We start from the raw sequence: 121,896 nt of genomic DNA, 5'->3' as shown, positions 1-121,896 counted from the left end.
GCCCTCGGCCCACGTGCTCAAGCCAGAGTCCCCTCTGGTCCTTCTCTCTAGAAATCCAACCCCTCCTCAGTCCTGTAACTTCCAACCATGAGCCTCTCTCGATGCCGCTGGCTTCCTGTCCCTGCTGTGAATGTGCTTGGAATACCCTAGCAGTCTCCCAGTGGGTGTTCTGGCCTCCTGTTCAAACAAATCCGATCCTATCTCTTCCTGCCCTCTGCTCTGGGGACTTGGGACCCCAAAGCCTACAGGGCCTTGGTCAGGCCTCATCCCCCACTGCTCTCCTGCACACACGTCATGCCTTGGCATCCTCAGATGCGCCTCGCGCTCTCGCCTCGTGTCCTCCCACATTCTGTCCCTCTGTTGTTCCCTGGCACTTCTGCCTGGTGTCAGGCAGGGACAGTTCAGTGCTACCTGCCTTTGAGCTGGCAGCTCGCCAAGACTCAGTCTCCCTCCCCATGTCCTGTGGCTAATTCTGACCCTTCCACAAAGGGCAGTTCTGTGGCTTGAATGTGAGAATGCAGAAGGACTTCCAAGGGTAGGGTAAACAGCAGCCCACACTAAATGCTCTGCCACTGTCTGTTCTCCCCATGACCATAAACTCCAGAGAGCAGATCCTCTGTGCTCTTCTCACAGCTGTGTTCGTGGTGCTTAACACGGCAGGGTGCATGTGGGGGGCACTTGGAAACGTCAGCTGAGGGACTGAAGCAGGGATGGGGGGAGCTGGCCCTGCGAGTACACCTTCACAGTGTGATTTTCAAGATGCTAAGTGGGTCTCTCCCATGCCACATCGAGGCACTCGAAATGTCAGTTTTGGTCTAGAAGCAGGAAGAGGAAGGGAAAGCTAAGGGAGCCCTGCAGAATCACAGCCTGGGAGTGGCCTGCATGGGAGAACTAAAGGGAGTCTAAGCCCTGGACCCAAATCCCAGCGTAAAGGTCCCCAAGCAGGGAGCCCGGGTGCCTGGAAGGGTTCAGCAGGGGCCCGGGGTGGCTGAAGTCCTGGTGCCTTAGGGAGACCTGCTGTCTGAGCACCCCTGGTCCTCGCAGCTGCCAGAGTCTCCACGCCTGGGGCAGCTTTTGCTCCCACTGGGCCATGCATCAGTGCCGGGCCACCCCCTGCACCTACCCCCTTGGCGGTGGGGGGGGGGGCCCGGACAACACGGCTCCTTTGCTAGCAGGGCCGTATTTGTAGAGATGAGGTGGAAGAACCAAAGTGGGGGAGGGCAGGGACAGGAGAGATATGGGAGACGGTGGAGCAAACACAAGCAAAAATCCCAAATATATCTCAGAGACAAACAACCCAAGTTAAATTTAAAGTGGAAGTCGGTGTTTGGGCAGTAGAAGCATTTGGAGAACATGACTCATTAAACCAGGGAGCAGATGCTGTCGCGTGCAGTCTTTGCAGTCCTGGTGGGCGGCTCTGTCCCCGCAGCTGGGACACCTGCGCCCCGATGCCCCAGCCTCGGCCCTGTCAGCGGTAGTACATGTGGCCCAGCACCCCGAGCCCCAGCAGTAGGACTCCGCAGGCGTTGGTGACCTTCCTCCACAAGGGTGTCTCCCACGTGTTGCCCTCTGTCTCCCTCGTGGCCTCCTCTCCAGGGGCCAGTTTGGGGCCCGGCTTCGGATCCAGGCCACAGAACATGTCCCAGGCCTTCAGGAGGCAGCTCTGGGTGTCCCTGACTTGACCTGGAAGAGAGGGAACAGGCAGGGGTCGGGGTGGGGGGGAGGCTTCATGTCCAGCATGAGGACCGACAGACTCCCCTAAGACAAAAGGGCAGTCATCGGCCCCTGTACCTGGAGACCTGCACCCATCAGCAGATCTGTGGGCGCTGGCTCGGCCAGAGTGGCAGGGGGCAGTGGGGGGCTGCCCGGGGCCGGGCTTACCTCCCATGCAGCACAGCAGGCCATGCCCAGGTCCCCCTCATGGGAGGCGGGGTGCCTAGAGCCCTCACGGTATTGCCCTGCCCCCGGCATGCAGCCCCGGACATGGCTCTGCTCCCTCCTGGCCCAGCCACAAGCCTCCTCCAAGGAGGAGGAGGAGGAGGAGGAGGAGGAGGGAGCCCCCAAGCCCCCCAGCTCCCAGAAATGTACCGGCCCTTTGGCACCCTCTCAGGCTGCCTCTCCTCCAGGCAGGCACCGGTCCTCCTGCCTGGCCCCAAACGATGCTTCCTTGTCTGGAAGGCACAACCTGGGGTGCTCCAGGGAGCACCGGAAAGACGCCTGGGAATCCCAGGGGAGTCCCCCTCCATTTCTCTAAGCTGGATGTGTGAAAAGCCCGCCTCTGGGGCTTGGGTATTCTTTCGTCTCCCTGGGCGCACTCCCACGGCTGCGAGGTCGCCTGCTCGGGGTCAGCACCACGGCCAGCGCCAGTACCTGCGGAGCCCTCCTTGCAGCCCAGGGAGCTCCCCACACGCATGTGCGCTTGGCAGGCTGGGACCCAGGAGCCTGCTCTGCAAGGTGAAAGCTCTGTGCAGCCAGGACCCCCAAAGCCAGGGGCAGAGACCTCAGGTGGCTGCTGGGGAAGCCTTGGCTCTCTCAAAGGCCACTGCCATCGCAGCGGCCTGAGCATCCAGGCCCAGAGGGGCCGTGAGAGGGGCTGGAGCCAGGACAGAGGGGCCGTTGGCCTAGAAGCCAGCCCCAAAGCATGCCTGTCACCCCCAAAAGCCCCGTGGCCGAGAGCACACACTCTGCGGCAGATTCTGGGCAGGTTACTTGGCAGCTCAGTGCCTCGGTTTCCCTATCTCTAAAACGGGTATAGTAATCATTCATCTGGGAACAGAAGGGTAGGATGCATCAACCAGTAGGCTCAGCCAAGTTCAACAGTGTCAGGCACGTGGGAAGGGGGCAATCAATATACCAATCACTGTCCTCACCCTTGTCAAGCCCCCTGCCGAGGAATGTGAGAGAAGAATGGGGAGCCCAATGGGGACCAAGCCCCTGGTGCAGGGTGGACCTGATGAGCCCACGTGCACCCCTAGAGGGGAAGAGCGAGGCAGAGGAGCCACGGCAGGCCCCCGGGGGGCTCAGAGCCCTGCATCACCCAGGTGGAGGCCACCCTTCCCGCCCTGCTGGCCTAGGGGTCCGCCCAGCCCACCCCACCCAGCTCTACGCCTCTCCGTCCACAGGTGCTGGAAGCGGCAGGATGGCGCAGGGGACCTAGAACCCTGCCAGCTCACAGCCTCCAGGCCGCAGGGTTCATCTCCTGATGCCCTTTATCCCTGCTTGCGTCAGTCGCCAAAGGAGCTTAGGCCATCCTCCCCTTGTGACCCTGAGCACCCCCCTTTCCTGACTCCATCTTTCCCCGCTCCTTCTTGCTCTGACTGACCTGCTCCCCCAGCCCCAGCCCTTCCCTCCCACTGAGACCCCAAGGCCTCAGTACTGCGCCCCTCCAGTGGAGCCCCTCCCCTCTCTGGACCCTCTTCTCTTCCCGGTCCCCTCCCCCACTCCCCTCTCCCTGCCTCTCTCCTTTTCTTCTTTCTTCCCTTCTTTTTATTAGAGAAGTTGTGGGTCACAGAACAATCGTGCATAAACTACCCCATCCCAACCTACTATGAATGGCTTGCACTGAGGTGGTTCATTGCTACAATTGATGGAAGTACATTTTTATAACTATATTAACTACAGTCCATGGTTTGACTTAGGGTTTACCATTTGTGTTGTGCCATCCCACAGATTTTTTTTTATTTTTTGTTTTTTGCACGGGCAGGCACCAGGAATTGAACCCGGGTCTCCGGCAGGCAGGTGAGAACTCTGCCTGCTGAGCCACTGTGGACCACCCAATCCCACGGATTTTTATTAAAATGTTTCTTCTAGTATCTTATACACAACCTAAAAGCTTTATACATTCAGTGCTGTTACTCGCATTCACACTGCTGAGCTACCATCACCGATGCCCGTCACCCCCGCTCTCCAGTGTCCAGCAGAAAACTCTGCACACGCACGTCAGGCCCTAGTGCTGCCTCCTTCACTATGGAAGCCCTGCCCCCCGGGACGGCCTGGCCTCCTCCCTCTTCCTCCTGCCCCTGCCCTGCCCCCCACCCCGCCATGAGGCCGTGGCCTGCACCCCTGTCCCGCGTCCATCTCTCCAGCCCAGACCACCCCATGCAGCTATCCAGCAGCCTCCGTGCACCCCAGAAGGTCTCGGCAAAATGAAACCCCGGGCCCCTGTGTGAAGGGCATTGCTGGGCACTGGCACAGCAGCCTGGGCCCCCCGTACACTCACCCAAGGGCTCTGGAGCCTGTCTCACCTGGGTGCCCCTTTGGTTGGGGGACCGTCCTCCTTGGGGTCCCTGCATCCAGGTCCACCCTCTCCTCCTGGCTGTCGAGAAGACTCCAGCAGAGCCGGTGCAGCTGCGGAGGAGAGCGGGATCGCAGGGTCTCGGGGACGCACCCAAGGACTGTGGTCAGCCAGGGAGGGGGCCCGGAGAAGGGAGGAGGGTGTGGGATGAGCAGGAACTGAGGGCCCTAGGAGTTGAGTTCCAGCTCCAGGGCCCCAGCTGGGCCCCAGCACTCTTCAGTGGTGGGAGGCTTGGACTTGGGTTCCTTCTAGTCCCTCCCCCTGCAGGGTGGAGGACCCGCCCAGCACCCCAGCCACCCCCCAGGTGGGCTCTCAGGCAGGGCTCAGGCGCTGTGTCTGTTCCAGAAGCTCCTGCACTGGGCTCGAGGCCAGAGCCTTGTCCCGGCCCTGGCCTCCGGCTGAGCACAGCTGCTCCAGCTCAGCAGGGCATCTGCAGATGCAAATGGGAGCACTCCTTTTCACTCTGGGCCTGTACTTCTTTTCTCTTCCTGAAAACACATATGGAAATCTGGGGAACTAACGAAACCCCGCCAATATTTTTTTAAGGCTTAGATCCACAGAGGCCCGACTAGGTGGGCGAATCTCTCCACCAAGTGTCTAGTGGTCATAGTCCGTGACACCAGCGTCACTGTGCCGGGACCTCGCCCCGCACTGGTTCCCGCTTCTGGCAGCATTGTGACCGAGCCCACGGGAGCTCGGCTGCATCCCTGGCACCCTTCCTCCAAGGCCCACTCCGCGCCCTGCCTCACCAAGAACCTTCCTCAGATTAAAATGGTGAGACTCAAATTCTGGGCCAGTGGTGGCGGTGGCGGTGGTGGTCAGCCCCGTGGAGCAGGGCGCCCTCAGGGCCCCCAGCAGGCCTGGGCTCGGCTGTCGGTGTGGCTGTCTGTGCGCTTACGGCCGTCACCGGGCAGGGTGTGGTGGTCCCAGTGCCGGCCCGCTGTCGCTGACGCGGGGCCCCTGGCCTGCCACCAGGCAGGGGATGAGCTCAGCAGAGCAGGCTCTGGGTGCCTAAAGGAGCAGCAGGGCCACCCAAACAGTCACACAGCGGACACAGCGCAGGCAACAGCCCCCAGGCGGCTCTGGGCCTAAGAGCAGGGACCCCTTCCCGGCTGTGTCACAGGTGGGAGCAAGGGAGAAATGGGGGAGCTGAGGGGGTATCCTGGACCACGCAGTTCTCCTCCCCATTTGTTCGATCCCTCCACCAGCAGGGTTGTGAGCGCAAGAGAGGACTGAGTTGGGCGGAAAGTACTGGGCAGGAGTGGGGAGAGGGGAAGGCCGGGCTAGGCAAGGGCCGCTGCAGTTTCCAAGCTCACTGCCCTCATGACTTGGAGTCTGGAAAGGGAATATTGGCTTCTAATGGGACCGCAGAAGGCACCACATCGGTCCCCACTACATCCACCTCCTCTCTGAGCGCCTCTCCCAGCTCCTGAACCGGACCCATGACCTCCCCCCTCAGCTTTCTGGCGAGGTGGGGTCTCTTCCTGCTGGCTGGGCCATGAAGTCGGTGACAGGGGCAGAGTAGGGGGGGGACCCCAGCGTTGGGCCCCCCTCCCACTCACGAGCTATTTTCCCTGGACAATTTGACGTCTCTGAGGCCAGGCCTTTGAACATCCCCAAATAAGGTACTCTGGAAGGAGAGGGCATGGCTGCCCAGCCCTCCTGTCCCCTTCCCTTTGGCCTAAGTCCCTCCACGGTGTGTGTGTGAAGCAGCTGGCACTGCCCCGATGAGACTAATTCACACTGAGGTTGGGGAACTTGACACTTCCAGAGAAAACCTGCATTTTACCAGCCAACTTCACCTGAATGAACTGGCGGGCCCTTGGAGTGCCTCTAGTTTAGCTGAGTTTAATCTTTACAGAGGAGCCCTTGCTGTCTGCCCGCTGGTGCTGGCCCAGCTGCACCTGTGTCCCCACCCCCAACTTCACCCCAAGTTCCCGCCCGGCGGGACCCGGGAGACCCCGTCAGTGGCCCTTACATGTTTATCAGGAATAGGCGCTGTGGCCAACGAGATGCCCAAGCTGATGAAGAGACTGACCACGAAGAGGATGATGGCAAAGTACAGGTAGTGGACATCGCAGACAATGACGGGGCAACTGCTGCTCCCTGAGCAGGTCTGGCGTCCGTAGGCAAACTCGGTCACCAGCCGCGAGAAGCCAATGAGAACGCCGCCTGCCAGCCCCCAGAAGGCACCCTGCACAAAAGGGGGGACCACTGAGTGCGCTGGTTTGAAGAGATGTGTGCCCCCTAGAAAAGCCATGTTTTAATCAAAATCCCATTTCATAAAATGGCAGAATAATCCCTATTCTGTATTGTATGTTTGAAACTGTAATCGGATCATCTTCCTATAGATGTGATGTAATCGAGAGTGGTTGTTAAACTGGATTAGGTGATGACATGTCTCCACCCATTTGGGCGGGTCTTGATAAGTTTCTGGAGTCCTATAAAAGAGGAAACAGTTTGGAGAATGAAGGAGATTTCTGAGAGAGCAGAGAATAACACAGCCATGAGAAGCAGAGTCCACCAGTCAGAGGCCTTTGGAGATAAAGAAGGAAAATGCCTCCTGGAGAGCTTCATGAAACAGGAAGTCAGGAGAAGAAGCTAGCAGATGATACCATGTTCGCCATGTGCCCTTCCAGATGAGAGAGAAACTCTGTGTTCGCCATGTGCCTTTCCACTTGAGAGAGAAACCCTGAACTTCATTCAGCCTTCTTGAACCAAGGTATCTTTATCTGGATGCCTTAGATTGGACATTTCTATAGACTTGTTGTAATTGGGACATTTTCTCAGTCTTAGAACTGTAAACTAGCAACTTATTAAATTTCCCTTTTTAAAGCCATTCTGTTTCTGGTATATTGCATTCCGGCAGCTAGAAAACTGAGGAAGATAATAGTGGGGCAAGCCATCCTCATCCTCGCCCCCCTGGAAATCTGAGGCACAAAGTCATTTCATCACATGAAGTGCACCGAATACGCTGCAAATGCAAAGCATCAGCTACTGAGAGACGATGGTATAAAGGACTGAGCTACTTGCACATTCTCTTAGGTTGGTCAGAGAACTTAAAAACAAATGGAGACAGTTTCAAGTTAGATAATGAATTGGCGTCTCGAATTTAATGTGTCTAAAGAGAACCCAGCTCTCCCCGCTTTGGTACCTGGAGCTCCCAGCTCCTAGGATGCACAGGTCACACCTCAGGACTCACCCTAGTTCCTCTCTTTTCGTCCTGCCCTATCAATCCATTAGCAAATCTTGCTGGCTCAACCGGAATCCAACCGCTTGCCATCATCTCCACAGCTACCGCCCCTACCCCACCTGCCAGCCTGTCCCACACAGTGGGGGCTCCCTGCCTGCTCTTCCGCCTGCCCTGCTGTAGTCCGTTCTCCCCACTGAAGGTGGGACCTTTTTAAAATACACACTGGATGGAGAGCGCCACACCTCTGCTCACCCCTATGGAGATCCCCCACCCATCGCCATGAGAATCAGTACTCACCTGTGCCTGTAGTCAACCTCACCTGGCCCCACCACCCTCCCCTTGGTCTCTCTACTCGACCCCCATGACCTTTCTTCTGCACTCAGACCTGCCCACACTTGGCTCCTGACTAGGGCCTTTGCACTCACCTTTTTCTCTACTTGGGTCTTTCCCCAGCGCCTGGCACATCTGGCTCATCTTGCAGGCGACTCAAGGCCACTTAGGTAGGGGAGGTCTTCTCCCACCCACTCCCCAGGGGTCCCGTGCTCTCTTCTACCCAGCACTGTGCCACTGACCCCCTCGTCTGCTCCTGGGCTTTCATCTGCCTGCCCCGATTAGATCACATATGCCACACGAGTGAGGTCTTGTCTCTCATCAGATGTGTGTTCCCAGGGCGAGACAGAGCCTGGCGCATGGGGGACTCTCAACCGCAGCCATTGAATGTGGACTGAAGTTACAAACTTCACACGCTTTTCAAAATTACTGCTTTGAAATCATGCCTTTCATTTCATCACGGGACTGAGAAGCAGGGATCAGGTGCTGTGTGAGCGTGCTAAGATAAGGGCAGCCCTACATGTGCCCAGGAACAGGGCACGTGGTAAGTGCCGGAGATGTGAAGGGGCACGATGCCGAGCCTTGGCTGGGGGCAGTGTCGGAGGAGAGAGAGGAAGGGACGGCCTTGCAGCCCTGGCCTGTGGGACCACTGGGGACGGTCATCTTGGGGAAAGGGCTGAAACCAAAAGCCAGGTGGGTGGGTCACGGGAGCCATTCACAGAAGGAGGTGTACAGAGGGGGCAGGCCCAGAGGCAGGTGGGTGAAGCCAGATGAGCCTGCATTGGAAACAGGGTAGGGGAGAGGGCCGGGAGACATTCCCTAGGCCCAGAGGATGGAAGCATGTGCTTATACCCTTGGAACAGGGAGTGGGAGAGCCCACCCCAGGGGTTTAATCAGAGGCAGGAGGCCCTGTTTGTCCATGGCCTTCCCAGGAGAGTTCTGGTGACCCCAAGCTAAGCTTAGTCCTGGTGAGGCGGGTGGGGCAGGGGGTAACCGAGAGGAGTCCACAGCTGAGATAGGCATGGGTGGGAGGTAGATTCAGCCAGGTGGAGAGGAAAAAGACATGTATGGCAAAAAACCCCAGTGTGTTTAAATAAAGAGAGGCCGGCAAGGGCGCGGGACAGGCCATCAGTGCAGTGGTTTGAGCTTGGGTGAGCTGGAAGACGGAAAGGCGGCAGAGGCAGGCAGAGCACCCCACATACCATCCTTGGGACACTGGGAAAGGTCCACTGCAGGGTGCTACCAGGATTTACGACCTGACTCAAATAAATGAAAACGCCCTGGCGAACCGTGCTTTCACAGCCTTCGTGAAACTATCGAACCACGAATTTGGATGTGTTTTTTGGTCTTCGGTGCGGCTAGAGGGGAGGATGGAAGGAGCCTGCTGTGGCACACCTCTGCAGGTGGGGTCTCTACGCCCGACACATGCGGGACTGAGGAAATGGGAGCATGTGTTCCCACAGCTCGCTGTGCACAACGGAGAACCCTGCAGCACCCCGTGGCATCAAGGGCCTGGCTGAAAGTGGGAACAGATCAGGGCTCTCTTTCCCATCCACGCAACAGAGGGAGCTCAGACCAGCACGTCCCGGGAGGAAATCACCTGTCAGAAAGCACACAACACAGCCAGCGGAAGCTCTCAGAGTGCAAGGGACCCTCCTGCAGCAACTTGAGCCACCCCGGGAGGGCCAGGCCCGCGCTGTGCTGCCAGGGCCTCTGCTGGCACCCACCTGCTCAGTGACTCTTCTGCAGAATACAGCAAGCAGGAAGACGGCCGCGATGGGTGGCGCCAGGTAACTGGTGACTGAGTGCATGAATTCAAACAGTTGTTTGCCATGTGCCATTTCCACAATGGGAACCCAGGCCAGGCTGGCAGCAAGCAGCAGTATAATGAAGAACCTGTTGATTAAACCCACAGTCAGGGACAATTAATGGCCATCCTTGCCCCCCACCCCCCCACTCCAGCCAAAGGAACTTTGAAAACCATGAACTGTTAACTCCGTTATTCCTTCACGTAAATCCAGGGGCCAGTTCCAAAGTGTGGGAAGAGAGGGGCAGCCAGACCCCCTAAAGACAGGCAGGTGCCACAGGCTGCAGACAAAAACCTTCAACAACTCAACAAGTGCAACGGAGTGTTTTCCCATCTTCCTGTTATCTGGACATGGATAGACTTTCATCAAGTTCGGGGCAGTTAGGCTTTTAAAATATACAACACATGGCAAATGTTAATTTCTTAATATTAACACAATTTTTTTTCCTTTCAGGCAGATTATCATGGCACATGATTTTAAAGATTTCAACAAGTTGAGTTTAGAAATGTCTCATTATTTAAATTTTACTCAAATTTTTAAGGAACTGGGTAGAGGCTCTAAATGTTCATTACTTTTCCTAAGTAAATGATATATACATATATTTACATACACACATACATATATAATATATATTTTCATAAACTTTTTATTTTGAGATAATTTCAAACTTACAGGACAGTTGCAAAAATAATCCAAACCCATACAGAGAACTCCAACATACCCCCAGCCAGATACCCAGATTCACCATCTTCTAACATTTTGCCACCTTTGTTGCAATATTCTTCCTTCTGTCCTTCCTATCTGTTGCCTAAATATCTGAGAGTAGGTTGTATACATCATTTGCCTTGAACACATAATACTTCCAGGGACATTTCCTAAGAACAATATTCACTTATGTAACTACTTTAAGTAAAAGTCATCAAATTCAAGAAATTTAACACTGTTATAAAGCTTATACTCAGAATTTTTCATATGTCCCAATAACGTTCCTTTGAACCTTTCCTCCTCCACTATTAGACACTGTGCAGGATCTTGTATTACATGTAATTGTTACTGTCTCTTTAGTTTCTATTTGTTTCAGCTGTGGAAACACATATACAGCATGAACTTCCCCATCTCAACTGCTCCCAAGTCCACGTTCATTGGGATGAATTACACTGCAATGTTGTGAAAGTAAACCATATTTTACATGTGCATCCATATATGAAATTACACTAGATTAAATGTCATCATATATGAATTATAAACTCTTGGTAATTTATACAAACAATAGCCCTGGAGCACTGAATAGCAGCTGAAAGCAGACATAGATGGGAGGGGTTCAGTCCCTCAAAGAAAGCACCCCAGGTGTTATCTCCATGTGGACAACTTTTCTCCTCCCCACGCTACACGGTAGGGGTGCCAGAAGTCACACAGAGAGCCCCACAATCACTAGATTAAGGTGTCAGAGGAACGTGCTTGGAGCTGCCAGGACAGTTGAGAACAATGCAGGACATCCTAGAAAGGCAGGATATGCAGAGCAAGGAGGCCCAAATCTGTATGTAAGCTCCTCTGAACACTGAACTTTCAGTATGTGAGAGAATCACCAAAAATTGTAGCAAAGAGCAACGACTGGAAGGCTGGAAAAGCTGAGCAACCGTTTCACCTACTTCCCACAGCAGACAAGACAGAAATTGGCGTTTGAATCTGATCAAGCTGGAGGGGCATGTAGCCACTTTAGCCTTTTCCCAGGAACCCCAGAAGGGCTGTGCTTTAGGATTAGAGATTATATCCCAGGACTGAGAATTTGCACTAAGACTAAGGGCAAAGCTGAACAAACTTGACCTAAGAATGTGTCAAACCAAGCCTCACAAGTTTAAGGAGACCAGCTGACCTCTTACCTGCAAGCTAAAACAAAAGCCAATCTTCAAAGGAACATGATTCAGTGTCCCTACAATGTGTCATCCACTATGTTCAGTATAAAATAAAAATTTACTAAAAAATAAATAAATAAAAATAATTCACTAGGCATGTAGAGAAACAGCAAAAATACAACCCACTGCCAAGAAAAAAAGACATTAATAGAAACTGACCCCAAGATGAGTCAGATATTAAAAGTAACCAACACTTCAAAGAAGCTATAATAACTATATTAAAGGATAAAAGAAATGCTGGTTATAATGAGTGAACAGATGGGGACTCATGGTAGAGAATGAGAAACTACAGAAATCTTAAAAAAGAACCAAATAGGAAAGAAGAGATTCGTTCTATGGCAGGGAGATTAGTTAGGAAAGGACAGCACATTAGAGGGGTCCTGAAAGAACCAGTGGCTAAGAACAACGTGAAAAGGCTTTCTGGACCCTTGTCATGGTCAGGGACACGTGTCAACTTGGCCAGGTGGTGGTACCTGTTTGTCTGGTACCTGGCCTGTCTGTTGTGATGAGGACATTTCATAGAATTAAACCATGAGCATGTCAGCTGCATCCACAGCTGATTCCATTTGTAATCAGCCAGGAGGCGTGTCTTCTGCAATGAGTGATGCTTAATCTAATCACTGGAAGCCTTTTAAGGAGGATTCAGAAGAGACAGGCTCTCTTCCTGCTTTGGCTGGCAAGCCTCTCCTGCGGAGTTTGCCCAGACCCTCCATCGGAATCGTTGGCTTCACAGCCCGCCCTGTAGACTTTGGACTCTGCATTCCCATGGTCATGTGAGACACTTTTATAAATTTTATATTTGCAAGTGTTTCATGTTGATTCTGTTTCCCTAGAGAACCCTAACTAATACAAGCCTTAACAGCATGCACAGCAGATAAAGAAAGGCAGAGGGACACTTCATTCTTGGCAGCAAGGAAGGGGAAATATACACAAATTGTGCAGAGGAGTGACGGAGAGTTAAAGAACCTCATTTTCTTAGTCCACAGGTCTCAGATCAAACCACCACAGGTGCAGAACGCCTGGCCCTTGGGTAGGCCCGCCCTTTGTTTCATCTTCCCCGGCTGTGAAGTCAGTTACAGAGATGCATATTTGCACCCAGGGTAGACATAAAACAACTCTCAAGACTAGTCCTGCTAATAACCTTTAGAAAGCCCCCTGGCAGGCATATTAATTACGGAGTCACTTTCCTTCATAAAACAGATCTTGAGTACATGGATGTATTTATTTTACCTGGAGCTGGATGCTTCATCTTCGGAAAAGCACATCGGCAGAGTATTTGTTTGTTTGTTTGAGTGGGCAGTCACCGGGAATCAGACCTGGGTCTCTGGCATGGCAGTCAAGAACTCTGCCTGCTGAGCCACCATGGCCTGCCCCTCCTTTTTTTTTTTTTTTTCAAAGGAACCAAATAGAAATTTGAAATTTTTCATAAAATGAAAACTTCACTGGTTGACCTTAACAGTAGGTTGGAAAGGGCCACTAGAGACAGACTGATAGAAATACAAACTGCAAAAACACAGAGAAATTTAAAATGAAAATAACAAAAATAGAGTCTCAAAGATCTGAAGGACAATGTTGAAAGGACTAACTTACACAAAATGGAGTCCCAAAAGGAGAGGAGAGAATGAAGTAGAAAAGTATTCAAATAAATAATAGCAAAATTTTCCAATATTTGGTGAAAACCATTTACTTATCTATTTCAAGAAGCTCAATGAAACCCAAGCAAGATATATGAACACAAACACATACACACACACACACACACACACACACACACACCTCTCATCACATCATAATGAAATTGGTGAAAACCAATAAGGAAAAGAGAATCTTGAAAACCAGAGAAAAAGTACACATTAAGTACAGGACAGCAATTATATGAGTTATGTCTGACTTCTCATCAGAAATAAGAGGACAGAAGAAAATGGAATGGCATCTTTAAAGTACCAGAAGAAAAATAATGTCAACATTGAATTCTATATCCAGTGAAAATATAATTTAAAAATAAAGGAGACAGGGTGGTGCAACAGTGGCTCAGTGGCAGAATTCTCACCTGCCACATCGGAAACGCGGGTTCGATTCCTGGAGCCTGCTCATGCCAAAAAAAATATATATATATATACATATATATATATATAATACTAAATATATATATAATATGTATATAATACTAAAGGTGATATAAAAACATGTTGTGATAAAAAACTGAGAGAGAGGGGTGGGACTTGTACTCAGCACGAGGTGGCGGCCACGGCTGCCAGAAGTTTCCAGGCAGGAATCTAACGGCTCCATGCCGGCCCTCTGTCCACCGCGATGTGCCGCAGGGCTGCCCCCAGGAGCGGCTGATGCCCAGTGGCTGCCTCCGAGACCGGCCGGGCAGCGCCGAAGAGCCGTGGCGGGCCGAGAGGCCGTCGGGGTGCCGTGGTCCTGCTGGGCGCTGCCAAAGTGGGCTCGCCGTTGGACCACCCAGAAAACCTGCAGAAGAACCGGCTGCAGGAGTTTTATCAGAAAATACACTGGATAGCTGGGGGATCCACGGAGGAGGCACCCATAGCTCGTGGAGTACTTGGGCCACGTGCAATCAGAAGAAAAAGACTTCCGGAGAAGATGGCAGCTTAGCAAGACGCGCGGGTCTTAGTTCCTCCTCCAGAACAGCTACTAGAGAAGTAGAAACGATTCAGAACAGCTCCCGGAGCCACGACAGAGACCAAGAAGACAGCGTACCCCATTCTGGAACGGCTGACTGGCTGGGAGAACCCGCTCCGGTGAGATCGCCGAGGGGTGCGGGCATCCCCGGGCCGGAGCGGCAGGTGGCCGGAGTCCCTCCCTCCCTCCTTCCCGGGCTGGCTGGGAGAATTGGACAGGAGGTCCCCTTAAGCTGCGGCGGCTGGCGCCCCCCCCAGGCGCGGCCCCCCAGACCAGCTGGGAGAATTGGATCGGAGATCCCCAAGCCGCGGAGAATGGCGACCAGGGTCCGTTCCAAACACGTGGCTTCCTGGTCCGGCTGGGAACGGTGGATAGACACTTCCCCAAGCCGCGGCGGCTGGCGCCCCCCCACCATGCTTGGCGCCCCGGGCCAGCTGGGAAATTTGGACAGGCGTTCCCCCAAGCTGCGGAGGCCGGCGACCCACCCCGCACGTGGATCCCCGGGCCCGCTGGGAGATTCGAATTGGCACTCCCCTAAGCCGCTTTGGCTGGCGACCCCCCATCCCCACAGCGAGAGTTTTCCAAAGTTAAAGGGGCCACAGCATCTTTTACTGGTGGGACCCACAGACAGATGGGTGCCACAAGTGCCACCTACTGGGCAGGATAAGAAAAACAGAGCCCAGAGATTTCACAGAAAAATCTTTCAATCTGCGGGGTCTTACACCCAGGGAAATCTGATTAAATGCCCAGACGCCAGCAGATGATAACGGATCATGCTCAGAAAATTGAAAATATGGCCCAGTCAAAGGAACAAAGCAATAGTTCAAATGAGATACAGGAGCTGAGACAACTAATGCTGAATATACGAACAGAAATGGAAAACCTCTTCAAAAACCAAATCCATAAATTGAGGGAGGACATGAAGAAGACATGGGCTGAACAAAAAGAAGAAATAGAAAAACTGAAAAAACAAATCACAGAATTTATGGGAGTGAACGACAAAGTAGAAAAGCTGGAAAAAAAAATGGATACCTACAATGGTAGATTTAAAGAGACAGAAGCTAGAATTAGTGAACTGGGATGGAACATCTGAATTCCAAAAAGAAACAGAAACTATAGGGAAAAGAATGGAAAAATTTGAAAAGGGGATCAGGGAACTGAATGACAAAATGAAGTGCACAAATATACGTGTTGTGGGTGTCCCAGAAGGAGAAGAGAAGGGAAAAGGAGGAGAAAAACTAATGGAAGAAATTATCACTGAAAATTTCCCAACTCTTTTGAAAGACCTAAAATTACAGATCCAAGAAGTGCAGCGCACCCCAAAGAGAATAGACCCAAATAGGCGTTCTCCAAGACACTTACTAGTTAGAATGTTAGAGGTCAAAGAGAAAGAGAGGATCTTGAAAGCAGCAAGAGAAAAACAATCCATCACACACAAGGGAAACCCAATAAGACTATGTGTAGATTTTCTCAGCAGAAACCATGGAAGCTAGAAGACAGTGGGATGATATATTTAAATTACTAAAAGAGAAAAACTGCCAACCAAGACTCCTATATCCAGCAAAATTGTCCTTCAAAAATAAGGGAGAAATTAAAACATTCTCAGACAAAAAGTCACTGAGAGAATTTGTGACCAAGAGACCAGCTCTGCAAGAAATACTAAAGGGAGCACTAGAGTCAGATACAAAAAGACAGAAGAGAGAGGTATGGAGAAGAGTGTAGAAAGAAGGAAAATTAGATATGATATATACAATACAAAAGGTAAAATGGTAGAGGAAAATATTATCCAAACAGTAATAACACTAAATGTTAATGGACTGAATTCCCCAATCAAAAGACATAGACTGGCGGAATGGATTAAAAAACAGGATCCTTCTATATGCTGTCTACAGGAAACACATCTTAGACCCAAAGATAAACATAGGTTGAAAGTGAAAGGCTGGGAAAAGATATTTCATGCAAATAACAACCAGAAAAGAGCAGGAGTGGCTATACTAATATCCAACAAATTAGACTTCAAATGTAAAACAGTTAAAAGAGACAAAGAAGGACACTATCTACTAATAAAAGGAACAATTAAACAAGAAGACATAACAATCATAAATATTTACGCACCAAACCAGAATGCTCCAAAATACGTGAGGAATACACTGCAAACACTGAAAATGGAAATAGACATATATACCATAATAGTAGGAGACTTCAATTCACCACTCTCATCAATGGACAGAACATCTAAACAGAGGATCAATAAAGAAATAGAGAATCTGATTATTACTATAAATGAGCTAGACTTAACAGACATTTATAGGACATTACATCCCACAACAGCAGGATACACCTTTTTCTCAAGTGCTCATGGATCATTCTCAAAGATAGACCATATGCTGGGTCACAAAGCAAGTCTTAACACATTTAAACAGATTGAAATCATACACAACACTTTCTCAGATCATAAAGGAATGAAGTTGGAAATCAATAACAGACGGAGAGCCAGAAAATTCACATATACGTGGAGGCTCAGCAACACACTCTTAAACAACGAGTGGGTCAAAGAAGAAATTGCAAGAGAAATTAGTAAATACCTTGAGGCGAATGAAAACGAAAACACAAAATATCAAAACCTATGGGACGCAGCAAAGGCAGTGCTAAGAGGGAAATTTATTGCCCTAAATGCCTATATCAGAAAAGAAGAAAGGGGAAAAATTCAGGAATTAACTGTCCACTTGGAAGAACTGGAGAAAGAACAGCAAACTAATCCCAAAGCAAGCAAAAGCAAAGAAATAACAAAGATTAGAGCAGAAATAAATGAAATTGAAAACATGAAAACAATAGAGAAAAATAATAAGACCAGAAGTTGGTTCTATGAGAAAATCAATAAGATTGATGGGCCCTTATCAAGATTGACAAAAAGAAGAAGAGAGAGGATGCAAATAAATAAGATCAGAAATGGAAGAGGAGACATAACCACTGACCTCACAGAAATAAAGGAGGTAATAACAGGATACTATGAACAACTTTACGCTAATAAATACAACGATTTAGATGAAATGGACGGGTTCCTGGAAAGACATGAACAACCAACTTTGACTCAAGAAGAAATAGATGACCTCAACAAACCAATCACAAGTAAAGAAATTGAATCAGTCATTCAAAAGCTTCCTAAAAAGATAAGTCCAGGACCAGACGGCTTCACATGTGAATTTTATCAAACATTCCAGAAAGAATTAGTACCAACTCTCCTCAAACTCTTCAAAAAAATCGAAGTGGAGGGAAAGCTACCTAATTCATTTTACGAAGCCAACATCACCCTCATACCAAAACCAGGCAAAGATATTACAAAAAAAGAAAACTACAGGCCAATCTCTCTAATGAATATAGATGCAAAAATCCTCAACAAAATTCTAGCAAATCGTATCCAACAACACAATAAAAGAATTATACATCATGACCAAGTAGGATTCATCCCAGGTATGCAAGGATGGTTCAACATAAGAAAATCAATTAATGTAATACACCATATCAACAAATCAAAGCAGAAAAATCACATGCTCATCTCAATTGATGCAGAGAAGGCATTTGACAAGATTCAACATCCTTTCCTGTTGAAAACACTTCAAAAGATAGGAATACAAGGGAACTTCCTTAAAATGATAGAGGGAATATATGAAAAACCCACACCTAATATCATCCTCAATGGGGAAAAATTGAAAACTTTCCCCCTAAGATCAGGAACAAGGCAAGGATGTCCATTATCACCACTATTATTCAACATCGTGTTGGAGGTTCTAGCCAGAGCAATTAGATAAGAAAAAGAAATACAAGGCATCAAAATTGGAAAGGAAGAAGTAAAACTATCACTGTTTGCAGACGATATGATACTATACGTCGAAAACCTGGAAAAATCCACAACAAAACTACTAGAGCTAATAAATGAGTACAGCAAAGTAGCAGGTTACAAGATCAACATTCAAAAATCTGTAGCATTTCTATACACTAGTAATGAACAAGCTGAGGGGGAAATCAAGAAACGAATCCCATTTACAATTGCAACTAAAAGAATAAAATACCTAGGAATAAATTTAACTAGAGAGACAAAAAAACCTATATAAAGAAAACTACAAAAAACTGCTAAAAGAAATCACAGAAGACCTAAATATATGGAAGGGCAGACCGTGCTCATGGATTGGAAGACTAAATGTAGTTAAGATGTCAATCCTACCTAAACTGATTTACAGATTCAACGCAATGCCAATCAAAATCCCAACAACTTACTTTTCAGAAATAGAAAAACCAATAAGCAAATTTATCTGGAAGGGCAGGGTGCCCCGAATTGCTAAAAGTATCTTGAGGAAAAAAAATGAAGCTGGAGGTCTCGCGATGCCGGACTTTAAAGCATATTATGAAGCCACAGTGGTCAAAACAGCATGATATTGGCATAAAGATAGATATATCGACCAATGGAATCGAATAGAGTGCTCAGATATAGACCCTCTCATCGATGGACATTTGATCTTTGATAAGGCAGTCAAGCCAACTCACCTGGGACAGAACAGTCTCTTCAAGAAATGGTGCCTAGAGAACTGGATATCCATATGCAAAAGAATGAAAGAAGACCCGTATCTCACACCCTATACAAAAGTTAACTCAAAATGGATCAAAGATCTAAACATTAGGTCTAAGACCATAAAACAGTTAGAGGAAAATGTAGGGAGATATCTTATGAAAGTTACAATTGGAGGCGGTTTTATGGACCTTAAACCTAAAGCAAGAGCACTGAAGAAAGAAATAAATAAATGGGAGCTCCTCAAAATTAAATGCTTTTGTGCATCAAAGAACTTCATCAAGAAAGTAGAAAGACAGCCTACACAATGGGAGACAATATTTGGAAATGACATATCAGATAAAGGTCTAGTATCCAGAATTTATAAAGAGATTGTTCAACTTAACAACAACAAAAAGACAGCCAACCCAATTACAAAATGGGAAAAAGACTTGAACAGACACCTCTCAGAAGAGGAAATACAAATGGCCAAAAGGCACATGAAGAGATGCTCAATGTCCCTGGCCATTAGAGAAATGCAAATCAAAACCACAATGAGATATCATCTCACACCCACCAGAATGGCCATTATCAACAAAACAGAAAATGACAAGTGCTGGAGAGGATGCGGAGAAAGAGGCACACTTATCCACTGTTGGTGGGAATGTCAAATGGTGCAACCACTGTGGAAGGCAGTTTGGCGGTTCCTCAAAAAGCTGAATATAGAATTGCCATACAACCCAGCAATACCATTGCTAGGTATCTACTCAAAGGACTTAAGGGCAAAGACACAAACAGACATTTGCACACCAATGTTTATAGCAGCGTTATTTAGAATTGCAAAGAGATGGAAACAGCCAAAATGTCCATCAACAGACGAGTGGCTAAACAAACTGTGGTATATACATATGATGGAATATTATGCAGCTTTAAGACAGAATAAACTTATGAAGCATGTAATAACATGGATGGACCTAGAGAACATTATGCTGAGTGAGTCTAGCCAAAAACTAAAGGACAAATACTGTATGGTCCCACTGATGTTAATCGACATCGAGAATAAACTTGGAATATGTCATTGGTAACAGAGACCAGCAGGAATTAGAAACAGGGTAAGATAATGGGTAATTGGAGCTGAAGGGATACAGACTGTGCAACAGGACTAGATAGAAAAACTCAAAAATGGACAGCACAATAATACCTAATTGTAAAGTAATCATGTTAAAACACTGAATGAAGATACATCTGAGCTATAGGTGTTTTTTTTTTGTTTGTCTGTTTGTGTTTTTTTTTTTTACTATTATTATTGTTTTTATTTTTTTCTCTATATTAACATTCTATATCTTTTTCTGTTGTTTTGCTAGTTCTTTTCCTAAATCGATGCAAATGTACTAAGAAACGATGATCATGCATCTATGTGATGACGTTAAGAATTACTGATTGCATATGTAGAATGGAATGATTTCTAAATGTTGTGTTAATTTCTTTATTTTCTTTAATTAATAAAAAAAAACTGAAAAAAAAAACAGAGAATTTGTCACCCAGCAGATCTGCATTATAAGACATTCTGAAGACTGTCTTCAGAAATGGAAACTTGGACCTAAAAGAAAGAATGATGAAAAAATAAAAGAATGATGAGCATCAAAAACGTAAGATATATGGGTAAATAAAAAATATAATACATATATTTTCTTATTTTAATTTTTTAAAAAGCAACTGACAGTTTAAAATAGACACTATATCATCGTACTGTGAGGTTTATAATGCATGTGGATATAAAATATATTAAAACAATAATAAAGGATGGAAAGGGAAAATGGTGTATACTGTTGCAAGGTATTTATAATTTACATAAATTGGCACATATTAACTCTAAGTAGATTGTGATAGATTAGAAATACATACCATAATCCTCAGAGCAACCAAAAAAAAAATAAAATGGAATATTAAAAGTAGTTGGAACCATATTAATGATTACATTAAAGACAAATGGATTAACACTCCAATTAAAATTTAGATCAAAACGACAGAGTAACATGCTCCCAAAATTCATCCTCCCAAAGAAGTCTGAACATTTTTTAAAGCTCCAGTAAACAGTTAAAGCACTGCAGTAACAGTGCAAGGACTAAATCAAGAAAAAGGCAAATTAAAAGTGGTAGGCTCTCCAGGAGCTGTTGCTGCCTCCCCATCTCCTTTCCAGCTCAGCATGGAGCTGGCATGCACTCCCAGTGCAAGTCCCTGGTTCCAGTTCTGGAGGGACACAGAAACTTTTGTGCACATACTAGGGTGCATGTATGTTTGGACCCATATTTCTTGGATCCCATGAACGCATCACGACATGCATCACAGGCTCCCTATACCAGAAGTGGATCTGCACCTTGAGAAAGTTCAGCAAGCTCTCCCACAGAACACTGCAGGAGCACAGCCGGGGGCAAAGGAGTGCCAACTGCAGGATACAGTGTAGCACTTGAGACTGTGAGAAAACCCTGTTTCCTAGGGACACGTGAGGACATTCATAGCAGTGTAAATGGAAAATTCTTAGGTTCTTGCAGAATTCCCAGGACAAGATGCACATACAGAAAATATGAGGGAGCTCCTACGCTTTTGCCTTGGGCTGTTTTCTAAACCCATTCTATGACTAAGCTCTGAAGGAGAAGCACGTTCACAAGTGAATCTGCAAAGACTGGGACAGGAGTTTCAAGTTTTTTCTTCTTGGTTTCATTGGCTCCTGATATTCAAGGAAAACTGCCATAACACCAGCTGGATACATCCTTAAGGAACACAGGCCTCAAAGTCTAAATTCCAGTGACAGCATATTACAATATCAAAATGTCTGGGTTGCAACAAAAGATTATAAAACATACAAAGAAACAGGAAGTGACAGCCCGGGCAAAGAAGATTAAAGCATTAGAAATAGTAATGAGGGAGACTAGACCTGGGATATAGCTGAAAAATACTTGAAAAAAATGTTTCTAAATATGTTCAAAGAGCTTAAAGGACATCATGGACAAAGAACTAAAGGACTTTAGGAAAATAATAGATGAACAAAAAGAGAATATCAATAAAGAAAAAAATTATGAAAAAGAACCAAACAGAGCTGAGGACCACAAAACAGAAGCAAAATATTCCTACAGGGGTTGGACAGCAGATTGGGGCTGGAAGAGGAAAGCAGCAGTGAATCTGTACCTAATATAACTGAAAGCATTTAGTCTGAAGTGGAGGAAGAGAAAAGAATGAGCAAAATGAATATAGACTGAGAGACCTGTGGGACACTATCAAACACTCAAATATATGCATGGTAAGAGAAGAAAGAGAGAAAAGAGCAGAGGAAATAGTTGAAGAAATAGTGGTCAATGAGTTTCCAAATTTAATGAACAGCATGAACACAGAACTCGAAATAGGATAAACTCAAACAGACATACAAAGTGACATATTCTAATCAAATCATTAAATGCCAAAGATAAGGAGAGAATACTGAAAACAATGAGAAAAGCAGTGCATGACATACAAAGGAGCCTCGATAAGATGAAGTGCCAGTTTCTCATCAGAAACCATGGATGCAAGAAGGCAGTGGGATGACATATCAAAAGTAGCGAAAGGAAAAAAACTGCCAACCAAAGATGTTGTATCTAGAAAAACTGTCTTTCAAACAATTAAGGAGAGATTAAAACATTCCCAATTAAATAAAACCTGAGGGACTTCATCAGCACTAGCCCAACTCTACAAGAACTGCTAAAGGGAGTGCTGCAGATTGAAAAGAAAGGATGCCAGGTAATACAGTGAGGCTGAATGAAGAAATAAAAGTCTCTGGTAAGATTTAAGACATGGGTAAATAAAATGTCAGTACTATTGAATTTTTGGTTTGTAACTCCACTTCTCACTTTCTACACTTTTAAAAGGAAGATGCATAAAAAAGTAATGACAAATCAAGGGTTCTGGACTCCAAATGTACAAGTATGTAATTTGTGGTATGAACTACATAAAGGTGGGGGAAAGGAGGAACACAGGGACATAGTTTGGTTATGCTACTGAAGTTAAGTTGGTATCAAAGCAAATGAAGCTGTCATAGGTTTAATATGTTAATTTAAGCCCCCGGGTAAACACAAAGGAAAAAATACACAAAAGGAAATGAAAAGGGATGCTAAAGGGTTCACCACAAAAGGTTGATTAAATACAAATATAGGCAGTAATAGAAAAATTGAGGAAAGGCAAAAAAGGCAAAAGACTTATAAAAACCAAAGGGCAAAATAGAACAAAGTCCCACCTTGAGTAGTTACTTTAAATGTAAATGGATTAAAATCTCCAGTCAAAAGGCAGAGATTGGCAGAATTGATTTAAAAAGTATGATTCCAAGTAGTTCCATTCCCCTATTCCATATTATCATTAATTCTACGTTCAACTTTCTGAAGAACTGCCAAACTGTCTTCCACACTGTAAAGTGCCTGCACCACTTTACACTATTGCCCAGCAATGTATGAGGATTCCTATTTCTTCTCACCTTTACCAACACTTTTTATTTTTAGCTTTAAAAATAATAGCCATCTTAGTTAGGTGTGAAGTGTTAGCTTGTGTATCTTTTTTTTTAGCTCGTGTAGTTTTAATTTGCATTTCTTTAATGGTTGATGATGTTAGCATGTTTTCATATACTTATTTTCCATTTGAATATCTTCTTTGGAAAAAACGCCTATTCAAATCCTTGGCCTACTGTTTCCATTGTTTAATTGGGTTGTTTGTTTTCATCTTGTTGAGTTGTTGAAGTTCTTTATATATTCTGGATATTAATTTATCAGATATATGGTGTCCAAATATTTTTCTCATTCTGTAGTCTTTTCACTTTGTTGATAATGTCAATTGATGCACAAAAGTTTTTAGTTTTGATGAAGTCTGTTTTGTCTATTTTTTATTTTGTTGCTTGTGCTTTTGGGGTAAAATTTAAAAACCTATTGCTCTTATGCTATTATGCCTCTTTTTTTTGCATTTGGCTGCTTTTATGTAGTGTACCATATTGATCCCATTTTTCTTTCTTTTGCTTTATATATTTTTAGTTATTTTCTTAGTGATTACCTTTATAATCACAATGAACACCTTAAACTAATCTCAATGTAGTTTGAACAGTTCCAGACTAGTTCTAGTAGTATATAAACTCCCTATTCCTATAGATCATCTTCACTTCCTTTTTATGTTGTCATTATCTCAGACTATATCTTTATATGCTGTATGCCCATAACATAATTTAAAATGTTATTTTATACATTTTGGCTGTTAAGTCATATGGGTTGGGGGAAGCAGTTATAAACAAAAGTAAAATAATACAGGATCTTATATTTACTTATGGTAGCTAATTTCGCCAATGCTCTTTATTTCTTTTATGGCTTCCAATTACTGTCTTGCAATCAAGCAGGAAAAAGAAATAAAATACCTACCTATTGGAAAGGAAAATATCTATCTTTATTCATGAAGGTATGATTATTTACACTGAAAACCCCAAGGAATCTAAAAAACAACTAGTAGAACTAATATGTGAATTCAGCAAGATTCACAGGACACAATGTCAATTTTACAAAAAACAACTGAATTTCTTTATACTAGCAGCAAACCGAAACTGATATCAAAATAATTCTATTTACAATGGCATCTAAAAACATACAATATTAGGGAATAAACTTAACAAAAGATGTACAAGATCTCCATACTGAAAACTAGGAAACTGAGGGAAATTAGAGAATGTTGAAATCAACAGACAGATGTACCAAGGCTATAGATTAGAAGACTCAGCTCAGTATCATTTGAGGTCATTCAGAGACACCATGTCTTCCAACTTCAAACGATCACCGGCAAGATTGTGTGGGTCCCCTGACTCCCGCCTGAGGAGAAGAAACAGATGGTTGAAATGTGGAGAAACAGCTTGAAGAAGCAGAAGAACTGCTTGAACATACAAACTTGGAAGTTCGAGAGATACCATCCTGTGCTGGTTTGAAAGTATGTATGTCCCCTAGAAAAGTCATGTTTTAATCTAAATCCCGTTTCATAAAGGCAGAATAATCCCTATTCAATACTGTATGTTTGAAACTGTAATCAGATCATCTCTCTGGAGATGTGATTTAATCAAGAGTGGGTGTTAAACTGGATTAGGTGACAACATGTCTCCACCCATTTGGGTGCATCTTGATAAGTTTCTGGAGTCCCATAAAAGAGGAAACATTTTGGAGAATGAAAGAGATTTAGAGAGAGCAGAGCAGAATGACATAGCCATGAGAAGCAGAGTCCACCAGCCAGTGACCTTTGGAGATGAAGAAGGAAAATGCCTCCTGGGGAGTTTCATGAAACAGGAAGCCAGGAGAAGAAGCTAGCAGATGATGCCATGTTTGCCATGTGCCCTTCCAGATGAGAGAGAAACCCTGACCATGTTCACCACGTGCCCTTCCACTTGAGAGAGAAACTCTGAACTTCATAAGCCTTCTTGAACCAAGGTATCTTTTCCTGGATGCCTTTGGTTGGGCATTTCTATAGATTTGTTTTAATTGAGACATTTTCTCGGCCTTAGGACTGTAAACTTGCAACTTATTAAATTCCCCTTTCAAAAGGCCATTCCGTTTCTGGTATATTGCATTCCGGCAGCTAGCAAACTAGAACACATCCCAAAGTCAAGGAATGTAAGCAATGTCATGAGAAGCTACTAGCAAGAAATGGGAAAACTTGAAAAAGATTTTAAAAGGTCACAGATCACCTACAGTGAAGAAGTATGAAATGAGCTCCTAGGGCATGATGGGAACTCCTCAGAGAACCAGAGGGCACATCAGCTCCATAACACAGAGAGGCTGGAAAGGTCCCCTCTGAGACAAGAGGTTGGATACTAAGTAGCAGTGGAAACCCAGCCAATTGGCCAGGAGATGCTAGAAAAGCTCCATTATGAGAGAGAAAAGATACAGCGAGCATGTGAACAACTTCAGGAAACAGATGCTAACTTGGGGGAGAAGCTCCAGGCTTCAGACAGGGATGTTAAGTAGAATCATCCAGAACCACGTTCTGGTTGTCAGCATGGCAATATCTGTGGTCAACGGCATCTTGGTGGCGATGACTTTTTCTGTCAGAAAACCCTGATGCGTCTGTTCTTCCTTGATAAACAGCAACAATGCTTGTTCTGAGTAATTAAGACAAGATGGTCACATGAATTATTCTTCTCTGCTGACAGGCCCTGCGTGGCCCCTCCTTCTCCCTCACCCTGCTCAGCTGAAGTGCAAAGAGGGCAAAAATATTCTCAATTCCTGTTTACATGTGGGTTGATTTCCTTTTCTAGGTTGTCTTCACCCAGGCTTTTTTTTTTTTTTTTAATAGAGGAAGTTGGATGTTTATTTGCCTTTTTGTAATTTCATCAACTGACCAAAAATAGCCTTGCCCTGTGAACATGCCAGGGGTCCTGGTTTGGGAGAAGGAAACTTCTCATGGGCAGTGCTCAGTGGCTGGCTGTGTGTCACACATCTCTTGTCACCAAACTGCCCTTCTGTGGGTACAGATGCAGAGAAAAACGGGGACTGAAACCCATGAATTGCTCCAGTGAACCAGCCGTGTTCCTACCCAGACAATAAATATAGTCAACCTGCAAAAAAAACCACCAAAAAGCAAAAAACAAAAACAAAAACTTGTTTCTACCCTTTTTACTCCTTTTTCCGTGATTCCAGAAATTTATTATTTTTTATTGTTTTTCATGTGTAGCTTGCTTTCTTTTATTTTTCCATTTTTTTGTGTACTTCAGTTTGGATATTTTCATTAATCCAACTCTCTAATGGTGTCTTCTGTTATATCCAATCAGTTGTTAACCCAGCCATGAAGTTTTTAATTTCAGATATTTATTTCTCAATCCTAGAAAACAATTTTTTTTTTACAAATTTTAATTCTCTAGTGAAATTCTCAATCTTTTCATCTATCAATGTTTTCATTTATTTCCGAATCTTTTTATGTATTAATCATGGTTATTTTAAAATCCTTGTTTGCTAACTTTACCCAAGTGTACTTTTTGTGGTCTCTTTTCCTCTGTGATAATATTCAAATCTATCTCTTTATATACTCAGTGATTATTCATGAAATACTACTTGGTATTAAAAAAGAGAGAGATTGTAGACATTCATGATGATGTGATTTTCCAGCAGAGAGAGTTCATCCTTTGTTTTTCCAGACAAATAGAATAGAGGCCGGATCATTTCAATCCATTTGCTTTTATCTTAAGAGCTTCTATTTCGATCATTAAGCATTCTATCTCTTCACCCATTATATCCATCTTTTTTTTTTTTTTTTAGCAAATTCTTTAACATTTATAGTAGTTACTAAAAAATCCTCATCAACTAATAACAGTAAGAGTGCCATCTGTGCGTCTGTTTGTATCCACTGTTTTCTTTTATGGGTCATAATTTTCCTGCTTCTCGGCATGTCTCATAATTTTAATATTTCTTTTGGACACTGTGCCTAACAGAACATTAGGGGAAAAAAGGAGACTGGAGCATAACATTGCTTTGTTTATTCTGCAGAGAGTGCAATCCATTTCCCCTTTCTGGCAGTTAAGGAGGCCAGCTGAGTGGGGACTAGACTAAGCTTTAATTTAAGTTCACCTGTGACTAGCTCAACCTCACCCTCCTGCACTGCTGCAGATAGGAGGAGCGGGGTGGCCAATTACAAGGAATGGGGTGACATCCAGTTCATCCTACAGTGCCACTATCTCAGTAGACTCTGGGAGTAGCAGTGAGAATTCCCTGGCTGAGTCATTTTTAAGTTTTATTTATTTTGTATTCAAAAATTTAAATTAACAAAGTAAAATACACTTTTTGGTGTAAACTTTTATGAATGTTAACATGCATAGATTATATTCATATAGTCATCACCTTTTAATCAGGCTGGTTCCATCACCCCTTATAAAACTTCATGCCAATCTTTTGTATTCACGCCTTCCCACCACCTCTCATATTCTTTTCCACAACATAAATGGAGTTATGTAGTAAGTAACCTTTGAGATGGCTTCTTTCGCTCAATGTAATATCTTGAAGGTTGAACAAAGTTGCCACATGTATCAACTGTGTGTTCCTTTATATTGCTGAATAGTATCCCATAGAATGGTTGTACCAGACTTTGTTTTCCATTCACCTACAGAAGGCAATCTGGGACACTTCCAGGTTTGAGTGGTTATGAACTAAGTACCTATAAACATGTGAGTGTAAGTTTCTGTTTAAACACAAGTTTTCATTCCTCTAGGCTAAATACCTAAGAATGGATTTCCGGGCCATATGGTAAGTGTTTAACTTCATCATAAACTGCCAAATGGTTTTCCAGAGAGGCTGCACCATTTTGTATTTCCACCAGCAATGTAGGAGAGTTCCAGTTATTCTGCATTCTCACCAGCACATGGTATTTTTAGTATTTTTTTATTTAGCCATTCTAATAGATTTGAAGTTGTTATCTCTTTTTTGGTTTTAATTTGCATTTTCAGATACTGATTTTCTTTCCCAATCTGCCTACTATTGTTTCCTTCTCGGGATGCTCACATAGCTGCTTCAGGAATTCTCTCCAGGTTTTCTGGGTTTATATTCAGTGGGAACGACAGGGTAGAGTGTGCTTACTCCATCTTACTTGGAACTGGAACTGTGGAGTGATTTGCTTTTGCATTTGGGGCTTCTCCAGAGTCTAATCTGTTCTGCCCCACACGCTATCATCTGAGACTTGGCTGGTTTCTCCTAATCCTTATGAAGTTTCACCTCCATTTGTAGGCCTGCCGCTTTGTCTCCCTCTCTCCAAATTAGACACCTGTCTGCAGGTATGGGGGCTATTATGACTCTCTGTTCATGTATAAAGTGTTCCTTTCTCTCTGGAATTTAGTCCAGCAAGCGTCCTTGTAGCCAGCTCATTTATATAAAAATATAACTTTAATTTTGCTTGGGACTTTTCTCATTATCATGGGAGCTATGGTAACTTTTATATCCCAACTAATGACTGAACTATACGTTATACGTTTAGAATCAGTTTGTCTTCTTAAAATATATATTCTTGATTAAAAAAAAGCATGGGGAGGGGGATTGTGTTTAAATGTCACTTGGGAGAGTTGACATTTTAGAGACATTGGATCAACTTGTCCAAGAAATTGGCATGCACTTCCATTTGTTCAAATTTTCTTTTGACCCTCATTTTACATTTTAACTTTTATTCATGTGGATCCTTTTCAGATCTTATTCAATTTATTCCTAGGTATTTTTTCCTTTGGCTATTGTAAATAGGGCCTTACCTTCCATTAGAACTCCCAGTTGGTTGCTATTTGTACATAAATAGGCTACTGCTTTCTGTACACACACTTTGTTCCCAGCCATCCTACTGATTTTGCTTGTAATACTTCCAGTGACTATCTTGTTTTATCCAAGTAAATATGTGATATGTAGAAAAATATCCATTTACCTGCTCCTTTTCAATTTTTTTGCATCTAATTTCTTTCTTTTGTTTACTTGAACTAGGTAATACCTACAAAATAGTGTTAAATAATAGTGCCGAGGGGTGTAGTCTTGCTCTGTTCCTTTCACATTTCTTCATTATGCAGGATGGAGGACTTTAGGGTGATATAGCTATGTTTTATCACGTAAAAAAGTACTCATTTTAACAAATGCCTTTTTATTACTTGGGAATAGATACCTATGATATTTTTCTTTTGCTCTTCCAATATGGTGAATTATACTGCTACATTTCCTAATACTGAACCATACCTGTATATCTGGGGAAATAAGTCCCAGCTGGCAATGGGAAGCCATTCTTTTAATGTATTGTTGTATTTTTGTCTCCTAATATTTTTTTCATATTTTTTATACTGATAATTAAAAGTGAAATTGGTCTTTAGTTTTCACTTTTTTTTCTGGGCTATATTTGTTAGGTTTGGGTATCAATGTCTTAAGCGTCATAAAATGAATTGAAGTCTTCCCTTTCTAATATTCTACATCAATTTAAACAAAACAGAAATTTATTTCTTGAAAGTTCTTAGATAAGCACTTTATAAACTATGGCATGCAATCAAAAGGTCACGTCAAACTCAAACATCCACAGGGGCAAGGCAGAAAAAATATATGAGTGACATCTACCTCAATGCAAGATCAAAGCAAGTACTTTATATGTAGCGGAGGCCAGGTTAGACATGTCTGGGCCTGCGTGTGCCCCTGGGGCTGCCAATGTGAAGGCTTATGGACTGAGCCCTTTATGGACGGGGGCTGTGTGTGTGTGTGTGTGTGTGTGTGGTGTTCCCTCTCCATGCAAAGCATGGTGTCATCTGGGCCCCAGGACACACAGCTTCCCCTGCCTACCACGTGCCCTTAGGTAGAATCCTCCCCACCTTTGAGCCACTGTTAACCCACTTGTGTGATGAACAGTGAAACTTACCTTTGTGTCGGCAGGACTTAATGAGATCATTCATGTGAGCTGCCTCACAAGGACTATTTGGGGAAGTGTGTACAGTATACTCTGCTCACTTTTATCATTGAGATTGTTACAGCTTTATGGTTACCCCAATGGAAACAATTTTCTTTCTGATTTTAAAAGCAACAGATCCTCACTGCTCAACTCCAGTAAAAAAAAAATACACCCATCTGTACATTAACCAGTTAATGCTATGCATGGTCTGAAAGCCCCAAGTTTCCCCGTAATGACAGCATCAGCCCGGGCGTTGGCGCAGGGGGTTGGAGGGAGCCCTCACCTTCCTGTCACCATGAGTTCCTTCTCAGTGGCCACAGGCCGTATCCAGGGATAAATGTTCAGGGTGAACAGAGCACTGGCACTGTTGAAAACAGAAGTCAGGGAGCACATGAGAGAGGCACACAGGGCAGACAGCAGCAAGCCTCGTAAGCCTGGAAGAGAAGGGACACTTCCTGACCTCCAGCTCTGACCATGCCAGGACATGACCTAGGCCTCGTACTGAACTTTCCCATTTACACATTTTCTTCTACAAATATAGTGTCACTGTATTTGGAATGTAATTCCCCCTAAAATTGATGAATGCTTTACAGCTGTCCTTTTTCTGTTGTAAGACCTAACGGTTTCCTGTTGTGTCCTTAACAATGGGAGCTAATATCTTTCAAGGGGTTGCTGGGTGCCAGGATCAATCTGCAGGCCTTAGCCCCTGTGATCCTCCAACAGCCCTGGAGGTGGGCACCACCGTACCCCACTTTTACAGATGAGGAGCCGGTGGCTCCGACAAGTTCAGGACAAAGGCAAGTCAAGTGGGTCCTTGAGGCTCGATGTCCTTGTCTGTGACACACAGGGCTGTTGTTAAGATTAAGATAAATAAAGTATATGGGTGAGCACCCAAGAAAGCGCAAGCACCCCACAAATACCAGTGATCAACAGGACACTCTGTTGTCATGACTTGCAGGACCACAGGTCCACAGGGATGCTAAACTGCTCTACTGAGAGACTTCTTTTCTGCATGTGGTAGGGAGAGGATGAGGGTTACAAAGACCCCAAACTGGAGCAGCAGGGTCCCACTGTATTCCATGGGCTTCTATGGGCTAGCAGAGAACCTTTGCAGTCCTGGTTGCCTTAAGAGGGCATTTCCTGAGGCTCAGCTCGGGAGCCTGATAACTTATCTCCTGAACTGTGGGATGGTCAGTTCTTCTCTCAGTTGAATCCCATCTATATTGTACTTTATGGAAATGTCTCTATGATTTTGGCCTATTGATGGTGCCCTTCAATATTCTCCAGAGATAATAAAGTTTTTAAAATATAATACTCATTTAGTCATTTCAATGGGATTTGAGTATGAAGATGAGATGAATGTGCAGGCTACTGTCATCGCACAAAAAAGCCATCTCACTGTAGCTGACTGCCCTTCTCCTGGCCAGTCCCACCTATAGTCAACTCTCTGAGGGCTGGACTATGTCCTGCCCAGCTTTGTATCTCATGTTTTAGAACAATGCGTAGTACAGTGTGGAGCCCCGTAATCATCTGCTGAATGAATGAAGGCACAAAAGAAGAGGCTGAATAGGTAAAGGAGATGGTGCAATCAGGTTCTGGGTTGTGTCTCTGTGAGCCGGGGCCTGGGTGCATGGGGAGCGAAAGGGGCTGAAGAGGGGGGAGGCCCAACTCCCCATCAGGGCATCTCTACAATGCCCAGAAGGCCTGCCAGGTCAGTGAATCAGCCACTCCAGTCCCTCGCTCCTGACTGGCAGCCCAGGAGCAAAGGCTCCAGTGTGGATGTGGATCGCGGGGTTCCTATGACCCTTGCTGGCGAAGGCCATTCCTTACCGTTGGGCATCAGCTCCATGACCAGCAGTGGGTAGGCAATGGCACTGCAGCCGGTCCTGGTGCCACAGTACTGCTGACATTCGGAAGGCACTACACATGCCACTTTATCTGCAAAGAGAGGTTGCAGTCATGCCGACTCTTGGCCTTAAGAGTTCTAAAGTTAGAGCTAGAGAAGGGGAAGTGAGTTGGGAACGCACATGGATGTTTGATTCTTGGTCTACCAGTGGCAGCTCCAATCCATGATCCTAAACCATCTTCAGGGGCTTTGGGATGAGGAGGAGCTGGGTGGCAGACACGAAGGGGCTTCTAATCTACTGCGGACCCTAAGCAAGTCATGTGGCCTCAATACGCCCTGCAGTGACCCAGCGAGAGGAGAGGGAGGTGAACGGAATGGTGTTAACTCGGAGTACTTGGGAAGAATTCCTATAAAAATAGAAGAGAGTGAACATGATATGCCCCTTAGACTCTTAAATAAAGGATATCAGTTACTGCCTCAGGAAAAAACTGAAAACCAAAGTGGATCAACCTAGAGTAGAAGGAGTCAGGATATGCCTATGGTTATGAAAGAACAGGCTACTTTACTGGGGAAAGCTATCTGGCTTTAGAAGGGATTGACAAATACCTACAGGAAGAACATACTAGTGCCTTCCCGGGGGAGGCTGCTAGTGGACATCTGATCTTGTCCGTCCACTCTCGCTTTCCCCTCCCTCCAGGACTAGGACCTCGGGTTCCTTCTACATGGCCTGGGGAGGGCCTCGGGGCAGGTGGAGCATTCTGCCAACTCCTCTCCCTTGGCACTGTGACTGGTCCATGTCAAGTCAGTTCACTGAGACTTATCTGGAGTTCTTCTGGACCAACTAGGGAAGGAAAGCCTCTTTCTGCTGGGGTTGTCAAGCTGGTGCAATCAAGGCCTGGAGCTGCAGGTCACCATCTTGTCACCATATGGCCTGGTGAAGACACCAGCTCAGCGGAAAGAGGAGCTTGCGAGACGCACGTCGTTTGGAGCCAAGCAGCCCCAGCCCAGCTAACAAGCATCTCGTGGGAAATGAGATTAGAGACCCACACTTCTGCAGGGTCCAACTGCCGCAGGGCACACGGCTTTGGGTTCCTGGAAAAATATGTTCTGCAAGAGCAGGGGCCAGAGCTTTGGGGACCAATGGTTTTCTGGTTTTACACACCTGGCGTGTGTAAACTACATGCCCCCGCATGTGTCTGGCCCATGTGTGAGGGACTAGGAAGCCCCCCGCCCAGGGCTCTCCACAGTACATTCCCCACTCAGCTCATCCACCTCCTGGGCAGAGGGAGGCAGGATATGGGTCCCTGGTTCCCAGGCCAGCTAGAAAGAGAAGCGATCCACCACTCCACCCCCTCCCCTTAGCAGCTTCCTTTCTAGAGCCAAGATCCAAGATAGTCTGTGCCATCTTCCTCCTCCGTGAGAGGGGCAGCTCACGCAGGCAGTGGGGGAGGGGAGCTGCAAAGTCAGGGGGATCCGGGGCCTCAAGACCACAGGGCCCGTTTTCTAACAGGGGCGGAAGGACCCCCTGGGGGAGCTACAAAAAACACCGCTTAGCAGCTGAAGCACAAACCTGGGAAGGCGAAACCACAGCACTCTGCTACTCTGCTAAACCCAGAAAGGGATTAAGATTAAAAAAGAAAAAAATAAGAGGCACATCTCAGGGGCAGACCTAACGATGAATTAGGGTTAGAGATGTCTACTGCACATGCTCCCTGGCAATAAAGAGTGTTTCCAGCTTATTCGGCCTGCGGCGGAAGACCCACAAAGGCAGCCTGCTTTGTCCTGGCGGCTTCAGCTGTCATAGTAAGTGCTCCATAAATGCCTACTGGCTCACCCAGTCTGCTACCCCAGGAGACAGCGCCAGCTAGTAAAACGAGGTGGAAACGGGATGAGCGACAGCCGCAGAATTAGTACAGCTCATTTAGGGAAATGAGGGATGTTTTAATAGATTTAATAGAAAGAACATAGGCCCCTATTGGGGTCGCTTTGAGCCCCTCCGATGAGGCTCATCTGTTCCATGAGGCTGTGGGAAGGGACAGCATCTGCACGGTGTCTGCAATGTGCCGGAGAGCAGCACAGCCATCCTGCAGGTGGGTCTCCAAGCCAGCGTCAGAGACCTGGCCCTGGACTGGCTAGAGCGAGACGTCGACCCCTGAGAAAACCTCTGCCCGCCTGTAACTCATCTCCCTGGAATTTCTCTCTGGCCATCCAGATCCGCGGTCTCTACCAGACCCCTGTTTAGCTACACCTCTAAGTTGGGGTTCCTAACTCAGTCTGTCCCAAGAAGCAGTGTGGGGTAGAGCTGATGAGCCTAGCGCCCGCGGGTGCCCCAAGCAGGACGGGGCGCTTACCTGGGAACAGGATGCGGCTGGCCATTCCTGGCATCACAATGGTGAACATGGGCAGCAGCTTCAGGTACCCGCACAGGATGCAGCCGCCTTTCACGTGGGATATGCTCTTCCCTGCGAGGTACCGCTGGACGGTCATCTGTGGGGAGATGCGGGGAGCTCAGGAGGGTGGGGCAGGACACTTCTGACTGCTGTATCCTTGGGGGAAACTGGGGCAAGCTGTCCCCGCCCTGTCCCTTTTTGCTGGGCCCTAGGTCTCTTTGCTACCATGGTGCACCTGGCACTTTTGGCTCTCCCCTGCAAGGATGAGACTCCCTCCTGGAGGCTGCGGACGCCCCTGCAGGGCGCTGGGAAGAAGGCCTTTCTGCCAGCGAAGGGGGGTCCCGGCCGCAAAGGGGTGTTCAGAACCGGGACCGACTTCATTCATCTAGACAGAAATCGATTAGTTTAAACCTTACAGAGCAAAACACTCCCAGGGGCTCTCCAGTGGTGCCGCTGCCAAAAAAGGCAGGGTGCCTAGGCCAGGACGCTTGGTGGATAAGCGTGTAGGACACAGAGGCTGGGCCCAGGGCCTCCAAGCAGTGCAGTGCTTGGACTGTGCTAAGAGGTGTGTTCTTGAAGAACACTTACTTGACATGAAAAAATATGCTCACAATATGCTGCCAGCTAAAAGGTACAACAGCATGTAAAATAGCACATACAGGGGGGTGCAAGGATAGTTCAGTGTTGCCTGCCATGTGGGAGACCTGGGTTCGATTCCTGGTCCATGCACTTTCCCCCCAAAAAAACAAACAAACAAGAAAAGCAAACAAAAAACAACCAACCAAACAAAAAACTCAACAAATGGTGCTGCAATAACGGGATACTCACATGGAAAAATAATGAGATGTGGCCCCACTACACAGCATACAAATATATATATATATATATAGCACATACGCTGCCATTCTATTCCTAGGAAAAGGCCAACTCAATGAGAGTGGTTAACTGTGCAATGGCAGGAGTTTCATTTTCTTCTTTATGCTTTCCTTATTTTTCCAAATGTGGTGTTTTAATAAGAGGGGGAAGACCCCACAGGTGCTGGCAGGTGTGTGTGCAGACGGCATTGCCTCATTTTTTTCACACATGGTTACAATCAGTGGCTCACAATATCATCACATAGTTGTGTATTCATCACCATGATCATTTTTAGAACATCTGCATCACTCCAGAAAAAGAAATACAAAGATCAAAAAAAAAAAAAAAAAAACCTCACACATCCCATACCCCTTGGGATGGCTTGTAAAAAGGTGAATTTAATAAGTTGCTAGTTTACAGTTCTAAGATCGAGAAAATGTCCCAATTAAAACAAGTCTATAGAAATGTCCAATTTAAGGCATCCGGGGAAAGATATCTTGGTTCAAGAAGGCCGACAACATTCAAATTTCTTTCTCAGCTAGAAGGGCACAAAGAGCACATGGAGAACATGGCGGCATCTGCTGGCTTTCTCGTGGCTCTACCAAAGAGGGACTCTCCAAAATGTTTCCTCTTTTAAAGGATTCCAGCAAGCAACTCCACATTCAGTGGGTGGAGACACACCTCCATGGAAATCATCTAATCAAAAGTTACCACCCACAATTGGGTGGGTCACATCTTCAATGGAAACAATCAGAATGCTCCCACCCAGCAATATTGAATGAGGATCAAAGGGCATGACTTTTATGGGGTCCACCGCAGATTCAGACCAGCACATCCCTTAACCCTCCTTCTCAATGACCACTAGTGTTTCCATCCACTCAGTTTATTTTACCCCTTATCCCCCTATTATTTATTTTTTATCCATATTTTTTACTCATCTGTCCACACACTGGATAAAAGGAGCATCAGGCACAAGGTTTTCACAATCACAGAGTCACACTGTAAAAGTTCTATCTTTATACAATTGTTTTCAAGAATGAATACTAGCTCAGCGGTTTCAGGTACTTCCCTCGAGCCTCTCCAATACACCATAAACTAAAAAGGGGATATATCTATATAATGCATAAGACTATAACTTCCAGGATAACCTCTCTACTCTGTTTGAAATCTCTCAGCCATTGAAACTTAATTTTGTCTCATTTCTCATTGCCTCATTTTTGACCCCCTAGGAGAGGAGCTGGTCCCAGGGAGGGGCTGGAGCTGTAGGGCAAGGGCAGAACTGCTGTTTCTTATTTTAGGAAAGGGTAGCTTCAAGACATTCAGTCATTCCATGTAGAAAGTCCTAAGCACTTTAGTACATTGCTACATATTTAAAACTTGGGGAAGGGAAGGATTATTCTTTAAGACAGTGGTGGGCCAAAAACGTATTGAGTTTTCTTCTTCTGTCACTTTGTTTTTTAAAAGTAATTTTTCTTCATCCATTTCCAATACTAGTTATATACAAAAGCACTTCTGTAACTTTAATAATTGTCCTTAAAATTTTAATACGGATACTTTAAGTCTAAAGTAAATCAATATCCCCATGCTTCTCCTGAATAATTCAAGTTCACAGATTTAACTCCATCATTTTATATTTCCCATATTAGCCATTTATTATTTCTCAGCCAATGCTATAGATTAACTCATGTGCCTACCAGGTTCTTTGCTAACATTTCCTTCAGTGCTTTCTTTTCCTTATGCGTATCTTTAGTCTTTCTTTAGAGGAGGTTATGTCTTTTCTTTGAACTTGATTCCAAGTAACACCTTAGGTGGCTACTCAATTAGAAATTGATATTTTCTCTCAGTACTTTGAAAACGTTACTTCACTGCCTTTTGGATCATGCTGCTGCTGTTGGGAAATATGTCCTCAGTGCAACTCAATGTTGTCTTAGGTTGCTTTAAAAATCTCTTTGTCTTTGATGTTCTCAAGTTTCATTATAATGTGCCTTTATGAGGAATTAAAATATATAAATACTCTGCTTGAGATTCACTTCACTATGATTCTTGCTCTTCCAACAATTGCAAAAATACCTAGACACCTTCTCTTCAAATATTGCTTTTTCCCCCCTTTTCTTCTGGAACTTCAATGAGATGTAGTTTAATTCTTCTCATTCCATTTTCCATACCACTGGGTTTCTCATTCACATTTTCCATTTTTGTGCTTCCTGGGCAATTTCTTCAGTTCACTTTTCAACATCATTATTTTTTCTTCAGCTGTTTAATATGCTATTTTAACAGCTACTGAGTTTTTCATTTCAATAAGTATACTCTCACTTTAGAAGTTCGCTTTTTAAAAAAATCTGGTTGCTCTGTTTTGATAGAAATTTGTTTCTTGTATTTTCAGTTCTGTTCTTTTTCTCTAAACATCATTTTGTATTTAGGATCTAATACCTGCATATTCTGAAGTTAAGGTGTGCTAATTCTGCTCTCTCTGCTGGTGCCTGGTCACGGTGGCTGCACTCGCCCACACTCTCTCATTTGGGATTGGGGGCTGGCTCATGTTCAGCAGAGCTTTATGTGGGATTCCTGCAAGTCCTCGGTTGGAGGTGCATCCCTCCAGAAATAATTTTCTGCTACTCTTGCCAGGTCAGGGTGTAAACGAATTTGGATGATTTTTGTTAATTTCTTCACATGATGTTTCTCTGGCCATACAAGATGATTAAAAACCCAAACCTACAGGAAGGCAGGTCTGTGATTATGAATTTTCAGAGGAACCCAGTTGAGGCACTTTTTGGTTTGTTTCTCTCTGCTAGTCAGCAGATTTTTCTTTCTCATCCATCTTTTCACTGATGTTGTAAAGCTAAGCTGCCCATGGAGGGTTCAGTTTAAATGTCACCATTCATGAACTCATGGCCCTTCTCCTATTCTCACAATGGCCATTAAAACCAACGCCTTCAAAATTAAACACTTTTGTGCATCAAAGAACTTCATCAAGAAAGTAGAAAGACAGCCTACACAATGGGAGACAATATTTGGAAATGACATATCAGATAAAGGTCTAGTATCCAGAATTTATAAAGAGATTGTTCAACTCAACAACAAAAAGACAGCCAACCCAATTACAAAATGGGAAAAAGACTTGAACAGACACCTCTCAGAAGAGGAAATACAAATGGCCAAAAGGCACATGAAGAGATGCTCAATGTCCCTGGCCATTAGAGAAATGCAAATCAAAACCACAATGAGATATCATCTCACACCCACCAGAATGGCCATTATCAACAAAACAGAAAATGACAAGTGCTGGAGAGGATGCGGAGAAAGAGGCACACTTATCCACTGTTGGTGGGAATGTCAAATGGTGCAACCACTGTGGAAGGCAGTTTGGCGGTTCCTCAAAAAGCTGAATACAGAATTGCCATACGACCAAGCAATACCATTGCTGGGTATCTACTCAAAGGACTTAAGGGCAAAGACACAAACGGACATTTGCACACCAATGTTTATAGCAGCATTATTTACAGTTGCAAAGAAATGGAAACAGCCAAAATGTCCATCAACAGACGAGTGGCTAAACAAACTGTGGTATATGCATACAATGGAATATTATGCAGCTTTAAGACAGAATAAACTTATGAAGCATGTAATAACATGGATGGACCTAGAGAACATTATGCTGAGTGAGTCTGGCCAAAAACTAAAGGACAAATACTGTATGGTCCCACTGATGTGAACGGACATTCGAGAATAAACTTGGAATATGTCATCGGTAACAGAGACCAGCAGGAGATAGAAACAGGGTAAGACAGTGGGTAATTGGAGCTGAAGGGATACAGACTGTGCAACAGGACTAGATACAAAAACTCAAAAATGGACAGCACAATAATACCTAATTGTAATGTAATTATGTTAAAACACTGAATGAAGCTGCATCTGAGCTACAGTTTTTTTGTTTGTTTATTTGTTTGTTTGTGTCTTTTTTCTTTTTCCTTTTTTTATTATTATTTTTATTTTTTTCTCTATATTAACATTCCATATCTTTTTCTGTTGTTTTGCTAGTTCTTTTCCTAAATCGATGCAAATGTACTAAGAAATGATGATCATACATCTATGTGATGATGTTAAGAATTACTGATTGCATATGTAGAATGGAATGATTTCTAAATGTTGTGTTAATTTCTTTTTTCTTTAATCAATAAAAAACTATAATTAATAGTACAATTATCAAAATGTGCTATTATCAATTGTAATAAATGTTCCACACCAATGCAAGGTGTTAATAAATACCTTAATAATAATTAAAACAAAAAACAAAAAACAAAAAACCAACGCCTTTTGGAAACCAAGCTTGGCAAACACTGTCAGGGCACAGGAGGTGTCAGTGTTAGTTGAGCTCTCTTGGTCCCAGTTTCTTCTTTGTTTTTGGCCACTGGAGATTTTCTTCCTTTCCTGAGAGCTCCATGTGAATATAAAAATTCTATTTTACCCAGGATTTCTAGACATACTCTATTGGGAGGTATTTCAGGCAATCTAGTTTACCTACTGTCAGAAATGGATGTCTCAGGGGGTGACTTTTAAAGTTACAATCACAGAAGAAATTGTAAAGAAAAAGACAGTTATAAAAGTCTTCTACATAAACAAAAGTAGGTGGGAAAGAGTACAAACAAATGAAAAATTCACAGCTACATTACAGGGAACACTTGGCTATCGTGTTTGGCTCTCATTTTGCATCGTGTTTGTCCATTCTGCATTTTACAGAGCCCTCTGTATTGTCACAGGGGCATCTGGCCTTCTGCTTCTCACTGCAGCCTGAGACCCCACATGTCCCCACCTCCCCTCCCTGCCACCCACTTCACACTCATGGGCAAAATCCACACTAAGACGGACATCTCATACTTGTCCCTGATCAACTTGTTTTGATGGGTTTGTTTGGAGGGTTTGTCAGGTAGTTTCCGAGGAATGTAATCGCTGGGTCACAAAGTACATGTTCTAGTTTACTAGCTGCCAGAATGAAATATACCAGAAATGGAATGGCTTTTAAAAAAGGGAAATTTAATAAGTTGCAAGCTAACATTTTTTTAGGCCACGGAAATGTCCCAGTTAAAGCAAGTCTATAGAAATGTCCAATCTAAGGCATCTGGGGAAAGATACCTTGATTCAAGAGGGCCAATGAAGTTCAGGGTTTCTCTCTCAAGTGGAAAGGCACATGGCAAACACAGTCAGGGTTTCTCTCTCATCTGGAAGGACATATGGTGAACACGGCGTCATCTGCTAGCTTCCTCTCCAGCTTTCCTTCTTTCCTTCTTCATCTTCATCTCCAAAAGTCGCTGGCTGGTGGACTCTGCTTCATGGCTCTGTGGCATTCTCTGTTGTGGCTTTCTTGTGGCTCAGTCATTCTTCTCTGCTCTTTCAGAATCTCGTGGCTTTCTCTCTTGTAATTCTCCAGCTTTTTCCAAAGTGCTTCTTCTTTTAGAGGATTCCAGTAAGAGCCACCTGGAATGGGTGGAGACACATATCCACCTATCAAGTTTAATACCCACACTGACTGAGTCATATCTCTATGGAGATAAGCTAATTAAAGTTTCCAACATACAGTACTGAATAGGAATTAGAAGGAACCATTGCTCCCACAAGGCTGATTAGGATTAAAACATGGCTTTTCTAGGGTACATAAACCTTTTCAAACCAGCACAGCACAATATCCCTAATTTGACTGAATCACTCTCATGAACAGACTGTACCAGTCTACACTTCCACTAGCAGTTCAGGAGAGCTCCTAAGCATCCATAGCAAGCTTTCTAATATTTGCCAGTCTCATTGTGTGTGTATGTTTAGCTTTTTATTGTGTAACAAATATACAACTCAGAATTTCCCATTTTGACCATGTCATTGTGGTTTTAAATGGCATTTCCCTGATAATTTTGTTAAATGCTTGTTAGCCTTTGAGTTTCCTTTTCCATAAAATGCCTCTTCATACTCTTTGCCCACATTTCTTTTTCTTGTTGATTTGCTATTAGTGTCTTGTCCATTACAAACACTTCCAATCAGCTTTTCCCAATCGGTCACTTGGCAACTCTGTCTATGGTATTCTTTTCTGAAAAGCTTATATGTGATGTAAGCAAACTTACATATTTTTTTTACCTATTCATACTTCCCCTTCTGTCTCAAAGCTATCCTCTAATAATACCTTCTCTCAATTTTACAGCTTTAATTTTTCACATTTAAGTCATCAGTCCATCTGAAGTCCACCTTTGCATAACTCTTAGGTAGCGATCTAGCTCTATGCTACTCGAGACAGTAAGCTGGTTTTTTCTAACATCATCAGAAAGTCTGCACCTCTCCATGATTTATGGAGTACATGAGTCTGTCCCATTAGTCTGAGTGTCTGTTCTTGCCTATTCCAAACTGTTTTTATTACTATTACTTAAATAAATACTTCAAATATTTAAATAGCTGGTAGGGTAAGTCCTCTGTTTGCTCTTCATTTTCAAGCTGAGGTTAGCTATCTGTGGCATGTTCTTCTTCCAAGTGATTTTTAAACTGTATTTACTTTATTAACACTAAGTACGTTAAACAATGCACAGCTGTAGCAAATTAAAGCGAATACTGTGTAATCCCCATCGAGATCAAGAGAGGGACACTGAAGGGACCCCAGATGCCTCTTTTATACCTCAACCTTCCCTCCCTCCTGATATAACCACTCCCAGGATTATTTTAGTTAGTCCTTCTCCGCCTTTCTTTACACTCTTACCATTTAGTTGTGGATCCCTAAACAATATATCTTAGCTTTGCTTGTATTGAACTTTACACAAATGGAATCACTGTATAATGTAGTCCTTTGTATTTAGCTTCTTCTATTCAGTACACAGTTTTAAGATTCATTATTCTTTTTGCATATCTCGCTTCCTTTTCATTGCCATATTACCTTTTCACTATATGAATATTTCACAATTTATTTAATAATCTATTATTGACAGAGACCTATATAATTTTGAGAACAAGTTTTTTTGAGTTCTTAAAAAAATCCAGATAGAGTGTTGAGTGGTTACACTTAATTTACAGACTAAATTTGGGAGAACTGACATATGTAAAAGTATGAAGTCACCCCATTCAAGAACGTAAATATACCACTCTCCATTTATTCAAATTATTCAAATCCTAATAGCTTCAAAGTTTTTTCACAGATGTTATGTATTCTTGATTCAGTTAATTCATAGTGTACTATTGTGAATAGATCATTAATTCTCATTATATTTTCTAATACAGCAAGAAAATACCAGCAGTCCTGGTCAAAGCTATAAGGAAGAAAAAAGAAGTAAAACGCAAGTGAACAGCTGAAATGATAGATTTAACCTTGACTATGAGTACAATATAATACTGGTCACAGTTGGCATTTTTTTCTCATTCCTGATCTCTAAAGTTTCTATATCCCATAAAATGTTTGCAGTAAACTTCGGTATATGATTTTATCAATATATACCTAGCAATGGGATTTCTGAATCATATGGCAATTCTATACTTAACTTCCTGAGGAACCGCCAAACTGCCTTCCACAACAGTTGTACTATTTCGCATGCCCACCAACAGTGGATAAGTGTGCCTCTTTCTTCACATCCTCTCCAGCACTTGTCGTTTTCTGTTTTATTGATAATGGCCATTCTAGTGGGTGTGACAGCAGAACTAAAGGAAATTAGAGAAAACATTGTTTGAACAAAAATAAAGAGATGAAACTTATAAAAATGCACCAAATTCTGTAGCTGCAAAGTACAGTAACTGAAATGAGAAACTCATTAGAACAAGCAGAAGATTTGATTTGAACAAGCAGAAGAAAGGATCAGTGGATTTGAGGACAAGACAATTGAAATTATCCAGTGTGAGAAGCATTATTCATAATAACCAAAGGTGGAAGGAACCCAAGTGCCCATCAACAGAAGATGGGTAAACACAATGTGGTATATCTAAACAATGGAATATTATTTAACCGAAAAGAGAAGGAAAGTGCTGGTACATACTACAACGTGTAGTCATGCTGAGTGAAGTAAGCCAGACACAAAAGGACAAGTATTGTATGATTTCTGTTTTACATGAAATATTTAAAATAAGCAAATTCATAGAGACAAAGTAGAGCAGCAGTTACCAGGGGTGGGGGGGAAGGGGGAGTGGGGAGTTACTGCTAAATGGGTATGAGTTTTGGTTTGGACTATTGAAAACAGTCTGGAAATAGTGTGGAAAATAACAGTATTATCAACTTAATGTCAAAGAATTGTCCATTTAAAATAGTTAAAACAATTTTTATGCTATGTCCATTCTACCACAATTAAAAGTAAATTAAAAATTATCCATTGGACTCAGTACATATATTTTTTAGGATTTCTGCATGAATTTCATAAGTGAAATGGCTAAAGATGTTTTACTTTTTGTTTGCTATTATATAGCTCTGGAGCAAAGATTAGACTGGCCTTATAAAATAAGTTGGGTAGTTTTGCTAATTCATATTTTTTTTGTGTAAGATTATAAATTTAGTAGAACTTTGCAAATTTTTCTAGGCTTGTGACTTTGGGAGAAATATTTCTTTCATTACCATTTCTATTTTTTAGTTGGTTATCTGTCCATCCAAGTTGTCTGTTTTCTCTTTCGTCAATAATAGCACTTTGTTAACTTCCTAGGAATTTATACATTGCACTTAGGTTTTATAAATTTATTAGCATATATTTATTAATAGTATTCTTCTATAATTTTAAAATTCTGTTTATGTACAGCAATATCTCTTTTTTGTTTGGTATCTTATGTGCAGCTCTTTTTTCTTGATCATTCTTACAACATGTCCATCTTATTAATCTTTTCAAAGAACCAGCTTTCAGTTTCTTTCTGTTTTTTTTTTTTTTTTTTTTTTGGCATGGGCAGGCAGCGGGAATTGAACTCGGGTCTCCAGCATGGCAGGTGAAAACTCAGCCTGCTGAGCCACCATGGCCTGTCCCAGCTTTCAGTTTTATTAATCATCTGTAGATTTTCATTCTCTACTTCATTTATTTCTGCCATCACCTTTAAAATTTTATTTCCCTTTGCCTCTCTCTCTCTCTGTTTTGCTCTGCTGTTCTTCACCCAATTTATTGATTGTTCAGCTTGGAATATTTAGCTCATTGTGGTTAACCATCCGTGTTTCCTGAAATGCATGTATAAAGTACTGCTTTAAATATGCCCTAGAAATTGACATGTGGTGTTTTATTGGCATTCAGTTCCAAGTATTTATTTTTTAATGGATGAGTTTTCAACTCACAGCAATTAATAACATGTTCCTTTCTTTCTAGATGTAAGGGATTTTCAAATCTATCTTTTTGTTATTATTTACTACTTAAAAAAATTAGCCTGACTATAGCATCTACATGATATTGACCTTTAGTAATGTCTTGAGGCCTCCTTTATAGTCTAATTATGGTCAATACTTGTAAATGTGCATAAAAGAATATTTTTTTCTTTCTGGGTACAGAGTACTTATGTCAGTTGGCCCAGCTGCTATGATAAATACCACACAACTGGTTGGTTTAAGCAACAGGAATTTATCTGCTCACAGTTTTGAGGCTAGAAATATCCAAAATCTAGATGTCGGCAAAGCTTGCTTTCCCCCTGTAGACAGTAACACTCTGGTGCTGGCTTTCCTGTCACATGCAATGTCCTTTCTTCTCTCCTCTTGGTTCCAGTGACTTCTGGCTTCTGCCTCCTCCACATGGCTTTCTCTGACCACGTCTGAATTAATTCTGCTTATAAAGGACTCCAGTAATACAATTGAAAACCCAATCTCATTCCATTGGGCCATACTTTAACTGATAACAACATCTTTGAGAGATCGTTTCTACAATGGGTTCACGAGCACGGAATGCGGATTAAGGCCAAGAACATGTCTAAACTGGGGTATGTGATTTATTCTACCACAACTAATAGATTAAGCCTAATTAGTTGCACTGGCTGCATTCCAGATATCTCTTATTCTTCACCTGGATGATGATTTCATTTCCGAGAGGGGAGTGTTAAAATCTCCAACAAATATGGGTGGCTTATATGTTTTGAGGCCATGTTGCTAATTGCCATGTGCCTTGCCGTATGGCAGAGGAGCTAAGGATCACCAGCAGCCAGTTCTCGGGAGGAACGCACTGCCTTGGTACTGCTTGATCTGGGCATTTTCTCATCTCAAAGCATAAGCTAATAAATTCCCATTGTTCAAGCCAACCCATTTCGTGGTGTCTACTGAGAGCAGCCTAGGAAACAGAAACACACAGCAACACTACTTTTGGCAAGTAATCCTTTGGTGGTAATCATAGAACCTCCCCTTTTGGCAACAATACAGACTAGAGAGGCCATAACTCCCACTAAAAAACATCTACAGTTTCTATGTAAAATAAAAAAGCAGTATTTAAAAAAGAAGGATAAGTACATTAAAAAAAAAAAAAACTTCTGAGGTCAGGATCATAATAGAAGTAGGAGTTCAGGAGGTAAAATTCCACTGAAGCTTCTCTACACCATGGGAACATGTGCAGATGGCCTGGTGCTTGCATGGGACAGGGACGAAAACAACGTCTTGGCCCATGCAAACATGGTGTTGGTAGGAGATCCCCCTCAGGAAGTCAAAGCACAGGAACGGCTACACCAGCAGGGATGTGATAAATGGGGCTGGCTTGAGGGAGAAGGGCTGGTATAGATAGCAAGGAAAATTTCTCCTTTCACATGGCTCTGAATGAAAAAAAAAAAACAAAAAAACATCCCCCAAGAGAATTTTTGGCCACCAGCCAGCCTGCAAAAAACTGGGGAGCCTGCAATTATATTTGGTGGCCCAAAGTATGATTCATGCACCATAAGCTGAACCCTTTAAAGTGTACGATTAAGTTGTTTTTAGTATATTCACAAAGTTGTGTAACCATTACCACGATTCAATTCTGGGATATTTTAAGTACCCCAAAAGAAACTCCATATTTGTTAGCAGTCATTCCCCATGTCCCCCTTCTCCCAGCCCCTGACAATGGCTAATCCACTTTATAACTTTGGATTTGCCTATTTTGAAGATTTAATATAAATGGAATAATAATTATGTGGTCTTTTGTGCCTGGCTTCTTTGATTTTATATGTTTTCAAGGTTCATTCATATTATTTTTAGCCGAATAATATTCTACTCCATGTATATGCCACCTTTCGTTTAATCATTCAACAATTGATGGATATTTAGGTTGTTTCCATTTTGGGCTATTGAATAATTCCAGCTATGAACAGCTGTGTACAAGTTTTTGCGTGGATATTTGTTTCAATTCTGCTGAAATATGTAGGAAGAAAATTGCTGGGTCTTTGGTGACTCTGTTTACCTTTTTAAGGAACTGCCAAACTGTTTTCCAAAGTGGCTGTACCATGTGACACTCCCAGCAGCAATGTATAGCCCTGCCAAAACTCTGATTATAGCCATCATGTGTATGAAGTGGTATCTCATCGTGGTTTTGATTTGCATTTCCCTAACGTTTAATGATTTTCAATATCTTCTCACGTGCTCATTGGACACCTGTGTATCCATCTTCATTGAAGAAATGACATTCAAATCTTTGACTATTTTTTAAACCTTTTTATTGTAAAATATAACATATATACAATGCAAGGAAAGAAAACAAAATAATTTAATTTTCAAAACACACTTCACCAAGTAGTTACAGAACAGATTTCAGAGTTTGTTGGGTTACCTTTCTACCATCTCAGATTTTTTCTTCTAGCTGCTTCAAAACACTAGTTTTGGAGTATTAATATAGTGATTCAGCAGTCATACTCATTTGTTAAATCCTATTTTCTCTGTCATACCTCCTCCTTCTCCTTTGAACCTTCTCCCAATCTGGAGTGATCTTTGGACAATGTCCGTTCTATTTCATGTTGAGACGGAGGGTCCACATTAAAGGACAGGGGGATGGAATTAATAATCCTGGAGAGGCTGGTCCCTCTGGGTTTCAGGATTTACCTGACTTTGGAACCCTCCAGGAATTATGTTCCAGGAAGGCAAACCTAGCACATGAAACCTTTATAAGAGTCTCAGTTCGAGCCCTAGGTGTTCTTAAGAGTCAACAGGAGTGATGTTGGTTGGGGTTTAGCAAACCATGGCAATCAGCACTATCTAACTGAAGCTTGTATAAGAGCAGCCTCCAGAACAACCTCTTGACTCCATCTGATCTCTCTTGGCCATGGATGCCTTATTTTATTACACTTCTTTTCCCTTTTTTGGTCAGGAAGGCACTGGCAATCCCACAGTGCCAGGGCCAGACTCATTCCCAGGAGACATGCCCCACTTTGTCATGAAGACTTTCACCCCTGAACGTCATATCCCACATGTGAGGAGGGTAATGATTTCCCTTGCAGAGCTGGACTTAGAGACAGAGAGGCCACATCTGAGCAATAGAAGAGGCTTCCTGGAAGCAAACCTTAGGTCTTGTTATGGGTAGTCTTAGCTTCTCCCCTACAGAAATAAGTTTTATAAGGGCAAGCCTCAAAACCCAGGGCTTCTCAGATGGGAAAGTTAAATAATTCCATATGTGTGTGTGTGTATGTGTGTGTGTATATATATTTATATATTTCCTCCCTCCTCCCCCCTCATTGGACCCTCAAGGGACTACCAATACTTTTTAATTATCAGTCCACCATAGTCTGAGATGTATACTGGTATTATATTAAGCTATACAGAAATACAAGACCTCGTACCTGTTCTGGATTTCAGGAGTTTGGGTTGTTTAAATGAGCTATCTAAGACAGGTTGATTTCGATTATGTGTTACAGAAAATTTAGGTTCTAGACATAATTAACCTCTCTGCCTTTGGCCTTATAAAGTAGGTGAGGGTTTAGCGCACATACCCTATCATCTTTTACCCTGTATTCTCATTTACCCTACACCCAGCCAGACTGGCTTCATTTTAAACACTGAAGCCTGATCTCTTTTTGGTTACTTTAACTATTATTATACAAAGCTATGCTAACTTTCAGGGCTGCAGCACTCCATTTCTGGGTCATAGGTGTCACAGAGTTACTCAAAGTTCCAGGGAAATACCAGCTGATACACATAGTTCAATGTCTCAGGATCTAGAAATACACTTACAACTTCAGACTCCAATTTAGGCTCCAATTTTCTTATAAGTATTTTCGGAGAGATACCCTAGCATATTCATTCTTTTGTTTCTGACTTATTTTGCACAATACATTGTCCCCAAGGTTTATGCAGTTCACTGTGTGCCTCTCGACATCCTTCCTTTTTGTAGCCACACCACATTCCATCATGTAAATGTCTCACAATTCACCATTTTGCTCCTTAGTCATTGTAACCTTTGGCTCCCTCCATCTATTGGGCAACATGGATAATGATATGACTATTTTTGAATTGGGTTATTTGTCTTTTTATTATTGACTTGTAAGTGTTCTTTATATATTCTGGATAGTAGTGCCTTATCAGCTATATGATTTGCAAATATTTTCTCTCATACTGTGGGTTGTCTTGTCACTTTCTTGAGAGCGTACTTTGAAGCACAAAAGTTTTTAATTTTGAGGAAGTCTGGTTAATTTATGTTTTTCTTTGTTGCTTGTGCTTTTGGCATCATACCTAAGAAACTACTGCTTAACTCGAGGTCAGAAATATTTACCCCTGTTTTCTTCTAAGAGTTTTATCGTTTTCACTCATACATTTAGGTTTTTGATACATTTTGAGTTAATTTTCGTAGATGATGTGAGGTAGGGGTTAATTTCATTCATTTCCATGTAGATACCCCATCGTCCCAGCATCATGTGTAGGAAAGATTATTCTATTCCCATTGAATGTTCTTTGCACTCTTGCTGAAAACCAACTGACCATAGATGTATGGGTTTATTTTTGGACTCTCAATTCTATTCCTCTGGTCTAAATTCTATCCTTATGCCAGTATCACACAGTCTGATTACTGTAGGTTCAAAATAAGTTCGAAATCAGGAAGTGTGAGTTCTAAAACTTTGTTCTTTTTTTCAAGACTGTTTTGAATCTGGGTCCCTTGCATTTCCACATGAATTTTGTCAGTTTCTGCAAAAATGCCAGCAGCAGGAATTCTGATAGACATTGCATTAATCTGTGGATTAATTTGGGGAGTTCTGCCATCCTTACATTAAGTTTCCTAATCCATGAACATGGATATCTTCACACTAATTTGGTTCTCCTTTAATTTCTGTCAATGATATGTTGTTGTTTTCAGTGTACAAGTCTTGTCGTTCTTTCATTAAATATGTGCTTAAGTATTTTATTCTTTTTGACACTACTGGAATTAGAATTGTTTCCTTAATTTCATTTTTGGATTGTTCAATGCGAGTATAGAAGTACAACTGGTTCTGTATATTGATCTTACATCCTGCAACCCTGATGAACTTGCTATAATACTTTTCCTGTGGATTCCTTAGGATTTTCTCTCTATATATAAGATCATGTAATTTATAAAAAAAGATAGTTTGACTTCTTCCTTTCTACTGTAGATGGAAAGGCAAGAATTTTAACTTAAGGACAACATAGGTAATTTGTTGTCCTTAAGTTTCTTTGGCACCTGGACAAAGAAAACCCAAATCCTTGTATTCAATCTAGGCCTTCAAGAATTCCCAGAGAGAGGTCTAATGAATACTGGTTTGCAGTTTTTAAAAAATCACCCAACTTACAAGGAAACAAGTCACCTTGAGTGACAGTTAGCAGAAACAATAAATGGCAGATTTAGACCTACCAAAAATTCAGATAATCAGAACAGAAAATAGGCATGCTAATTTAAGGATACAAAAGATGGAAAATAAAATAGCCATAGGAGCAAGAAATTACCAACAATTACCATGGAGACTTGAAAATAATCATAAAGAACTTCTACAAATGAAAAACAAAATTATTGCAATTAAAAATTCAATTTACTGGTTAAACAACAGAATAGATAAGAGCTAAAGAGACAATTAGACACCAGTTGTCCCAACTGTTCATGGATTGGGAAAATTGGACGACCAATCTGAAGCTATTACACATCATTCAACACAGAGAGAAGGATATGGGAAATATGAAAGACAGATAAGACACAGGAAGTATAGGAAGATGAAGTCCAATATCCATATGCAATAAATGCAGTGTCATAAAGAGAGACATGATGAATTATATGAATCCTGAGAATCAGAAAGCACAATAAAAATGAAAGAAAAGCTTTAAAAGAAACCAGAAAGAAAAAGCAGATTACATACAAAGGAACAATATTTAGATTGATGATGAGTCTCCACAGCATAAAAAGCAGAAATCAGAATATAATACCTTTCAATAGAAAAATAACTATCAACCTTGAATTCTACACACAGTAAAAAGCAACTTACGAGACCAAAGGTAAAAATAAAAATATTTTCAGACAAAGAGATATTTAAAAAATTCATGACCAAACAACCATCCCCCTTCTCTACAGGATCCACTTCAAGAAAAAGGAAGATGATTACTAAAGGAAGGTGTAAGACTAAGAAGTAATGATGAGAAAAGAAAACACCAATGGAACAAAAGACAACGTTAACATGTGTGGTTCAGAGTCCCCCCAAAAGACAGTCCAACAGCAGACAACAACAGCGTGAGTTGTGTGTGTGTGTGTGACAGGAGTTAAAGCATACTAAAGTCTTTGAATTGTTTGAAGAAAGGAAAAAATATTAATACTTCAGACTAAGTATGTAGATTAGAATTTCAAGGGCAACCACTAAAGGAAGAAAAGAGAAAGAACGAGAAAGTAAACACAGGAAAAGAAACTCTTGGGGTCCGGGCAGCGACATTCAACCCAGGAAAGAAGCACAGGGTTGTCAGGACAATGCTACAGGGAGTACAAGAAGGAGAGCTGGGCCTAGAGAGCAGCCAGGACTGGGACACAGCAGATGGCTCCAGGAGAGGCTGCCCGTAAGGACAGAATCAGTGCGACAGCTGGGAGACAATCACTGGAGACACTGGGGAAGGGTTTGGGGATGAATTAATGACAAATACTAAGCAACTTAATAAGCACTAAGCAAATGAATAAAATCAGTAAATTACTGATTTTAAATAATGAAATTTTTAAATAAATTAATAAAAAGATTGCTAGGTCCTGGGGAAAACTAAAAGGTGATGGAGAAAGAAGTGCAGTGTTAATCCAGCACTAGTCTTAGCCGTGAGTGTCCTACATGTTCCCAGTAACGTTAACCTGAGCACAGAGCCAACCAAGATGACCCAACATCAACCACACTGGGAGAAGGGAAGGGCGTGCACATGTGTGCCCACGTGTGTGCGGGGGGCGGGGAGCAAGGATATAGTGAGTGTGTGCGTCAGGACTGAGTGAAAGAGTTAACAATCTTCATTTTCAAGAGTGGGATGTCAACAAGTAAAGCCAAAAGCAGAAAAACCAAGAAGTGATAGCATAAGCATGCTGTTTTTAATTATTCAAAGGAAGAGCCTCACAAGTTGAAAGAGATTGCTGGTGGGGGGGCGGGGTGGGGGTAGATGATAAGGGAAAAGCAGGATGGGGAAAGACTACTGTTTTCATAAACCTTGTAGCCAATTTGATGTCTTAAATTATAGACATACCTGACTTTGTAAAGAAAAAACTAACCTGTAGAGAAAAGACAATGTGATGCAATTCATTCCATTAACAAATTAAAAGAGAAAAACCAATACATGCAGCTCAATTGATACACAAAATAATAAAAAGAATTTGATAAAATGCAACATCCATTCAGGATTTAAAAGAAAAGAAAAAGCTGAAACAAGCTAGGAGTAGAAAGGAATATTCTTAACCTCTTACAGAGGATCTACACAAATCCTAAAGCAAACCTGACCCAATGATGAAACGTGAGAAATATTCCTTTTTAAAATCTGTCACCAGCCAAACGATACCTGCTCTTACTGCTTACTAGTTGTGGCTCCGACTTAAGTAAGGCTTCCTGTCTGCCAGCCATTTAGCACAGGGATCTATGCAACCCTATGGGCAGGCACGATTGCTGCTGTTCTCCCCTTACAGGGGAGGAGACACAAACCCTGAAGCCCCGGGTCCCCCAGTGAGCACGCGTGGAACCAGGACCTGCGACGTGCCCTCCCCACAGTTTTATTTCTTCCGGTCACCGTGACATGAGAAGTCCAAATCAGCACAGTGAGACAAGCCGACAGGTAAAAGGCTTAGGTTAGGGACAGGAATGGAAGGACTAGAACTTGCATTATTCTCAGCTGGTATACTATGTACATGAAACACTGACAGGGACTTAGCAGAATTAATGAGATTAACAAGGTGGCAGGATATCAGAATGCTATCCCAAAGTAAATATCTACTTCTAGACAGAAACAATAATTAGGAAATGTTATAATTAAAAAAAAAAGTAGCACTAACAAAAGGAACCAAAAGTATAAGGGACTGGGAGGCATGCACTCAAGTATTACAGAGAGACACCTGCCCAAGGACGTCCCCAGCATTGGTGTGTGCAGCAGTGACCCCTGAGGTCTGCCAACGAGAACCGGCTCAACACGTTTTGGGATACAGGCACCGGGATAGACTGCATCTGCATTAACAACGAAAATGCTGACACTTATTTACTGACATGAAAGGATGTCCTCAGGGGATTTCTGAATAAAGAGAAACCCAAGAAATGATGGAGAGCAGGTATACAGCCTAATTACATTCATGTAAAACAGTGTACACATCTCTCTCTGTTCACAGGTACACAGGAAGACTCAGGAAGATGTTAGTAAAAATACTGTAGGTTTCACCTCTTCATGGGATGTTGGTGATTTCGTCTTTGAAGTTTTCTTCAGTTCTTGACTTTTCACAGTAAAGATGGATCAATTTTACTTTAAGCTAACAGCAGCATTCTATTTCTTAACCTGGCTGATGGCTGCACAGATGTTCACGTTATCATGCTAAAGCTGTACATATACTTTTTATATAGTCTTCTGATGTATAAGTCACAATACAGTAATGATATTTTAAAAGTGTGCATCACTGTTACAATCAGAACTAAAAAGCTATTTTTCGCTTTTAAGTAAATTATGCCTTTTAGAATCATCTGGATTACAGACCACTTGCATTGTTGTTTCAGAAGAGGGTGTTTGAAAGGATTCCACGTTCACTGGCAGAACTCGCAATGCTTAGCATGCAGCCAGCAAGCTAAAGGTGAAGATCTGTTCCTTCAGGTCTGGCCCCACGTGGCAGGAAGCCAAGTTCCTGCCCCTGGAGTTCCCTTAGTCTCTGCCTGTGTGGTGACAGAGAGGTGGAGTTCTACAACCACGACAAGAGCAAGTAAAGACAAGGCCAATCGATACTCTTTTCCAGGTACGAAGGTGACGCTGGATTCCACGACAGCAGGCAAGGAACCATCACCTCCAGGCCAACAGCTGTGACCCCACGTCAGTGACCTTGAACCTGCTCATGTCAGGTATTTTCACAAGGCTGACCTGACCAGGAGAATGAACCTTTTGATGAAGAGCAGCATACGCAAATTACAAAAGTCTGAATTTTTTTTTTTTTAATCAAGAGGGACATAACACCATAAAATGAAACTTGAATAAACTGAAAATGGACCTTTTAAAAAAAATGGCAAAGGACACTGTGTCGGATTACTAGTTAGAGGAACACTTCTTTTTTTCCTGACCTATCTTCTTTTACCCTATTCACCCACAGTATTTTGATACTTGTTGTGCAGCTATACCGTGTATCTATCTTTTTGGGTCAAAAGGGCATTTAAAATTCAGTTATGGGGTTATCCTGGAGGGTATTCTTACGCATAATATAGATATCACCTTTTCTAGTTAAGGTGTAATGGAGAGGCTCAAGGGAACTGCCTGAAAATGTAGAGCTGTGTTCCAGTAGCCACGTTTCTTGAAGATGATTGTATAATGATATAGCTTTTGCAATGTGACTGTGTGATTGTGAAAACCCTGTGTCTGATGCTCCTTTTATCTACATTGTCAACAGACGACTAGAACATATGGAATAAAAATAAATAATAGGGGGAACAAATGTTAAAATAAATGCAGTAGATTGAAATGCTAGTGATGAATGAAAAGAAGGGATAAGGGGTATGGTAGGTATGAATTTTTTTCTGTTTTTATTTCTTTTTCTGAATTGATGCAAATGTTCTAAGAAATGATCATGATGATGAATATACAACTATGTGAAAATATTGTGAGTCACTGGCTATATATGTAGAATGGAATGATCATATGGTAAGAATGTTTGTGTTTTTATGTTGGTATGTTCAATAAATAAAATAAAAAAATATATATATATATATAAATTCAGTTATGATAAATAAAGATGGAATTTTCCCATTTTATTCCAGTTTTATTTTTTGTATGCTGTATGGTGGGCGTCACATTTCATTCTTTTTCCATGTGAATATCCCATTGTTGCAGCACCATTTGTTGAATTTTGTGTTTGTTTATTTTTTGGCTTCTTTGTTTGCTTGGGAAGTGCATAGCCGGGAATCAAACCTGGTTCTCCCGCATGGCAGGTGAGAATTCTACCACTGAGCTACCCTTCAGCTCCTTCCAGTTTTATTTTTTATCTTTTTTGCATGGTCAGGCACTGGGAATTGAACCCAGGTCTCCAGCATGGTGGGAGAGAATTCTGCCACTGAGCCACCATTGCACTGCCCCCTCCAGTTTTATTTTTAACATAGGCTTTTTAAACAAATGTTTGGAAAGAAAAAAAATGAAAATGGTTGATGGGTTAGATGGGATTGTGGGGGAGAACTTTCCTTTTAAAAACAGAATTTCTGATAAAGTAATAAAGTTACTTATGCAATAAATAAATATTGACAGGGAAACTGGCCACTGTGACAGGCTCCCAGTGACCTGCGGCGCAGGGATATGGCAAAGCCTGAGAACCACCCCTCCCCTTCCCCAGATGCTGACACTCCCCTGGCTGCCACGTCTCTGGTTACCTGATCAGTGCACCAGGAGCACAACGAGAGGATGGAGAAGCCCAAGACAAGTCCAGGCCAGGGAAGGTCTCCAGTGATGGGGTGTCGGAAGATATGGAAAGCATCCGGGCGAGGGATGTAGCACGCTGGCTTGGCAGTCCAGTTTCCTTCACTGACCATACTTGGGAGGGCGTGGAAATATTTATCCAGTAAGCTCTGGTATCCTCCCAACTCCATAAAGGCTTAAAAACACCACAGGAACTTATTAGTACCTTCTAGAGTGCAGCAACGCTTATCTAAAGAACCAAGATCTCAAAGACCCAGTTTGACTGATCCTATCTAATGTAAAAGGTACAACTGTAAAATCGGTGACTGACAGAGTCACGAACATCAAGACTTTTTGTGTCTGAGAAAAGGTTATTTCTTCCAAAGAGAAAGAAAATTATAGTGGTCACTGGTGATTGTTGTGGGCCCAGATTCCCTGACACTTTTCCTGGTGGCAGAACCCCTCTTTCCACTAGTGCATTCCACTAGGAGGGGCTCAGGCAGGCCTAGTGAATCCCCCTGTTCCAACCAGCATGTGACCTAGACTGGTCAACGCCCCCGACTTCCGGCCAACAACTGATGTGCCAGGAATGGACATGAGACCCAAACTGGGCCCATCCAAACTGCCCCAGGATCCTTCTGCCCAAGGGACCAAAAGAGACTGCTTCGTTCCTTTGGCTCTCGAAGCTGGTATGGCAGTGTGAAGCTATTTTGTCTACTGGCTCATTCAGAAGCCTGGACCTAGCCATGCCTGAAGGTAACAAATCCCTGGAGTTTTTAGCTTTGTGAACAACAACAAAAAAATACTTATTTGCTTACACTATATTTGAACTAAAGTTGTGTCACAAGTTATCTAAAGAATCCTGACTAAACAGAAACTGTATTCTTCTAGCACAATATTTATGAAACCTCGTACTTGACATTTTCTTTAGAGCCTAGGACATTCTTTTCCCCAATATCCTAAGTAGTGGAGAAACCTTAACGTTAAAGAAAAATATTTTCAAAAAGGCACTAAAACGACCATAATGCCACTGATTTAGCTATAACATTATTTTCACTGGGGCTATCAAACCTTGTTCCTTTGAAATAGGCTTGAATTTTGAAATAGGTCCATAGTCATTTGGAGTCAAGAATAGTCAATGAGTGGGCAATGAAGCAAAAGGTTGCTGTGTGACTTTAAAATTAATAAGTCACCAAAAGGTAAACAAGAGAACAGAAGACTATCTTTATGAACTTGGGTCAGAAAGTACATTCTTAACATATAAAAAGAAAAAGAAAGATTGACAAATTTGATGTTAAACTTTTAAATATATATGACAGAAATCAAGTTAAAAATCATGTGAGGGCGGTACGATGGTACGGTGGCTCAGTGGCAGAATTCTCATTAGCCACGCCAGAGACCTGGGTTCAATTCCCAGTGCCTGCCCATGCAAAAATATGTATGTGTATGTGTGTGTGTGTGTGTGTGTGTGTGTGTGAGAGAGAGAGAGAGAGAGAGAGACAAGAGGAAGAGATGTGCATTGTGTACAAAGGACTCCTAAACATCAATAACCAAGAAACACTACTGGAAAGAAACATGGGTAGGGAATACGAGCAGGTAACTTCAAAAAAGAGGACACACAAATGATCACTGAATATATGATAAGATGTTCAACCTCAGCAGTATCAGGAAACTGCAAATTAAAACAAAATAGAGTACCTTTTCTTTTTAACCTATAAGATGGACAAAATTTAAAAGATCTTAAATCATTAAGTGCTGACTGGAAGATCAGGAAACATATATTCTCAGACATGGCTCATGAGACTAGTTATTTTGCCACTTTGGAGAGGAATTTAGGGATCTCTGGACAAAGCTGGGTTTATTCCAAGAACACAAAAGTTGAGGTAACATATTTTTCACCATGTTAAAAGAATAAAGGAAAAATAATATAATCATCTCAGCAGATGAAGAAAAAAGTCATAAAATTCAATATGCATTCATGATAAACAATCCTTACAAACTAAGAATTAAAGAGAACTCCTTAGCCTGACAAAGGACAGATATAAAAATATATTGCAAATACTATATTTAGTGGTGAAATATTCAAAGTTTTTCCTCTAACACTGGGAATGAGGAAAGGATACCTGCTACTCCATGTCTATTTCAGCACTGCTCTAAAGGTCTTAGCCAGTGTAACAGCAAGAAAAAGAGATAAAAGGTATAAAGCCTAGACAGAACAGAGAAAAAAAAAGAATTTATTGACTGGGTGTTGGTTGTGAGAGTGTGTTCACTTTGCAGTATTTCATCTGGCTATACACTTTGATTTGTATACTTTATAATAAAAAGCTTATTACAAATATAAAAACCAAAAAGATGTAGTAGATCTCTATTTTTTTCCATTCTACATATATAATCAGTAATTCACAATATCACCACATAGTTGCATATTCATCATCACAATCATTTCACAGAACATTTGCATCAATTCAGAAAAAGAAATAAAAAGACAACAGAAAAATAAAACGAAAACAGAGAAAAAAATTATACATGCCATACCCCTTACCCCTTGCTTTCACTGATCACTAGCATTTCAAACTAAATTTATTTTAACAGTTGTTCCCCTATTATTTATTTTTATTCCAAACGTTCTACTCGTCTGTTGACGAGGTAAATAAAAGGAACATCAGACACAAGGTTTTCACAATCACACAGTCACACTGTGAAAGCTATATCATATAATAATCTTCAAGAAACATGGCTACCAGAACACAGCTCTCTCTCCATTACATCTTGACTAACAAGGTGATATCTATTTAATGTGTAAGAATAACCTCCATGATAACCTCTCGACTCTGGAATCTCTCAGCCATTGACACTTTATTTTGTCTCATTTCACTCTTCCCCCTTTTGGTCGAGAAGGTTTCCTCAATTCCTTGGTGCTGAGTCTCAGCTCATTCTAGAGTTTTTTCAATCCCTTGATGCTGAGTCTCAGCTCATTCTAGGATTTCTGCCCCACGTTGCCAGGAAGGTCCACACCCCTGGGAGTCATGTCTAATGTAGACAGGGGGAGGGTGGTGAGTTTGCTTGTTGTGTTGTCTGGAGAGAGAGGCCACATCTGAGCCACAAAAGAGGTTCTCCTGGGGGTGACTCTTAGGCCTAATTTCAAGCAGGCTTGACCTATCCTTTGTGGGGTTAAGTTTCAAATGAACAAACCCCAAGACTGGGGGCACAGCCTATAGCTTTGGTTGTCCACACTGCTTGTGAAAATATCAAGAATTCAACTTGGGGAGATTGAATTTTCCCCTGTTCTCACCATTCCCCAAAGGGGACTTTGCAAATACTTTTCTACTCACTGAATTAGATCTCTATTTACTGACATAGAAATTTGCCTACGATTTCATGCTCATAATAAAAAAACAGTCTACAAAACCTTATGTTTTCAGTATATTAAAATATATATCCCATTACATATAATGGAGTGGCTACAGGGAAATACTTGAAACCGTTGAATTGTTTTCCAGTAGTCTTGATTCCTGCTTATAACTCTGTAACGATAAAGCTTTCACAATGTGACTGTGTGATTGTGAAACCCTTGTGCCTGACGCTCTTTTTATGTAGGGTATGGACAGACAAGTAAAAAATGAGGATAAATAAATAAATAAATAATAGGAGGGAATAAGGGGTCAAAAATTGGGTAGATGAAAATACTAGTAGTCAATAAGAGGGAGGGGTAAGGGGTACGGGATGTATGAGTTTTTTTTTTTCTTTATTTTTCTGGAATGATGCAAATTTCTAAAAAATTATCATGGTGCTGAATATACAACTATGTGATGATACTGTGAGCTATGGATGGAAGATTTCTCAATAAAAATATTTTAGAATTAAAAAATATATATATATCACGTACATAAATATATTTCTATGTGATAACTATCTCTGGAAGGATACACCCAAAACTATTACCCCCAAGTAAATAGAAATAAATAAAATTGTATATATATGGGCTCCCATGATGACAAGTGTGAGAATTATACTTACTTGGATGTACAAATTTTTATATATTTTTAACAGAAAACTACTGTCTCACTAGTTGCAATCGTTTATTTATAAGAACTAACATGAATACCCAGTAAAAATGCCCCATGTTACTTCATGGTGTACTGTTTGTTGTCTGTTAAGACTAAGGATCATGTGAGTCTATCTCATTCTATCTGTTCTCGTTCCATGGGTCCTGAAGGAACGCCCTATGGAACCATAAGTACGCTCACATACAGTATATCCATTTATGCTCATATATATAGTTTCAAGAATTTTTCACTCTGCTAGCCAAGACCTTCTGCTTCTAGATTTTTGCAAGACCACTCTGACCCATGGAGCTGTAGCATGAGCAACCCCACTAAGTCCCATGCACAGCTGGCAGAAGGAAACTTCTGTTTCGAGGTAATTCTACCTGCCATTAGAGATACTGTACTATGTATGTTCACATCTCTGTGAACTCTGGCATTAGAGAGATCCAGCTCTGAGTCCTGTTCTAGGTGTGTCTCCTAAGCTACTTAACAGAGACTCAGTTTCCTCACCTGAAAAATGGGGCTAACAATAGTAGTTATGCCTCATGGCAAGTTTGATGGTTAAATGAGGCAACAGAGAAAAATGCCCACATGCTGCACCTGACACTCAGTCAGCATTCAATTCATCAGTTATTATTCTCATTCTTATAATGTAAGAATGAAACATACAGCACCCACTATATGTTTCAAACTGTACCTAGTGTGTGGGATACAGTGGTTCTGGGTCTTAAGAAGCTTTGGACCTCAGGGGGTATGATTGGTTTAGGTGAAACAATCAACAAACAATCAAGGTGTGGATCAAAAAAGGTTTTGTTGTGTGATGGCGGAGCCAGAAGGCCCGAGAAGAAAGAGGCCCTCTAGTTTATCATCTCCACTCCAGTAACCCGACTCCTCTTTCTACTAAATTGAGCAGAAATTCTATTCCCTACCTCCATGTGGCCTTAGATAGCAACACCCTTGCATCCTAGGGGTCTTAGTCTCATCTGTGAAATGCAGGTGCTGAAATGGCCCTAGGCAGCTCTAAGAGTCAGAGATTCCATCACATTCCCCAGTCCCAAGTTTCACTTACCAAAGCCCATTAACAAGACTGATCCCAAAAGTATGACGCTGGTTTGTAAGACATCAGTATAAACCACAGCTGCAAAACCTCCTGAAAAAGCAAAGAGAAACAGAAACGAAAGACACATTTGAGCATCTCTGCTGAAAGTTACTTCTGTATCACCTTTTCTACGTACTTCTTCGATTCCAGATTTCCACATTCAAACTTTTCCTACCTTTATTTCATTGGGTCTTATAAGTACTTATGCTAAGCCCTGATACATACTGTTTTCTCTTTAACATGCTCATTGAATAATCTCTTATAGGACTCTTATCTTGTCCTTCTATGTCCCAGTTCCCTTTACTTTCCATTTTGGGGGATGAACATAGATGTAGTAGGTGTGGTAGTTTTCCTGGACAGAGATTTACATCTTTAATCACAAAAGCTCAGTTTGGAAGCAACTTTGGAGACCAGCTAGTTCTAATTCCCCAGACCGCTAATTTTGTAGTAATGGAAAATCCTAAACAATGGTCATTCTGCCTCCATATGAGAAGACCTTCGCCCCTCCCTGCTCTTGTTGGAAGAGCTTTCATATTAGGAAAGTCCTTCCTAACAGTAAAGCAATTGGCCTTCCCAAAACGCCAGCCCTCAGTGTGAGATGTACCCTCTCAGGGTTCCACCAGAATCTGGCTAAGTCCTAGTCTACAGAAAAAGCCTGAGAGGACATGAGAACAACCATTCTGTTACCCCAACTCTTCTCTTACCCAGTTCCTCCAACTACTGAGTCAATGAAAACATGGCAAAAATTACCTAGAAACTGGGTAGTTTCTAGAAATGGGAATCTACACATTTCTGGGTGTCAGTAGGCTTCCAGAGGATTCTGTTCCTGGACCCCTTCCTTTTTTTGATAAAAATTAAATCTTTCTTCTTATAAAAGTTTCAGTTTAACTCCAATCTGAGTGTCCAAAGGCCACAAGTAATCGGCCCCCAGGGTCACAAGCCCAGGAGTTTATCTCCAATTAAGACAACCACAAGGCAGTGTGTGGGAAATCCCCAGCTTCCCAAGACTCAGTACAGCTGCTTCACCCAGAATCTATCTAAGCTTAGTAAATACAGTTGTTTGTTTAGGTGGAATAATCCCTTACTATACCTAGTCAACCTGCTCACGACGTATTGTATAAAAGAGTGCTTTCTTTTTGTTAGTCAAAATGTTCTTTTCCTTTTCTGTGGAGACCCTGTGTTATGGCATCATAGCTGGTGGACAGGTCCCTGCTTACCCTGTCCACACTCTTCATGATAAACTTCTTTATTCTCCCTTCCCTCATTTCTCCTCTGGCTATACTTAACCTTCTTAAATAAGAATTTTCATATTATAAAGGTTTATTTCAGGTGTAGGCAAACTATGGCCTGCGTTTTGTAAATAAAGTTTTACTGGCACACAGCCATGTCCATCTGCTTACATATCATCCACGGCTATTCTCATAGTACAGTGGCAGAGCTGGGTAGCTGCAACAGAGATCTTGCCTGAAAAGCTGAAAATATTTACTATCTGGCCCTTTACAGGAAACTTCTGGGTTTTTTGTTTGTTGGTTTGTTTGTTTCTTTAGGATTTAACACAGAATTTTTAGCCTCAGCTGTGCTAGCATTTGGGGCTGGGCAATTCTTTGTTGCAGGAGGTTGTCCTGTGCATTGTGGAATTTTCAGTGGCATTCCTGGCCTCTACCCATTAGATGCTGGCAGCACTTCCCCAGCTGTCTCAACCAAAGATGTCTCTAGACATTGCCAAATGCCCCTCAGGGGCGAGCACCCTCACCAACTGAGAACTCGTGATTTAGTGCACGCCGCTCCCCATCCTGACTCTCTCCACCTTCACCCACAAGTTGCACTCGGGCTGACAAAAAGGGGTGAAGGGAGCTCCTGCTGAACCCGCAGGTCAGCACTCCTCACCTTAAAGATCCCACTGGATGGCTTGAGCAGGTGGCCTAAGGCTGCTGCCTCCACTCCATGTTCCCTTTCACCTCTCGGCCTGCAGGGCAGACCCCACCCCAGTACGCCCCAAACAAGATCTATGTCAGACCCCTTCTCCTTGGAGATCCCCCTCCACCCAATCAGAACTCCAGTGGTGGGACACTACCTAGGTACCCTTGCCTCAGTTATTTTCACTATTTCTCAGCAATATGATCTACAGACTTAGAGAAAATGTCAAAGCTGAGATCCCTGCCTCAAGATCTGCTAGGACTCTGCTAGGAAGGAGTAGGGCTTCTGTATCATTATAAGCCTCGGTGTGGTCAGGGTTAACTCACCTGTGATGGTATAAATGGAAGCAACTGCCAGCAAGGAAAGGATGGCCAGGTAAACGTCCAACCCCAAAACCAGTTTCATGAGCACAGTACCAGAGAAGATCTCCACCTAAAATGAGGATAAATTCAACAGGCTGCAGTTTGATTTCCAGCTGAACCGACAACATTCCCATCAAGAAACTGAGCTCAGAAGTCATCTGCAACATGTAACTGTGATTAATACATCCTTTCAACACTAGCGGACCCAACTTGGGTTAGGTCTACCCAAGTTTTGTTGGGCATGGAGGCTTGTGCCCCTCAAGGTCAACCAAGATTAGTTCTATTTGGGCTCAGATTAGTCCAATCAACCCAGTTACCACAATTAAGCCCTTTCCTCTCAGGAGCCTAAAAGGGGGTGGGAGGGTTAGGGCACTAAGAAATTTTCCTGTAGTTCTGCCATAGGCAAGGGCAAGGGGATGGCCTAAGACGTTGGCAAACTTCTGTAAATGGCCATAGGGTAATTACTATAGCCCGTCTAGGCCACACTCTATTTTTGTGGCATATTCTTCTTTCTTTCTTTGTTTTCTATAATCCTTTGTTTAAATCATTCTTAGTTCAAGGGCTGTACTAAGCAGACTACTGGCTGGATTTCCCTTTGAGCTCGATTTGCTGACCTCTTGCTTAATTCACTGAATTTGAAATCTGTGCATCATTTAACTGGCTAATCTCCTGCCTTAATTGTTATTCTGGTCCCTAAAGCTAATGACACAATGGTAGGAAGTTCTCCCAGCATTCACTAATCCATTTGTTTACTAAATGTTCATTGAGTACCAACCATGTGCAGATTCTAGAAAGGGTTCAGTGGGCACAGGGTTACCAAAACTAAGCCACTGTCCTCAAGGAGTTCACAGTTAATTAAGGAGACAGACCACAAAGTTGACAATTTCCATGCAGTGTGAGAAGTGATACTTGGTCATTCAAAGAATATTTGAGTGCTTGATGTGCTGAATATGCTCTCAGCCCTGTGGGTAAGAGGCAGGCAAGGCCCTTGGTCTCATAAAACTCAGGCTAAAGGGGAGAAGGCAGAAAATACGCAAGTAAGCAAATAAATGCCCCCATGTAATGATACGTGTTATGAATAGCATTAAACAGAACAACAGCATAGAGACTGTGTAGGTGTATCAGCCTGTCCAAGGTGATGTTTGAGTGGAAAGATGGGGAGTGAGCCGTGCAAAAATCTGGGGAAGAACACTACAAAGTACAGAGCGAGTGCAAAGAGCCTAAAACAGGAAGCAGCTTGATGGATGTGAGAAACACTGAGGCAGGCAGTGTGGCTAGATTATAGTGAGTAAGGGGGAGAGAATAATGAGGTAAGGCCAACGAGGTGGGGAGGACTAGAGAAGGACTCTCCTTAAAGGCCATGATGAGTCTGGGTTTTCTTGTTTAAGGGTAGTGGAAAACTCCTGGGCTGCTTTAAGTGGGAGAGTGACATAATCTAATGCTATGACACGGTGAGCCGAAGGTTCTCTGGGAACACAGAGGAGGGACCTGTAACCTCGCATGGCGAGGCAAAGAAGATGTCTCTGCCTTTTATTATTAAGCTGTTCTTTCTATTCTCTGGCTTACATAGCAAAGGCCAACAAGTAACTTATGGGGCTGCAGAGAAGGGAAGTCCATAAATCTAGCATAGTCCTGCCTATTGACTTTTTGTTGTTGCTGTTGTTCTTTCTTGGGCTGGCCTTTTCATGACTCACCGAGATCCTACTGAAAATATAGAAGAATAAAGTCAGAATAGAGAAGAAGAAATGGATCCGGCAGCCACCAAACCTCTTTCTCAAATATTCTGGCACTGTCACCACCTGCACAAGCAATAAGAAAAGTCACCATCAGACAGTGTGCTGGTTTGAGACTCTTAGTACCTAAAAAAGTTCCAGACCTACTGCTGGGTGGGACCTTTCGATTAGGTTATTTCCATGGAGATGTGACCCATCCAGTTGTGGGCGGGGTCTCCTGATTAGGTTGTTTCCATGGAGATGTGACCCCACCCAATTCAAGGTAGGTCTTAATCTGCTTACTGGAGTCCTTTAAGAGAGCAGACACAAACATCTCGGATGCTGGGAGACAGAAAGAAGCTCCGATAGGAGGTGACTAGAACCAGGAGCTGAAAGCAATGAAACCTGGGTGCAAAGGGCTAACAAACATCGCCATGTGCCTTTCCATGTGACAGAGAAACCTGGAACGCAATCAGCCTTTCCTGAGTGAATGTATCCTCTTGATGATGCCTTAATTTGGACATCTTCATGGCCTTTGAATTGTAACTTAATAAACCCCATTTATAAAAGCCAATCCATTCTGGTATATTGACAACAAGAGCAAGCCAAAACAGACAGTGTGCACCAGGAGAGGGAGACCCATGGGGACGAGCCTTGCTCAGAAAGTACTGGCTGTTACAGAGATGAGCTGTCTGGATCGACAGCCCCACTGATGATGGGAAAGGCAGGGAATAAAAGATGCAGGGTTACTGATTCTTGATTTGCAATACATGGCATCTGTTAAAGTGAGGGAAATATGAAAGGAGAAGCAATGTTACTGCCTTGGAGAAGCTTCCTGTGCAGACTGGGGAATGCAGGTGAAAATCAAGCTAATTGAAAATGTTTAATGATGACAAATCCCTTTCATGTAATAATCATAGAGCCTCATGACATACTGTAAATACAGAAAGTGCTCAAGGGTGACAAAGCTTAACTCAACAGCTCTCCAACTTGGTCCCCTGTATTAGCACTGCAAGTGTACGTGCTGGTACCCTAAACCAATTTTGTTCATTTCTACTTCCACCATCTTCAGCTGTGTGCACCACAAGGGCAGGGGCTATACCTTCTTTGCTCACTATATTGTGCTAGGCTAAAGCTAAGTGAATAAATAGTTGCTAAATGGATATGGCTGCACTTTCTGTCCGGAATATCCTCATCTTCTTCTCCACCTATTCAGCACATCTCTATTTTTTTAGTTCTAACTCAAATTCCAATACTGTTTTGTGGTTTTCAGTGCAGAAGTCTTTCAACTCCTTGGTTAAATTTATTCCTAGGCATTTATCTTTTACATGGTATTATAAATGGAATTGTTTCCTTAATTCTTCTTTGGACTTCTCATGTATAGAAACACAACTGATTTTTGCATATTCATCTTGTACCCTGAAACTCTGCTGAGTTCATTCATTAGCACCAGTAGTTTTCTTGTGGATTCTCTGATAATTTCTATATAAAGGATTATGTCATCTGCAAATACAAATAGTTTTACTTCTTCCTTTCCAATGTGGGTGTGCTTTTTATTTCTTTTTGCAATGTAATTTTATTTGAGATATAGTCATATACTATATAATCATCAAAAGCGTACAATCAGTGGTTCACAGAATCATATAGTTGTGCATTCATCACAATAAATTTTTGAACATTTTCATTACTCTAAAAAAAACACATATATAAGAATAAAAACAAAAATACAAAAGAACACCCAAAACATCCCATGCTCTTTATCCCCCCATTGTTAATTTATTTTTATTTTAAATAAATCTTTATCTGCTGTATACTAGATAAAGGGTGTGTCAGCCACGATGTTTTCACAATTACACAGTTACACTGTAAAAGCTCTATAGTTATACAATTGTCTTCAAGTATCAAGGCTGTTTACAGTTTGACAGTTTCAGGTATTTCCTTTTAGCTATTCAAATCCACTAAAAGCTAAAAAGGAACATCTATATACTGCATAAGAATAACCTCCAGGATGACCTCTTGACTTTATTTGAAGTTTCTCAGCCACTAAAAGTTTGTTTCACTTCTCTTCCCCCTTTTGGTCAAGAAAGCTTTCTCAATCCCTTGATGCCTGATCCTGGCTCATCCCTAGGAGTCATCCCACACTGACAGGGAGAATTATACCCCTGGGAATCCTGTCCCAGGTAGGGAGGAAGGGCAGTGGGTTCACCTGCCGAGTTGGCTTAGAGAGAGAGAGGCCATATGTGAGCAACAAAAGAGGTTCTCTGGGGGTGACTCTTAGGACTAATTTCTAAGTAGGCTTAGCCTATTTTTTGCAGGGATAAGTTTCACAGGGGCGACCCCCAAGGTCAAGGGCCCAGCCTATTAAATTGGTGGTTCCCAATGCTTGTGAGAATATCAAGAATTTCCCAGCTGGGTAAATTTAATATTTCAACATTTTTCCTCAGTCCCACAAGGAGGCTTTGCAAATACTTCTTGATTCTATGCCCAGATTACTCTGGAATGTATGAGGGCATCACACTAACCTGTACAAACCAGTAAGATCTCACACCCTATTTTAAGTTCAAATAAACTGACCATAAAAGAAAAATTAGATAGTGTGCTACAGAAAATATAAATTTTGCACCAAACAGACATATCTTCCTTTAGTCTCACACAGAAGGTGAAGTTTTGAAACAGTCAATATCATCCTTAACCATTTAGTCTGATTTACCTTAGTTCTAACCAGATCTGCTTCACTTCTATCTCTAACTGAATTCTGATCTCCTTTTTTAGCTTTTAAAACAGTTGCTGTTTGGGGTAATGCTGATTTTCAGAGCTGCAGAACTCAAGCTCCGAGTCTCAGTTGTCACACAGATACCCTTATTTCTTTTTCTTGCCTAGAACTGTCAGAGCAATGTTGAAGAGCAGTGGTGACTGGGCATCCTTGTCCTGTTCCTGATCTTGGGGGAAAGTGTCTAGTCTCTCATCATTGAGTATGTTAACTGCGGGTATTTCACATATGCCCATTATCATATTCAGGACATTCTTTTCCTGGTCCTAGTTTTCATCAAGAAGGGATGCTGGATTTTGTCAAATCCATTTTCTGTGTCAACTGAGATGATCATGCATTTTTCCTTCATTCTACTACTGTGGTATATTACATTAATTAGTTGAACAACCTTTGCATTTCTGGGATAGAGCCAACTTGATTGTAGAATTCTTTTAATGCGTTGTTGGATTTGGTTTGCTAGTATTTTGTTGAAGATTTTTGTATCTATATTTATAAGAGGTATTTGTCTGTAATTTTCTTCTCTTTGATGTTTTTATCAGGCTCGGGTATTAGGGTGATGTTGGTCTCATAGAATGAGTTAGGAAGAGCTTGCTTGTCTTCAATTCTTTAGAAGAGTTTGAGCAGGATTGGTGTTAAGTCTTCTTTAAATGTTTGGTAGAATTCAGCAGTGAAGCCTTTCAGTCTTGGACTTTTTTTTGTCATAAGGTTTATGATTACTGATTCAACCTCTTTACTTGTTATTGGTCTGTTGAGCTCTTCTATTTCTTTTTTTGATAAAAAAATATTTTTTTCCAGGGAAAAAATACCTTAGTTCAAGGAAGGCTGATAGGTAAGGAACACCTCTGTCAGCTGGTTGGTCATGTGGCTGGCATCTGCTGGTCCCTTCTGGGCTCCATTGCTTTCAGCTTCTGTTCCTGTGGGGGCTCCTCTCTTTGCTTCTGCAGGGCTGGCTTTCATCTCTTGGCTTCTTTTGACTCTCTCCAGGTCCTGGCTTCCTTAACATCTCATGGCGACATCTGCTGGGCTCCAAGCATCTCCAAACATCTTACCTGTTTTCCAAGTATCAGCATCTATGTCAGCTCTGCTCTGAAGTTTCTGTCAGCACTTTTGTTTCTGAGATTTCTCCAAAATGTTTCCTCTTTTATAGGATTTCAGTAAACTAAATTCTGCCCCTGAATGGGCAGAGTTATAGCTCCATCTAATTAAAAGTCACATCCACAATTGGGCACGTCTCATCTCTATGGAGGTGATTTAATAAAAAGTTTCTGCCCTACAATACTGAATTAGGATTAAAAGAAATGGCTGCCCCCACAAGACAGGATAAGGATTAAGACATGGCTTTTCTAGGTACATAATACTTTCAAACTGGCACACAGAAGTTGTGGGTTTAAAGAAAAATCATGCAGAAGATATTGAATTCCGATATATGCCTACCATTATTAACGCCTTGCATTAGTGTGGTACCCGTGTTACAACTGATGAAATATCATTAATATTATTATTGTATTATTAACTAGAGTTTACATTAAGGTTCACTATTTGTATTATACAGTCCTATGTTTGCTTTTAAAAACTTAATTCTAGTAACATATATAAAACCTGTCATTTCCCCTTTTAGCCACATTTAATATACAATTCAGTACATCTCACATTGCTGTGCTACTATCACCACTGTCCACTATTACGACTTTTCCATCACACTAAACAGAAACTTTGTACCAATTAAGCATTAAACTCATTTCTTCTTGAACCAATCTGTGTAACTTGTGTTTTTCTAGGAATTTTTCCATTTTATCTAGGTTATCTAATTTATTGGCATATAACTGTTCATAGTATCTTGTTATAATCCTTTTAATTTCTGTGGGTTTGGTAGTAACATCCCCTTAATGGCCTTAGAATTGTAAGCTAGCAACTTAATAATTTCCCCTTTTGAAAAGCCATTCCGTTTCTGGTATATTGCATTCTGAAAGCAATGCAAATGGGGGAACATGGAAAAAATACAGTCTCTTTAAATTTTTTCAATGATATGCCTCTTCAGGCTATGGAATTTTAAACACCAGTCAGCGTTTTAGTTTCCTTTGGCTGCTCAAGAAAATACACATGCAATGGTTCAGCTTCAACAATGGAAATTTATTTGCTCATGGTTTAGAGGCTAATAAAAAGTCCAAATCAAAGCATCATCAAGGCAGTCCTTTTTCCCTAAAGACACATTCTGGAGCTGGCTGCCTGTCACATGGCAAGGCACATGGTGGCCTCTTCTGGCCTCTCCCTTCTCTTCTGGGTTCCACTGATTCCAGCTCTGGCTGCTCCCTCTGTAGCTTTCTCTCCTGAATTTCATCCCACTAATAGGATCAAGTTCCATCCTTAACGAGGTAGGCAACACTTTAACTGAAGTAATCTCATCAAAGGTCCTATTTGTAATGCGTGCACAGCCACAGGAATGGATTTAAGTTTAAGAACATGTTTTTTCTGGGGACATACAGCTCCAAACTACCACAGTCACCCTCTGTGCTGGACCCCCAGTGATTAAAAGCAATGAATGGCAATCAAAACATACAACTCTGGTTGCTGCAGGACAAGGTCCTCACTGCTTACCTTGGCATTAGTAAGCCACACTAGGAATGTGGGCTGCAGTCCCTATGGCTGCCAGCCATGAGGATGGGGTATGGGGGGGGGGTGGCCACCATGCAAAAGGTGAAATTCACCAAAACTACTAGACTCTTCATCCATTCCTCCCTGGGCCATACAAGCATTCTACTAGACTCCAGAGTTACGGCCAGCTTGACAGTCATTTCATTGGAGGGACTGATTCCTGGAGCTTCTCATTCTGCATCTTTCCCCCAAACACCTAAAGCTTTTATTATTTTCACCTGTCATTTGGCCCTTAATAAACTACTACCTTACATGGCTCACTTTCTTATACGGTACTAAGCTTCTCATTATACTCACTAATTAAACAACATATGTGTGGTAGTTAGGTTCAGGTGTCAACTTGGTTAGGTAAAGGTGCCTAGTTCTATTGCTGCGGACATGAGCCAACGGCATGTGAACCTCATCTGCTGCTGATTACACCTGCAGTTGGTAGGAGGCATGCCTGCTGCAATGAATGATGTTTGATTTAACTGGCTGGTGCTTAAATGAGAGAGCTCTACCTAGCACAGCCCAAGTAGCTCAACATACCTCATCTCAGCACTCGCAGCTCCTCCCAGGCGTGTGAAGATACAGAAAGGAAACAACCCCAGGGAAAGCTGTTGGAACTCACAGGCCTGGAGAAAAGGCCAGCAGAGATCGCCCTGTGCCTTCCCACGTAAGAAAGAACCTCAGTGGAAAGTTAGCTGCCTTTCCTCTGGAGAACTATACGTTAAATAAATAAATCTCCTTTTATTGAAAGCCAATCTGTCTCTGGTGTGTTGCATTCTGGCAGCTAGCAAACTAGAACAATATGGAAATTATCCAGACTAGGGCCAGGAAATAGTGAGGAGCTCAGTGAAAACCTGCTGATGCTCTCGCCATCCCAATCACTCTGCCTCTGACACAGCAAACAGATGAACATACAGACATAGCAGGTGCTCAGTAAACTTCATGAATGCTCAAGCACATTTCTCCAAATTATCCTTAAAACAGGGGCTCATCTAATATTGGAGTTATTGCAAGGTTTCCTTATTATGGGGCACCTTCCCAATCACTTTAAAAGCCAAATACTGTTTAGACCTTAACCCCCTCAATGAATGCTAGTTTTAGATGTTGAAACGATGAAACCAGCAAACAAAAAGTCAAAGACATTTAACGGTTTTAGTAATTTTGGGGGGATTAAGGCTTCACAAATGCAGATGTTCTATATCACAGCAAATAAGATGTTCTATATCACAGCAAATAAGCTTTTCACATTTTTATGCCCTTTTATTTATATTTTGTTTTTAATTGTATCTTTAAATAAAATATATTCACTGTATAATCTCATTTATAATTTTTATTTATAAATTTAGTTCATTTATAATTTTTTAACAGATTTATTGAGGCATTAACTTACACATAGTAAACGTCTCCCACTTAAAAAGTGTACAGTTTAATGAACTTGTGGAAATGCATGCAGTTCTGTAATTCTATCACACACAAGAAATAAAGCTTTTGCACTGCCCAGAAACAAAGCTTTTGCATCGCCCTACAAAGCTGACCGGGGCTTGCAACCAATACGTTCACCCCATCCTTGGTCCCAGACAACCAATGTGAACTTTCTGTCACCCAAGATTTGCTTTTTCTAGAATTTCAAATAAGCGGAATCATACAGTGTGTAGTTTATTTTCCAGCTTCTTTCAATGGGCTTGATGTCACCCATGCTGTTGCTTGATTCCTTTTTGATGCTGAGTAGTAATACTGCATTACATTTTGTTCATCCATTTCCCAATGGATATTTGTATCTTCCCCAGGTTTGGCCATTATGAATAAAACTGCTATGATCTTTCCCACCCAAAACTGTGTGTAGACACGTTTTCATTTCTTGGGTAAATACCTAGTGACAGAATGGCTAGGTCAGAAGGTTTGTTTAACTTGTTAAGAAATTGTTTTACAAAGTTGCTCTCCCATTTTGCATCTCCCAAGAAAAACATGAGAGTCCTACTTTCACCACAGCCTCTCCAAAACTTGGCAGTGTTAGTCTTTTGAAATTTAGGTATTCTAATAAGTGTCCAGTGGCATCTTGTTTTAATTAGCATTTTCCTAATGACTAATGGTTCTGAACAATTTTTTTATGTGCTTTTGATATTTGCATATATTCTTTGGTGAAATGTTTATTCCAAATTTTTTTGTTATTGGGTTATGAGTTTTTACGATTACATTCTGGATATAAGTATTTTATGGCAAACACAAATACAATAATTTCCTCCTGCTCTCTAGTTCGACTTTTCATTTTCTCTACAACATCTTTTGAAGGGCAAAAGTTTTAAATTCTGATGAGGTACAATTTATCAATTTCTTTCCTGGATGGTTTGTGCTCTTTATGTCCTACTTAAGAAATTTTTTGCCAAATCCAATCACCTCCGTGATCACTTCTGAGCAAGAGAAGTTTTTTTTTCTTTTGTTTTAGGCATTTTGAATATGTCTTTCTATTGTTTTCTGGCTGTTGGGAATTAAATCGTGCACCAAACACAAGGATGTTCAGGTCTCAATCCCTGGTCCAGTGGGTGTGAACCCATTAGGACCTTTGAATATGCTACTCGTTAAAGTGTTACTAAACTGAATGGGGTGGGCCTTAATACAGCCTTATAAGGCTGGAGTCCTTATAGCAACAGAGAGAAGCCAGGGGAAAAGCAAGAAGCTGAAACTCAGTGGAGCCCAGAAAATGGAAGAGAAAGGAAAAGACGCTGTCAGGTGTGCGGCCATGTGACAGAAAAGCCAAGGAACCCCAAATATTGCTGGCCAGCCAGAAGATACAGACCCCAGGAGGAAGCAAGCCTTCTAGCCTCTGGAACTATGAGCCAATAAATTCCTATTGCTTAAGCAATCCATTGTATGGTATTTGTTTTAGCAGCTAGGAAATGAAAATAGTTTTAGCTCATGAACTGGGCTTTGTCTGACCACCAAGAAGGGCAGAAGCCACACTCCATTATCAATCAGAAGTGGTACACATGAGATCAGGCTTAAGAAGCCTCTGAAGGCATGCATAGGTTACACAAGGAAGTGACCCCAACACCCATGACCTTCCCTCTCTTGACACATTGCATTCTCTTCCCCAGCATTACAGTCCCTTTTGGGGACTTCCCTGAAGGACAGTGCTGAAGGGAAATCCTCCCTGTGGGTGGAACTTTAAGCAAGTGCACCTGGTTTTTTGCTTGGAAGGAGAAATGGACAGAGGTGCATATGTATACTGATTCGTGGGCTGTGGTCATTGGTTTGGCTGGATGGTCAGGTACTTGGAAGGAACCTGATTGGAAAACCAGTGACCAAGAGGTCTGGGGAAGAGTCTGTGGATAGACCCTTCTGAATGGGTGAAAAACATGAAGATATTTGTGTTCCATATGAATGCTCACAGAGGGTGACTTCAGCAGAGTAGGATTTTAATAATTAAGTAGATAAGATGACCCATTCTGTGAATACAAGTCATCCTCTTTCTACAACCACTCCTGCTATTGCTCAATGGGTTCATGAACAAAGTGGGCATGGTGGTAGAGATGGACATGACGCATGGGCTCAGCAACATGGACTTCCACTCATTTAGGCTGACCTGGGCTGCAGCCACTGCTGAGAGCCCAACCAATATGGCACCATATCCTGAGGTGATAAGCCTGCTACCTGCTGGCAGGTTGATTACATTGGGCCATTTCCACAATGGAAAGGGCAGTGATTTGCTTTAACCTGAATAGACACATACTCCAGATATGGTTTTGCCTTCTGTATGCACAATGCTTCTGCCAAAACTTCTATCCTTGGACTTACAGAATGCCTTATCCACTGACATGTTATTTCATGCAGCATAGCTTTGATCAAGGAACCCACTTCAAGGCAAATGAAGTGCAGGAATGGGCATATGCTGATAGAATTCACTGTTTTGACCATGTTCTCTATCATCCTGAAGAAGCTGAACTGACAGAACATTGGAATGGCTTTTTTTTTTTTTTGGTTGTGAGGGTTTTTTTTAATTAATTAAAAAAATTAACAACAAACAAAACATTAAGATATCATTCCATTGTACATATACAATCAGTAATTCTTAATATATCACATAGTTGTATATTCATCATTTCTTAGAACATTTGCATCGATTTAGAAAAAGAAATAAAAAGACAACAGAAAAAGAAATAAAACGATAACAGAGAAAAAAAGATTATACATACCACACCCCTTACCCCTCGCTTTCATTTATCACTAGCCTTTCAAACTAAATTTATTTTAACATTTGTTCCCCCTATTATTTATTTTTATTACATATGTTCTACTCCTCTGTTGATATAGTAGATAAAAGGAGCATCAGACACAAGGTTTTCACATTCACACAGTCTCACTGTGAAAGCTATATCATTGTTCAATCATCATCAAGAAACATGGCTACTGGAACACAGCTCCACAATTTCAGGCAGTTCCCTCCAGCCTCTCCGCTACATCTTGAACAACACGGTGATATCTACTTAATGCGTAAGAATAACCTCCAGGATAACCTCTCGACTCTGTTTGGAATCTCTCAGCCATTGACACTTAGTCTCATTTCACTCTTCCCCCTTTGGTAGAGAAGGTTCTCTCAATTTCTTGATGTTAATTCTCAACTCATTCCAGGGTTTTTCTCAGTCCCTTGATGCTGAGTCTCAGCTCATTCCAGGATCTCTGTCCCACATTGTAAGGAAGGTCCACACCCCTGGGAGTGATGTCCCATGCAGACAGGGGGAGGGTGCTGAGACTGCTTGTCATGTTGGCTGGAGAGAGAGAGGCCACATCTGAGCAACAAAAGAGGCTCTCTTGGGGGTGACTCTTAGGACTAAATTTTAAGTAGACTTGACCTATCCTTTGTGGGGTTAAGTTTCATATGAACAAACCCCAAGACTGGGGGCTCAGCCTATAGCTTTGGTTGTCCACACTGCTTGTTGAGAATATCAAGAATTCAACTTGGGGAAGTTGAATTTCTCCCCGCTCTCACCATTCCCCAAAGGGGGCTTGCAAATACTTTTCACTCACTGCTCAAATCACTCTGGGATTCATTGGGGCATCACTTTGGACAAAGCAACAAAATCTCATGTCCTACCTGAGATTCCAAGTACTTATGACATTCAATCAAACTATCTACATAAGTTATATTAGGAAATGCTCTAATCAAAATATAAATTTTGTAACAAATAAATATTTTTTGCTTTAGTCTCACACATAAGGTGCCATTTTAAAATATTAATTACCATCTATTTTGAGCACCCTGAAATAATGACATTCCTTTGTTCTTTCTCATGCAAAAACATTTTTAAAATTTGTACATTATACATTTCACTGTTATTATACACTCCAGGCATGGAATGGCCTTTTGAAGACTCAATTACTGGGTGGTAATACTTTGCAGGGCTGGGGCAATGTTCTCCAGGAGGTTATATGTGCTCTACATCAGCTTCTACTCATTGGTACAATTTCTCCCATAGCTAGAATTCATGGATCTGGGAGTTAAGGGGTGGAAATAGAGCAGTATCACTCACTATTAATGTCCATGATCCACTAGAAAAATTTTTGCTTTCTGTCCCTGCAACTTTAAGTTCTGATGCTCTATAGGTCTTAGTTCCAAAAGGAGGAATGGTACTACCAGGAAACACCACAATGATTCAATTGAACTGGAAGTTAAGACTGCTACCTGGCCACTTTTGACTCCTGACTCTGAATCAAGAGGCAAAGGGAATTACTGTATTGGCTGGAGTGACTGGTTCTGATTATCAAGAGGAAATAGGACTGAAACTACACAGCGGAGGTAAAGAAGAGTATGCCTGGAATTCAGGATATCCCCTAGAATGTCTCTTAGCACTACGATACTCTGTGATTAAAGTCAATGGAAAACTGTCCTGTCCAACCTAGGCAGGACTACCAAAGGCCCAGAAATGTGAGGAATGAAGGTTTGGGCCATCACACCAGGCAAAGAACCAAGACCACCTGAAGTACTTGCTAAGGGTAAAGAAAATATGGAATGGATAATAGAAGGTAGTGATAAATACATGCTATGACCACATGACCAATTACACAGTCACAGGAATAAGGACTGTAATGGTTATGAGTTCTTCCTTGATTTGTTATGAATATGTTTGTATACAAACATAAAACAAATCTTTTCCTTTCCTATGTTATCCCCTTATCATATAACATAAGTTCTATTAACTTTACATCACAGTATTTAAGTTATAGGATATCAAGCTTAATATTGCCTAAGGAGTTGCATCCTCTTCTAAAAGGGATGGTCCATTTCCCATTACTTTACTCAGGACGGCTGAATGATGTTAGGTGAAGTATGCCTGTTATTGTTTTTATTTAGAGATTAAGTATGGATAAGGAGATGTACCTAGGTTGACAAGGGGTAGACTGCGATGGTTAAGCTCATGTGTCAGGTTGGCTAGGTGATGGTGGGTGGTTGTTCAGACAAGCAAGCACAGGCCTGATTGTTCCTATGAGGATATTTTGTGGATTTAATTATTGGTCAGCTGACTGCATCAATTACATCTACAATCAACAAAGGAGATTGCCTTCAGCAGTGAGAGAAGCCTCATTCAGTCAGCTGAAGGCCTTAAAGGGAGAACTGATGATTTCAGCAGTCAGAAAGAAGTTCTATCTATGCTTCAACCAGCCAGCTATCCTGGGGATTCTCTGAAACCCTAACTGGAGAGCCTGGCTTGTGAGCCTGACTAATAACACCATTCCTGATTAGAACTCATCCATTATTTGCATCACTGTTGCCTTGCTGGCAATGTGTTAATTTTCTTTTACTACTCTCCAAGACTTTCTCTTTACATTTGGCTTTCAGCAGTATGAATATGATGTACCTAGGTGTTGTTTTCCTACTTAGAGTTTGTTGAGACTCTTGAATCTGTAAATTAACATTTTTCCACCAAATTTGGGAAATTTTTTTAGCCATTATTATTTCATTTTTTCTGCCTCCTCCTCTCTCTCTTTTGTTTCTGGGACTCTAATTGCATATATGTGGGACTACTTGAGACACCACAGACTTCCTTCTTCAATTATTTTCTCTCTGCTGTTTATCCTGGGTAATTCTTACTGATTATCTTCAGGTTCACTAATTCTTTCATCAGTCATCTTAAAGAGGCTGGTGATCCCCTCTTGTGTGTTTTTAAAATTTCAGTTACTGTGATTTCAGGTCTAGATTTTGCATTTGGTACTTTTTTTATAGTTCTCTCTTTCTGAGAGGCCCTTTTTGTTCATTCATTAATACCACATTTTCCTTTAATTCTTTGAACACATTTATAACAGCAGCTTTCAGATCTCTGTCTTTTAAGTCAGCATCTGGGACCACTCAGAGTCAGTTTCTATTTATTTCCCCTCTACCCCAAGTGTGGGTCACATTTTTTCATTTCTTTGGGTCTAGTACTACTTGGATGAAAACTGGCCATTATAAATAACACATGGTGGCACTTTGGAATCTGTTTTGTTCTTCTGAGGATTGCTGTTTCTTGTTTTGGTAGGCAATTAACTTTCATGGACTCAAACTCTGTCACCCCTACTCCACACCCTGGGTGTAGCAGCTGGTGTGTCTGCTTGTTTTTTTTGGCTTCTAGCTGGTCCTATTTTAGCCTGGCCCTCTGGGGCTTTTTCCTACACCTGTGTAGTTTGGAAGTTAGCCAAGGATTTGGGTAGCGTTTATATGCAGACTAGGGGGTTAACCCTCTCTTTGGTTCCCTTGTTTCCTGGACTCCCTACCTAAATTTCTAGTTGCTTTTCCGGCTCTCAGTTCTGTCCTCTGATGCCTTAAATCAGTAAGCCTTCTGCTTCCCACTGTCCACATTGTGTGTGCGCTGGGGAAGGTACTCGGTCAAAGGCAAGTAAACTCACAAATCTCAGCAGGTGCAGCTCTGTCTTTCCGGGATAGAATCCCCTATAGGTTCTCTTTGCTGTTGGCTGGGCCCCCTTGGGTCTTATGCATGCATGCATACTTTATTGGTCACTCAGAGATTTGTGCTTTTTGTATCATCTTTCAAAATCCTTCTCTATCCCAAGGACATAAAGATAGTCTATACTTTCTTCTAAGAGTTTTCTAAAAATTGTACCTCTCCCATTTATAACTTTACTCAATCTAAAATGATTTTTGTGTAGAGTAGGGATCCAATTTTATTTTATTTGGACGTATAATCTCACAGGCTCTCCTTTCCCGAGTGATCTGCAATGCCATCAATGTCATAAGTCAAGTGTCCACATGAGTCTACACTTCAGTTTTTCCACTCCTCCACTTGCCAATGGGTTTATCCCTGTGTTGAAAACCTAGACTTGTAATTACTACAGCTGTACAGTAAGTCTTGGTATTTGGTAAGGCAAGTCCTTCTAATTATTCGTGGATAGTATCTTTGCTATCTTTTGCTTTTCTACACACATTTTAGAATCAGCTCGTCAAGTTGCTCAAAATCCTTGTTTGGATTTTGTTTGGAATTATATTTCAGGTACAGATCAGTCTGGAGAGAACTAACATCTTTAGGACACTGATTCTTCCAAACTTTCACACAGTTGTTCATTTAATTTAGCTAGGTCTTATTTTTCCATAAAATTCAAAATATTTTACATAAAAGGCTTCAGAGGTAAACTGAAATGCAGAGAAAAGCAGTCTGTTTGGGCAGCACAGAGTGCTGTGTTTCAGGTATTTCTCAGGATCTTGAGGAAGCCAGTGCAAGGATCAAAAGACTGAGAAGTGTAACATCCTTCGGAATGCTTTTAGTATACATGTGATATTTGTAAGAAAAAGCAGTACAGAGAATAGAGTAACTTATAATGGACACTCACCCCAGCTTTAATGTAAATGGGAACAAATATCCAGCCAACAAGATAGAGCAGAAACACAGCCTGAAATCAAAATAAGAAAAATTAAATCAGGGTCCCCACTAGGCCAAGATTTTAAATGAAATGCGAACTCAATTACCTCCTGCATTGAGCCTAACAAATGTATCCCTACGGGGACCTCACAAACAAAAGCCCAAACATGCACTTTCCAGCATAGTGAACTTACTACATGGCCACATGTTCTTTGCCTAAAAAAGGGCACATTATTAATGGGGGGAGGGGTATCTAATTAAGCCTATTTTAACTTAAGGTATTAATTTTTTATGTGTTTTTTGTTTGTTTTCATTTTTTTTTAAACATAACAACATACAAACATGAATATTCTTAACATACAAGCATTCCATTCTTGGTATATAGTCAATAATTCACAATATCATCATATAGTTGTATATTCATCAGCATGATCATTTCTTAGAACAGTTGCATCATTCAGAAAAAGAAATAAAAAGAAAAAAATTCATACATGCCATACCCCTTACCCCTCCCTCTGACTGCTAGTATTTCCATCTACCCAATATATTTTAGTCTTTCTTTCCCTTATTTTTTTCTATACCCCTTACCACACCCTTTCATTGATCATTAGCATTTCAATCTACTAAATTTATTTTAACATTTGTTCCCCTTATTATTTATCTTTAATCCATATGTTATTTTTTGCCTACTTCCATATAGGAATGAAGGTGGCTTATAATGCAATTTTTAAGACAGTTAAATCAAATATTAAAAAAAGAAAAACAAGAAAACACTCAGGGAAAAGGAAGAGAAACCATACCAAAATTTTACACAAATTATTGAAATTATGTACTAAATGTGCTTCTGGCTTTCTCCACGAAGAAAGGGTAAGATGAGTTGGATATATAAAGAAAAGAAATACTAGTGAATTGTGAGATGTAAATGATGGTGAAGACCAGGCTTTTCATTGGGTTTGGAACTGACTTTGCCGGAAGCAGTCTTTGTTTTTTGGAGTGTACAGAAGGAAAGACGGGACTCAAAAAGGCATGGAGCTTTCTGATTTAGCAAAACTAGCTAGATGATTTATACAGAGAAAAGTAAATTAACCCAGACTAAAACACTCGTTTATAACTTAGGTGAACAAATTCCATGCCTTACAACAAATTAAACAGATCAAATAAATAATCCAATATTTTATAAGGTTTATTGTTGAAACCTGAGATTAATCAGGAGTTTTGTTCTAACTAGCTGTGTATCTTAAAGTGCTTGGTTGAACCCATTCTCAACATGTGCTGAAACAGATAGAGCATATACACACATATGTACATATACAGATAAATATTTAAACTTTAATACAATCTTTTCCCTACCTGACTGGTCTTCTAATAACAGTTCTTTGTTCACTGTATTCCCTTGGTCCCGGGAATGTAAATATTCTCTGTAAACATTACCTTACTGAGAAGAATGAAAACCAGCACAGTCCTTGTGAGAAACCAATGACTTGGTCTTATCTCTGTTGACTTTACAAGAAGTCCTAAATATTTTCCCTAGGTTCAAATCAACTTTTATGTTTATGAGTTGCATTTGGACTTTGAGAAAGGAGGAGGTTAGCTGTTGCAGAAGGCATCACTTACATTCCACTCGAAGGCCCCAACAGCAATCCCTGAAGATGCTCCTTTCCCAGCCATGTCCATAAAGTGGCTACTGCCAAAACTCGAGGCAAAAAGAGAAGCACCCATCTGAAAATCAAAAGCTGATTACATACCAGAACTCTTATTCAACTCCTAGAACTCATTTTCAGAAATTCATATTTATAATGAGGTTCACAAATTCCTGGGTAGAAGTCCCACTTGCGTTTCCTCTATGCAACCCCTAACTATGAATTAGAAGCCAAATAAAGATGGAGAAAGTGAAAACATAGAATTCTTATGCTGCCACCCCTCCACATGCTCTCTTGATACACCCGTAATTTCCCTCTGCAGAAACATTAGCTGGAGTGCGATTCGTCATCATCTGAAATAACAAAAGGAATGAAAACAATCCAAATGATCATCTACAACAATTAATAAACTAAGATACATGAATATAATGAAATATAAATAGCATATAAAAAGAATAAGGCAGCTCTATTAAGTGATTAAAATAAGGTAAACAATATGTATAGTATAATCTCATTCAAAATTTTTGCATGCATACCACACACACATATATGTACACACATGCTTTGGGAGTGATTCTGGCAGTATATAAAACAAAATACTTCTGAGGATTGGCAACATGGTTATGGGAATGGAGTAACTCCCATTTACGGGAGTAACCATTCCCATAAATGTAAAGTTCTATACTCAGACTATACTTTCTTTGTTTCTTTTACAACTGATGTCTGTTAACTCACAAAGTAAAAAATCACAGAGGTTAAGGTATCAGTGACTAAGAGAGTTCAGAGTTGAGAGGCTATTCTGGAGGTCACTCTTATGCAAGCTTCAGTTAGACATTGCTACCTGTCATAACTTACCAGTTTCCAACCAAAACCATTTCAGCCAATCCTAAAGAACACCATTATATAAGATTTATAAGATATATAAGCATTATATAAGATTCTGCAAAAGTTCCGTGTACTAGGTAACTTTCCAGAAACCTAAAACCTCTAGGTGGGTCCAAGGAACAGATAAGTCCCGAAATATAGAGGGCCCAGCCTCTCCAGAACATCAGCTAGCTCCATCTCCCTACCCCATATTACTGACAGCTCCTTCCAACTTTTTTTTCTAACATGAAAAAGTTAGAATGGGCATAGCCCAAATATCCCTAAAGAGTGGGAACAAGATCAAGGAGATGGCAGAGTTATAGACAGAAGGTAGGGATTAATGAATTAGTATGATTGCTGAATCATTATATTGATATTTCTTTTATTCTCCAATATCTCAGAGCAGATAGAAGTAAAAACCTAAAATTGTGGAATTGTAACCTATACCAAACTCTGAAATCTGTTCTACAACTAATTGTGGTGCTGTGCTTTGAAATGTATTGCTTTTTTGTACATATGTTATCTTTCACAAAAAAGAAAAAAAGTCGATTGTGATGATAAAAAAATATTTATATTCCTTCTAGCCTCCTATGTTCTGAAGCAGCTAGAAGGCAAAATCTGAGATGATGATATAGGAGCCCATGACAAACTCTGGGATTTGTCCTGTAACTACTTGTTGAAGAATGCTTTGAAAACTATTGCTTTTTTCTTTCTTTGTTTGGTATATGTTTGTATATGCTTTGTATTTGTATACAATAAAAAAGGTTTAAAAAAATCACAGATGCATTTAAAATGAACAAAATACCTGCTAAACCAATAAGAAATTTTGAATTGAGTAGAGGTCGTCACTCCATTCCAAACTAAAAATCCAGTTATTATGCTGTTGACATGGAGAGACATTTAAAACCAAGGTACCAGGAAAAGTTGAAAATCATAAAACCTTATAGGTTAATGTAAACAAAGAGCATTGGCAATATCAGCATAAGATAAAGTAGCATTCAAGACCCAAAATATTAAACAAGATGAAGAGACATGACAGATACAAAGCAAAAAATTTTAGAAGCAGCCCATAATAAGCATTTAAATAATGGTAGCTATTTTTACTAATAAGGATGTTCACTGCAGTTTTCATAAGCCTGAGAAGTTATGTAGTCCAATAATACAGTATACAAACAATAGAATGTCTGTATGAGACTATACTATGTAACCACATAAAAATGAAATCTATTATCCATATATATCTATGTTATGTTTATATAAACCTAAAAAGATATTAATACCTTATTAAATGAAGAGATAAGTTTAAAAAAGTCATCATTCATTAATTCAATAGGTGTTGATAAATCAAATAATCCATTTGATTAATAACTATCCATCTGGCAGCTTTAGCAAACTTAAACAAGAGGGAAATGAGGAAGGAGGAAGGCCTGCAAGCAGGAAGAAAGTGCTTCAAAGGGGAAGGGATTCAGATGCTGCTGCTGAGCCATGTAGGCGAGGACTGAGACCCGACCACTGCCCTGGGCAGTGGGGAGCTCACTGTGGAGGCGCCGAGAGCAGCTGGTATCCAGCAGATATTCGCTAATTGAATAAAACTATAAAAGAAAGAAAGTTGAAGGGGCAAAATCATTTTTTTATTTCAATTTCCTTTAATAATATTGTGATACCTTTTTTCATTAAGCAGCAATCTTATTAATGAAAAAAGCCAAAGTAAAATCATTAATAAATCATAACATATGTAAATAAACATTGGAGCATGTGAATGTCTCCTGAAAAGTGTTCCAAGCCTCACAGCTTATACAACATAACACAAGCAGCAGATTCTTATTTTTCTGTGTCGAGAAAACACAACTTTAAGACTAAAGACCGGCTCAGACAAGAGGCTGGGGGTCTCACAGTTTAGGAAGAGATCATGCGGCTCGCATCCTCCACTGAAAAATAAACTAAGGTCGGAGGCCCACTGCAAACATTTCTCCTGCCATATTCAACCTCTTCCTACACCAGGTTATAAAGAGAGAAAATTAAAGCAGTAATTCAGACAGCTAATACCAGTAAAATGCCTTTGCCCAAGTCGCCAGGATGACCGAGGCAAACACTTTATCTGGTCTTGAACCATCAGAGTGGACGTCTGCACTTTCCTCTTCCCTTTGAAGACAGACTCTTTTTCTTCTAGAGACAGGATTTCTCTCTATAGTTGTGTTACCCAGATGGGAAAAACAGGATCCTCACCAGACGATCAGGTTAAAGTTTGAGGTCAAAGACCACATGAACCAGAATCTGGCTCTTGCACACAATTCTCCAAAAACACTTCACATTCCAGTATGGAAAATGGATGCATATTTTTACATCAGAAGTAATAAAAACAGCCCGGGCTCAGGCTTGGTCCTGACCTCCTTCTCTCTTGAGGCACCTCCTCCTATCCCACAGCAGCTACCTCTGCTGCAGGGCAAGGGGGATGGGGAGGCTCAAGCCGGCATCACATTGTACAATCAGTACATTATTTCACAAATGAACAACAAAGACAATGTTCCCAGCCCTTCTGCCCCGTCTCCCACCATCCAGCATCGTGCTGCTCTGTACTCCCAAACTTCTGCTTCTGCTGCTCCCTGTGCCTGGACTGGATCTCACCTCATCTACATGATGAACACCTAAGCAATTCTCAATTTCCTGCTCAAATAATCCCACCTCTGTAAGGCTTTTCCTGTCCTACACAATCCATTAACCTCCATCTAGCAACCGCAAGTACACTGTTTGTTCACACCTGGCCCATGTCCTTCCTTTTAGGTGTATAATACTGCATGGTAATATAGTGGAGTGAGTTGAATACAGGTCTGATTCCCATTGCAGACTGTGAGCTTTTAGAGGGCAGGATGAGCTACTTTTCTACCCTGGAACCTTGTACACACCAGGCACCTGATAGATGGTTACTGAACTGAGCTGAGCTGAATGGAAACACTGAGATAAGAAACTACTTAAGAATTAAAGGACACTCCTGATTTTGCAAATCAAATTCTTTGGGGTATAAGACATCTAAATTATAGTAATGAATAAGCACAGCCTCAGAAGTGGACTGCCAAGTGGAAGGCCTACTCACCGGTCCCCATGCTATACTGCGGCCAGCCAGGAAGAAGTCTTCTGCAGTCCCACGACTGCTTGTCAGCACTGCCTAGAAAAGAGGAGTATAATGTACATGGCTTCAAGAAACCACAAACTGATCCAAAGTCTCAGGTTTCTCACGTAATGACATTCATTCATAGTCAAACATGTAGAGAAGCGATTTCCAAAGCTACTCTACCCTTCTTTCTTTTTAGTAGTAGAACCCCATCCCCTTGAGTTAAAGGAGGGCCCGGGGTTCTCCACCCGGAGCTACTGTCTCCTCCAGCTATGAGTACGCAGGCACACGACCATTTCTTCATACTCATGGGGAAACTATTTCACTTTATTTTCTCCCAAGCAGTTAACCAGGGGCTTGGTCTCTGACAGATCCTGGGAGTGAGACAGTTTAGTGCATGGATGGCCACATCAAAGCACGTGTGCCTCCCTCAGGAGAGCAGCCACAATCCTGTTACTACGTGTCAAAATCCTCTTTACCCAGGGTCCCAACTCTGATTTACCCAGGGTCCCAACTCTGATTCACAGACGCCTGCTGGGATCAAAAGACAACGCCTGGACCAAGGTGGCTGTGTAAGATGCTCCAGGTGCCATTCCCCCATAGAATCTTTGAACAGCTATGAAAAACTGCAGATCTATTTTCCTCAGAATTGTTGAAAAGAGTTAAAGGGTGGCAGTAACTGAGTGAGTGCTGAATAGAGAAAACAGCTCTGAAAAATGTTAGGAGGATTGGGAGAAGGTGGAGTAGGGAGCTTGAGGGCTCAGCTTTCCAGTAGAACAACTATTAAACAGACAGGAAATGTGCAGAGCAACTATTTTGAAAGTTCAGAGGCCAGAACACTATACAGCACCCAGGGAAGACCAGGAGGAAGAGGATGACAAATTATGGTAAAGACCAGTAAACTGCTCTCAACATGTGGTGGCTACAGATGCCTAGTTCCCACTCTTACGGCAGGCTACTGTCGGTCCTGCTGCTGGCTACCTTGCTGGTGACAGAAAGGGACATAAAATCCTCTTCCCCAAGATTAGTGTGGGGCACACCAGATCAGTGATCACGGCTTCTGATTAACGACTTTGGATCACTGAGGGACCTGGCTCTGAGGATGGCCATTGTTTCAACCTGCCCTTGACAAAGGCAGGGGCAGCTATTGTTTCAACATGTCCCACACAAAGGCGGTGCTATACTATCTCACGGTGTGGGGCACAGTTAGTTAAGGGTGGCAATTGCTGGGCTTTGAACTGTCTTGACAGCTCAGTTCTGGAGAGTTGTGCAAGAAACCCCTGGTGCCCCTCCTGACCCTCTCCCCAGGGCACCCTGAAGTTGGTCTGTGCCCCCTTCATGAGTCCCTGGAGCTGTTTAAGCTGGGAATGATGGAACTGGGAAAGTCCTCTCTGGTGCGTCTCTCCTGCCAGAATTCGCCCTCCAGGCAAAAGCAGCTTGAAACGACAAAAAGAGTGTAAGAAACTATAGAGATGAATAGTCTGAGGCAAAGGCTTGCCAATTTCAAACACCTGGGAGAGGGAGGTCTGTCTCCTGGGAAAAAGAGGAGACAACCAAACTCCTGTAAACAGAGAAACTCCAAAACAGCTAATAAGTAAAAGCCCAGAACAAGACACAGGCCCAGAAAAACAGGGAAAACCACAGACTGTATTTACCTTGGGCAGACCTCCCTGACAGGAGGCTCATGCTCAAGAAAATCTCTATGTTATCACCAGCTCGTTAAAAAGCCTAGAAACATACACCTCAGGAAATAAATCCCAGGGTTAATATTTTAAAATATTAAAATGCACAGTGTGCAACAAAAGAGTACAAGACAAACAGAGAAACAGTAAATGATAGCTCACCCAAAGGAACAGGATAAAAATTCAGAAAACACTAAATGAAAACCAGAATGTGGACACACTAAACAATGCCTTTATAAAATTATCTTTAAAATACTCAATGAGATGAAGAAAAATACAAAGAGAGAACTAAAGAATATCAGGAAAACAATGAATGAACAATAAGAAAATCTTGGTAAAGAGACAGATATTTTAAAAAGGAACCAAACAGATCAGAGTTGAAGACCACAATATCTGAAATTAAAAATTCCCAGGAGGAATTCTGGAGGTGGCAGAAGAAAGAATTAGTGAACTCGAAGGGGCATCTATTGAAATGAGTCAGGCTGAGGAACAGAAAAAAAAATTATGAAAAGTGAAAATAGGCTAAGATACCTCTGGGCTACTGTTCTAGTGTGCTAGCTGCCAGAATGCAATATACCAGAAACAGAATGGCTTTTAAAAAGAGGAATTTAATAAGTTGCTAGTTTACAGTTCTAAGGCTGAGAAAATGTACCAATAACAAGCCTATAGAAATGTTCAATTAAAGGCATCTAGGGAGAGACACCTTGGTTCAAGAAGGCCACTGAAGTTCAGGGTTTCTCTCTCAAGTGGAAGGGCACATAGTGAGCACAAGTCAGAGTGTCTCTCTTATCTGGAAGGCACATGGTGAACATGATCAGGGCTCTTCTCTCATCTGGAAGGGCACATGGCGAACATGGTGTCATTTGCTAGCTTCTTCTCCTGGCTTCCTATTTCATGAAGCTCCCCGGGAGGTGTTTTCCTTCTTCATCTCCAAAGGTTGCTGGCTAGTGGACTCTGCTTCTCGTGACTATGCCATTCTGTTCTGCTCTCTCTGAATTCCTTTCATTCTCCAAAATGCTTCCTCTTTTATAGGACTCCAGAAACTTATCAAGACCCACCCAAATGGGTGGGGAGACATGTCGTCACCTAATCCAGCTTAACAACCACCACTGATTAAAGCATATCTGGAAGGAGATGATCTGATTACAGTTTCAAACATAAAGTACTGAATAGGGTTATTCTGCCTTTATGAAATAGGATTTTGATTAAAACACAGCTTTTCTAGGGTCCATACAGCCTTTCAAACCAGCACAGATACCATCAATCTTACCAATACATGCATTTATGGGAGTCCCAAAAGGAGAAGAAAGAAATAAAGGGCAGAAGGAATATTCAAAGAAATAATGACAGAAAACTTTCCAAACTTAGCAAATGACATAAATATGCACACCAAGAATACCAGAGAACCCCAAACAGGAGAAACATGAAGAGAAAACACCCCCCATCATATAGATCATACTAGTGAATGCAAAGAATAAGGAGAACACTCTGAAAGCTGCAAGAGAAAAGCAATGTGTTACGTGAAAGGGAGAAATTTATATACCATATTCAAGTGGGATTTATCCCTGGTGTGCAAGGGTGGCTCATCATAAGAAAATCAATTAATGTAATATACCACATTAACACAATGAAGGAGAAAAATCACATGGTTATCTCAATTGGTGGCAGAAAAGACAATTGACAAAATCCAGCACCCCCTATTTATAAGAACACTTAGAACACTAGAAACGAAGGACACTTCCTGTTCTAGTTTGCTAGCTGCTGGAATGCAACACACCAGAAATGGATTGGCTTTTAATAAAAGGGGATTTATTTTGTTAGTTCTTCAGAGGAAAGGCAGCTAACTTTCCACTGAGGTTCTTTCTTACGTGGAAGGCACAGGATAGTCTCTGCTGGTCTTCCCTCCAGGCCCCTGGGTTCCAACAACTTTCCCCAGGGTGACTTCTTTCTGCATCTCCAAAGGCCTGGGCTGAGCTGCGAGTGCTGAGATGAGGAATGCCGAGCTGCTTAGGCTGTGCTATGTTGCACTCTCTTATTTAAGCACCAGCCAATTAAGTCAAATGTCACTCTTTGCAGCAGACACGCCTCCTAGCTGACTGCAGATGTAATTAGCAACAGATGAGGTTCACGTACCATTGGCTTATGTCCGCAGCAACAAAACTAGGTATGCTCACCCGGCCAAGTTGACAACTGAATCTAACACACTTCCTCAACATGATAAAGGGCATATATGAAAAGCTCACAGCTAACATCTTACTTAATAGTAAAAAATATAAAAGCTCTTGCTCTAAACTCAGGAACAAGACAAGAATGCCCACCGTCACCACTATTATTCAACATTGTACTAGAAGTTCTTGCCAGAGGAATTGGGTAATAAAAGAAATAAAAGGCATCCAAATTGTAAAGGAAGAAGTAAAACTTTCCCTATTTGAAGATGATATGATCCTATAAACAGAAAATCCTGAAAAATCGACAGCACAGCTCTTAGAGCTAATACATGAATTAGCAAAGTGGATGGGTACAAGATCAACGCCCACAACTCAGAAGTGTTTCCGGCACTAGTTAGTAGCAAGAAGAAGAATCAAGAAAAAAATCCATTCACAATAGCAACTAAAACAATCAAATATCCAGGAGTAGATCTAACCAAGAATGTAAAGGGCTTGTACACAGGAAACTACAAAATATTGTTAAAAGAAATTAAAGACAACCTAAGTTTATGGAAGGACATTCTGGGTTCATGGATTGGAAGACTAAATATCATTAAGATGTCAATACTACCCAAAGTAATTTACAGTTTCAATGCACTCCCCATAAAAATTCTAAGAACCTCCTTTGCAGAAATGGAAAAGCCAATTATAAAATCTACATGGAAGGGTCAGGGGCCCTGTGCTATCATGACAATATTATGTGTCCCAGAAAAGCCATGTTTTATTTCTGATTTAATCTTGTCAAGGCAGCCATTCTGTTAATCCCGATTCAACAACGTAGCATGGATATTTTTTATTAGATTATTTCCACAGCCCAACTGTAGGTGTAACCTTTCAGAATGGAGATGCAACTCTGCCCATTCAAGTCGGGTCTTGATTAGTTTACTGGAGTCCCCTAAAGAGGAAACATTTTGGAGAGAGTTCAGAGCTGATAGAGAGAGCAGAGACACAGATGTTTGGAGATGCTTGCAGCCCAGCAGACATCTCCACGAGGTGTTAAGCAAGCCAGAATCTGGAGAGAGCCAAGTAGATAAATGGGACCTGATTAAAATTAAAAACTTCTGTGCCTCAAAGGACTTCATTCTACAAGTAAAATAACAATCTACACAATGGGAGAAAATTTTTGGAAATCAGATAGCTGATAAAGGTTTACTATCCAGAATATAAGAAATTTTTCAACTTAACTAAAAGACAAGCAGCCCAATTTTTAAAAAATGAGCAAAAGGCTTGAACAGACTTTGAATATATATTCAAAGATATGCAAATGACCAGAAAGTGCATGAAATGATGCTCAGCATCATTAGTCATCAGGGAAATGCAAATTAAAACCACAATGAGATACCATTTCACATCACTAGAATGGCTGCCATTAAAAAACAGAAAATAAGTGTTGGAGAGGATGTGAAGAAACCCATTCATTGTTTGTGGAAATATAAAGTAGTGCAGCCACTGTGGAAGACAGTTTTGCATTTCCTCGGAAAGCTAAGTATAGAACTGCCATGTGACTGGGAATCCCACTACTAGGTATACAACCCAAAGAATTGAAAGCAGGATTTCACACAGATATTTGCACACCTATGTTCACAGTGGCATTATTCACAACTGGCAAAAGATAGAAGTAACACAAGTATCCATCAACTGAAGAATGGATAAATTAAATGTGGTATAAACATAATATTATTCGGCCATAAAAAAGAATGAAGTCCTGGTACATGCAACAACATGGATGAACCTTAAAGACATCAAGATGAGCGAAATAAGCCAGACATAAAAAGACAAATATTGTATGCTCTCATTGATTTGAAATAATTAGAATAAACAAGCTCACAAAGTCAGAACCTAGATTAGGTCAGCAGGGGACGGGGTGGGAATATGGAATGGGAAGTTAAGGCTTAAAATGTACAGGGTTTCTTTACAATAAAAAAAATAAAAATGTAATCCCATGGACAAGGTGATATTCCACAAAGCTTCCCAGGGCAATTCAACTTGTTATGAACTGATTTGTTTTCTCTTTAGGAAAAGAATCTCTAGGAAAAGAATCAACTTGTTATGAACTGACTTGTTTTCTCTCTAGGAAAGGAATCTAAAATGTAAAAGGATGCAACAGTAATGGCATATTTAACAGATGCCATCTGATGAAAAATGTGAAAAAGTCTGATAAGCTTTTTATTGATAAAATTTTCATAATTAATGGCTTTAACATTCTAACTAGTATATGTTTAAGTTTCTTTTTAAACAGAGCTTGGAACTCTCATTCAAATATATAACAATTGCACAATTAGAGAGGCTTATGGAATATAAAAGAATTACTGTAGTGGTTTCTATCCTCACACACACACACATATTTCTATTATTTGCTTTCTGGTTTGTGCTATCTCTGACATGTATTTATTGGAGGGATTTGGGGTACATTAAGAACATCACAGATTTGTTTCAATTTTAACAGTATGCTTGATTCATTTCCTCAAACCATGGACTGAGTGATTTCTATAGATCATAATTTCCTTGGGATGACTCAAACAATAGCGACAAACCCCACAAGGTTAATTAACATATATACTTAATTAATTAACATATATACTTCTGTACTGATTTTTTTAAAGCTTTGGAATTATACGTTGAGGTGTCATACATAACTTTAAGAATATTACAATACTTTACAAAGCAAAAGCATTATAATATAGGTGATAATGTTAAACAAAACATGGATTTTCTGGAATTTGTTTGAATTGCCATCAATTTCAGCACTTTTATCAAGGGATGCAGTAAGGTTTTACCTAAAACATGAATCATCCAAGACTTCAGAAACTCCTGGAACTGACAGTCAGTGCATTGCATTTGGCTATTAGTCAGCAACAAAATGCCGGCCTGAGAGAACTTCAGAATTTTCTCAGTGTATCTCATTTCTTCCATGAAAACATGAAATGTTTTTACAATAAAACAAGAAAATGTTTAAAAATGTTTCCCTTTCTTCCTTCCTTCCTTCCTTCTATCCTTCCTTCCTTCTCTCTGTCTTTCCTTTAAAAAAAAAAAAAAAAAAAAAAAAAAAACATGAAATGTTTTAAGAGTATCTGTTTTTGGTGTAGTTTGTTTCAAAATTTTTAGAATTACCCAGTATCTAGATTATGGTGAATGGTATTTCTAATGCTCCCGGTGGTTTAGGATAATTGGCAAATGTGTTGTGCTGGATTACCTCTGACAGTGACATTATACTTGTTAACTTTTTATATCTTTTGAGGAAATACAATTTTTGTCATCTACAGTAGAAGGGTTCACCTTTTATGGTATCGGACTTTTCTACCACGTAAAAATAATTTAATGACAGGCTTTTTTCTTCCAAATTTTCTCATATGTTGTTTTGACATTATTCTGTTTGCTTGTTTCTTGATTCCCAGATTACTAATGATGCTATATATAAAAAACGTACAGGGTTTCTTATTTGGAATTATAGAAATGTTTTGGTTATGCACGGTGATGATGGTGGCTCAACATTATGAAGGTAATTAATAGCACTGAGATATATATATCTGAACGTGATTAAAAAGAGAAATGTTAGATGGTATGTTTGGCAATAGAATAAACTTTTTTTTTTAATTCATCGAACTACGCTATGCACAAACAGTGAGTCCTACTGAAAACCATGGACTACAGTTAATAGCACAATGATAAAAATGTGCTATCATCAATTTTAACAAATGTTCCACACCAATGCAAGTTAATAATAGCATGGTACATAGGAATCCTGCATTTTATGCATGATTGTTCTAGATAGCCACTTCTTTAATGCAGAAAAATAAAAGGTAGAAGGTGGCATCGCCTTGCTGGCTCCTCACCCATCCCCTGGTGCAGAGTGGAGCTGGCCCATATCCCCATGCGGTTCGCAGGCCCAGCTTCTGGAGGAATAGAGTAATCCACATGTGCCTACTGTGGTGCCTGCACGCTGGTGCTAATCTTATGGGGTGGCAGCCTGAAAGAGCAAGACTGAACCCGGAAACTCATCTCTGGCTCACCCTCCCAGAACTTGCCTAGCAGGAAGAAACCATTTGTGGACATCTAAGCCAGTATAAGAAACAAGTAAATCAAAGTGGCCTGGGGCAAAGGATTATCTGCTTTATGTCTACAAATAGAACACCCTCAAAGAGGAGACAGTCTGTTTTATAAACAGAGGGGGCTCTTGAATTCCTGTAGATGGAGGAGTTCCTAAGGCCAAGAGCAAGTACAAGCCCAGGGCAAGATACAGGATCAGAAAAGACAAAGAGGATCCTGCACTTTACATTAGCCTGGGATTAATTTTCTTGACAGGAGAGCTAAACGCTGAAGGACAGCATCAGCCAACACAGAGCCAACCATGCATCCACAGAAGACTGGGCAAACAACATGTGGTATATCCAAACAACAGGATAGTATTCAGGCATAAGAAGTGAAGTGCTGGTACATGCTACAACATGGATGCACTCTGATTACATTGTGCTGAGCGAAATAAGCCAACACAAAAGAGCAAATATTGTATGATTTATTTTATATGTAATACTTAGAATAAGCAAATTGATAGAAAGCAGAATAATGGTTATGGGGGGGACAGGGAATGAGGAGTTATCGCTAAAAGAGAGAGTTTTGGTTTGGGATGATGAAAATAGTGTGGAAATAGTAGTGAAAGATACACAGTGTCAATTACATAATGTCAGAGAATTGTTCACTTAAGATGGTTAAAATCATTTTTATGTCATGTACAATTTACCATAAATAAAAAGAAATAAATCTTAAAAATCAGTACTGTTTCTATATACCAGTAATGAAGATTCTGAAGGGGAAATCAAGAAAAAACTTCCATGTACAATAGCAGCTTAAAATATCAAATATCTAGAAATAAATTTAACCAAGGATATAAATGATCTGTACATAGAAAGTAACAAAATCTTGCCATAAGAAATTTAAAAAAGACCTAAATAAAAGGATATTCTGTGTCAGGGATTGGAAGACTAAATATTGTTAAGATTGTCAATTCTATCCAAAGCAAGTTAGATTCAACACAATTCCAATCAAAATTCCAACTACCATTTTTACAGAGATGGAAAAACCAACCCTCAAATTTATAAGGAAGGCTAAAGGTTCCCGAATAGTCAAAAGAATCTTCATAAAAGAAGAAGAAAGTTGGAGGACTCATAATTCCTGACTTTAAAACTCATTACAAAGCTACAGTAATCTAAATATGCATGGGTACTGGCACAAGGACAGACATAGATGAATGAAATGGAACTGACAGCCACATCTATAACCAACTGCTGACAAGGATGCCAAGTCCACTCAAAGAGGAACAAATAGTCTCTTGAACAAATGGTTCTGGGAAAACTGGATAGCTATATGCAAAATAATGAAGGTGGACCTCTACTTCATACTATATACATATCAACTCAAAATGGATCAAAGACCTATATATAAGAACAAAAATTATAAAACTCCTAGAAGAAAATATAAGGAAGCATATGCAGGACCTTGTGGTAGGCAATGGCTTCTTAGATTTTATGCCAAAAGCATAAGCAACAAAGGAAAAATAGATAAATGAAGCTTCATTCAAAATTAAAACATTTTGTGCATCAAAAGACTTCATTATTGGGGCATGGGTAGTTCAGTGGTTAGAATGCCTGCCTTCCACACCGGAGATCTGAGTTCGATTCCTAAACCATGCACCACCTCCCTAAAAAAAAAAAAAAAAAAAACTTCATTATGAAAGTAAAAGAATAACTTGCAGAAAGGGAGAAAATATTTTGAAACCTTATTACCTAGAATATATAAAGAATACATAAAGAATTCTTACAATTCTACATCAAAAATACAGTAAACTCAATTAAAAAAAGGAAAAAGACTTGAATAGACATCTCTCCAAAAGAAGATAAATAAATGGCCAATAAACACATGAAATGATGTTCAACATTATTAGCCATTAGGCAAATGGAAATCAGAACCACAATGAGGTATCATTTCATATCACTAGAATGGCCACGATTTAAAAAAATAGGAAATAATGAGTGTTACAGAGGATGCGGAGAAATAGGAATACTTGTTCATTGTTGGTAGGAATAAAAAATGGTGCAGCCACTGTGGAAGATCATTTGGTGCTTCCTCAAAAAATTAAGTATAGAATTGCCGTATAACTCAGAAATCCTACTTCTAGGTATGTACCAAAAAGAACTGAAAGCAGGAACTTGCATAGATATTTGCACATTCATGTTCACAGCAGCATTATTCACAATTGCCAAAACATGGAAGCAACTCTAGTTAAAGTGTCCATCCACTGAAGAATGGATAAATAAAATGTTGAATATACATAAAATGGAATATTACTCAGCCATAAAAAGGAATGATGATATATGTGACAACATGGATGAACCCTGAAGACATCATGTTGAGTGAAACAAACCAGACACAAAATGGCAAATACTGTATGATCTCACTTATATGAGAATAAGCAAAGAATAATCAGAATAAGCAAATTCATAGAGTCAGCTAGATACTGGAATACAGTTTACCAGGAGGTGCGGTTGAGGTAGGGAATGAGGAGTGAATGCTAAATTGAATCAGAGTTTCTTCGGGGTGATGGAAAAGTTTTGGTAATTGATGGTGGTGATGGTAGTAAAACATTCTGCTGCAGTATTAAAACGCTCACCAGCCTTCCAGCCTGCGCTGTGTGTCCTCTGCATCTATGGTCTAACTGCAAAGGCAATGCCACAGACTCCTTGTCTGGTCTGGCAGCACCTTTTCTTGGGTTATGGACACTGTACTGGTTAGGAATCTAAATCTATAGTGGCAGAAACCAGGTCAGCAGCTGCCTTGAGTGTGGAGGCAGGAGATTACAAAGGGACATGAGGAAATTTTCCAGGGTGATGGATATGTTCATTATCTTGATTTTGGTGATCGTTTCACAGGCATATATATATATATATATATATATATATATATGTCAAACTTATCAAATTTCACCCTTTAAATGTGTGCCACATCTCAATAAGGATGTTATAACATAAACAAAAACAGCATGTTTTTTTAAAAAACAGAACCAAAGGAAAGGAAATAATATAAAGGAGGAAACACTCAAAGTATTCTGGATACCCACGCATGTTGTATGGCTCCCAGAAGAACAGAAGGAACTGCAGGTTTCCTTTGGAAGTAACCAGATGGCTACCAGTCCTGTGGCCTCAGTGAGACTTAGGTCCCAAGAGGGTGGGGGAGAAAACTGTGTGGAGCTTCTGAATTCAATAAACAGCACTAGGGGAGGGCCCTCAAACAGGTACCCACTTCGCAAGAGAGCTGCCTAAGGCACCTGGAAGGGTAGCCTTAAAGAAATAATCATTTGTTTGGATGATCTGGATAAATGCCTGAGATTTCCCTTTTTAATTTGGAATAAAGGGCCTATATTTTCTCTTCTGGGACAACATTCTCTTAATAGCAATGTCTCCATTTCTCCATCCCCCCACTAAGGACACATCGTTAATTTCCTAAAGAGTGTCAAGGACCACATACTGAAGGGCCAGATTCTGCACCTTAAGATCCTGCCCAGGGCCTGGTGAAGTGCCCAAAGTAAAGGATATGTGGGCATGAAAATATCACTTAGCTGGGTAGGGGCCACTGGAACAATTACTCCACTGGTTACCAGATGGTAGCACCATCACCACCTACTCCTACTTGGTGAATCAGGCCTGGCAGAGGCCTCTAGTGGTTAACAGCTTAGGAGTAGGGCTAATACCCTGACACTGCTGAAGTTTCATACCCACCTGACCTTTTGCTTGAACACGGGCAGGATCCTTCTGGGTAGGGGGCCACCTGCTGAGGAACACCTTCTTGAGTGCTTACATACTGAGTTGTGGCAGGTAGAGAGGAGTAAACGAGACCTGGTCTCCACCCTATTAAGAGAGCTTTGTGCCCGAAGAGAACACATAAGTTCTTTATTCAAATTCAAAGGGCTTACTTAGAGCCTTAAGATATAGGTGATCTTGGAGGTCTTGCTAGCAAGGCAGAGTGGCTGAACTCTCAAATCATATCAGACAGCTCTAGGTTTGAATACAAACTCCCTCACTTCCTAGCCGTTATTTGCCTCTTTGGGCTTTGGTTTTGTCATCTGTGAAACTGGAGAAAATAATAGTGATTCCCAGCATGGCTGTGAGGATGTGATGACACATGTAAAACACTCAAGACACAACTGACACTTTAGTACTTAATGATAGGTAATTGCCATTTTTACTCTCATCTTGATTATCATAATGACCCCAAAACTGCTTAGGCTCCAGGCAGCGGGAATAGGTAGAAATGACCTATTTCTTTCTTTGTGTGTGTATGGGGGTGGGGGAAGGCAGGTTGGTCAAGAATGGCTTTGCTGCTGAAGGAGCACATTTACCTGTGCATGGAAGGATGGGGCAGAGGAACAGCAAAGGGGTCAATGCTGAGACCTGACACAAGGTCTGGGGGTGAAAAGAGAACGTAGCAAGGAGAAGTCGAGGACGGGGTTGCGGCAGGATGGGAGGTGAGGCCCAACCCGGTGTCCAGGGCCCACTCTCCCCTTGGCGCCCCAACGTACCCACAGCCCGATGCCCAGGAGCAACAGGAAGTACGAGATCATCACCATGCGGTCCAGGGGGCTGCTGATGTTGCTGACGGAACCCCTGGAACTCCAGTTCGAAGTGACGTGGTACCAGGAGAGATCCATGAAGGGGCTTTCTGGCCGTGTGGACCGCACAGGCTGCCCCAGAGGCCGCGACCGATTCCGCTTCGCGAGGAAACCAGAACAGTAGCGCCGTTAGGCGCCGGGCTGCCACCACCGCAATGATTCCTAGGCGGGGCCGCGGTGCATCTTGGGCCTGACCGCAGTGTATCCTGGGCCGAGCCGCGTGGTATCCTGGGTTTTCCCAGTAGTCCCTGCATTTCCGTCCAGGCCAGGTCTCAGCCTCAAGGACGAGTTCTGTAAGGGCGGATCCCTTCAGCCATGAAGTGGAAAGCAGGTCTTGTCCGCCAGTCTTGGCACAGCGCTCTCCCGTAGTTGGACGCATTAAATAAGCAAAAAGAAATAGAGAAATAACATTTAAATTAATTTTAATAACATTTTACTTATTTACTTTAACATAGGTAATCCCATATATTAAAAATATTATCATTTCAGCATATTATCAGCGTAAATAATTGTTAATGAGATATTATAGATGTATAGTTTTTAATTGAAGACTTTGGAATCCAGTGTACATGTTACACTTAAAGCAAATAGAAATTCAAATAGAAATTCACGAATAGAAATAGAAATTTTGTCTCAGAAATACTTGATGTGTATTTAGATTTCACTGAATTTGCAAGTTGAAAAAGTAGATTCACATACCAGATGAACATACTTGTTTCCCAGTAACTGAATAAAGTATCAAAAATTCATTTTATTTTAAGTCAGTGAGAAAACTAGTTCATCTTTTTTGGAAATACTGATTTTAGTTTGAAGCAAAAGCACATCAGTTTCAAAATTATGTCTGTCCAAGTTAAGTAAATTCACTAACTCTTCTTGTCAACTCTCTATTATTGACTTTGAATTCAGAGGCATGACATAATTTGAAAAGCATTTAAAAATTGATCAATATTACAAAGCAGACTTCAAGTTTTTCTTGTTTTTGCAGCCAATTTACAGTGAAAGCCGTTGACATTTATGTTAAAGAATGTGTAAAATTATCATTGATTTTTCTTATGAAAAGTTTCCATTTCAATGTAGATTTTACTACCTGTGTAGCTAGGTCACAAGCTTTTCCTTACTTTGGCTCTTAAAATTTGGTCCATTTGCATAAAGTACATGTAAGTTAGAAAACATAAACAAAAATTTTTTTGTTCTTTGATTATTGAATATTTGGAAAATATTCAATTTGTAAAAAAGAAAAAAGAGTCTTGAAATATCATGATTCTTTGTAAAACTTCCAGGACTCAACCAAGGAGCACAAGTTAGTGAAATTCATTGCCTTCTATTTTTTCAGCAGTTCTATAAATTGGTGACAATTCATAGCTTTATACTTATATATTGAAAGATTTTAATAACTATGTGTCAATGATGCATTTCATAGAGTCTGCTGTAAAAAACTGAGCACAAATGTTTTCGGAAACCAGGGTTCAATTCCTGGCCCATGCGCTTCCCAAACAAACAAGCAAACAAACAAAAAACCAACCAAACAAAAATTGAACAAATGGTGCTGCAATAAAGGAATACTTACATGGAAAAAGAATGAAATGTGACCCCCCCCACCATACAGCATACAAAAAAAAAAGTACTATTAAATCCAGATTATTCTAATATGGTTGGAGCACTGCCTATCATAATAAAACTCAGGTTATTCATATCCAACTGAAATTATTCTTTGATAAATGTAAAAGATTTAAGTTATCTGTGCCTTAAATTGGATTTTTAAAGTCACAGTTTGACAACATTCTTTATAGATTTGGATGTTCTTGGAGATAAAATGCACTCAAAATATAAATTGAGTGGTATCTCTTTTATAGCATGTGATGTGCCGGTATGAATCTGTGGTGGAAAAAAGTCGTGTCCTTTAATCCTCATTCAATATTGCTGGCTGGGAGCTTTTTGCTTATTCCTATGGAGACATGATCCCACCCAATTATGGGTGTTAACCTTTGATTAGAGGAAGATGTGATTTCACCCATTCCAGGTGGATCTTGATTAATTTACTGGAATCTTTAAAATGGAAACATTTTGGAGGGAGCTTCTTATAGAGCCCACCAACAGGCAACCTTTGGAGATGAAGAAGGAAAATATCCCCCGGGGGAGCTTCATGAAACAAGAAGCCAGGAGAGAAAGCTAGCAGATGCCACCATGTTTGCCATGTGCCTTTCCAGGTAACAGAGAAACCCTGAATGCCACCAGCCTTCTTTAACCAAGGTATCTTTCCCTGGATGCCTTAGCTTGGACATTTCTATAGACTTGCTTTGATTTGAACATTTTCACAGCCTTAGAACTGTAAACTAGCAACTTATTAAATTCCCCCTTTTGAAAGCCATTCTGTTTCTGGTATAACACATTCTGGCTGCTAGCAAACTAGAACATCACATGACTCAATTATAGCTATAGTGAGGCACATGCAATTTTTCAAATTTTGCATCCATTGATTTTTGGTATTGTTAGAAAGACCTTGAGTTTGATGGTCATGTGTTTTGTAGATTAACTGAAAAATCTTTCACTTTTTGTAAAATATCTTTTAAACATTTTCCTCATAGTTTTCTAACACCACTTCCATAATTTAAATTATTCCTTTTAGCATCTCTCCGTCTTAAAATGGTTTTCTTTTTGGCCCAAGAATCCAAGCTATTTTAAAGCTGGCCAAAGTTACAAACTAAAATTCTGTAAAAAATAATTGCAAAGTTTTTGTTGCATAATTTCTGATTTCAGGAAACTAATTTTGACAGATTTTTTTATCATTGAAAGCAAAGTTTGTAGTCAAATTCACTAGTTGTTGAAAATTCTTTTGACATTGTTCACTTTATTATCTGTTTTTTTACACAGCAAACAAATAGGTCCACCATATCCAATGCATAAACACTGTGCCCTTTTTGTGAATTGATCCCTTGTTGTTATAGAATGACCTTCTTTATTTCTAATAATATTCTTAGCTCTGAAATTGATTTTTATATTAATATAACCATTCCATATTTCTTTTGGTTGGTGTTAGCATGGTATATAGGTCTCATTTTACTTTTAATTGACTTTTGACTTTATATTTAAAGCAGTGTTTGGTTGGATCTTGCTTTTTAATCCAACCAAATCTCTGCCTTTTAATTGGACTGTTTAGATAATTTATATTTAATGTTAGCATGGATCTGATTGTGTTTAAATCTACCAACATGAGATTTGTTTTCCATTTCTACCATCCATTCTGATTTCTGTTTTTCTTCTTTCTTTTGGATTGATGTGTGTGTGATTTTATTTTATGTGCTTTGCTGGCTTCCTAGTTACTAACTCTTTGTTTCATTATTTCAGTGGTTGCTTTAGGGTTTATAGAACACATCTTTAACTTGAACCTGTCTACCTTCAAGTGATATTATTTCACTTCGCATATAGCAGAAGAATCTTACACTAATATACTTCCATTCCTCCTTCATAGCCTTTGTGATGTTGTTACATTGTACTTTACCTTTGTTATTGTTCTAAAAATTTAATTTATAAATGCTGTTATTACTCCTTTAAACTGTTTATAAACCTTAAAGAGATTTAAATAGTAAGGAAAAGTCTTTATATTTACCCACGTAGTTACCATTTCTGGTATTCCGTATTCCTTTGTAGAGATCCAGATTTCCATCTGGTGTCATTTTCCTTCTCTTTGAAGGACTTCCTTTAACATTTCTTGTAGTGAAGGTCTGCTTGATAAATTCTTTCAGCTTTTGTATGTCTAAGGTTTTATTTAGTTTTTATTTTGTGAAAATATATTTCTGTGGTTAAAGAATTTGAATGAATTTTGTATTGAATGAAAAAATATTTAAAATATTTGCAGTAATATTTATGACACAGATTTCCATTCAATATGTTCCATTCAATACCTTAGAGATGTTGTTCCACTGTATTCTAACTTGCATTATTTCTGATGAGAAATCTGCTGTTATCCTTGTCTTTGTTCCTTTGTACATCCTCTGGCCAATTTTAAGAGTTTCTCTTTATCTCTGATTTAATAATCTGATGATCATGATGTGCCTTGGTTTGATTTTCTTCATGTTTCTAGTGATGGGGGTTGTTAAGATTCTTAGATCTGTGGGTAAATAGTTTTCACCAAATTAGGAAAATTTTTCACCATATTTTTTTTCAAATTCCCCTCTTCCTCTCCTTTGGAGGCTCCAAATACAGATATATTAGATTGCATTTAATCTAAGTTATACCATGGATCAGTAATTCTCTGTTGGCTTAGTTTTTCAGTCTATTTTCTTTCTGCTTTAAATTTTGGACAGTGTCTTTTGTTATGTCTTCAAATTCACTAATTCTCTTGGTATTTATCTAGAAATATGTTTACTTTTTCCTCCATTTTTGCAAGATAATTGTTCTGGATATATTATCAGCAGTTGACAGTTTTTTCTTTGGGCACTTTGAATATGTTTCTTCTGAGAAATCATCTTTAAACTGTACTGGGGATTTCTTATAAGTGACCCATCATTTTTTCTCTTCCTGCTTTGAAGATTTTCACCTTGTCTTTGTGTTTTCTTTAAAAAACATTTTTTCAATTGCCTGAAAATGTAGTGCTGTGTTCCAGTAGCCATGTTTCTTGATGATGATTGAACAATGATACAGCTTTCACAATGAGACTCTGTAAATGTGAAAACCTTATGTCTGATGCTCCTTTTAGCTACTATATCAACAGAAGAGTAGAACATATGGAATAAAAATAAATAATAGGGGGAACAAATATTAAAATAAATTCAGTTTGAAATAGTGATAAATGAAAGTGAGGGGTAAGGGGTATGGTATGTATAGTCTTTTTTTTCCTCTATTATCATTTTATATCTTTTTCTGTTGTCTTTTTATTTCTTTTTCTAAATCGATGCAAATGTACTAAGAAATGATGAATATGCAACTATGATGATATTAAGAATTACTGATTGTATGTATAGAATGGAATGATATCTAAATGTTTTATTTGTTAAGTTTTTTAATTAATAAAAAAGTTTAAAAAATAAAAAAACATTTTTTCATCACAAAATATAACATATATACAAAAAAAGCAATACATTTCAAAGTGCATTGTAAGAAATGACTATAGAACAGATTTCAGAGTTTGGTATGGGTTACAGTTCCTCATTTTAGATTTTTCTCTCCTTGTCTTGGGATTTCAGCATTTTTATCATGATGTGTTTGTGTGTGAATCTCTTTGGTTTTATCACATTTGGAGTTCATTGAGTTTCCCGGATCAAGGCTATGGTTGCAGGGAGCTTCCTGCAGGCTATGGTGGGGTTTTTTTTTGTTTTTTGTTTTAAATCTTTTTGTTTGTTTGTTCTTCTTTTTAAATTAATTTTTTAATTTTTTAAAAAATATAACAACAGCTCTTTGTCCGCTGGCCCGGCGCGCGGCACCCACGCCCCGCAGCAGCCGGCCCGCCCGCCCTCCTCTCCCCTCTTCCCCCTCCTGCTCCAGCGGCTCTCCAACCACCACGGTGCCCTCTTCTGCCTTCACCAGCTCCTCCGCCACCGGCCTCGACAGCCTTGCCACCCTCACCTTTCCTCCTCCAGAACAGTTACTGGGGGAGTGGAGACAATACAGAGCAGCTCCCGGAGCCACGACGGAGATCAAAGGGACGGTGTACCCCATCCTGGAATGGCTGACTGTCTGGGAGAAACAGCTCCGGTGAGATCACCGAGGGGTGCGGGTTTTCCCGGGCGGGACGGCAAGCGGCCGGAGTCCCTCCCTTCCTCCTTCCCAGACCAGCTGGCAGAATTGGGCAGGCAGTCCCCTTGGGCCGCGGCGGCTGGCGCCCCCACCACGCGAGGCCCCCCGGACCAACTGAGAGAGTTGGGTCAGAAATCCCCAGACTGCGGAGAACGGTGACCAGGGGGTCCCTTCCAAACACGTGACTCCCTGGTCCGACTGGGAACACTGCACTCTCCCGGGCTGCGACAACTGGCACCCTCCCGCAACGCTTGGCGCCCCAGGTCGACTAGGAAATTCGGTCGGGTGCTCTCCTGTGCTGCAGCAGCTGGCGACCCTCCCCACGTTCGGACCCCCAGGCTGGCTGGCACTCTTCCAAGACACTTTGGCTGCTGAACCTCCCGTACGGCGAGAGTTTTCCAGAGTTAAAGGACCCACAGCAACTTTCACTGGTGGAACCCGTAGACAAACGTGTGCCACGAGCGCTACTTACTGGGCAGGATAAGAAAAACAGAACCCAGAGATTTCACAGAAAAATCTTTCAACCTGTGGGGTCCAACACCCAGGGAAATCTGACTAAATGCCCAGACGCCAGCAGAAGATAACGGGTCATGCTCAGAAAATTAAAAATATGGCCCAGTCAAAGGAACAAACCAATAGTTCAAATGAGATACAGGAGCTGAAACAACTAATGTTGAATATACGAACAGAAATGGAAAACCTCTTCAAAAATGAAATCGATAAATTGAGGGAGGACATGAAGAAGACATGGGCTGATCAAAAAGAAGAAATAGAAAAACTGAAAAAACAAATCACAGAGCTTATGGAGGTGAAGGATAAAGTAGAAAAGATGGAAAAAACAATGGATACCACCTACAATGATAGATTTAAAGAGACAGAAGATAGAATTAGTGATTTGGAGGATGGAACATCTGAATTCCAAAAAGAAACAGAAACTATCTGGAAAAGAATGGAAAAATTTGAACAGGGTATCAGGGAACTCAAGGACAATGTGAATCGCACAAATACACGTGTTGTGGGTGCCCCAGAAGGAGAAGAGAAGGGAAAAGGAGGAGAAAAACTAATGGAAGAAATTATCACTGAAAATTTCCCAACTCTTATGAAAGACCTAAAATTACAGATCCAAGAAGTGCAGCGCACCCCAAAGAGATTAGACCCAAATAGGCATTCCCCAAGACACTTACTAGTTAGAATGTCAGAGGTCAAAGAGAAAGAGAGGATCTTGAAAGCAGCGAGAGAGAAGCAATCCATCACATACAAGGGAAACCCAATAAGACTATGTGTAGATTTCTCAGCAGAAACCATGGAAGCTAGAAGACAGTGGGATGATATATTTAAGTTACTAAAAGAGAAAAACTGCCAACCAAGACTCCTATATCCAGCAAAATTGTCCTTCAAAAATGAGGGAGAAATTAAAACATTCTCAGACAAAAAGTCACTGAGAGAATTTGTGACCAAGAGACCAGCTCTGCAAGAAATACTAAAGGGAGCACTAGAGTCACATACAAAAAGACAGAAGAGAGAGACATGGAGAAGAGTGTAGAAAGAAGGAAAGTCAGATATGATATATATAATACAAAAGGCAAAATGGTAGAGGAAAATATTATCCAAACAGTAATAACACTAAATGTTAATGGACTGAATTCCCCAATCAAAAGACATAGACTGGCAGAATGGATTAAAAAACAGGATCCTTCTATATGCTGTCTACAGGAAACACATCTTAGACCCAAAGATAAATATAGGTTGAAAGTGAAAGGTTGGGAAAAGATATTTCATGCAAATAACAACCAGAAAAGAGCAGGAGTAGCTATACTAATATCCAACAAATTAGACTTCAAATGTAAAACAGTTAAAAGAGACAAAGAAGGACACTATATACTAATAAAAGGAACAATTAAACAAGAAGACATAACAATCATAAATATTTACGCACCGAACCAGAATGCCCCAAAATACGTGAGGAATACACTGCAAACACTGAAAAGGGAAATAGACACATATACCATAATAGTTGGAGACTTCAATTCACCACTCTCATCAATGGACAGAACATCTAGACAGAGGATCAATAAAGAAATAGAGAATCTGAATATTACTATAAATGAGGTAGACTTAACAGACATTTATAGGACATTACATCCACAACAGCAGGATACACTTTTTTCTCAAGTGCTCATGGATCATTCTCAAAGATAGACCATATGCTGGGTCACAAAGCAAGTCTTAACAAATTTAAAAAGATTGAAATCATACACAACACTTTCTCGGATCATAAAGGAATGAAGTTGGAAATCAATAATAGCCCGAGTGCCAGAAAATTCACAAATACATGGAGGCTCAACAACACACTCTTAAACAACCAGTGGGTCAAAGAATAAATTGCAAGCAAAATTAGTAAATACCTCGAGGCGAATGAAAATGAAACACAACATATCAAAACTTATGGGACGCAGCAAAGGCAGTGCTAAGACGGAAATCTATTGCCCTAAATGCCTTTATCAGAAAAGAAGAAAAGGAAAAATGCAGGAATTAACTGTCCACTTGGAAGAACTGGAGAAAGAACAGCAAACTAATCCCAAAGAAAGCAAAAGGAAAGAAATAACAAAGATCAGAGCAGAAATAAATGAAATTGAAAACATGAAAACAATAGAGAAAATAAATAAGACCAGAAGTTGGTTCTATGAGAAAATCAATAAGATTGATGGGCCCTTAGCAAGATTGACAAAAAGAGGAAGAGAGAGGATGCAAATAAATAAGATCAGAAATGGAAGAGGAGACATAACTACTGACCTCACAGAAATAAAGGAGGTAATAACAGGATACTATGAACAACTTTACGCTAATAAATACAACAATTTAGATGAAATGGACGGGTTCCTGGAAAGACATGAACAACCAACTTTGACTCAAGAAGAAATAGATGACCTCAACAAACCAATCACAAGTAAAGAGATTGAATTAGTCATTCAAAAGCTCCCTAAAAAGAAAAGTCCAGGACCAGACGGCTTCACATGTGAATTCTATCAAACATTCCAGAAAGAATTAGTACCAACTCTCCTCAAACTCTTCAAAATAATCGAAGTGAAGGGAAAACTACCTAATTCATTCTATGAAGCCAGCATCACCCTCATACCAAAACCAGGCAAAGATATTACAAAAAAAGAAAACTACAGACCAATCTCTCTAATGAATATAGATGCAAAAATCCTCAACAAAATTCTAGCAAATCGTATCCAACAACACATTAAAAGAATTATACATCATGACCAAGTAGGATTCATCCCAGGTATGCAAGGATGGTTCAACATAAGAAAATCAATTAATGTAATACACCACATCAACAAATCAAAGCAGAAAAAATCACATGATCATCTCAATTGATGCAGAGAAGGCATTTGACAAGATTCAACATCCTTTCCTGTTGAAAACACTTCAAAAGATAGGAATACAAGGGAACTTCCTTAAAATGATAGAGGGAATATATGAAAAACCCACAACTAATATCATCCTCAATGGGGAAAAATTGAAAACTTTCCCCCTAAGATCAGGAACAAGACAAGGATGTCCACTATCACCACTATTATTCAACATTGTGTTGGAAGTTCTAGCCAAAGCAATTAGACAAGAAAAAGAAATACAAGGCATCAAAATTGGAAAGGAAGAAGTAAAACTATCACTGTTTGCAGACGATATGATACTATACGTAGAAAATCCAGAAAAATCCACAACAAAATTACTAGAGCTAATAAATGAGTACAGCAAAGTAGCAGGCTACAAGATCAACATTCAAAAATCTGTAGATTTTCTATACACTAGTAATGAACAAGCTGAGGGGGAAATCAAGAAACGAATCCCATTTACAATTGCACCTAAAAGAATAAAATACCTAGGAATAAATTTAACCAAAGAGACAAAAAACCTATAGAAAGAAAACTACAAAAAACTGTTAAAAGAAATCACAGAAGACCTAAATAGATGGAAGGGCATACCATGTTCATGGATTGGAAGACTAAATATAGTTAAGATGTCAATCCTACCTAAATTGATCTACAGATTCAATGCGATACCAATCAAAATCCCAACAACTTATTTTTCAGAATTAGAAAAACCAATAAACAAATTTATCTGAAAGGGCGGGTTGCCCCGAATTGCTAAAAACATCTTGAGGAAAAAAAACGAAGCTGGAGGTCTCGCGATGCCGGACTTTAAGGCATATTATGAAGCCACAGTGGTCAAAACAGCATGGTATTGGCATAAAGATAGATATATCGACCAATGGAATTGAATAGAGTGCTCAGATATAGACCCTCTCATCTATGGACATTTGATCTTTGATAAGGCAGTCAAGCCAACTTACCTGGGACAGAACAGTCTCTTCAATAAATGGTGCCTAGAGAACTCGATATCCATATGCAGAAGAATGAAAGAGGACCCGTATCTTACACCCTATACAAAAGTTAACTCAGAGTGGATCAAAGATCTAAACATTAGGTCTAAGACCATAAAACAGTTAGAGGAAAATGTAGGGAGATATCTTATGAATCTTACAACTGGAGGCGGTTTTATGGACCTTAAACCTAAAACAAGAGCACTGAAGAAAGAAAGAAATAAACGGGAGCTCCTCAAAATTAAACACTTTTGTGCATCAAAGAACTTCATCAAGAAAGTAGAAAGACAGCCTACACAATGGGAGATAATATTTGGAAATGACATATCAGATAAAGGTCTAGTATCCAGAATTTATAAAGAGATTGTTCAACTCAACAACAAAAAGACAGCCAACCCAATTACAAAATGGGAAAAAGACTTGAACAGACACCTACCAGAAGAGGAAATACGGATGGCCAAGAGGCACATGAAGAGATGCTCAATGTCCCTGGCCATTAGAGAAATGCAAATCAAAACCACAATGAGATATCATCTCACACCCACCAGAATGGCCATTATCAACAAAACAGAAAATGACAAGTGCTGGAGAGGATGCGGAGAAAGAGGCACACTTATCCACTGTTGGTGGGAATGTCAAATGGTGCAACCACTGTGGAAGGCAGTTTGGCGGTTCCTCAAAAAGCTGAATATAGAATTGCCATACGACCCAGCAATACCATTGCTAGGTATCTACTCAAAGGACTTAAGGGCAAAGACACAAATGGACATTTGCACACCAATGTTTATAGCAGCGTTATTTACAATTGCAAAGAGATGGAAACAGCCAAAATGTCCATCAACAGAAGAATGGCTAAACAAACTGTGGTATATACATACGATGGAATATTATGCAGCTTTAAGACAAGATAAACTTATGAACCATGTAATAACATGGATGGACCTAGAGAATATTATGCTGAGTGAGTCCAGCCAAAAACTAAAGGACAAATACTGTATGGTCCCACTGATGTGAATGGACATTCGAGAATAAACTTGAAATATGTCATTGGTAACAGAGTCCAGCAGGAGTTAGAAACAGGGTAAGATAATGGGTAATTGGAGCGGAAGGGATACAGACTGTGCAACAGGACTAGATACAAAAACTCAAAAATGGACAGCACAATAATACCTAATTGTAAAGTAATCATGTTAAAACACTGAATGAAGTTGCATCTGAGCTATAGGTTTTTTGTTTTTTGTTTTTTACTATTATTACTACTTTTATTTCTTTTCTCTATATTAACATTTTATATCTTTTTCTGTTGTGTTGCTAGTTCCTCTAAACCGATGCAAATGTACTAAGAAACGATGATCATGCATCTACGTGATGATGTTAAGAATTACTGAGTGCATATGTAGAATGGTATGATTTCTAAATGTTGTGTTAATTTCTTTTTTTTCTTTCCGTTAATAATATATATAACAACAAACAAACACAAAAATTCTTAACATATGATCATTCTATTCTATATATATAATCAGTAATTCACAATATCATCACATAGTTGCATATTCATCATCATGATCATTTCTTAAAACATTTGCATCAATTCAGAAAAAGAAATAAAAAGACAACAGAAAAAAATCATACATACCATACCCCTTACCCCTCGCTTTCATTGATCACTAGCATTTCAATCTAAATTTATTTTAACATTTGTTCCCCCTATTATTTATTTTTATTCCATATGTTCTACTCGTCTGTTGATAAGGTAGATAAAAGGAGCATCAGACACAAGGTTTTCACAATCACACAGTCACATTGTGAAAGCTATATCATTATACAATCATCTTCAAGAAACATGGCTACTGGAACACAGCTCCACATTTTCAGGCCGTTTACTCCAGGCTCTCCATTACATCTTGACCAACAAGGTGATATCTACTTAATGCATAATAAGAATAACCTCCAGGATAACCTCTTGACTCTGTTTGGAATTTCTCAGCCATTGACACTTTATTTTGTCTCATTTCACTCTTCCCCCTTTTGTTCGAGAAGGTTTACTCAATCCCTTGATGCTGAGTCCCAGCTTATTCTAGGATTTCTGTCCCATGTTGTCAGGAAGGTCCACACCTCTGGGTGTCGTGACCCATGTCAGGCTATGATTTTTCATCAATTTGGGGGAAGTTTTCAGCCATTGTTCCTTTGAGTATTTTTTCTGCTTCTATCTCTCTCACCTCTCCTGGAACTCCCTTTATATGTTAGTTGGAGGGAGCACTTGATGTTGTCTAGTATTTCTCATCTTTCTTCATTGTTTTTTCTCTTTGTTCCTTAGATTACATTGTCTCTACCTATCTACCTGCAAGTAAGTGAATTTTTTCTTCTACCCATTCAAATAAATTGTTCAGCCCCTCTAGTGAATTTTTCATCTCACTTAGTGTACTTTTCAAATCCAGACTTTCCATTTGGTTCTTTTTGTGTAATTTCTATCCCATTCTCTATTTGATGTGATGCCATCATACCTTCCTTTTCTTCTTTAAGTATGGATTCCTTTGGTTCTTTGAGTGTATTTATAATGGCTGCTTTGAAGTCTCTGTTACATATAACATCTGGTCATTCTTACACAGTTTCTGTTGTTTGCTTCTTTTCTAGTGTTTGGGTCATACTTTTCCTGTTTCTGTGCCTGAGCCATAATTTTTGTTGAAAACCAGACATTTTAGATAATATATTGTAGCAACTCTGGGTACTTGCTCTCCCATTCTAGTGCTTGTTTCTGTTGTTTGCTTGTTTAATTAGTGACTGGCTGGATTCTTGCAGTGAAGTCTGTTTCCTCTGCAATGTGAAGCCACAGATGTTGGTATTCAGAGGGTACGGCTTGTGTCTGTACATGGTCAGCTTCTAGCAGGGCTCTCTTTCCCCATCATACCTAGCTGATAAGCTCCCATAACCATGACTGATTGCGTGTTTTCAACAGTGCCTTGAGGCATAACTGGCTCCACAGAGGGGTCCAAGTAAACTCAGACTCCTTTAGAGGGATAATTCCTGAGGTTGTTCAAGATTTGTTCTGACCCCAGGGGACCTCTTCTTAGCTGTCTCTTTCTGTGATTCTCTCAGGTAAACAAATTGGCCCATGGCTTATCTTATTATCACTAATGAAGCTACAAGTCTCCTCTTAATTGTTCTTACTGCATCCTCCATTATTTTTAGAGTGCCCTTAAGTTTGAGCTTCTCTGTACTCTGTTGCAAATAAAGTCAGTTCAATAGAAAAGGCTTCTGAGCTGTCTGTTTTATGGCTTTCCTCTCCCCATGGGCAAGATCTCTGATCCCTGGCTGTGAGGATGGGGGTTGAGGCAGTGGTGGCCTTGCTTTAGGATCTGTGCACTCAGTGAGGGGGGTGGGGCAGGAGGCTTGGTCTTCTTGGCTTACTTGTCTGAGCATGGAACTTGCATCTTATGAAGGAACCAGAGCCAGGGTGATGCGTGCCCCAGTATCCTCATCATGCTGTACCCACGTAGTGCTTCCATATCATGCTTAGTGTGCTGGTTTGAAAGGAAGTATGCCCCCTAAGAAAAGCCATGTTTTAATATAAATCCCATTTCTTAAAGGTAGAATAATCCCTATTCAATACTGTATATTTGAAACTGTAATGAGATCATCTCCCTGGTTGATGTGATTTAGTTAAGAATGGTTGTTAAACTGGATTAGGGGATGACATGTCTCCACCCATTTGGGTGGGTCTTGATTGGTTTACTGGAGTCCTATAAAAGAGGAAATATTTTGGAGAATGAGAGATTCAGAGAGATTCAGAGAGAGCAACACTACAAAGCAGAGAGTCCACCAGCCAGCGACCTTTGGAGATGAAGAAGGAAGACACCTCCTGGGGAGCTTCATGAAATAGGAAGCCAGGAGAGTAAGCTAGCAGATGATGCCGTGTTCGCCATGTGCCCTTCCAGCTGAGAGAGAAGCCCTGACTGTGTTCGCCATGTGCGTTCTCACTTGAGAGAGAAACCCTGAACTTCATCGGCCTTCTTGAACCAAGGTATCTTTCCCTAGATGCCTTTGATTGGACATTTCTTTAGACTTGTTTTAATTGGGACATTTTCTCGGCCTTAAAACTGTAAACTAGCAACTCATTAAATTCCCCTTTTTAAAAGCCATTCCATTTCTGGTATATTGCCTTCCAGCAGCTAGCAAACTAGAACACTTAGGAACCAGGCTGAAGAAGGGGGTCTCCCCTCTCAGGACACTCACCTGGAACTTAGCCTCTTAAGAGGTGGTTGGGGAATGGGATGGGAAATGCTGATGGCCTGCTATTCCTAATAAGATGCCCTATCCTCCAGCTTGGAGTTGCGTACAGAGGGAGTCCTGTGTTCTTGACTAAACGCCATCTGGACTGGCGTTTCCACACTACTGAGCTTGGAGGAGGGCGGGCGGGAGGGAGAGGGTCGTGGTTCAAGTGTCATAGACTCTTACTGTTCTTTGGTAGGTTTTAAATTTGTGTCTGCCCTTAGTACATTTCTAGAAACCTTAGATGGTTGTTTTCAAAAATAATTTTCACCAGTTCTGTTGGGTCCATGGAGCTCCCCAAGGGCCCTTTTGGAAGTGGAATGCCCCCCCTTTTATGAAAATGGCTTTTGAGATGCCAAGTGTGGGTTCCCAGATGGATGCTTAAACTGATTTCCACTGCAGGAAGACTTGAGAAGAGAGGCCTCAGTGAGTTACACCTCCTACACTAAAAAAAAATAAATAAAAGCATTTCATTTTTTGGCTGTCGAAAATACCTTGAACTTACACTTTCCTATTCCTGTTGGGTAGAGAGCACTCTTAACCAAGATGGACCTTAATGCTGTCAGGCTAAAGACAGCCCCCCTTTAGGATTGTATTCATTTTGTCTATCACATGAACATGGGTCATGCAAGCTGTTTGGAAGTGCCAGCCCTCTTCCTACATTCTCGCCACCTGTGGGCAGTTTCAGTGTAGAACAGCTTGAGCCTGGGTTAGATTTAACGGTCTCTGGCGCCCTCCAGTGACAAAAGCTCTCAGCCTGGTGTTTTGTGGAGGTGGTTTTGACCAGTGAATGTGACTGTCCACTGTATTTTACAAGGAACCAGACTGGGTGCTTGTTAGCTGAGGGGCCACAGCCATGTTCACATGCTGCCATGTCCTTGATAATGGCAGTCAGGCTTAGGCTCACATGAGTATACTCAAGGCATGTGTGTCCTCAGGTCTGTAGTTCAGGGTTCCTTCCTGGTCACTAGTCAAGGCCAGTGTGCCTTTGGACTGTGCACCCATCTCAGCAGATTCTGGTAGTTATAATGAGGGATGGATTAGGGGCATCACAGTACAGTCCTTCTTCTAATCTTTTGGGCCAGCAGTGTGACAATCAAGCAGAAAGGCTGGTTTGGGGTCTTGTCCTGTTACAGTGAGACCCTCCAGGGACGTAAGCTGTCTGTGCCCCTCCTTTGTTTGGGCTTTATCCTGTCCCAGATCCTTTTTTCTCCATCCCAGTGGGAAAGATCATCTTAACAATTTGAATTCAGTTATTCTCACTGGACAGCATTTGTCTAACAGGGAGGACCTCTGTTGGGATTGGCCCAATTGCAGATGTCTCACCAGCCCGGCCATCAATTGTCCCACCAGCCAGGCCATCAGTTGATGACAAGTCAAGTTGTCTAAACTTATGACCACAAAAGTAAAGTGCTCTGTTGACCTTGTGGCTTGGAAGACTGTGATCCTGGACTCCTGTATTCTGTGGTCCATTTAGCTTAGTTGTATGATCAGTTCAATTACTATAGTTCCTTGTTTTGTTTTACTAGTGAAGGATAATTTAGAAAAATTTAAACTCAGTCTCCCTGGCAGTAATTTGTCCTGGAATGTTGGATATCAATTACTGTAGTCCAAACCTCCACTGCCTTCTCAACTTCCCTGAGGGTCTCCATATGCAAAGTTCTAAAACTCTGTGAGGAATGGTCATTTCTTGGAGAAGAAAAACCCTGACATTGGGGACCTTGACGACCACTTGCATGCCCATCCTGGGTAAAGTCATTCCTGAAGTCAGAAGCCCTCCACTCTAAGACGTCATTAGAAGCTGTGAGAAGAGAACATGATGGCTTTCCCTCTTTCTATGAAATATGAAAATGTTTGAATTCAAAGATAGCTGAGAGTCCAGCTTCACTCTTACCAGCTAAAGCCTTTGGGAGAGACAAAAATTATGAAGAACATCTGCTCCCTCTTTTTGGACATGGAGTGCAGCCTGCACACGCCCCTGACAATAACGAATGATCTGTCCCTTTTTATAGAGCTAGGCCTGAGGCATCTGCAAAGGGTTTTTAGTTGGTTCCAGGCTGTCACAGCTCGTGGGTCCACCAGAAATTCTTAATGTCTCTTATACACAGCCTTCCAAACGTCCTTAATATAGTTATCCTGGGATGAAATCTCCCCAGTCCAATAGAACTTGCACTCCAAAGTGCTCATTGGGCAGGGGAGCAATAAGAAGTTGGAACCCACCCACATCTTCTCTGCCCCTCCTTTCTAAGGCCACCCCCAAAAAAGGTTACCTGTGCTCTTACTAGCTGAAATCTTCCCCATTTGACTTAACCCCAGTTTGGATTGGGCTGACCAGCAATTTGTTATTTGGTTAGAGCTCTCACCTTCTGCAGTTCCTGTGGCCAGAGCTGCTTGCATTCTGCAAGACTTGGAGCCAGGGAATGGAGTGGAGAGGGTAAGTCTAAAAAGCTTTGAGAGAGCCAGGCACAAAAGTATTGGATCTTATTTCATAAGAAAGCAGTTTTCTCAAGAATTTTTTGATGAAACTATACCCCTCAAACCATCAGCTTAATCTCCTTTGGGGAAGCTCAGTTGAAGATTTCACCCATTAGCTAGTAATAATTGATTTCTAACTGTACTAGGGAATTTTTTGTTGAAATAATACTCTTTCCCTCTTCTTCTCTTTCTCCAGGTTTCTTTAAGCTTTCCAGCTCCACAGGGCCATAGGTGAGTGAGATGTATCAGTCACCCCCAAACTAATTCTCTGATGATGCCTCCCATTTTCCATCACCCTCTTTGGAAGATGGGAAGTTTCATTTTTGTTTTGGTTTCAGGCCAGTGCTAGCAGCATTGTGGAAATGCTTTAAGTTTCCTGGCTATCTTTCACCCCTGTGTTATTGGATCAGCTGGAGTCCAATCAGGAGACAAACCACACCAGTAATTTGAACTGGAAACTTTTACTGAAAAGAGCTGGTCAACTTGTGAAAAGGGTAAGGGAATCTGTTCGTGCCTTGCTGGTCTTCCATGGTGTCCTGTGCCTTAGCTGTCATGTGGCAGCCTCCCATGTCTCTTTGGGTTCAGATTTCCTCTTCCTACCTGGACACCAGTCATATCGGATTTGGGTCCACCCTACTCCAGTTTGGCCTCTTCTTAACTAACAACATCCCTATAGACCTTATTTTAAAATAGGATATATTCACAGGATTGGGGGTTAGGACTCGAACATGTCTTCTTGGGGTACACAAATCAATCCACTGGGCATTCTGCAGGCATCAGCTTATCACTGGAAATGATGGGCTCCAGGGCTGGACAAGAAAGAGGAGAGAAGCCCTGGGGAGGTGGGGAGGGGCTCCTCTACCCTATTCTTGTTTTGTCAAGTTTAGCCCCTTCTCTACATGGTCTAGTATTTGCTTGGTTTTGCCACCAGGTCTCATGTCTCCACATAGAGAAGAGCAGGGAGGTAACCTTACTGGGCTAGACTGGAGAATTGAGTAACAGGGCCTCAGGAAGGCAGGGATATAGCGGTCGGTGAGCTGAAGCCCACCTAGACCAGCTCATCCAAGTATGTATATTCTTTTCAAGCAGAGAAGGAACACTGACAAAAATTGACCATACATCGGGCCATAAAGCAAGTCTCAGTAAATCCCAGACGATCGCAATTATTGAGCATATGTTGTGTGAGCAAATGCTAGAAACCAAAAATAAACTCTAGTTTATACTGATAACAAAGAAATAACTAGAACATCCCACGTAGTTTGGAAATAGAGAAATATGTTCCCAATGGCTGAAGAAAGACCCAGAAAATTCATTAACATTTAAAAATCACCATGTAAAAAACTGGGATACAGCTAACATTGTCTTAGAGGGAAATGAGTGTAGACGTTTCTAGAAAAAAAGGCTGATAATTAATGAGCTAAATGTATATCACAGATAGTTGGGAAAAAAACAAGGTAGTATGAAGGAAATAAGAAAGGCAAGAGCAAATATTAATGAAATAGATCACAGATAAAAAGTGGCTGATGAGACAAATGTGTAGAGAGTTGTTTCATTTATAATGCACTGATATTGAAAAGAATAATTTGGTGAATTTATCTAGAATTAGGAAGAAAGCGCAAGTCACCCATGTTAGCATGAGAGAGGGGGACATTTTTACAGATGCATGCCACCTAAATGGGTAACAAGGATCTATCAGAACAACATTATGCCAGGAATTTGAGACAAAATGAGAAAGTTCTTAGAAAAATTAGACACACATGTTTGATTGAAGATGAAACAGAAAACCTCAATTTTAAAGCCTCTGAATCAGTTGTCAACAATCTTCCCACAAAGAAAACTGGCTGAGAGAGCTTCACTGGTAAGCAATTTCAACCTTACACAAATTCCTCTAGAGAATAAATGGATTCTTCCAGGGAGTAGACAATGCCTCATTTGTGAAGCTATCCCAACCTCCATTTGAAAGAAAGTTGAGTGCTCTCTCACTCTGGAGTAGAGAGGCATGCATCTAAAACAAAATATTAGCACAGCCCATAGTATTGCATGATGATACCTAATGGATGTGTCTGGTTAATCCATCGCAAGAATGCAAGGTAGGTTCAACATTAGAAAAACCTACACAATTTGCAGCATTAAAAGATACATGAGAAAAAAGATCAAAAGTGAATTCCAGCGAATGCTTCCTACAAACCCACCTGGCATACAAGGAGTATAACTGATATTCCTTAATCCAACGAGGGGGTCTTGGATCAACCTATAACAGCATCATGTTTAATAGTGAACTGTATAAAGACATCCCTTTTGGACAAGAAAGGACGCTCCTATCTTCCTCTGCTGCACATGGCTCTGGAGTGTGTGGAAGGGGAAAGAAACAATATGTTGCAGTATGTAGTTAATCCCAAAGAATATACAGATAAACGAATAGCATCTAGGAGAAAGCTCAGCAAATTTACCAGATCCACTTTTGAAATATAAACCTACTATATTTCTAGATATCAGCAAATGAATTGAAAATAACATTTAAGAAGAACCCAATGTACAGCAGCATTAAAAATGTCAGTTAACCAGGAATTAATAGGAAGAGGTGTCCAAGCCATTTTTGGGGAAAATTGTACAACTTCACCAAGAATCATTAAAATCTCCTAATGGGAGTGATAGATTCGTGGCACTAGAGAGACTCAACAGGGCAAAGATGCCAGTTCTTCCCAAATTGGTAAGTTCATGGTGAGCCAGTTTGCCAGCATGTAAATTGCAGAACTCTTTACTGGGTAGAAGTGGAGAAGCTGGTTCTGAGAGGCCCAGATGCTCTGGGGGGGCAAGTGGGATTCACCTCCTTCCTAGGCATCGGGGCAGCTTCAAGGTCCTGACCAGAAAGGCATGCTCCACTTGACCACCCAGTAACAGTCACCCTCCTGTAGTCAGGGACCCGTCCTGCCCCCAGCTCAGGGTGATCTGGAGGGTCCCTGCTATGGGCACACCCCAGGTCCAGCTTCACCCCTGAGTGCGGGCTGCTCCTAGCAGGGCCACATGGAGAGGGTTAGAGGGGGCTGCAGGTTCGCCTGGCCCCGTTCAGGGCATCTGAAAACCTGGACCCAGTGCAGAGTGCTCAGTTTGGGGTCCCCAAGGACCCCCCGCTCATCCCCTTCCCCCACCCCCCACTCCCCTCTCGCCATGAGCTTCTCCCCTGACTCCCCAAGCCCATTTCCCCCTCCTTACCAGATCTCCTTCCTGCCTCCTACCCTGCTACGATCCTCCCTCCATGGGGTCCCTCCTCTGCCTCCTCTGCCCACGTCCCTCTCTCCCTCCCTACACCTGAGACAAGCCTCTGGGACTCTCCAGTCCTCATTTCCCCTTCCACATGGTCCCTCTTCCCCTCTGGTGGGAGCCATGCAAGCAGGGTGCTGTGCGTGTGTGTGTGTGTGTGTGTGTGTATGTGTGTGTGTGTGTGGCAGGATCCACCCTGCCCCTTTGCCCCAGCCCCTCCCCGGGGTGAGGCCCAGCCTCTGGGCTCTGGCAGGGCCTTGGGAGCTGGAATTCCCCAGAGCCCGGGCCCCCAACCATAAGGGAGGGGGAAGAGCCCTGGATCAGGAGTCAGGGGATCAGGGCTCCCCCACTTCCCTGCCTGTGACCTTGGCCAGGACACGCCCTGTGAGTGGAGATAATGGTGCATCTTCCCAGAGGTATGCACTCCCTGGGGGATCCACTTAATACCCCGGGGCTTCACTGGGTGTGCTCCTGACCTTAAGGAGTCAAGGCCACAGGGACCACTAGAGGGCACTGCAGGCCCTGCTCCAGGTGTCAGTGTGAGTGTGTGTGTGTGTGTGTGTGAGTGTGGGCATGCATTCAATGTGAGTACACTTGAGGGTTTATGTGATGTGTGTGCCGTGCTTATGTGGGGGTTGGGAAATGGATAAACCAGGATCCAGGGATATGTGCAGACAGGAGCCGGAACCTTCTCTGCTGCCCAGGGAAGAGGCAACAAGTGAGGGTGCAGGTGAGCAGGTGAGGGAGGAAGCCAACAGGGGAGCGTGCAGGCGTGCAGATGAGAGTGCAGGTGAACAGGTGTGGTAATTGGGTCCCTTCAAGAAGGAGACATGGGTCTGGGGACCAGGGTGGGGACATATGGAGCAGGCAAGGGGGGAGTTGGGGAGGGTTTTGGGGTTTGGTCAGAGACTCTGAGGAGCAGAGAAGAGCCTCTGGGACCATTTCTGCCCCTTCCCAGAGCAGAGCTGGAACCTGGCTTGGGAGGCAACCTGGAGATGCCCTGGGGGAGGGGCGGGGGAGGGGTGGTGAACCGTCGACCCCCACCCCCCACCCTCCTGCAGGGACCTTTCCCAGCGCCGCCGCGTACCTGGCCGTGCAGGTCCGGGGGGCAGAGGGCTGGGGTCTGGGGGCTCTTGCCATCCACGCAAGTGCGGGTCTCCCTTCGCTGCGGGGGATCTCCCTTCCCTAAGGACCTGGCAGGCCCCGCAGGCACCCAAATGTGCTCAGAGCCTTCACAAGTGTGAGACACACACCTGCAGGGATGTGTTGTTAGGGTCAAAAATAAATAAAATATTATCCATCCATCCATTCATCTGCTATGTGAAAATGCTGGGAAAAGTCTGGAAGAAAAATGCCACATATAACCAGCAAGGAACTCCAGGCCTTTAGATTAATTAGTTTAGATTTTTCTTACTTTTTTTCTTTACACTTTTTTTTCTGTTTTATTTAAAAAGAATCTGTGTAGTGCTTTTTATAATCAGGAAAAAAAATGAGCAATCTCTGCCTCTGAAAACAAAACAAAGCGAAACAATGCTTTGCATAAGGACAGAGCCCTGGAGAAATCTCGCTGGGCATCCAGCCCCTCCTGGAGAGGCATTCCTGGTGCTGAGTCTTCAGGGCAGAACTTCAAAGTGCTCCAACAGCAGACCTTGCAAACTGCCCCCCCATCGGGGGTGCTGCCTCCCCAAGGTGGGCTTTTAGTCAGGGGTGAAAATGAGCAGTTCGTCAGCATCAAAGCATATAGACAATGTTGAAGAAAGAGGCAAGTCACGGAAAACTACACTCTAATTCCATGTATATACAGTTCAAAAGCAGGCGAAGCTGAAACACAGTTTAAGGGCACACACAGAGGTGATAAAACTAGACGGTAAACCTCAAAATACTGGGGCTTCCTTGGGTTCCAGCCACGTTATTAGCCTGTGAGTTGGGTGGGAAATGGTGGTTTTATTATTACTTATTTTTTCTATTGGGATGAAATCCATATAACATAGAATTAACCATTTTCAAGTAAACAGTAGGGTGGCATTTAGTGTGTGTGCAATGTTGTGCAGCCATCACTTCTATGATTACTTTTTTAAACATTTTTTATTTTTAAAGATAACATATATATAAAGAAAAAGAAAGAAAAAGCAATGATTTTCCAACTACACTTCAACAAGTAGTTACAGAACAGATTTCAGAGTTTGTTATGGGTCATCTTTCCACTAGTTCATATTTTTCCTCCTAGCTCTTCCAAAACACTGGAGGCTAGAAGAAATATATATTTTCTTTTTTGTGAAAAAATAAGATATATACAAAAAAAGCAATGAATTTCAAAGCACATCACAACAATGAGTCATAGAATAGATTTCAGAGTTTGGTGTGGATTATAATTACACAATTTTAGGTTTTTACTTCTAGCTGTTCTAAGATACTGGAGACTAAAAGAAATATCAATATAATGATTCAGCAATCATAAGCACTTGTTAAACTCTACCTTCTCTGTATAACTCCACCATAACCTTTGATCTTTCTTCCATATTTTGGCCATGCCCATTCTAACTTCTTCATGTTGGACGGGGCTGTCACTAATATGGGGTAGGGAGATGGAACTAGCTGATGTTCTAGAGAATCTGGGCCCTCTAGGTTTCAGGACTTATCTGGTCCAGGGACCTATCTGGAGGTTGTAGGTTTCTGGAAAGTTACCCTAGTTCATGGAACTCTTGTGGAATCTTATATGTTGCCCTAGGTGTTCTTTTAGGATTGGCTGGAATGGTTTTGGTTGGGGTTTGGCAAGTTATGATAGTAGCAAGGTCTAACTGAAGCTTATATGAGTGACCTCAAGAGTAGCCTCTTGACTCTATCTGATTCTGTGGTTATATTTTATGCTTTTTATTATTTATTCTTGTATATGTCTATTCCTTTTATTTACTCTTTTTAATGGTTTACTTTACAATTAGAATAGAAGGAATACATCAAAATGTTAGTTGTGACTCTTTTGGGTGAAAAGCCTAGGGGTGATTTTTTTTTCCTCCTGTTTGTTTTTTTCTAGTCTCTTGACATTGTTTACAGAGAACAGTTATTATTTTTGAACTCAAGACCAATAAACTGCATTTTAAAAGAAGTTAGCAAACAAACACAATAGCTCTCTTTTAACATGGAGCTGACACCTGTGTCCTCCTGGCTTTGTCTGCATTCCAGTTGCCTCCACTTGGGCCTGGATTTCGGGGGGCAGTCTCAAGGCACCCCAAACCCCACTGCGGGGACCGCCCCAAGAGACAGGAGGCAACTCAGTCCAGGACTTCATCTTTCCTTCCTGGGTTAGCCTCTCCAGCTCTTTGGCCAACTTGTCGCATGGGCGTTTGATAAACTTTATTTCTGTCTTTTTGGTCTCTCTTTCAGTGTGTGTTTTGTTCGTACACGCGCATGAGCTAGAGAACTGCAGGTGCCCTGGGTGAGTAGGTCAGGATGTTTTTGCTACGAGCCACTACCTCTCTCTCCCCCAACTTCAATTTATTGTGAAAACACTCTAATAACAATCTTGAAAGACACATTGAAAACGGAGGTCAGAATCCCCCCACAGTCCCACTCCTCTATCTAAATGGCAGCTCACTGTTTCCATGATACCCCCTTGCTCTGTGCATGCTGCTCCCAAGTGGCAGTAACCTTCTCTCAGGTCAGTTGTTCCAAGGCAGGCCCCTGCCTCTGGGTAGTGAGGGGCTTCCCACTGGGCCGAATGGCCACGGGCGCAGCTGCTGGTGGCAACTGCAGTTCTCTTGGGAGTCTGACCCGAAGGCCTTGCCCACTCTGAGCCCCTCCCCATCCCTATGGGGGCTCCCTAGCTGCGTCTCTTCAGCCTGTTGGGTGGCTCAGCATGCCCCGCCTGGCCCCGACCTCGGCCCCACCCGCAGCCCTGCCCACATCCACCCTGCACCTGCCCGTGATGTTTTCTTGGGCCAGTCGGCCTGGGCTTTGCTCCCAGCATCCTTGGCGCCTTCCCGCTGCTCTTTCTGATTTTCCCCCTCCCCAAGGACATGCCTAGGCCCTCTCCCTCCCTCCCACTCCCTGCTCTGGCAGGGCCTGGCCCAGAGAGTCAGAGGACCCAGAGAAGAAGCCTTCTTGGGTGGTATGGAACACATGAGGTTGGGGTCTTACCGGAGGGGTCAGGGGGACCCTGTGGGGGTCTCAGTGTGCAGCACCCCACTGAGGCCTTGCAGGAAGAAGGGGTGCTATACTTGTCCCCTGTGAGCCTCTGTTTATGCCGAACCCCCAGGGGTGCCCTTTCCTCCCAGAGCCCCTCCAGCCCTGGGATCCAACTCCCACGCCCTGGCTTTTTTAGGGGGTGGCGTTGGCAGATAACCTCAAACTTACAAGAGGCTTGCAAAAATAATACAAAACCCGTTCAGAGAACTCCAACTCGACCCCCCGCAACCACCCGGATACCCAGTTCCACCAACTTTTTTCCAAATCTATATCCACAACTCTTATCTCTTGCCATGGCCCCAACTGTCTCCTGAATATCTCATCCTGGGTATGTCCTTCAGGCCCTACAGATGTTGCAAACCAAAACTTGGGCACTTTCTCTTGCTTAAGTGTGGCTTTTGTTTAGCAATAGCAATATCATCCCATCTCGAAATCTTGGAGTCACTGTTGCTTCCTTCCCCTTCGTGCTTTATATCCTTACCGAAGCACTAGACATTGTTTAGAAGAACACCTTCTAGAAGGCAGCTAGCATCTGAGGCTTTGGGAGCAAAACAGTGAAGGGTAGGCATTAGACTAACACTTCCCCAAAGAGTTCATTTCAACTGTGAACAAAGCTTTGTAGGAAAAGCAGGGAGTCCTGGAAGATTGTATAACTGAGAAGTCTCGCCCTGTGGGAGGGCAAGGAAGGTTGAGAGATGGAGAAGACGGAGATGCTGGCCAGGTGGAGTTGGGGTGAAAGGAGAGGACATGTATTCCAGGCAAAGGGGACACATGTGCAGAGCCCCTGAGGGACAAAATGACAGGTGATGCCTGAGAACCACCAACTTCTCATGTTTCACCACTCTTGCCTTCTCATTCTGTATG

At 41.5% G+C, this 121,896-nt stretch overlaps 1 protein-coding gene across 4 annotated transcripts; it reads right to left on the bottom strand.

Annotated features, from left to right (window-relative positions):
• Window positions 1-1,172: 1,172 nt before the first annotated feature.
• On the bottom strand, window positions 1,173-96,873 carry LOC143683799 (sodium/glucose cotransporter 1-like). Of its 4 annotated transcripts, none has more exons than XM_077160163.1 (15): window positions 96,678-96,873; window positions 84,157-84,228; window positions 80,176-80,280; window positions 78,533-78,592; window positions 64,291-64,395; window positions 62,561-62,666; window positions 60,288-60,368; window positions 55,148-55,368; window positions 34,349-34,484; window positions 31,982-32,089; window positions 30,435-30,585; window positions 9,545-9,713; window positions 6,273-6,488; window positions 4,245-4,347; window positions 1,173-1,683 (listed from the first exon to the last, which is right to left on the bottom strand). In XM_077160163.1, exons 1-15 carry the CDS (start codon window positions 96,759-96,761, stop codon window positions 1,469-1,471), a joined length of 1,932 nt encoding a protein of 643 aa, XP_077016278.1. In that variant the 5' UTR covers window positions 96,762-96,873; the 3' UTR covers window positions 1,173-1,468. The 4 variants fall into 4 exon arrangements, with proteins under 4 accessions (XP_077016278.1, XP_077016277.1, XP_077016279.1 ...); XM_077160162.1 differs by having other exon boundaries at window positions 1,174-1,683; window positions 96,633-96,873; XM_077160164.1 differs by lacking the exon at window positions 64,291-64,395 and having other exon boundaries at window positions 1,174-1,683; window positions 96,633-96,873.
• Window positions 96,874-121,896: the final 25,023 nt, after the last annotated feature.

Source organism: Tamandua tetradactyla, chromosome 5 (assembly GCF_023851605.1).
Source record: "Tamandua tetradactyla isolate mTamTet1 chromosome 5, mTamTet1.pri, whole genome shotgun sequence".
NCBI lineage: Eukaryota > Metazoa > Chordata > Mammalia > Pilosa > Myrmecophagidae > Tamandua > Tamandua tetradactyla.
The sequence above is the reverse complement of the archived record's forward strand: the minus strand, read 5'-3'. Positions and strand labels throughout refer to the sequence as shown.

Bases quoted from the DNA above. Each gene is read 5' to 3' on its own strand.
- LOC143683799 (XM_077160162.1), bottom strand. From the start codon at position 96,761: ATGGATCTCTCCTGGTACCACGTCACTTCGAACTGGAGTTCCAGGGGT. The intron at 60,369-62,560 runs GTGAGTTAACCC...TTGCTTTTTCAG, and splicing joins TTCCATTTATACCATCACAG to GAGGTTTTGCAGCTGTGGTT. The intron at 1,684-4,244 runs GTGAGACAGGCT...CCTCTCTTCCAG, and splicing joins CCAACCAAAGGGGCACCCAG to GTCAAGTCAGGGACACCCAG.